The 144,179-nt window shown below is 39.0% G+C and overlaps 1 protein-coding gene across 2 annotated transcripts; it reads left to right on the top strand.

The window, feature by feature from the left end:
* The first annotated feature begins 49,637 nt into the window (after positions 1–49,637).
* LRIG3 (leucine rich repeats and immunoglobulin like domains 3) lies at positions 49,638–102,076 on the top strand. 2 transcript variants are annotated; one of them, XM_060657102.3, is made up of 19 exons: positions 49,640–50,160; positions 55,752–55,823; positions 56,038–56,112; positions 79,730–79,861; positions 80,651–80,794; positions 81,819–81,962; positions 82,264–82,407; positions 82,801–82,944; positions 83,870–83,950; positions 84,851–84,922; positions 87,321–87,392; positions 87,891–88,054; positions 90,337–90,657; positions 92,187–92,468; positions 93,442–93,894; positions 94,657–94,815; positions 96,622–96,765; positions 96,859–97,134; positions 98,358–102,076. In XM_060657102.3, the coding sequence occupies exons 1-19, from the start codon at positions 49,916–49,918 to the stop codon at positions 98,600–98,602; spliced, it is 3,369 nt and encodes a 1,122-aa protein (XP_060513085.3). In that variant the 5' UTR covers positions 49,640–49,915; the 3' UTR covers positions 98,603–102,076. The 2 variants fall into 2 exon arrangements, with proteins under 2 accessions (XP_060513086.1, XP_060513085.3); XM_060657103.3 differs by lacking the exon at positions 96,859–97,134 and having other exon boundaries at positions 49,638–50,160.
* Positions 102,077–144,179: the final 42,103 nt, after the last annotated feature.

Here is a 144,179-nt window from a genome sequence, read left to right as displayed (position 1 = left end):
GCAAAAGGTTTTGCTGTAGCATTGATTTGTATGTGACCCTAGTATATTTTACAAATGGTTTTGTATTAAAAAATGGCATGAGCTTATGTTTCCAAAGGCATCCATCGCATCATCTAAAGACACTGTGTGAAGATTATGCCAAAAATCTATATGTGTTTACTCTACAAAACAAATTACGACTACTGAAGACCAAAATTCACAATACATTTCCCAGACAACTTGATAGTTTTAAGTAAATTAAGATACGAAGAAAACAAGACAGGTTTACAGATTTAGGTAGAAGTTAGCTTTTAATGAAGTAATTCAGTCTATATCAGATAAAAATTCTTACTAAGTTTCCAATTTTCAAAACTCTATTAATTTCAAATGTTATTCTGCTAAGGACTTTACAACTCACTTCATTAATTATAAATGATCATCAAAGAGAATAAACTTTACCCTAAATATGCAGAATATAAATTAGCTTAAAATAAAAATAACTCTCTTACTGAAAGAATTCATGCTAAAATTTTAAAGAAAGGAAATATGAGCAGATAATACAGGCAGAAAAGCACACGAATTCATAAATCATGTATCAGTTATCAATAAAATCAATGTGGAAATGCAACACGTAAACTTAGAGCTTAGAATTTGATTACCATGGTATGTATTGTGCCAAAAGAAAAAAAAAAAGCCAAATCCAACTGTATCAGTATGCATGAGAAACCATTCTCTCACAGTACATCTGTGATTACTTATAGTATAATTCTTTGCGACTCTGAGTATCAAACATCATCAAGAGCTACAAAGCAAAGCAAGAGCTTTTCAAGTATTTAAGTATACTTCCAATGATGAGTCCTAAGTCTGACTTTACATTTAGAGTTGAATTTCAGAATATCTAAATTCTGTTCCATTTTAAGCAACTCATTGCACTCAATGATCACTTTCAGCTTTAAGGATTAGGACATTCCTGGAATGAAGTGGCCTTCAGCTCCCTTCGTATTATTTTTCCACTATGCACATATATAGAGGATTAGGCATGAAGTCATGCAACAGCTGTCTGGTCATGCATGTGCTATAATGTAGAGGAAATGCACTGCCCACCTGCAACGCAGCGGTTAATCTGAAGCTGACAAATGGCATCTAACCAGGTTCAGTAACAACATACTGAAGAGCTTAAAAGGTATGCACACATTTGAAATTGGGGGTGGCAATGGACTATTTTATTTACTAGTTTCTACTATTTACTAGTTTCCACTATTTTATTTACTAGCTTTCTACTTCAATAAACAAGTCACTTTGGTTTTTATTTAAAATAACATTCTCTCAAGATTTTCTGAGATCTATTGCAATTTGTCAGTATCTTTAAAATCCTAAAACTTCATTTAGAAAGTTGATTGCAGAAAGGAAATTTTCTGCAACTGGCAGATGGGTTGTAAACCTGCTTAGACAACTGGGGTCATGAGCCAAAACAGCAAAACAGGAGGCAAAGTCTCCTATGGAAAAATGGTTATGTTTGTTGAGTCAAGGTCTAAACTGATCACAAGTCACAACACGGACAAGTCAGGAGAGGCACACTGCCGGCAGGGAGAACACTCAGGAACTCCTAACACCTGGCCGCTCTGCACCCGGTGAGGAGGACCTTCTCCATGGTCCCTAACTCTCCATAGACTTGGATTTAGCAAGGCCTGAAAACTATCCTGCTTCCTACACTCTCAAATTCAGACTCCCACGCACATATTCATTCAGTGCTGGAATGTATTTCCCAAGTGCCTTCACTTGCTTGGAAGGATTTGAGCTTCTAGAAGTCTGCCACCAAAGAGCTAGGAAAAATTCCACCTTTATCTTGCATGGCCCCATCCCCAAACCCAATTTGTTCTCCACAGGACGATCTATCTCACCAAGAACAAATTTGATCTTGTTCTTTTGCTGTTTGGCAGCTTTCAAAGCTAGAATTTTAAAACTTAAAATTGTTCTCAGCAAAGCCTTCCATCTTTCCCTGGTATACTAACTAAGGTGCCCTTCATACAACACTATAAACATTGGTTAGAATTCATTATTATTAGTATTGTTATTAGCATTATTGTTATTATTTTCCACCTTCCTCTGTTAAACTATCAGCTCTATGAAGACACTGCTTATTCAATGCTACTTCCCTAGTACAGTATCTAGCATATAGTAGACACTCAAAAATAGCTGTCGAATGAATGAAATTGTAGCACTTGGCTACTGTTGCTTGTTTCTGTGTTACAGAAGTTATATTTTGAAAGAGGAGTGTTTGCCCGGAAAATTCAAGAACAATACTTTAGAGACTGTTTTCTTTCATATATATAATATAATAGGTTATATTACATATGAGCACATACATATACCATACTTAGAAAGACTCAGGACTGCTGGAGCTTTTGCCATTTGTACATGTATAGGAAACCAGAGCCTTCCCCTTTTTGCCTTTGTGGTCTCATGAACTTGGCATAGTAACATTACCCTGATGTCCTGTTAATTAGGCAAACGAAGCTGCTAGGATTGCCACAAAGCACCCCTGCTGAGTGAGTGTTCACATCAGTGAGGTCTTTACACCAATAAGAAATAAAGAGCATTAGAAGAACAGCATAAAAATACCCTTGTTTAGATCATTCTTCAAAACACCCAAGTTGGAGACTAATGCAAATTATTATTGGCATTTGTTAGTTTTGCTTTTTCTTTTTTTTTTTTTTTTTTTTTTTTTTGCTTTCCCCTTCCTCACTATAATTTCTACAATTTCGAACTAAATTTATTTACATTCTTTAGCTCTCTCCCTACACCACCCCCTTTTTTGTAGTACAAATCGATTTCCATGTGGTACACGTAGCCAGGACAGGAAGACCTTCGGCTTCCCTCAGCTTTCTGTGTTCTCCTGATTGTTACAAACTACCCCAGTGAACTGGATTCCCTTGACCTTTAACTTCTTTCTTCCTGGTCTCCAAAATAGAATCACTTACAGATGAAGCAAAGCTAAAAAATTGCAAACATTTGGGTGCTAAGATAGCTGAGGCTCCCTCCAGACCAGTTCAGCGCAATGTGTTTTCTTGTCATCCATTTGATTTCCAGCCTCTGATTTGGCCCCAAAATCATAAAAGGAAGTTAAGGAACTTAAGGATTAAAGTTGATTTCTTTTGTTTACAGAAAATAAAAAGATGCTATTAGTCAAAGTGTTTTATTATTGAAAATTAATTCACAAGCACCTTAAATCTCAGGTCCCAAAAAAGTTAATTCTCATGAAAAAACTCAATAATTAAATGAAACAAACATTTAAAGGGTACCTAATTTGTGCAAATCACTACATTGAGTACTGTGGGAAGAATGCCAAATAAATAATACATAATTAATACTATTTTCAAGATTAGACTCCAGTGGCAGAGACAAATGCACACATAAATACACTGAATAGATTCACCTTTTATAAAGCACTGTGTATTTCAAACACAAGCACATACATACATGTATATGCACACTCACACACATGTGTATGCATTAGTGCATGAATAAAATTGTCTGTAATTATCATAAAGTCCTTGCAATATTCCATGTTATTATTAAACAAGAAGCTTAAGAAATTTGCCCAAGATTACCCAATAAGTAAACTCGTATGTGTCAGGAATAGGCTTTGAAGTTCAGTCTCCCTAATGCTAAAATCCATGCTCTTTCCACACAGCACCCAATCATAAGTACTCTACATTATAAAAGCCCAAGCAAAGTCAGATGAAATTGTAGGAGAAAAGAAAGACAAATAAAACAACAAGAAGCTACTGTTAATATAAAGATGTGGAAGTAATTAATGTTTCCGATAAACCAAAACCCATAAAAAAAATCTATTCATTCCCAAGCCTTTAACCTTTACCAAGCCAAACAGAAACCTAACAAAATAAGAAGAGGGCTATTCTCACACATTTCAATTTATGCTAAACATAAACTGGCCCCTCAAAATTGTAATGTCAGTCACTGGTCCATTCTTAATAAATTATTTGAAATTTTACCATAATTTAATATCTCTGGCATAATATATAACCTGAACCTAGGATAAATTATAATGGATGCATATGTGACATTATTTTGTGTGCTAAAATACTAAATATTCCAATGACTATAATGTTATTCATCTCTCTCATAGGTGCACTGAGTACTCCAAAAATTAAACAGCATAATTTTTGACCTTTTAAATAGGCCCACCAATAAATGAGAGGCCATAACATCTCCTACCACAAAGATCAGGTCTCAGCTAACACAGAAAAGTTAGGAATTGAAGCACTTTCCTGGAAAGTTCAAGGTGCTCAACTATGACATGAATTGAGAGTCTGGGGAAAATACATCACAGACACTAGGTTCAAGCCCATCTCAACCACTTGTGTACATAGGTCAGACACTCAAGGCCTGCAAGGTTCACATGGATCCTCAATAGAGAAATCTCCACGTGGCCATTTTCTCAGTCACCATCAATTATTCCAAATGAACAACAATCACACATATCTGTTTCCAAGTAATTACAACCATCTGATCAACTTAAGAACAGAACAAAAAGCCAGCACACTTAAGAAATTTGACAATAATCTTCTAAGACTGAGACCATGGCTATGTAGATCCTCTAAGACTAAAGTTTTAAATGTTGATCCTCCCAAGATCTATAGTGTAAAAATGTTATATGTGTGTGTGTGTGTGTGTGTGTGTGTGTGTATGTATATATACCACAAGAGACTCTTAACCACAAGAGACTCTTAAATACAGAGAACAAACTGAGGGTTGATGGAGGGCGGGGGAGAGGGGAAAGTGGGTGATGGGCATTGAGGAGGGCACTTGTTGGGATGAGCACTGGGTGTTGTATGTAAGCCAATTTGACAATAAGTTATATAAAAATACATATATATATGTGTACATGTATATATATACATGCATATACATATATACATATGTATATACATGTATGTGTGTATATATATGTGTATATATATGTGTATATATACACATATATACACACACACATGTATATACATATGCATATATGTATATGCATGTATATATATACATACATACATGTATATACATATATATACATATATATATATATATGTATATATATATAGCCTTCAATGGCTCAGAACTCTAGGAGCCACAGTGGATGTTCCCAAAGCACCCATGTGGCCACAAAGAATGACAGGGCAAAGGGAGGAAAAGAATACACTCTCCATTTCCAAAACCTACTTTGAAAGCAAGGATTCCCCTCAGAGATGTACCAATAATATAACTGCAAATCCAGGTTGTAACCTTAACCATGCGGCATTGTCTCATGTTTAAGCTTCCCCAAAATACCCTGTTTCATGTCAGCTCTAGTTTTCCTTAAATGAAGTGCTTCCTCAAGGACGTGGAGCAGGGCAGTCACTCAGTCTCCTGGACACATCCCAGAAAGACTTTTGTTACCACTCTCTGGAGCTTCTACAAGTTGACTTCCCACTACACTCATCCACTGATAACAAGGAGGACTCACAGCTTTGCTGAAAGGGACAATTTTGTAACTTTGAACACAGCAGTGAGAGTGAAAGTGCAAAAATAAACTTTCACAGATGCCTCATAACCTAGTGCCAGAGCCAGTGTTTAACGAGAGGATTTGTTTTGATAAAGGCTGAAATCCCCCTTGAACATTTACCTTCCCAATCCAAGGTATATCCCCTTAGGCAGCCAAGTTATCAGTTTGATGTCAATCCTTTCAAAGTTTTTTCTATACATTTGCATACAAATATGAAATCAGTGACTATATATGCATTTTGAACAAATATCATATCATTTGTTCTTAATTAAATAAGGCCTCTTCTCACTCATATATCCTAGATGCATTTACATGTCTACAGTGCACTGGAGTTCCTTTATGTTTAGACACTCCCTCCTGACAAAGCAAAATGAGCTTCTCAGGCTTTCAACTAACTGTTCAGTGGCTATCTTTGCAAATGCTTCCTTGTTCAAATTTCTCTGATGTTTACTGAGAAGTAAACTGGTGGCTCAAAGGTTATGTGCAATTAATTGTTAATAAATGGAGCCACATTGCTCTCTTGGCTGTGTGTGAGTGCCTGTTTCCCCACACCCTTGTCAAAATACACTATTAGCAAATATTTAAAGACTGCCCATCTGGTGGTTACAAAGTAGCACCTAATTTTTGTTTAGTATTTTCTTACTACTGAAGTAAAACATACTTCTATTCATTTATTATTTACCTACATCTATTATTTACCTTTTTTCTACTTTGCTTACATACCTGCCCATTTTTCTATTGACTGGTCTTTTTCTTAATGAAACTTGGGAGTTTTTAACATTTAAAATACAGACACCATAGCCCTTTGTTATATGTGTTACATGTAGTTATCCTGTCTTCACTTGTTTTTAACTTTGTTTATGATTTAGTTTTTAAAATGATTTTCATCCTATCTATGAAACCCTTCACTAGCTTGAGACATTAAAGATACTGTTCTATATTTTTTTCTTGAAGTTTTTAATATACTTTATTTTTATTCTTTAAGTTTGGAAAATAGAAACACAGTTTGTACTTTCAAACTAGAGTTGTCCCATAACACTTGAAATGTCACATTTATCATATATCAAGTCTGATATACACACTGTCCATTTTGGAGATTCTATTGTGTCTCGTTCATTCATTTGTCTAGGCCCACACTGTTTTAATTATTATTAACTCTTTTTATAGGTTTTGGATATTTTCTTTTCCATATCAGATTCAGCTTGTCATTTTCCATGCAAAAAAAGTGTGAAATTATAATATAAATAGTATTTAATTTAGAAATTAATTTCGGATGAATTCACAACTGATTCAAGATGAACACTCTATATCTATGACCATTATATGTCTGTATGTATATTTAGATCTACCTCTCTAGGTCTTTATAAAATTTAATTAATTGACTTTTATTCATTGATTGTCCATTATTAACATCTGATAACACTATTAATACTATTTATCTCCTACTACTGCCTGCCCCCTTACTATTCCTCAAAAATTTTCTAGGGGTTCTTATCTATTTGCTTTACTAAATAATATTTAGCATACTTTAGTTCTAACATAAAAGCCATTCTTTATTTTCCTCATTATGAAAAGGCACACATATTTCAACCAGAAGTGAGAAAAGAAATGTTGAGAGGAGCAATTCCAGAAAAAAGGAAAAGCTTGTACAGGGACAGAAAAATAGTACACAGCACAGTATGTTCGATGATTAACTATAATATTAGAAGCAGAGGTCTGAGGGTGGTAGGTAACAATAGGAGGTCAGACTACAAATGTAAGAGTGGGTCAGCTCATGGACAACTTGCATGTTCCACATGATTTGACCAAAATGTATTTACTTAACTACATGTCAGCACAAATTTAAACCTAGAGTTCTTTTTGTTTTAAGTTTATTTATTAATTTTGAGAGAGAGAGAGAGAGGGAAAGAGAATCCCAGGCAGGCTCTGCACTGTGAGCAAAGAGCCCGATGCTGGGCTTGAACTCACAAAATGTGAGATCATGACCTGAGCGGAAATGAAGAGTCAGACGCTTAACCGACTGAGTCACCCAGGTACCTCTAGACCTAGAGTTCTATCACTAGGATAAAGTCACCATACATTTTAGATGTGATTTCAAATTTAGAGATTCCTAGCATAGATGTGGGATGCATGCTTACTGCAGGTTAGGAGTGTGCGGTGTTAAATGAGCATCATCAGAAAACAGAGGATGAATCAAGTCAGGTGGATAGGCTTTTCTCTTTAGTTGTGGAAATGAGAGAAATAAATGCCCTCAGGATTAGCAAATAAATCTTATGCTGAGCAGCAAAAACAAATGAATTTTGAAGAAAAAGAAGGTTGAAGAATAGGAAGATCAGGGAATCAGGGTAAGAACTCAGGTTTCTGAAAAACACAGGTCAGAAACGTCAAGTGTGCCCAGGTAGCCTCTTGCTTTTCCTACTTCCCACACCCTTCCTTTAAATAATCACTTCCGTTGTATCTAGCCTCTCTTTCCTCCAGCCTCCCATTGCTGTTTGCCCTGCTGCTCAAGCAAAAGCACCTTCTTTACTTCCCCCTTCTAGTAGGAGAAAAACCTCCTGTCCCTTTGTTATGGACTATATTCTCTGCTAGATGGCAATAAGTGGTAATCGGTCCATTAGATGAAGAAATCTTACCAGTGAGTGATTTAGTTCTCTGATGTTGCTTCTCGAGACTATTGTAGTTTATCTCAGATCAAACACCCATTTTCAAGGACTCCAGAAGACAAATTTGGTCAGGGAGGTTTTCATCATTGTTGTAATCAAAAGAAGCCACTCAGCAGAGTTACCCTGGTAGGAATGTTTGTGCAGAAATATTGTCAAGAGGCAAAAAAAAAAAAAAAAAAAAAGCTGAAATCTAAGACACTGTCTTGCCTAATGCAGGACATCTGGCTACTTTACCCTAATGTAGTCAGTACATCAGAAAAATAAAAATAAAAAATGCAACATGCTGATGGTCAAGTTAACTCTGCCATATGAAGCTTAACTCTGGAATTTCCTGTATTTGTATTTCAATTGTAATTCATTTTCTAGGTTTATTGTTCTCATTCTCCCTGAGAAGAGATGAGGGAAGGACTGGGAGGGAGAAGACAGAGAGAGAACAGAAAGGACAGACAGTAGGAAAGAAGGAAAGGAAACAGGAGAAAAAGAGAAAGTGTTTAAAAGATTTGTGAAGCTGACATTTAAAGGCTCATTCCCTCCCACAGATGACAAAAAAAAAAAAGTCCTTAGAAGATGTGTTTTAAGCAGACACTTAAGGAGTTTAAGGAATAGTGGCATTCCAAAAAGATGTGAGGCTTACATGTGTTTTGATTATAGGAAACATCATAAAACACGTAAATGAAAACTCTCATTAAAAAGACACCATTATCAGCTTTGTCTTCAGAGCCTTTCCTGTCAAATGCCAGGACAGTAGTTCTAGCTCTCCTTTAGTCATACACATAGACATGAGGCTCAATTAGGACACAGGAGTAAGAAAGGGGATTTGACCGTGCTGAAGCATTACCTCAAAAGGCACCCAGGCCACCCTGCACAGCCCATGGGAGCAAAGTCCTAGCTCCCAAAGTTTTTCTTCAAAGTTGTAAGAAGCTGAACTTGCTAAGATCCACAGACTGGTGTCCATTCAGAAATTGGACAAGACATTCACTACTTGCTGGTCATGTCTCCTGTTTGGTATGCCAAAGGATCCAAGAGTACTCTCTAATTTCATACAGGAATGTCCCTTACATACATAATTTTGTATTACAAACACATAATTCTTAAGAATCCGATTTTTAAAACAGTGGTAAAAAGTCTTATCAAAAAAGAATTGCATCTTGATCTTAATCTGCTTTTGTAAAGATGGTTATTCTTAGTATTCTGAAGCAGTCAGAGACGTCCCTGACATTGCTGGGCTTGCCGGGCTGAACCTGGGAAACATGTCTTTTCCTCTGTGCTTTCTAATCCGTGGCCCTGACTTTACCCATTGGTCTTCCTCTTTCTCCATCCGTGTAGAGGGTGTACTCAATTCGTGAGAAAGCTTGCTTATACTGGCTTCTAAGGACTGATGTGCCTCATCTCTTCCTGATTCCACATACAGTAACTTTAGTAGCTTGAAACTAACCACTGTGGAAATATTTACACCACAGACACAGGCAAGCACTACAAAAATCAGAGCTTTTGTCCAGAGAGCCAGATGTTAAATATTTGTCACACAACTGATGTATGGGATCCTAGTCAACAAGTTTCAGACACATGTTGACAATGTTTGACTTTGCTATTTTCTATGTAGATTATAACTGTTCTGACTTGAAAGTGATACCAAAGCAGTCCACATGTTTATTTGAATATGGCTTATCACAAACGATTAAGATGACTATAGAAAACCATTACTGAAGAGCCTGATTACTCATTATTTTTCAAGACAATTAACTTTAAAGTCGGGATTGATCTCAGACTAGAATTTAACGTGAAGTGACATATGTACTTGTTCGTGACATATCTGGCCCATCACAAACCTCCATCTGCCTCTCCGTGTAATGGGGGATTTACTGAAGATAAACCTCTAATGATCCTTGAAATGTATCTCACCCCATGCTTTAAGAGTTGGTTAGAGGGGCACCTGGCTGGCTCAGTCAGTTAAGCATCCAACTCTTGGTTTCAGCTCAGGTCATGATCTCATGATTCGTGGGTTCGAGCTCTGCATCGGGTTCCATTCTGACAGTGTGGAGCCTGCTTGGGATTCTCTCACTTTGTCTCTCCCTCTCTCTTTCCTTCTCTCTCAGCCCCTCCCATGTACTCTCTCTGTCTCTCTCAACATAAATAAGTAAACTTAAAAAAAAAAGTTAGAGCTGGCAAAAGTTCCAGAAGGAAGGAGCTAGGAAGTTTGTAGTATAGTTTTGAGTTTGATTGGGTCATTTGCTTCTCCCACTTTGGTCAGTAAGGATAACAGAATGGAACAGACCACAGTGGAATGATCCCACTTTTGGTTCAGAGCTGAAAGATACTCCTACCATCAGGACAAATCTGTCAAGAGGGCCTCCTGGAAGGAATTGTTTATTTGCAAAACCACAAACCATAGACTTCAGTCTGTTTCTATTAGAGAATTCCCTCCCAGACATTATGTCATTTTATTTTTCTTTTAATGTTGTTTATGAACAGGTCTGTAACTATAGTACAGGAAATGTGTTGATTATACTTATCACAATGAAACTGTTTTCCAAACACTTTACCATTTCCCTGCCAATAAAATAGCTTAGAACATCTTGGGCAGATAGACAACTTATTCGTTAAATTGTTTATTCATGTATAAGGTTATTTAGGTTATTTTCTATTTCAGATATTCAAATCTCATAACTAAACTAGTTTCTCCCTTAGGACTAAAGCAGTCATTTTATCTAGTTAAGAAACACAAAAGCAAAAATGTATCAATTTTTTAAACAAATGATTAAACTGTGTGAGATACTTACAAGTTGTTTTTTTCAAGCTGGGAAAGTGTATAGTCAAGTATTTCCTGAAATTTTAAAGGAATTTAAGTATATTTACATACAGTATATTAGCAACACAGAATCAATGGCTTCATCGATATATAGGATGAAGTGTCAAAAAAAATTAAAGAACTATGGAATTTAGAAACTGGATCTTAGAAGTCATGTCTGACTTTCCAATGTAATAGATGAAGCCAAAAGGTAAGATTTGTTGGGTGCATACATCTGGTAGGTGGCTACAATCTTGGCACTAAACCGACATTCTGTCTGCCAAGAGCATTTTCCTCAGCACCATAGTGTTCCCAAGATAGGCGCTAAACACCCCAACATCGTATTTGCAGTGTCACAGCTGTCCTCCATTTCTCCAGAGGGACTTTAGTACATTTCAGATGAACTAGTTTATTTGGTGTCTTCATTCCTTAAATTATACTTTATAATGAAACACCTTTATAATACGTATGTTGAAAGATGACATCAGCTCTTCTAGGTGAACCACGTCACATCCCATTTGCCAGGGGTAGGCATTGTATTTCTGGAGATATGTTTTGTTTCATTTTGTTTTCCATGCGAGAACATTTCTTTCTCACAGTTGTCTTGCAAGAGCAAATAACTCCATTCACTTCTGGTGAACCAAGAGCAGAAACAGTGGTTTTAAAATGAATGAATACATCTGGAGGGTGCCCATCTATGTATCCTGAAGGCGTGACAATAAAGCTCCATATGGTTTGGTCACCACTTAGCCCAGAAGGTATTTCCGCACATTCAAATCTCAACATTTCTGGAAAAATATGAAAAACTTCCTCCTCCCAGCAGTTCTTCAAGCCATTTCATACTTCCCAAGCCTGGGATTATCTCTTCACCGGGCAGTACAAACGAGGTCCCCAAGCTCAAATCAGAAAGGAGACAGGAAAGCCTGTGCTTACAGGTTAAATCCCAAACACCACATCCTGCCCACAGCCTCCACTCTTGGAGATATGTCCTGAGTTCAATATAAGTCAATATATTTCAGTAAGAATTAATATTCACAGTTAGAGAAATTAAGCAAAAAGGGTAACTTAACATATCCGAACTACAGTCATAGTCAGATCATTGCTTTCTTTCAAATTAGACTGCTTTCCACTTAACTACATATCAATTTAATTTTTAGTAACACAGAGGAAAACCACAAAAGCAACTCGGGGGCTTTAATTACACAAAGCAAAGATTCACTTACAGATGCCTTTTCAGGAGCTATCATAAAGCCTTCACATGGGTGAAAACCCCCAATATACTGGAGATACCACATTCTGAATTCAGTCCCCATGTAGGAAAATCCTAATACTCTCTAAGATGGCGAGCTGATTGTTTCCACACTGTGAACTCTACCCAACCCCCTATTCATTTTATATGTGTGATTTTTTATTTGTAATGTTCACTTATTAGTTTTAGGCTTTTAGAGTTGGAACAGGTCTTGAATATCCTGCCTAAATGCAAGGACTATTTCAGCATTGCAAATAGTCATGTAGTATCTTCTTAAATATCTTTATTGAGAGGGTATACATTGTCAAAAATCTTACAAAGGTACTATTGCAGTGAAACAAGAAAGGGTGTGTCACCTCTGTGGTATACTTTTCCCAAATTCATAACATCAGTCTAATTATAAGAAAATATCAGATAAATTCCAAAATGGAGGATATCCTACAAAATACCTGACCACTATTTTTTTTAAAGTGTCAACATCATGAAAGACTGAGAAAGACCGAGAAATGGTTACAAATTGGAGGAAACAGTGGCAAAATGCAGGGTGGTATTGTGGAATGGGTAATGGAACAAAAAAATACATTCGATGAGTGACATCATCATGATGATGACACAGGATGTTCCTGACTTCACTCTCCCTCACAAGAAGAACGAGCAACAACTTGTCAAGCACAAGACACCAGTGAGGGAATCCTAGAACACGGCTAAAGCACCCCCCGTACCACGGAAACCAAGACAGACTGCTTTAAAAGCGTCAGAGAAGTGGGGTGCCTGGGTGGATCAGTCGATTAAGCAACTGACTTCGGCTTGGGTCATGACCTCACAGTTCATGGGTTCGAGCCCCGCATGGGGCTCTGTGTTGACAGCTCAGAACCTGGAGCCTGCTTCCAATTCTGTGTCTCCCTCTCTCTGCACCTCCCCTGCTTGTGCTCTCTCTCTGACTCTCAAAAAATAAATATTAATAAAATTTTTTTAATAAAAAAAATAAAAACATCAGAGAAGTGACTATATGCTGACTGCATTGTCCCTCCCCCACGGCTTCACACAGAGAGGTGTTCCCTGAGCCTCCCACTCAAACCCAGTGGGAAAAGATAACCTAGTGGGGGACAATCAATGTCCTCCCCCCAGCATGGTGGGTTGCTTCATGGAAGTCCCTACTCTAATCTTATATAACAGGGATTGCAGGGAAATCCACAGGACTCAACCAGAGGGAATCTGACTATGATGGAGAAGGGGGTAGGGGCTTGAAAAAAACCAGCACATGCATCTTGATAGACCAAACTCATACCTGCAGTGCTCAAATAGTAATCCCAACCAGTGCCTTTGCTCACACACAGAACTAAGTTAGGGGCACGACCTGACCAGGGAACTCAAGAGGGTGAAGATCTGCCTAATTTAGATTCGCAGATGAGGTGTTCTGCCAGCCCCAGAGCCCGGTTTGCCCACACCAAGGCAAGGAACTGAATCAAAGCCTGTGGAGAGTATCTTCAGGCCCCATCTGATAAGAAGGACTGGTGACAACTCCTGGAAACAATGCAGCCCATTGGCACGTGAGCTGAGAGACAGGTGGGCAAAAGTGAGTACTGCCCCAAGGTAAAGCCAATGCTGGGCATGGAGGCTTCCCTTGCCTAGGCAAGAAAGCTAAGACAGGGCCCCACTCACTAGGGAGAGTGGCTTCCTGCCCCATCTGACCAGGAGGGCTGGTGACAACTCCTGGAAGCTGTGCAGCCCAGTCATACTTGAGCCAAGAGGTAGGCAGGCAGAGCCGATAGTTTGCAGAACAAAGCCAGTGGCCCTGTTTGGTCAGGACACTTGGTGTGCAGGTCAGCTCGATTAACACAGCAAAGAGTTCTACCAGCTTAAGAGCTGCTTCTCCCACTGCACCTGGACAGGGATTCTAATTCATAGCCCCACTCATGACTGAATAAAGCCTTCAGCCTTTCTGATTAGGGAACCTAACTAGAGCACATGGAAAGCTACATAGCCCATTCAAAAAGCCCTACATACATACATACACACATAATACACAATGCCACTTAAGCAAAGTGTACAGCTCATGGGTCTTCCCCATCTTCAGAGGAAAACCAGTGGCCTCACCTGACCAGGGAATTCAGTGCACACTCTGGCCTGATTCACACCCCCAAACAGTAAGCTGTACAGCCCCTAACTCTGAACTACTGGCCTGCCAAGGCATGGAAGCTAATTTATAGCCCCATGTACTACTGGATACAACACCCAGTCTCATACATTGAGCCTGATCAGAGAATCCAGGAAACTGCAGAGCCCATCCTACACACTTAATTGTGTTGGAAACCAAGCCAGCATTCTTATCCAACTATTCTCAGCCAGTGGCACATCCCCCCATTCCTATTCTCAGATCTTGAATGGTTGCCTTAACCAAAAAGGGACCATAATAGGAGAGCCCACCTACTCAAAGACATTACCAGCAGACACAACTGGAAACCCAAACTGAGCAGACTGGTAAAGAACTGTCTCTACCAAAGCAAACCTGTTATACATCTGGCAGAGGAGATCAATTATTCAAATGCATAGATGCCAATGTAAGGATTATGAAAAATCAGGCAAATATGACACTACCAAAGGAAACTAATAAAGTTCCAAAAAGTAACCTTAAAGAAATGGAGATCTATGAACTGTTAGACAAAGAATTCAAAATAATCCTCTAAAAGAAGTTCAATGAACTATAAGAAAATACAAACAAATGAAATTAAGAAAATAATGTGTGAACAAAATGAGAAGTTTGACAAGGAAATAACAACCACCAAAAAACAACAACAACAACAAAACAAAACACAGAAATCTTCAAGCTGAAAAACATAATAACTGAACTAAAGTATTAAATACAGTTTCAAAAGTAGACTCAATCACGCAGACAAAAAAAAAAAAAAAAAAAATCAGCAACCTGGAAGATAGGACATTGGAAATTACCCAATCAGAGGAGCAAAAAAGAATAAAGAGTGAAGAAGGCCTATGGGAATTGTAGAACACAGTGAAAAGAAATAATATTCATATCATGGGAGTTCCATAAGGAGAAAAAAAAGACAGAGAAAGGAACAGAAAGTATACTTAAAGCAATAAAGACTGAAAACTTCCTCAACCTAGGGGAAGAACCAGACATGCAGATCCATGAGACCTATAGGATCTTAAATAGGTTTAAACCAAATAGGCCTACACTGGTATATGTTATAATTAAATTCTCAAAAGTCAAAGACAAAAAAAGAATTTTAAGAGCAGCCAGAGAAAAGAGAGTAGCCCAGTACAAGGGAAGCCTCATAAGATTATTGGCAGATTTCTAACAAAAACTTTTCAGGCCAGGAGAGAATGGGATAATATATTCAAAATACAAAATAAATAAATAAATAAATAAATAACTCTTAACCAAGAATTCTATATCCAGCAAAGCTGTTCTTTGGAAACAAAGAAGGAATAAACACTTTCGTGAATAAACAAAAGCTGAGTGAGTTCATTACCACCAGATCTGCCTTACATAAATGCTACAGGGAGTTCTTTGAGTAGAACAAATGCTAATTAACATCATTAAAACATAAGCAGATGTTTTTCACCATCAATAAAACATAAAACATTACTACCAGTAATGGTAAATATATAGTCATAGTTAGATTCTGCAATATGGTAATAGTGGTGTATAATTCACTTACAAATCTAGTTTAAAAGTTAAAAGAAAAATGCAGTATAAATAACCATAACTTTAATAATATAGTTATGTAATATCAAAAATTGCAAATTGTAACATCAATAACCTAAAATGTGAGGGGGAAGAGAAGTAACAATGTAAAGTTTGAAATTAAGTTGAAGTTGTTATCAGCTTAAAATAAGGTGTTATAATTTTAAGATTTTTTTTGTAAGTCTCATGGGAACCACAAGGAAAAATCCTATAGCAATTACACAAAAGAACATGATAAAGAAGTTCAAAGCATACAAACACCAAAATATATCAATATATCAATATATCAATCTATATCTATATCTATATCTATATCTATATCTATATCTATATCTATATCTATATATAAGGATAAGAAGCCAGGAACAATGGATTTACAAAATAATCAGTAAATAATTAGCAAATTGGCAGTAGTAAGTCTTTACCAATCAAGAATTACTTTAAACAGGGGCGCCTGGGTGGCTCAGTCGGTTAAGCGTCCGACTTCAGCTCAGGTCACGATCTCACGGTCCGTGAGTTCGAGCCCCGCGTCGGGCTCTGGGCTGATGGCTCAGAGCCTGGAGCCTGCTTCCGATTCTGTGTCTCCCTCTCTCTCTGCCCCTCCCCCTTTCATGCTCTGTCTCTCTCTGTCCCAAAAATAAATAAACGTTAAAAAAAAAATTTTAAAAAAAATAAAAAAAATAAAAAAAAATAAAAAAAAAAAAAGAATTACTTTAAACATAAGGGGATTAAATTCTCTAATTAAAAGAGCTGAATAGATTAAAACAACAACATAGGATCCAACAATATGCTGCCTATAGGAGACACAGTTTAGCCTTAAAGACACACAAAGACTGAGAGTGAAGATACAAAAGAAAGACATTTGAAGCAAATGGTAACCAGAAATAGAAAAAAAAAGGGGGCAGGAGAAGCTATACTTGTATCATACAAAATAGATTTTAAACAAAAAATGGTAAAAGCAGACAAAGAAGGTGATTATAAAATGAAAAAGGGGTTAACACATCAAGAAGCTATAACAATTGTAAATATTTATGCACCTATACAGAGCAATAACTGACAGAACTAAAAGGAGATATAAACAGTAATACAATAGTTGAGACCTTTGATACCCTACTTTCAACAATGGATAGATCATCCAGACAGAGGATCAATAAGGAAACAGTGGGTATGAACAACACTGTACACCAAATGGATCTAATAGACATATACAGAACATTCTATCCAACAACAGCAGAATAAAAATCCTTCTCCAGAGCACATGGAACATTTTCTAGGATAGACCATATGATAAACAATAAAATAAGTCTTAGCAAATTCAAGAAGACTGAAATAATACCAACTATCTTCTCTGAATACAATGGCATTAAACTAGTAATCAATAATAAGAGAAAAACTAGAAAATTAACAAACACGTGGAAACTAAACAACACTCTTGAACCAGTGAATCAAAGAAGAAATTAAAGGGGAAATAAAAAAGTTTCTGGAGACAAACAAAAATGGAAATACAACATACCAGAACTTCTGGGATATAGCAAAAGTGGTTCTAAGAGGTAAGTTCATAGCAATAAACACCTACATTAAGAAGTAAGAAAGATCTCAAATAAACACACGAACTCTAAACCTTAAGAAAGTAGAACTAGAACTGGACAATCCAGAAGAAATGAGAAAATTCTTAAAAACATACAACTTACCAAGACTGAATCAGGAAGAAATAGACAATCTGAAAAGACCAGTAAGGAGATTAAATCAGTAATCAAAAATCTCCACCAAAGAAAAGTCGAGGACCAGACAGCTTCACTAGTGAATTTTACCAAACATTTGAAGAAGAATTAACACCAATCCCTCTCAAACTCTTACAAAAAAATCAAAGAGGAGGAAACACTCCCAAACTCATTTTATGATGCCAGCATTATCCTACTACCAAAACCAGATAAGGACACAACTAGGAAAGAAAACTACTGGCCAATATTTCTGATGAATATGCAAACATTCTCAATAAAATACTAGCAAATTAAATTCAGCAGCCCATTAAAAGGACCATGAAATGGATCCCTGAAATTCATGGATGGTTCAAGTATGCAAATCAATCAATGTGATACATCACATCAACAGAATGAAAAAAAAAGAATCATATGATCATCTCAGTAGATACAGAAAAATCACTTGACAAAATTCAACATTCATTTAGGATAAAAATCTTAATAAATTAGGCATGAAAGGAACATATCTCAACATAATAAAGGCCATATATGACAAACCCACAGCCAACAAAAGCCTTCTCATACTTGATGGTGAAAAGTTGAAAATTTTTCCTCTAAGATCAGCAATAAGACAAGGGTTCCCATTCTTACCACTCCTATACAACACAGCAGTAGGAATCTTAGCTAGAACAATCAGGCAAGAAAAAAAGGGGTGTGATAACTGGAAAAAGAAAAGTAAAATTGTCCCTCTTTGCAGATGACATGATTTTATATACAGAAAATCCTAAAGACTCAAAACAAAAAACCGTTTGATCTAATCCACAAATTCAGTAAAGTAATAGGATACAAAATTAACATACAAAAATCAGAAGCATTTCTATATACCCACAATGAATTTTCTGAAAAATAAATAAATCAATTCTGTTTAAAACAGCATCAAAGACAATAAAATACTTAGGAATGAATTTAACTAAGGAGGTGAAAGATCTCTAAAAACTGCAAGACATTGATAAATGAAACTGAAGAAGATGCAAATAAATAGAAAGGTATCCTGTGCTCATGAACTGCAAGTATTAATATTGTTAAATGTTAAACAATATTTACTAATATTGTTAATATTGTTACTACCAAAAGCCATCCATAAATTCAACGAAATCCCTATGAAAACATAAGAGACTCTTAAATATAGGGAACAAACAGAGGGTTGCTGGAGGGATTGTGGGAGGCAGGATGGGCTAATCGGGTAAGGGGTATTAAGGAATCTACTCCTGAAATCACTGTGGCACTATATGCTAACTAACTTGTACACAAATTCAAAAATAAATTTTAAAAAATAATAATAAAATAAATAAAATTTAAAAAAAGATTCCAATGGCATTTTTTACAGAAGAAAAATACTAACATTTATATAGGATCACAAATGACCCTGAATAGGCAAAGAAATCCTAAGAAGAATAAAGCAGAGTCACCACACTTCCTGATTTTAAGCTATATTATAACACTATGGGTATCAAAACAGTATGATGTTGCTATAAAAACAGATAAATAGACCAATGGAATAGAATCACAAACTCAGGAATAAACCCAAGCATATATAGTCAACTAATATTAAACAATGAAGCTAAGAATACTCAATGGAGAAAAGATAGTCTTTTCAATAAATGGTGCTGAGATCATTGGATATTCAAATGTAAAAGAATGAAACTGGACCTATATCTTACACCATTCATGAAAATTAACTCAAAATGTATGAAAGTCTTATATGTAAGACCTGAAACCATAAAACTCCTAGAAGAAAACATAAGAATAAATCTCCCTGACATGGGTCTTGGTCATGATTTTTTGGATATGACACCTAACACACAAGAAACAAAATAAAAAATAAACAAATGGGACTATATCAAACAAAAGATTCTGTACAGCCAAAGAAACCATCAACAAAGTGAAAAGATGACCTACGGAATGGGAAAAAAACATTTGCAAACCATACATCCAATAAGGGGTTAATATCCAAAATATATAAGAAACTTGTACAACTCAAAAGCAAAACAAACATACAAACAACCTAATTAAAAAGTATGCACAGGACCTGAATACACATTTTTCCAAAGAAGATCTGCAAAAGGCCAATAGGTACATGAAAAGATGCTCAACACCCCTAGTCATTAGAGAAATGCAAATTAAAATCACAGTGACATATCACCTCACACCTAAGAACGGCCATCATAAAAAAGACAAGAGATAATAAATGCTGGTGTGAATATGGAGAAAAGATAACCCCTGTGCACCTTTGGGGGGATTGTGAATGGGTACAGCTACTATGCAAACAGTATGGAGGCTCTTCAAAACAACAGAACTCCCATATGATCCAGAAATCTTGCATCTAGGAATATATCCAGAGGAAATGAAAACGCTAACTCAAGAGGTATCTGTACCACCATGTTCATAGCAGCATTATTTACAACAGCCACGATAGGGAAACAACCTAAGTATCCATCAATGGATGAATAAAGGAGTTGTAGTAATTCTTGAATATTATTTAGCTATAAAAAATAACAAGGAAATCCTCATTTTGACAACATCAATGAACCTGGAAAGCAATATGCTAAGTGAAATAAGTCAGACAGAAAAACAGATACTGTATGATCTCACCTATATGCAGAACCTAAACACACACACACGCGCGCGCACACACACACATACACACACATGCACACCAACTCACAGAAAAGGAGATACAGGAAAGTTGTTAAGAACATAAATCCTTTCAGTTCTCATCACAAGGAGAAATTTTATTTTCCTTCTTACTTTTATTCTTTTCTTTTTATTGTATCTATATGAGAAGATGGATGTTAGCTGAACCTCTTGTGGTAATCATTTCACAATATATGTAAATCATACCATCATGCTGTATGTCTTAAACTTATATAATGATGTATTTTAATTATTTCTCAAAAAAATTGGGAAAATACATTAATGGAAAAAATGGGCAAATCCAAATGTTATTATCTTACTTTTGATGAATATGCCATGGTTGTATACAATGTTTATTATATTAGGTATTACATTACATAAGATGTTAACATTAGAGGAACCTGGGTGAGAAGTATATAAGAGGTCTGTACTACCTTTGCAAAGCTTCTCTAAGTATAGAATTATTTTAGAATAAAGTTAAGTAAACATTATCCTCCAAAGATATTATTTCCATCCTAAGGTGAAGAAACTAATTGACTAAGATGTGAGGATGAGAGAGTGAATTTTTAACTTCAGCCTGTCCCTTACCTTTTGTTGTGCTTTAGTTTTCGTTGAGAGGCTGCATAGGAATGAGTGTGCAGAGTCTTGTTTTCACCTCTTTGACCAGTTTCTGCCACTTACAAACTTAGGCAAATTTCCCGGGGTAGAAAATGTCAGGGTGATTGGCACAACATGGGAGCTCAGTGACTGTTAGCCTCCTACTGCATACCCACTGAAGGTACAGAAGCTGACTTAGCTAATATCCAAGCAGCCACTTTAACAGCAGTTCCCAAACCTGGCTAAGCATCAAAATCAGTTGGAGAACTTTGAAAAATATAAATTCCCAGGCCCCATTGCATTTTTATAAATCTCCCCAGGTGATTCAAATGTGCAGCCAAATTTGGGAACCACTGCTCTCTAGTATGTAGAGACTCACCAAAGGGAGTTCTTTATGCTGTGTTCCTTGAAAGTCAAAAATTTAAATCTAAAGCTTCTGAATAAAGAAGCAATAGATCCTTTATAATAGGTAACATTATACGTAGTTCTACCTTCCCTGAGGGAGCATTGGAAAGGGGGCATTTGTATGTTATTTAAGGAAAGGTAAAACTGCAGGAACTTAATCTCCTAGCTAATCCTAAATGCTATTACATATGGATGTATTCTCATTGTCATCACTTGCATTTCATCCTCGTGCTTTCACTCTTCAGTTTACCAGGGCCAGGAACATGTCCCTTCATTTAGCTTGAATTTGCTCAATCAATTACATAGCTGTCATTTTTCAAAAAATAGTCATGACAAATTTGGGCCCATGTGGAAAAACCTGACTGGGACACAGGACCATAAGAAAACACTGAATGAGTGAACAAAAGGAATAAAGAGAGGATATTGAATAACGATTCACATTTTCACCTGGGGGTCGGGCCCACTGGTGAGTGAAGACAGTATATATTTAAAATATCCCCAAGTATGTGTGTGTGTGTGTGTGTGCGCGCGCGCACGCATGTGTATGGTATATATGTAGATATACATGCATATACACATGTGTACGTATATATGTAAATGCATATATGTCTATAAAAACCTATATAGAGCCAAATAAATGGTGTTCTAACTTTTAGAGTCCACAGAAGGACAGCAAGATAGAAAATATAAGAGAACCTATCAGAGGGCAAGAAGAGAGCAGCATCATGGTTAAAAAAAATCGGAGCCGGGGGATCGGACTGATAAAGCCAGAATGAACAACAGAAAGAAGCCCTAAACAAGAACATATCAAAGAGCAGGCGAGTTACCAAAGGAAGCAGATCACATTTTCAGCTACCAAGTCACACCACTGCAACTTTAGGCCTACACACTTTACTGGAACTGGCTTCTGCTGTGAAAATACAGATGTTTGCAGAGAGCTCATCATGCCTTTATTTCATAACATACCTTGAAATTCCCATATGGATGCTAGACACTACTTCAGAATGGAGTTCTACTTTGTTATTTTATTTTTGTGGTACAAAGAGGTCTTTGTGAATTGTGATTAAAACCAACATTGCACATTGTGACTTTTAAGCATTTATACAGGCTTTGCAATCTCTGGCCTAATTTCTTTTCTTTCTGTGTGCTCCTAAAAAGCTGCTTTGAGAAGACAGCTTATTCAAAATCAATGGGCAATCCATGTGTGGATTAGCTCCAGGGGTTGCATACAAAGATAAGGCAGTGGCTTATTAATGAGCAAAGGTCAGGCTGGAGTTAGAGAATGGTTTCCCCATTGCTTGGACCCCTGCCTTCTCTCATCACATCATGAAAGCTTCTAAAATGTAAGCAATCCCATTAATTAACGTTTAAAGAAGACGGAGTTTATTTGTAGATATGGTTATTTTTTTTCAAATTTGACTTCTAATCATTGAAATTTTATAAAGTAAAACATTAAAATGTCTCCATAGCAAGCAATAATTCTACTTCTAGAAATCTATCCTAAGAAAATAATAAGAAGTGGGGCGCCTGAGTGGCTCAATCAGTTAAGCGACCGACTTCGGCTCAGGTCATGATCTCACAGCTCGTGAGTTCGAGCCCTGCGTCGGACTCTGTGCTGACAGCTCAGAGCCTGGAGCCTGCTTCGGATTCTGTGTCTCTCTATCCCTCTGCCCCTAACCCACTTGCATTCTGTCTCTGTCTCTCTCAAAAATAAATAAACATTAAAAAAATTTTTTTAAGAAAATAATAAGAAATGCTAGGATTTACATAAAAGTAACTTCATCATAGCATTAGTTAGAATATGAAAAATTTGTAAATAACCTAAATGCCTCACTTAGGGGGAACAACTACATATAACAGGATATAGTCATATAATGATGCATTAAGTGACTAAATTATGTTTATGAAGAGATTATTACCACGGGAAATCCTTGTGATAATACATTTGTGGAAAAAGGGCACACATTACATTGTTTCTAACATATGATTTAAATCAAATATAAATGAACATGTATACGAGGCAGCAAAGGGTAATGGTAAAGTATTCAGACTCTAGGGTAAGACTGCTTAAATTTGAATTCAAATACCCCACCACTTTACTCTGTGTGTTCTTGGGCAAGTTACTGAACCTCTCTGTATTGTAGTCCCTTGTAATATAGGAACAGTAATATCACCTACCCCATATTATGCTTGTGAGAATCAAATAAGGAAATGTATATAAAGCACATAGAATGTATAAAGCACTACTCTGTATGCTTATTTTAATTTCTTCATCTGATAGAGTCAATATGAATTTATTGGTTCATAATTTTCAATAAATGTTAGCTGCTATTATAACTATTGGCATTGTTATTATACTATTATGATGAGTAACTTTTTTTTAAATATAGGAGAAAAGAAGGCCCAATATTTATAGGGATTACCTCTACACGGGTTTAGTATGGTATTAGTTTCCATTTATATTATTCTGTTTTTTATAAATTTAGGACAAGATGCAAGTATGTCTTTTAAAATCAAAGAAAAATAAAATCACCTGACATAAACATTAAAAAAAAATATTGGGGCGCCTGGGTGGCGCAGTCGGTTAAGCGTCCGACTTCAGCCAGGTCACGATCTCACGGTCCGTGAGTTCAAGCCCCGCGTCAGGCTCTGGGCTGATGGCCCAGAGCCTGGAGCCTGCTTCCGATTCTGTGTCTCCCTCTCTCTCTGCCCCTCCCCCGTTCATGCTCTGTCTCTCTCTGTCCCAAAAATAAATTAAAAAAAAAAAAAAAAGTTGAAAAAAAAAAAAAAATATTGCTTTGACAATTTTCAGACCTTAAAGTGCCAAAGTACATGCACTACAGTGCCACCCATTGCAAATAAGGATTACACATCAGAACTTCCAACACACCAGTGTTATTTCTAAGTTACTGACTTCAGCTTCTTAGAGTGAAGAGGGTTTCCCCAACCGCTGAGCTATAATTTGAGCCTGTTCCTGCCCACAAAATTGTTAAAGTTAGACCAACCCGTTCCTAACTGATACACTTCATTTATGTCTTGTCTTTGAAGGGATACCCTTAAATACAACATAGTCAGCAGTGGATATTGGCTTGTTTTGCTTGTTAGGCCCCATCTCTGTCATCAAAAAGCATCATTAAAATGAAAGGCAAAGGTCCGTGGAATAGAAAAGAACATCTAAGACTGAAACAAAATGACATCAACCCAAACTAAGTAAGGTTATTACCCTGGGAAGACATTGAAAAACCCTCATGGGATTTAGACACCAATAGTGACACATCCTCATTTGTTTTACATGCTGCCACCCTCAAGAGTATAAATAAGATTTGATAAGACCTGTATGCTTTCCAAGTCTGATGTATTTGTCCCTTCAGTCCAATCACCGAGCGCTCTCTGAGAGGCTCCGATTTCCACTCTGGGAAGCCCATGTCAAGTTTAATTCAGTTGACACAGGCACCGCCTCCTCCTCTAAGAAAACCTTAAAGGCTCGTTTTTCAAAAGACTCTTGTCACAGGTTTTATATTTAAATCTATAAAACTAGGGGCGCCTGGGTGGCTCAGTCGGTTAAGCGTCTGACTTCGGCTCAGGTCATGATCTCACAGTCTGTGAGTTCGAGCCCCGCGTCAGGCTCTGTGCTGACAGCTCAGAGCCTGGAGCCTGCTTCCGATTCTGTGTCTCCCTCTCTCTCTGACCCTCCCCCGTTCATGCTCTGTCTCTCTCTGTCTCAAAAATAAATAAACTTAAAAAAAAAAATTAAAAATAAATAAATAAATAAATAAATAAATAAATAAATAAATCTATAAAACTAGAACCAACCAAATTCTGGGACAAATAGCATACCAGTTCTAAGATAGGTTGGTTTATTTTTTTAAGATTTTATTTCGTAAGTAACCTTGACAGTCAATGTGGAGCTCCAGCTTCAAACCCCGAGATCGAGAGTCATATGCTCTACCTAATGAGCCAGACAGACAACCCTCATTCCTATTTTCTATTGCTTGTGTATTACTCAGGATAGAGCACATGGTGCCGTGCAAAGTTAAAGCTGAAGAAGTCCCCCAAACCAATTCTCCTGACCAAGGGGATAATTACTAAATAAACCAGCCACGGCTGGTTTATAAGATCACCAGTGAGGCAGGCATAAATAGTATTTCAAGTTACTGGGCAGCCAGTTCCTGTCACATACATAGGTAGCTAAACTTTCCAACAGACCTAAATTAGATCATCTCGAGCAATAAGTGGATGTGCCTACTGTTTGAGGCCACATACAATAAAGTATAGGTATATGTTTAGAGGAAAAGAGTGAAAGAACAAAGAAGCATCCACACGATTGATGTAAAGTGTTGACTGTGTACCATAGGCTGAAGCACCGGAATTCAAGTCAGAAAGCCTCATTTGTATCTCCTGTTGTGTTACCAACTAGCTGTGGGACCCCAAACAAGTTACCTCATCTTTCCAGGTCTTAGGTGTTTGTTTGTTTGTTTGTTTGTTTCATTCTTAAAATGAAGACTTGGGGCAATATAAGGAAAAAATGTAATATATGCTTAAAATACATGTAAGTGAAATTGATTTTTCTCTTGCTGCCTCAGAGACTTTCGCTAAGTTTGGAGGACACTTGGGGGTGATCTTACTTAAGATATAAGCTCCATGCAGTATTCCCTTGGGGGGCCTAATGGCATCTCTCAAGTAAGACAGTCTCCACTGCCAAAGGATGGAGAGGAAATATACTGTGATTTCAAAGTCAAAAGGACAGTCAACCCAAATATTAGGAGCTGATTATTAATAGAGTTACTTCTCACTTAAGTAATTCGAATAGCTAGCTCAAGGGTGAAGAGTGCTAGGAACTTATTAGTTTGAAGATTGCTAATTATTTTTCTGGAACAATGCCAGTCTAGTTGTAACACAGATTTAAGTTGGTATAAAGAGAGAGAGGGAGAGAACTACTGTTTGCAAAGCACTCCAGGGTGGTCCCCTCAGAGCAGTAGGTATCACTATTCTTTCCGTGGCAACTCCATTCCCACTCCACCCTCTAACACCATCTCTAGAATCTACTTTATCCATTATCTCCATATTACTCTCAATCATTCTTTCTTCTCTGACTCATTATCAACATCCTAAAAACATGCCGTGCGTCTCTTCCTCAGTCTGAGAGACTCAACACCTTCTATCTAGCAACATTCTTTTTTTTCATGTTTATTTATTTATTTTTGAGAGAGAGAGAGGGAGAGAGAGAGAGAGAGAGAGAACACACCCACAAGCAGGGGAGGGGCAGGGAGAGAGAGGGAGACACAGAATCCGAAGCAGGCTCCAGGCTCTGAGCTGTCAGCACAGAGCCCAACACAGGGCTCGAGCCACCAACTGTGAGATCATGACCTAAGCCGCAGTCAGACACTTAACCCACCGAGCCACCCAGGCACCTCTACCAACATTCTTAAGAAAGGAGTCTGTCTTTGCTGTTGCTACTTCTTCATCCCCACTCACTACTCAGCCGAACACAATTGGCCTTTTGATCTTGTACACTGACCTCAAGTACCCATGACTCTTCCCACACCCCAATCAATGGCTACCTCTCAGTCCTTGTCCTGGCCCTCTCTGCAGCATTTGATGCTGTTTGACCTACCCTTTCTGGGATGTTGTACCCACTGCCATGGGTTTCACCACCATCTCCACAGTGGTCTTTATCACTGGCCCTGACCTCACCATGCCAGATCTATCTGCTGACTGTCTATTTCTCTCTGGTTGTGCCATGGAAATTTGAAACTCAAAATCTAGATCCACAAATTTTTGCTACATCTGCTAAGCTTCTTTATCCCACTAATCAGTTGGCGACACCACCATTCACTCAGTCACTCAAAACAATAGGTACCTTGAAGTTATCCTCATTTCCTTTCTTCCTCACCTAACACAGTTTTACACCAAAATGGTTTTACTTTCAGTGTCTATGTCCATTCTCCATGTTCTCAGTAACTCACAGAAGAAACAAGGTACCAGCCTCTGAAATGGACTCCATGCCCCAATCTCCTCTTTCAAATCCATTCCTCACACCTGAGTCTCTCAAAGTTCTGTCCTTGGCTCTCTTTTCTCCCTGGAATCTCTTCATGGATGATTTCACACACTCTCAGAGTTGCAGGCATTATGCATCAGCAGGTAGCTGATGATAATCACTACCCCTAACTTCTGTTCCTAACATCAGTATAAAATTACCAGTTGTCTGGTGGATATTTGGCATATAACAAACCTAATGACAAAAACTTAACAGATTTCTCCAAAAATCTTCTCCTCCTTCTCCTGAATTCAGTATTTGGGTTAAGTGTAACACTCAGCAATGTCTAAACTGAACTCAGGCATCTTCCTTCCAAATCTGCTCCTCCTCTCATCTTGGAGAATGCATCTGATGGTTCAGAAAAACCAGGAATCATCTTTGGCTCCTCCTTTTTGATCATCAACCACATCCACAGGTCAAGACACTCTGTGGATTACAAACCTTAAATGTCTCCTTCAAATACATTCTTGCTTTTCTGTTTTGTTTTTCTATTTATTCATTCTTTCCTATTTTAAAAGTAATTTAAGTACATTAGTTAAGATTTATAATTAGAGAAAAAAAATCCCAATGACTTGACACAACCATTTGTTAGCATTTGATGTATTTTTGCATTTTCTAGGAGTGCCTGTTAAAATACAGCCATGATCATATCATATATGCACCTTGTATTCTGAATATGCTAATTATTATTTTCATCATTTTCCTTTATGATGCTACACAGACTTTATACTATCATCTAAAATGGCTGCGATAATTGACTTAGTGCATATTCCCACATTTATTTCACTGCTTCCCTAAAATGAACTCTTTGGGGACACTTTATTCTGATACCCTTGCTGGACATCCATCTGCAGTTGGAAATCTGATAGCTATTCATAAAAAGAACCTTTAGCTAACAGATGGAACATTTAAAGAATGTTTTCTTCAGCTTATCTAAATGATAACAGGCAAGATTTCTTATCAGAGCTTTCATATTTACCATTGATCACCCAGAGGACACAAATATTTTACTAGATCCTGAAATCAAACTGACCAAGAATGTTAGTATCAAATGAATGCTTAACTCCTGGTCTCACAGTAGGATGATCTCCTACACTGAGAGGAATGTAATCTTCTCTTATCCCAGAACCACAGTAAGAGGTTTAAAATATAGACTGGAATCAGAGACCTGAGTTCAAAACCTAGCTCATTCATTTACTGAACTTGCGATTTCAATCCAATTTATTTAGCTTCCCTTGACCTCAGTTCCTTCCTCATAATATGGTGATAATAATTCAGTGTTGTCAAGAGGATCAAGAGATGGTATGAAAGATAGAAAGTTCTCAGTCAATGGGGTGCCTGGATGGCTCAGTCAAACATCTGACTTCGGCTCAGGTCATGATCTCGCAGTTCATGAGTTCAAACCTTGCATCAGGCTCTGTGCTGACAGCTGAGAGCCTGGAGTTTGCTTCGGATTCTGTGTCTCCCTCTCTCTCTGCCCCTCCCTCATTAGCCCTCTCTCTCTCTCTCTCTCTCTCTCTCTCAAAAATAAATAAAAACATATAAAAAATTTAAAGTTCTTAGTCAAGTTTCAGTGTATCATAAGCATTAAAATGTACTGGCCATTATAATCATTTCTCAATCTGGTGAAGTTTGGATTCTGTCATTTATGTTCATATTGCTGTGGAGTAAATAAGCTTGAGCCTATCTCTTATTTTTCACTTAATTTACTAACACACTCTTCGGTTTTCTGGCCTGTCATACTTCCTCCAGCCTTCATCACTGAGAGACAGTAAACAGTTTGAGTGAACAGGGATTCCAATTCAGTCCATGGCTTACCATTTCTTGTGTCACCCATCTGAGAGAGATATGGGCATTGTAACCATTTGGTCCACTTTCATGAGGATGTGTATCCTACCAAACTGACACTGAGATTGGCTCCTCTGTATACAACTTTCAAAACCTAAAACATGCATTTAGATCCTTTGTTTTAAGAAGTCATAAAAAGTTACTTTAACTGGATCTTATACTGATTTTTTTAATTGTTACGACTGAATGTATCCATGCTTTTAATCTATGTAAACATGGCTTTGTTCGTCATCTATTTTCTCCTAGTTGTGAAAGATGTTGTGAGATATTGTTGTGAAATTTTTCTAAAGAATGCATTCCTTGGCAAGAATGTCTCTGATATCCCATGTGTATTTATTTGACCTTTTCTCATTATTTACTTAGATTGACATATGAAAGCCTACGTAAGAAGAGCAAGTGAATGAAAACAACTTATAATTAGAAGTGACAAGCCTACCACTACCCTCCATACACCCCCCCAAAATTGCAAAGACTATCTACATCTTAAAGAATATCTAATTTTCCCTCTTATGTAAAACATAGGAAAGCCACCTGCAAATTAGATACTATATACATTTTAGCTTGATGATTAGTAACTTACTATTAAAATATTACAAATATGACAATTAGCAGATCACCTACTTAATTAGTTTGAGAAAATTACTCAATAGACAGATTTTTCAGGTTTTTCATAAAGAAGCAGTTTCCATTTTCTTTGTCTTTATTTTCTTTTAAAATATTTCTGAAGATAATTTCTTATAGTAGCTGTGTATAGCCCCAAGCATTAAATAATCGAATTCAAAAGTCAAGTGAGATTGAAATAGTATCTCCATAAAATATAATTAATAATTTAAAGGCAATATTTCAAGTTTCACCTTGAAGGTTGTATGTTTTTCTCCCAAGGCAATGCATATCTTTAAATCCTAAAGTAATCCCCATTCATGTAGCTAAGACATGACTTTATTGTTCATACTATTAAATGGGGGAAAAAAGTTTTGAGCCATTAAGGATTGAATGTACCCAATAAAAAATAAAGCAGGAAATTCAACTATTATCAGCACAATTTGAGTTGTATAGGCAATTGATTTAAATTATTCACTCCAAACAGTGAGTCTTCCTTCCTTTAAGGGTTTACTTTCCTTTCTTTCACACACTCTTTTTATTATAACTGAGCTTCCCACAGGAAAGAGAAGCTTACAACTCAGAATTTAAACGCACATAAACTCAGCTTTTACCCATCTACCTCTTACAGACGGTAGGAGTGAGGTATGTAAGTTCAATGTTTTTCTCTAAGGGTACACCCCAAATCACAGAAGTGTGAGCTATGTTCTATGGAATCATAACTAGTCTTACTCAGTGAATTTGCCCTTTCCAAGGTCATTGAGAGAAAAATAAATGTATCAAAGTATAAGTTAAAATAAATCCAGTTGTATTACTCAGTTTCTTTAAAGTCATGGAGGAAAAGAGCCATAACAGCAAAGCAGCAAAGCCACGTGGCTAATAGTTCCATTTGCAAAAATATTATTATAAAAGTATTAGGAAAAAAACTTACCAGTTATTTCTTGTAAAAGACCTAATCATGTTTACAAAAAATACCATTATAATTGTTGTTGCCTGTCACTTACCAGGTATTTATTGTGTGTTACATAATACAGTAAGCACATAAAAGCATTACAGTAAGCCCCACAAACACTATCTGAAATAGATATCATTATACCCATTTTACAGATTGGAAACTCAGCCTTAGAAACATTAAAAACATTGCCAAAGACCGCCCAGTATTGGAACCCACGCTTTTAACCACCATAGTAAGATAATCACATTTCTTCCCATGTTTCTGAATTCTAAGCAGCTACCATTTGTCTAATGCCAGGGGTTTCTCCATTGTACGTTAAATAATATTAATATGACCTTTTATTATTTTATGGCAAAACAAATTCTGTTCAACTTTCCTTGGGAATTTTAAACACAAATTTTTGTTTGTTCCTTCTATTTTGTGCTTTTTCCAGTAAACATTTTCTTTTAGGCTCTTCTGGGGGGAAATTACTTGGCTAGATTACTCAAACATTCTTCAATAGTTTTTTTCCTCATTTTCTTAAATATTTATATTAAGTACTCAGAAAGTATAAAGGAGACCCAAATCGTTAACAACATCATCAACAACAAAAAGTCACTGGATTCATCCATTCTTCCCATCCTATCCACCCAAGATCTTTACATCTGTCCCCTATACATGCAATACTCTAGTTTGCCTGATAGTTCCTCCTCTCTGGTTTGTCCTGAATACTTCAGCCAGAGTCATCTTCCTGAAACATTACTTAACTTGATCACACACCGTAGTTAAAATGATATTTTCTTACAAAATACCACATAGACAAAGGTACATAACATATATATTTAGCATTTAAAGAATAAAATGAAACCTAACTGAAAGATCTGCTAACTGAGTTAAGAAACAGCACGGCCTTAGTACTTTAGAAACCTTTGTGTGGCCTTCCCAGATCATATCCCATCCCTCCTGAAAGAGGTGAACACTGTCCTGCATATTGTATAATCATTCTATTGCTTCTCCATTTAGTTTTGTCACCTCGTACATGATTCTAAAAAATATATGTTTTTAGTGTGGCCTCTCTTGAACTTTATTCAGATGGGATCATACTGTATTCTTTGGTGACCTACTTTTTTTTTTCAACACTGATTTCAAGATGCATCCATATAGCTGTGGTTCATCTGTGTTCTCTGCTATAGAGTATTTTGCTGCATGACTACTTCAAAATAAATGCATCCATGTTATTGGTGATATACACTTGAGATGATTCTCATATTTTGCTACTGTAAACATCCTGGTATGAACATTCTTGCATGGGCCTCCAGTGTAGGTATGCTGGGGTTACTCTACATTACATATGTAGGCGTAGATTGTGCATAGACTCTTCTGTTTATAATTTCAAAAGATTTATATCAACGTATACTCTCATGTGATTTCTCTTTCATTTACATCAAGGGTCAGGAAACTACAGCCCATGAGCCAAATCAAGCCTACCACCTGTTTTTATATATAAAGATTGATTGAAATACAGCCACCAACTGGTTATGCATGATCTGCGGTGGCATTTGTGAATCAACAGCAGAATTGAGTTGTTACTCAGAGAAGATACCTTATAAATTGCAAAGACTAAGATATTTACTATCTGGCTCTTTACAGAAAAAGTTTGCCACCCCTATTCTATATCCTTGTAAACACTTGGTATTTTCTGACTTTTAAAATCTTTGCTAATTGGGTGCATATGAAATATTTCATTGTGGTTTGACATATAAATATACTAAATTGAATTTGATTTAATTACTAATGATGTTTATCATCTTTTCATATGCTTATGAGCTTTTGCTGTTTCTTCCTGTGTGAAATGTTTATTCATGTCTTTTGCCAATTTTTCTATTAGGTTTTGTTGGGTTTTCTTCCCAACTTTCTGAGCTGAAGGAATTCTTTACACACACTAGTTCGCAATCATTTCTCAGTGACATATATTGGAAATATTTCACCCTAGTCCCTGGCTTATTTTTTACTCTTTTTATTTATGGTGTCTCTGCTAAACTAAAATATTTAATTCAAATGCATATTAAATATCCTAAGAGATGCTTCCATACCCCAATATCAGAATATAAAGATATTCTGTTAGGGCACCTGGGTGGCTCAGTAGGTTAAGCATCTGACCTCGGCTCAGGTCCTGATCTCACAGTCCATGAATTCGAGCCCTACTTCAGGCTCTGTGCCAACAGCTCAGAGCCTGGAGACTGCTTCAGATTCTGTGTCTCCCTGTCTCTGCCTCTCCCCCGCTCCCACTCTGTCTCTCTCAAAAATAAAATTAAAAAGTAAAAAAAAATTAAATTAAAAAAATAAAGACATTCTACTCTATTGTCTTCTCAAAGCATTTGTTTCAAAGATTGCATTTCACATTTCAGTCTTCAGCCCCCCAGAATTAATTTTTGTGTATGGGAGGAGACAAGGCCTCAATTTTATTTTTTCCACAGGAATTATAATGTTTCCCAGCATCATTTATAACATTGCTCTTTCTTTTCCCACTTATTTCCAAAGGTCACACTTTAAATCAGGAAGGATCTGTGTCTAGATCCTTTATTTGGTCCCGCTGGTCCGCTGGTTTTTCTCTGTGACAATATACACTATCGCAACACCTTGTGCAAGTAAGACCACATTGTTCACCTCTGCTCTCCCACATACGTTTTAAAATTAGTTTATTCAAGTCCATGAAAAATCAAGTTGGAATTACTTTGAATTTTAGCTAAAATTCAAGAGAATTCTCTTCTTCGTCATATAGGACCTGAGAACATGGTATATATGTTCCTACTTAGGTCTTATTTAATATCTTACAATAAAATATTACGATGTTCTCCATAAAAGGCATCATATTTTGGTAGGTTTTTTTTTGCGGGTAATGGTGGCTACTTGTTGTTATTGATTTAGGAGACATTAGAAAGAATGTGTTTTTCCATTTTATTTTAACTACCTTTCCTGGTTTTTATAGGTGCATGGATATAGAATTGAGTTTTGTCTTTTAATTTTTGTACCAAATAAACTTGCAAAACTCTTAATGGTTTAACATTGGTTAGAAGCAATGAGAGTAGGCATCTTTGGCTTGTTCTGAATTATAAAAATAATGCTTCTTATAGTTCACATGGAATATGACATTTTCTGTACACTTCTGTATATGACATTTTTCAGGTTAAGGAAACTCCAAACTCCTAGTTTGCTAAGACCTATGATCATGAATGAATGTTGAATTTTGTCAAATTTTTTTTTACTGTCTTTATTCATATAATTAAACACTTTTTCTCTTTTAATCTACTAATGTAGTAAATTACATTGATTTATTTTCTACTATTAAACCATCTTGTATTACTAGATCGTTAATTTTGAGCCTACCTCTAATGTAAGTACTTACGGCTATAAAACCTATACCAAAAGTTACTTTAGTTTCTACCCCAAATTTTTATTATGTAATATTTTTGTTACCAATTAGTTCTAAATATTTATAATTTTGATTATGAATTTTAAAAATCTATTGGTTCTTTGAAAAAGTATTAAGTGTTTCAGTATGTTTTTTTTTTTCTCCCTAGATTCATAATTGCTACCAATTTCCAACTTCATTGGATTTAGGAAATATGAGTTGTATGATATCAATGTTTTCCAACTGTAAAGTGTAATGTTCCCTGAATGTTAAACAGATCAAACTTGTTAACTGTACGCTTCAATCTTACATAGCTTTGCTGATGGTTTTTGTCTGCTTTGATCTACTACTGAGATACATATTATAAAAACTTCTAGTGCAAATGGAGACTATATTATTAGGTGCATATAAAAATAAAACTGTTAGGGGCACCTGGCTAACTTAGCTGGTAGAGCATGCAACTCTTGATCTTGAGGTCGTGAGTTTGAGCCCCACACTGGGCATGAAGACTACTTTAAAAGGAATAGAACTCTTGGGGCACCTGGGTGGCTCAGTCAGTTAAGGGTCAAGCTCTTGACTTTGGCTCAGGTCATGATCTCACATTTCATGGGTTCGAGCCCCATATTGGGCTCTGTGCTGGCAGTGCAAAGCCTGGTTGGGATTCTTTCTCTCTCCCTCTCTCTCTTCCTCTCTCCTGCTCATGTGTTCTGTCTCTCTCTCAAAATAAATAAACTTCAAAAAATATAGAACTCATATCTGAGAGGTGATTTGAAGTATTCATCTCTAGGAATGCTTCTTGACTTTAAGTTTCCTTTTTCTGACAATAAAATAACTACACCAATTTGTTTAGTTTACCACTGAGAGGTAAATGAACTTTTTCTGTCCCTTGACTTTAAACCTTTATCTGAGTGTTTTAAGTGTATCTCCCATGAACTGAATATGGCTGATTTTTGTATTTGTTTTAAAATTCAATTTGAGATTGTTTTTAACTGAAGAATTTAACTTGTTTACATTGATTATGATATGATTACTACCATGTTTGGATTTTTTCTGTGCTCTTATGTGCTTTCTACTTTTTCTACTTTTTTTTACTTTTCCTGTTTCTTTTTTAACCAAGGCAGTAGGCCTTATGGAAATTTTTAAAAATAAAAATAAATTAAAAACATTTTTACATAGGCAAGATGTGCCCCTTGCAGAAAATAGGACAACACAGATAAGAAACAAGAATTTTAAAATGCAATCAAATCTTCCATATCCATTACCTTTGTGTATATCTATCCATAATTGTATTATTTTTCATATGTCCAATTAGATATATGTATGATAATATCTGTACATATATACAGCATTAAAGTTTTTAAGGAGGAAAATTACACTATGAAATAATATTTAAGATTTCCTTAACAGTATAGGGTAAATCGGAGGAAAGAGATTAACATCATAAAATGCAAAATAAAAAGACTGCTGTCGTTTTCTAAGATAAAAGCTTGGTTAAAAGCACATTTGAACACTCAGCACAGACTTATCTTTGATAAATATGTCACTAAAGTAAAAGCCAAAAAGTCACACTAAGTTTAAAAGCAAATCTTCATATCCCCACCATTATTAATGTAACACAGTGTTTTATGTCATTATTCAAGCACAGTTTAAAGTCATTGAACCTTGGCTCTTTAATGATACCATAAATCTCAGTTGTGTGAAACAGAAATCAGCTTCCTTTTGCAACATCTTGACAAGTGATTGGAAGGTGAATTAGTTAATCTAAGGTCTGTTCATCTACAAGTCGTCAAATCAAATTGTGACGATAGTTCACTAAATTAACCAGTTGTTTAAATGTTGCATAAATATAGGCTTAGTTTTAAAATTAAGACCTGGCAGCACTTCTTTTGAAGGTTGCCAAGTCTGGAGCTATTAAAAGCTGTCCCATCCCAAGAACTTTCCACTTGTAGCTGTCAGAGATCTTTTTTTTCTTAATTAAGCCAAAATGGCTTGATGTCTGAGTTACTTCCTGATTGCAAATTAAGTGTCTTTGGAAACCACTCTACATATCCCAGTCCTAGAGGCCAATCCATGGTGTTCTTAAGATTTATGTGCACTCTAGTGGGGAAAGTAGGAGGGGATACCACAAGGAAAAAATGCACTGGGCAGCGAGGCAGGTGTTACTGAGCAGGACTTACCACAGGAGCAAAAGTGCCTATTGCGTCCATTGTCCCTGTCATGGACGGTTTCGGTCAACTGTCAGGCCAGCCCTGTTTCCAAACTGGGAGGAGCATTTAATATCCTTACCTTGCAGAGTGCACCGTCCTAGTCTTGAAAACTCACATCGATCTGTCCTCTGTTCACCAGCCTATTCTTCCAGTTCAGGGATCCATGTAGTTCTCTGAAAATGGCCACATACCACTTTTTAGAACTGATACTCAGCATCGTTTTCATTTTCCCACTTTATCTCTTCCTTTTTCCTTTTATCCATCTCAACCCACACACATACACACAACCCTTTTCAGCCTATAAAACATGCTAGGTGCTAGGCACTTGTCTAAATTCAGGGGATATCATGATAAATACTTTAGAAATAATTTACGCATTCTCAGAGCTCATGAATATATAAGCTCAGAACACAGCAAAGGCATTTTCCACATTCACTATTGAGCCTTCAACCTTCCTGGATAACCATCCTTCCCTCTATAATAAACCCAATCCAGGAGGCTTTATTTTTGCAATGACCTGAATAAATGGTCTTTCTGCAAAATGTGGCCAACTAGGACCTGGACAGACAGATGTCTCAGGCAAAGTCTGCAATCTGCTCAGTCACATCACATCACATCACATCACATCACAGTACATCAGGTGAAAGACTGAACACATGGAATGACTTCACTTTCTTTATGCTAAATACAGCTACTTAATATATATTCAGTTGCTGGGTGTTGTTTTCCTTTTCCCATTTTGGGAAATCTCTCTCTTCAATGGAAATTCAATGGTGAATCCTTGAGACCCCACAAGGAGAAAACTGTGCCCCATGGAGGACACCTGTGGAGAGGCCACCATGGCCGTTTCCCTCAGAACGGGTCTGCTGGGCACACAGCCATCCCCCCAAGGCCAGCTCTGACCCGGGTTATAGTAATGCTAACGATTTGCTTTAATCCAACCAAAATAAGAGTAGGCAATCTTAAAGCTTTTAAAGAAAAAAAAAAATCTGGCTCTACCTTTGACCCGGGCTATTTTTCTTCAAATATTTGAAGTTCAAAGGCACCATGTGCTTATACTTTTATTTCAAACCAGAAAATCACCCCTATTGTATTTGATCACCCTCTTATTTGAATTTGCAGACTTGCTTAATAATAAAGCACGTACTGGACACCAGCCTAATGTATTATATATATAATAATATCAGAAAAATTTTTTTAACTAGGAAATACATAAAATACTGACCTTGTGGGTAAATGTCTTTAGCATCCATTTTTAATCATTATATTTTACTAAAGAGTGGCAAGAGTGAGGTTTTAACATGGCTCCTGGGAGAATTATACCAGTCTTTATGGAACACATTGCTCACAGCTGTGGTGAAATGGCTATCACTAAAAATCACAGCACTCTTTATTCCATGTCAATGACATCATTGGTCTAGTTGAACTGTAATTCACATGTGGGAAGCAGTTGTCTACCAGTGTGAAATTATCCTCTAACTGAATTCTAAGGGGGAGGGGGACTGTAACATGGAGCCGTTTTATTATTTCACTTGCATTCATCATTACCGTTATTTCCCACTCTGGATAATGTTGTCAGAAGCCATACTTCTGCTCCTATAATAGCAGATGATATTTTTAAGGTATTTTTTTAAGGTATGACTAGGTAGACACCTTTCTATAAGACCACTGTACTGGCTGGGATTCTTCAGCTTTTCATTTATGCAGGTTTTAAGATGTCCCATAAAGACACATTTCCATAAAGAAATGTGACAGTGAGGCAATTAGTGCCTAAAACCTAAATTGGTATCCCCTGAGAATCTGAGGAGGAATCTGAAATTGTAACGGGAAGGATACCAATAACAGGTGGGTTATTATACAGGGTATTTAGGTTCTCAGTGACATAGAGAGAGAGAAACAAGTGAAAAAGGCCTATTACTAAGTCTCTATTGTCTTATTTCTGATACTGTCTTGCTTCATGATAATTTGGATGCCACCCTATATCCTTCTGTTGGGCAAAATTAATTTTATGATTATTTTATAGGCTTCAAACAAGCCCAAATTGGTTTTTATTTAATAAGAACTTGCTTCTACTTGACTTTCATTCATCCAAACATGAGAAAACAAATCTGTTCTGATGGAAAATATGATCAAGGAAGCAGAGTTAGGACCAGGTAAGAGCACTTACCTGCAAGGGGCACATTCTGTTTAAGGTGAATATTTGTAACTGGAAACACAAAGCTTCTAATAGTCATTCTGTGAGATATTTAGCCCCATATATAAACCTCTGATTATGTAATTGCTCTGGGGATACAGACATTTAATGATGTTTCACTGATTACTATGTCATGCCAGACATATTCTAGACATGGAGTTTCAGTGGTAAACAGGACCAAGTTCCCACTTGGCCAAGGGGCTTACCTTCTGGTGAAAAACAAGAAAGAAAGAAAGAAAGAAAGAAAGAAAGAAAGAAAGAAAGAAAGAAAGAAAGAAAGAAAGAAAGAGAAAGAAAGAAAGAAAAGGAGGGAAGAAAGGAAAGGAGGGAAGAAAAAAGAAAGAGAGGGAAGGAGGAAGGAGAAAGGAAGAAAGAAAGAAAAGAAAAAAACATATATAATGTAATTTCATGTAGTGATAATACAAGGAAATAAAATAACAGGCCAAGAACTAGAGCTTGTCTAGGGCCAGGGAGGGAGGAGAGGGAGGTTATTTTGAAGCTGTGGAAGGAAGTTTCTCTGGGAGGTGAAATTTGAGCAGAGACCTTAATGAGGAGAGAATGAACTAGGGGGTGATCAAGGAAGCACAGTCTAGGCCTGGCTGAATTAACAGCAATTGAAACTGTCCTCAGGTGAGAATAACCTTGGTATGTTCCAGAAATAAGAGTGAGACCAAGTATGGTGTTGCCAGAGGAAGAGTGGTACAAATCAGAGCAGAGGAGTGGGAGATAAGGTTGGGGAAGAAAGCAGCTCCTATGGAGCCTTGCAGACCACACCAAGGTGAAAACTTTGGATTTAATTTCAAGTTTGAGAGAATCTATGAATTGGGCAGAGTAGAGGGGTCTGTAGAGGAGTCTGGTTTATGTTTAAGAAGGTCTGAACTGTTTTGTGGAGAACTGATTATAGGAATTCAAGAGTGGCATCAGAGATTGGGTAAGAGGTTTTCCTACTAATCCAGGAGGAAGACAATGATAGCTGGAACTGTGTCATGGGAATAGAGGTGTGGAAACTGGTGAGAATCGTCATATATTTTGAAAATAGAATTGACAGGACTCGCTGATGTGGGAGGGGAGTTGTAAACTGTGAGAGAAAGAGAAGAGCGGAGAAGAACCAGGTGCCATTAGCTGAAATGGCAGATCAAATCACAAATCAAATCAGTAAGACAGTTCCTGGCTTCCAAGATGCAAGGAGCTCACATCATAAGGAAGAAACACATACACACACACACACACACACACACACACACACACACACACACACACACACACACACCTGACAAGTGTTGTTACAGAAATATACTCAGGAACTTCCTGATCTCTAGATTTTCCATAACTTTTATTTAAGTCCTTCTTCTTTAGCCTTTAGCATAAATAGATCACTGAATAGTGTGGCCTGTTGAGATACATGATATTTCAGTGTTAGCTGATTGTACAAATTGGTCTGTACAGCAGCATATTATGTATCATTACATAGCATACAAAGATCTATTGCTTGGCACCATAGAATGTATCCTTGTCCATGTAAAACGTATGGGAAAGTATGCCTCTTTTTTGCCAAATTTCCATAGTGGTCCTAGGCAACCATGATTATTCAAGATAGAATCATGGTATCCTTTTCCATACTCTGTAAGTTTCAATTATGTATTTGACAGAACAGGGTAGAAAGAGAGAGGAGTTTCATGAATTCATGGTAAGGGTTTCATCACCCATGTAATGAAACTATAAAAAGGCTACATGGTAATAGGAGAATTGGTCCCCCACAATTCCAGAGTAGCAACTTGCAGATTCCCAAACTTTGGAGGGGGTGTTAAAATGTAGATCCTCAGAACCCATCGATAGAATTTCTGATTCAGTTAAGTTGAGAAAAGGGCCAAATAGTCTTTTTGTTTATTGAGCCTTCCTTCCCTGGGTCTGATGCTAAAGTTATAATGATCATCCTTGGAGAAACACTACCATCTATCAGTACTTTTGTTTTATCCTGTGCCTTCTAATAGTACACAGAGGAATCATATTCAGTATAAAGTTTTAGAACAAAGGATGACGAAAATACAAGATATTTTAAAGATTCTCTGACCTAAACCCTTTATTTTTTTTTACATATCAGTTTTAAGAAACAGATTGCTCTTAATTTCAGATCTAGTCACACATAAAACACATCTTAAAGAAGTAACTGTAGTTACCAAATATGGATTGCCTTAGGATAATTTAGTTATTTTTAATGGAAGCAAGCATGCTACATTTGAGTGATTTTATAAAAGCTGATTTAAAATTTTTTTTGCCTATGGCAAAAATTTTAGAAAGAGCTTTTGTGACTGCAATCAGTATGTTCAAATTATGCATAATTTTGTTTCTAACATTCTCGTATTGGATCACAAGAAGTCAAGTATAATTACTAACAAGATGGAGAATTCTACCCTCACCTTGAGACATTTAGCATGTACTCTCATTAAAACTATAGGAAAAGATCCAAAGTTACAAGGAAAAAAATATAGTACATTTTATTGTTCCCTTTACAAGCATATCAATTTCAATGAATAATCACAAACTTCAGGAAAATGCTCATCAACTTCTAATGCTATGAATCCTTTTGGGACAGATCCATCGGCATTTACTGTAATTAATTATTCATGCTTTCATTAACTTCCTATGGTATACTCTCATTAGCTGAAATAAAGATTATATCCAAATTCCTGTTTTTAAGATAGGTCTTGGCTTTTCCAAATTTTACCACTGCATTAAATGATTTAATGTTCTCGGAAAAACTGTTGAAATAAGTTTTATTTTCCTAACATATTTAAGAAATACCTGGAAAAAATCAATATACTTTTATATGAATTAGTTTTGTGTACAAACTCATAAAATAGTAGATGAGAGCTCTTAATATTAGATGATAATAAAAATTAAAAAATGAATTCACAATTTTTAACCCAGGGGAACTTGTGTCGCTAGCACTTTTGCTTACAATATTAGAAAAATATAGATTTTTAATCAAAACTCCAGTAAGTTCATTTTCACGTTGTCTACTCTATTACTCATAATAGAAACTATTCATCATGGTGATAGATGGCTTAATAAGTGTAAATGAAGATAGTAAGAATTACTATCTCATAACTTGAGTTGTATCTCTGAATGTGAGAAAGACTGTGAGAACTTAAGCACAGTCCCCTATAGCCTCTGAGATGTTCCTGGGACAACGGACTTAAAGGGCAGCCTTTAAAACAAAACTGCTTGGGAAACTAGAATTCAAAATCAGCCAATTTGGGGGACACATTAAGAACAATTCTCCTGTATAAGAGGTAGAAAAGCATAAAAATGAGCATTAGCTAATAAACCAAAAGCTAAAAGAAAATTCTGCTACCACATGAAAACCATCTCAACAGCTGAAATATAATCTCTAGTATTAATATTTCCTTTCTCTGGGCTTCTTGGACAAATGTATCCCATTCATGGTTCCTCTAATTAGGTGCAGTCCTAGACAAAATTGTAGAGAAAGCCAAACCTGTCTCCCCTTCCACATTTTTTCTTTCTTCTGATTACCAACCACCTAGGTTCTCCTGCAAGTCATAAGTACTTTCCTACAACACTGACTCTAAAATGCCAATGACACCTGATGCAACACTCCTGGAGGTGAGGGGGTAGTGACATTGCAGAGGAGAACTTTAGGGGGACAGTCCTGCCTGAGCACATATGGTTAATCTGTAATGGTTACATTTGAAGGAGTACTCTGAAACTAGGGTAGGGATATTAACCTTTATGATCAGAATATGAGGTGACTTATTCGTACATCTGCATAAGACAATTTTCCCCCTAAACTTGGATCAATGAAGAAAGCAAGGAAGAAGGAGGGAAGGAAAGGAGAAACAATGACTGCAGTCAAGCATCCTCAAGAATTACCAGGCAAATGCCAGGCATGCTTCCCATCTTGATCCCAATCTACCAATTGGAAACCCCTTCTCTGGAGCATTTCGGAAACTTGCTTCTTCTGACTCTAGTGGAAAGCAGTGTAGCATAGTGGTTAGGAGAGTACACTGTGGAGTTAAGATTAACTGGGTTGGAATCCCAATTCCGACATAGGCAAATTCCTTAGCATCTTCATACCTCGGTTTCCTTATCTGCCACATGGGGATGACATCATACACGGTGGTGGTAAGTAATAAATGAGTTAATACACAGTAAATGTTTAGAAAATTGTAAGAATGGCAAAAGCTTGACAAAGGTTGAATAGCCTCACTTGTGGAGTCCCAGGAGTCTCCTACTTCTATTTTGCCATACTCACCTACGCAAGGCAACCAAAAAACAGACATTTTTGATCCTCATGAGGGTGTTAGATAGAGGAAAGGTACTGCTTGTGAGAAAGAGTTAGAAAGAATTGTAATTATTTAATGTGCAAAGAGGAAAACTAAGGAATATTTCTGGGAATAGCTTCTATTTTGCCCAGAAGAAACAGAAAAGCTCAAATGACAGCAAGAGACCAGGAGGAATTTATTTGTGTGGGCTTTAAAGATGAAGGCTCTGACTGAAAAAGGTGTTCAAGTCTGAAATAATTGCCATGGGAGTGGAGGAGGCTGCCTGCCGCAGACATGGTTGTGCCCGGGGCAAGCCAATAAGCAAGGTGCCCTTGAAAGCGTCTTCAAGCTCCATGTCAATGTTTCTGAGGGAATCTTTCTTTATGTATGTATAAACAACAGAAATGTGTAAAGCTTTGGGCTAAAAACTTAAGATTTTAGCAGGAAAGTACTTGTTCTGTCTTTACTATGACAGGAGCATGATGCCGTGTTGAAACCGACCCCATACAACCAAAATTCTTCATTCTCTATTTGAAATACTTATGAGTGATGATACAGTAAACACTGTAGCTTGATAGGGATCCTTAAAGAATAGAAACAGAGTTTTTTTTTTTTGTTGTTTGTTTGTTTTTTAACGTTTTTATTTTTGAGACAGAGAAGACAAAGCATGAACGGAGGAGGGTCAGAGAGAGGGAGACACAGAATCTGAAACAGGCTCCAGGCTCTGAGCTGTCAGCACAGAGCCCAACGCGGGGCTCGAACTCACGGACTGCGAGATCATGACCTGAGCCTTAACCAACTGAGCCACCCAGGCGCCCCGAAACAGAGTTTTTAATAATGTAGGGGACTTGATTTTTGAGAATGTTCATGGCACACTCACCTTAATAATTTGATAGACTTGAGTAAACAACGAATGTGTAAGAGGATGAAACCATAAATAAAAGCAATAAGTAACTCATTTATGAGTGCTCTCATGTTTTGGAAATGCATATTAATTCTTAGAATAGTGTATACGCCAACTGTTCACACAAGAAGTAGAAGAAAAATATTCTATAGAAAAGTTTCCAGGAGGTATATATGAATCTTTTTAGTAAATATGCCTAATGATTCTCTTTGACCTCACAAGATAAATCATAACAAATTGAGTCATGCAGTAACTTTTTGATATGCCATAATAAAAGACCTATTAAAAATCTCAGGATATGTATAGTATGCTGTCATACACATAGATTAAGGATCTTCTATTAAGGTTATAAAATGTTTTTGTCGTTGTTCTCCATCTTAAAGTTAAATATTACTTTTCTCAGGACAAATAGTTGAGGGTTTCCTTAATTCCAACAGTCCATTGTCAAAAACCCCAGCAGGAGAATGTTTCTATAGTGAATTCACTTTATTTCCCTGAAATATCATTAGAAAATAGCAACCTGGGGGGCGCCTGGTGGCTCAGTCGGTTAAGCGTCCGACTTCAGCACAGGTCACGATCTTGCGGTCCATGAGTTCGAGCCCAGCATTGGGCTCTGGGCTGATGGCTCAGAGCCTGGAGCCTGCTTCCGATTCTGTGTCTCCCTCTCTCTCTGCCCCTCTCCCGTTCATGCTCTGTCTCTCTCTGTCTCAAAAATGAATAAACGTTAAAAAAAAAATTAAAAAAAAGAAAATAGCAACCTGGGAGTTAAGTCACAGGAACTAGAATCTATAAAGGACTTTGTAGTAACAGAATACTACCGTACAGCAAATGTATCATTCTTCACCTGTTTTACAGGCCAATGTGATGAGGTATGGTACGCCGAAGCTTCCGCGTGTATGACCTCCCTATCAGACTTCTACCTTGCATCCTCTATAACAATTTCTCAAGCGTTTGGAATTCTGCATTTCTGACAGGGTGGGTTATTTTTTATGCATCGAGATTCCCCATGGAGTTAGTATTACTGCTGGCTACAGAAAAAGAAGAGAACAGACATTGAAAGAAGAGAACCTATCTGGAAGTCCCTTAAAAATGGAGAAACTGGAGACCACTGAAAGGATCTGTTGCTGGGAAAGGACACACCACTGAGGAGAATCTAGGGGAGATCACAGCCCTGAGCCTTCACGCATTTCCCACCCCTACCTCAAGGTTCCCAGCTCCCGATGGCTCCAGGCTACACCTAGGTGAGTTCCAGCGTATCCAGTTCTGTCCACGATATGAATTTTCCTCAGAGCACATATTATTCCTAGTGGGTGACCAGAGAAATGGGTAAAATAAAAGACAGCATATGTGTAATCTGGGGTTGGATGAATAGAATGTTCAGATAACATTGTTTGTTTTCAATTACAGTAATATCACATGGTTGGCCAGCTTGAGAGAAACAGATGGGTGGCTATCTTCATTTTTCTAAATATTTCCTGAAGAGTTAAGACATGTTCATAGCAGAGCTTTTATAAAGTTAAGACTCTAGTCTCCTGTTCTCTAAGTAAAACATTGCACTTTTTTTGTGAGAAAGGGGGGTTATCTATTTCTTCTAAAATGCCTTAATGAATGGGAAAAGATATGGTTAGGTTACAGAGTACAGCAACATTTGCTTTTGGCATCATTATCTGGGGATTTTTGTGCTTTTCTTCCTCCTTTGCCTTATCTCTTTTTCCTTTTCACAGTTCACACTTACACAAACTGTGCCATTCATTGTCATGATAAAGCAAGTACTGAGTGTTTAGCTTTCATTCTTGCCCTGGGATGTTAAAACTGACAGCTTAGCACCTCTATTACTTTTTATCGGTGAGTCATTGCCCTTGCCAACACTCAAGATAAGAAAGTCTCACACTTGCCAGAAGGAGAAAAGAAAGAAAGAAAAAAAAAAAAAAAAACACAGGAAAACCGAAAAGAGAACTGGGGCCGGGTTATACTAACCACAAAATGGGCAGCTGGAGGCTGTTTTAAAAACGGATGGGAATTGCCATTCACCAGGACAAAGTTATAAATGAGAAACTGTCTGGTGTGATTTAGGTCATTTCCAATAGAGTCAATTTTCAACTACCCAGTTAACCAGTGTAAACCTCTGAAGGAGTACAGAAATCCAACACTTGATCTCATCTTAATTCAAATGTTAAAAGACCTCCATTCAAAATGAATCTGGCTACTTCATACTAAATCTGTTTTTATGAGAGATTAGCCACAAGAATGGAGAATCAACATGTGATGCTACTGTATTTGTATGTGTGTGTGTACAGATAAACTACGTCATGAGACGATCAGAGAATTCAATGACACATTAAGATCGTTTCTGAATCACTGCTATTCCCTGATAAATTTGGGAAGATTAAACAAAGTTTTACATTCCTTTTCCTCCTCTATTACAGACCATGTTTCCTGGCACTCTGCCTCCATTCCTACTGTCTGCATACTTACAAAAGAAGCTGCACAGGGCTGTGAGGAACATTCTCATTCAGCAGAAACCCCATGGAAGTTCCGTCCTGTGGTTCATAAAGGGTTTGAGAAGTCTCTGAAAATATGACCGTGATTTAAAGTTCCCGTGTAGAACTAGTTCCTCTTTCTATCGACTGAATAGTGGAGGTCATATTGACACGGAGAATAGCCATATTTAATGTATGCTAAAACCTTTCCATGTCTTCACAGTTTGCTCAAAGACCATGTGAAGTTCTGAGCAAGCATAAGCCACATCCATAAAACATCCTCTGCTGATTGATTCCCAATTACAATTACTTTGAAGTGAAATAAGAACTTAAAGATGCTTACAAAGCAATCTGTGTGAAGAAATCTTCTAATCTATAATTTCTCCCCAGTTATTCAATTGTCTTGCCCATATCTAATCTGATGGCATTGTGTTTTAGCGATTACCTTTTAAGAATCTTCTCCAGTTTCAAATTCTTCATTAGATATCCAAATCAGTATTCATTATAAGGAATAAAGCTACTTTTTGATTGCACTCAAATTTATTTGGTTAACATAATATTTAATTCGCTTGTGTAATTATAGATATAAACAAGTCTGGAACTACCATGGATCCTACTGGTAGGAGCAAACATGCAAAGGGTGTACTAGGGAGGGGCTAGTAGCCTCTAGATTTCAGCTAGTCATGGCTATTAGTCCTTAAATAATATAGAGGGAATAGAGGGTGACAGCTAATACAGTGAACTTATACTGGAAGTCAAATTTAAAAATATATATATATATTGTATTCCCAACTCACAGATGGAGAAACTGAAATACTGAAATTTTAAGTAATTTAATTAATATATATCTGGTAAAACCCTTGAAGAATGTACAGGAAAAATGATTATATGGAAAATTCTAAGCACTACCTAGGAAATAGCAGAGTAAAAATGGCCAGTTACATTCCAGTGAAGAGTGGATATGCTTGAAGGATATGCTGGAAGTGGAGGGATAGGACTCAAGGAAGCCTTCTCCAAAAGAAGGGTGCATAAGTTGAAGTGCAAACCAACCAGACAGAAGAGCGACAGAGGCCCCAGGGTACGAAGGAGGGACAAGGGAAAGAGCACAGCATGGGAAGAGAATTGCCAGTAGTTCCTGGAGTAAAATGAACACGATTAAATGAAATGAGTTAAAGAGGTGAGCAGAGGCCAAATACAAAAAGAGACTATATTATGCTAGAGAATTTAAACTTTACTCTGCGGACAGTAGGAATTAGGCATTGGAATCACAGGCTCAGATATGATCTTTCGGCTTATCACTTGAGTGCACTGTGGAGAAAGGACTGGAATGCCAGATAGGAAGGAGGCTATAGCGGTAATCCAAGCAAGAGCTGATGGTGGTCTGAGTTTGCGTAACACCTCTTGAGATGGAGCGGAGATATACATTTAGTTGCTAGCTTCATCAGGACTTGCTAATTGATCAAATGCAGAGGTGGTGGTGAGAATGAGGACTATTAAGGGTGAATGAGGTTTCTGGAGTTGTACTCATCTGGAAAGAGGGAGGTTTAATCATTCCTTGAGATGTCCACCTCATGAAGAAAAGGAGTAAGGTTCAGGGGTGATGAAATTTAATCTTAAACATGTTACATTTGAACGTCCAGTTTGAGAATACCTAAGAATGGTTGAATATGTAAGTCTCGAGTTTAAGAGAAAGATGTGGGCTGGAAATATGGATATGGTAAATGTCAGCACATAGGTGTAAGTGAAATGAACAGAAAATGAAATAAGGAGAGTAGAAAACGGAGAAAGAAAATGAGCCGAACTTCCCCCAAATGGTAGCCAATTTCTGACTGCTTCCATCACATGGGTGATAGGTCAATCAGCAAGCCACCACACTTATACATAAAGGCACATGTATAATGGCATACTTCTTTCTAAAAACTCCAAAGCACTAAGCTTGATTTTCCTTACATGAAATAGATGGGGGAGACTGAGCTGAACACAGCACGACTGGGGTGTTTCGTGACCACTCCAAGCAGGCAGAGTGATCATTCAAAACCGAGATGACATCGTTATAAATATTTCTTAATTGTACATCATCCAAAAAAGTGGTGGAGTTGACACTAACAGTAGTGAACGGAAGAGGATGGGATATTATATCTAAAGTGTTCTTCAACTTCAAAGTGAGTCTTTACTCTCCCCCAAGAATGGGAGTGCTTATTAACAGGTGGTTTGCTGCAGTAGAAATCAAAGAGCACTGGAATTGGAGTTAAAGTCCCCACTGGACAAACTACGTCCACTCCTCAGTAATGAACAGTTTAAGCGGTCCCTAAGGAATGCTTTGGCAGATGACCTGCAAGAAACAACGACTGCAGAAGGTGAAGTTTCAAATAAGCTTCCTTTTTTCACCACAAACAGATTAGTTACCTTCTCTGGGTATATATCCTCAGCTAGAGGAGGAGGATGTTCACAGATTATCTCCGGGGTTTCCAACATCCTGTGGCCCCAACCACCTGCAGGAGTAAGTCAGGACACAGACTTCACTGGGGAAGTCCTACATGCCTGAATCCACCCCACTCCCCAACCCCCGTCCCCACACCCCCTAGCTAAGCAGGTACACCAGTACTTTTAGCCTGATAGCATTCTCAATCAGAATTTGTCATCACTCAAAGCCCAGGTAGACTATGGGGCCTATATTAACCTCTTCCTCCAAGGTCCTAGTTTTCATTTTGCCTTGAAATGACTGTTGACTATTTTTATTATTCCTAGCTATTGCATATGCTCTACGATTGCCATCACAGTTTACTGGAAGGTCATTTCCCAGAATTTCCCCCCAGCTCGACCCAATGCACTAAGGCTGGCTATTTCCACGCCATATACCATTTCCAATGCCATGACTTTTACATTTTATTATTTTTATCTTTAGAGCTGACATATGTGTGAAAAAATCAACCATTATTAATGTTAAAGGAACCGTATTTTTACTGAAACCATCGTTTCATCTGTGGATAATTTCTAATTTTTTTTTTTTTAATTTGGAATTGAAAACTTTCCTGATAACAGGACTAACTTTACTCCTCTCAAGTTTGCCAAAATACCTCCAACTCCGAGAGCTGGCCTAATGATGTGTTCAGTTGTTTGCACACTCCCTTTTTCTCTTCAACTCCATTTGATATATGTTTCCCAGGACGTAGTGGAGACTGCTGGCCGGAGAGGCTGGAAACTCTAACTCCAAATTTCCTACAATCTCAGCTCCACTTTCTCCCGCGCTCCCGCCCGGGGCTGGAGCCCTGTTGTTGTCACGTGGACTCGGGGCGACTGGGCCTGGCCGGCCAATGGGCGCTCGACGGCTCCGCACGCCCCGCCTCCCGACTCCACCGCGCCGGGACTTCACGCACCGCGGCGGGGAGGAGGCAAAAAGTTTCTTTGCGGGCGAGAGGGTCTTCGGCGCGCCGACGCTGCTGGGGCTGCAACGCCGTCGCAGCTGGCCGTCCTCTCCGGTTTTCCTCTCGCTGCTCCGGGGCATGAAAGGGATTCGCTGCGGGGCGTAAAATAAAGGAGTTTGCCGTGGAGCGCCGGACAGGGCGCGCATACGCGGCCCCGAGCGCGGGCAGCCACTCTCAGCTGCAAGTTTGTGCCGGGCCCCGAGCGCGCGCCGGCTGCGGAGCGCCGGGCCGAGCTAGAGGCCGCAAGAGTGCGATGGGCGCGCCGAGGCTCTGTGCGCCGGCGCTGGCGCTGGGACTGCTGCTGTGCGCGGTGCTGGGGCGGCTGGGCCCGGCCGAGGGCAGCGGTCGCGGCGGCTCGGGGACACTCGGGCAGCCTTCTGGGGTCGCCGCCGAGCGCCTGTGTCCCGCTCCCTGCCGCTGCCTCGGGGACCTCCTGGACTGCAGTCGCCAGCGGCTGGCGCGCCTTCCCGAGTCGCTCCCGCCGTGGGTCGCTCGGCTGTAAGTATTTTCGAGGGCACTGGGGGGAGCCGCTCTAGATTCGCAAGGGGCCTGGGGCTCGGCGCTCAGTTGGCCCTTCTGGGGCAGTTGCTCTTGGCCCAGGCCTCGAGCGGCGCTCCGTGGGGATGGAAAAGGAGCCGTCGAGGCCTCAGTCTCTCTACCCCGGTGCCTGGCTGCAGGTGGGCGGGGGAAGGGAGCTGCTGACAACTCCAAAGGGTAGAGCCTGGGTCCTGAGCCTTGAGCCTGCCAAGGGGATTCCACTGCGCTCCCCTGCGAGGGCGGGACGGGAGAGGTGGCAACCTACGTGTTACCGGCGTTCTCAGTTCTCCCTGAGTGTGTGATCCTGTGGCTCAACTACAGTTCTAACTGGTTCTGGCCCCCTATACTGTTCCTAACCAGTAACTGAGTGAGCCTTTATTTGAGAAGTCCCCCTCGCCAGAGTTCCATGCAAGCTGTAGTAGACATCCTTTTGTTGTTCTTCCCCTGTGCTTAATTTCGCTTATAAGAAATTCCGTAAAGCCTCCACCAAATTGTAACGCATCCTGGTTCCGGTAAGAAGTCGGCGAGACTGATGAGTAGATACGGAAAGGAAGGAACTCGTTTTCAGAACGAAGGGCGTGATTTCTGTAGCTTCTCAGCAAACAGTTTAGGACAGAGGACTGGACGCTGTTATGCAAGTTTTTGGAAGCTAGCTGTGAAGTCTGAAAACTTGAAATCACTGCCAACTGCGTGGAAGAACAAGGAAGAAGATGTAGTTTAGTTGGAAAGGCTGATTCTTTCCAAATGTCCTCTCCTTAGGCTCTCCAGGCCCCAGTCTTTTGTTAAAATTGGCGGACTTGTGTAAAATGTAAATAATCAAAACTTGTGTTTCTCAAAAAAAATTAAAAAGTTATCTTGTCTAAAAAAGTTGAAATACAGTCCATTCTTAATCCTTAGGTTTGGGCCTAGCAGAATTGCAACGCAAATTCTGCTTTCATCCTGGTAATAGTAGTAGAAAGTTTAGTCTGGTAGTTTAAGAAATTGTGTTTTTAAATCATTGCGCTAATCAAAATCTTTATTTGTGAATTGTGGGACTGTTGGCCCCAAAAGCACATTATTTGTGTTAATAAACCTTACTTTAACAGAAAAGTAGAATTAAAGGTTTAGATGATTTAATCTCTTATGATGTTTTAATAGTGTCTTTTTTTTTTTTTTTTTTTTTTACAATTGAAAGGAGATAAGGGCTTTAACCCGAAGCAGGAAGACTTTCAATTAGTTGTGGCTAATTCTGTTCAATTGCTTCTTGTGGAGGTCATGCTGCCTTATTCATGAAATGTGAATGGCTCTATTGACAACATATGGAACTGAACATTTGAATGACTGGAGGTGAACATGTATGAATAATAGAGAGATGAGAAAAAGAAAATGAATAGTCCTTCCAGGGGTGTGTTTAGAAATGCTTGAATCATTCGCCAAACTTATATTAGTAGTTTCTCATTGCCAGGTAGTCTATTGGGTCATGCCAGTGTGCAGTATATATTTTTGGTGTGAATTTGGATGTCTTAAAAAAAAAAATAACTGTACTGGTCTTGATTAGAAGTTGAGTTAAACCAAAAGGGGTTTGATATCTATTGAAACGTTGTCTTAAAAGTAGCTGACCTAATTAGGATTTTGTTTTGCAGATAATTTGGTGGCACACTAAAAACAAATTACAGTTTATTTGGTTAGCACAATCTTTAATTACATTTCCGCCAGCAGTAAATTGTCTCAGTGCAAGTACACATTCCTTAAATATATGTGAAAATAAGTTCCACTTGTATAAATAAGCACTAGGTCTGTTGTCAGAAGCCCCACTGTGATCACTCATTGGACAGTTCTGTCATCCTTGTACTTGTGTGACTTTTAACCAACTTTGTAGTTGTCACCAAGCCATGCGGTCTAAATTCTTTATTATAAATGTTTCTTTTGTTCCTAAAGCTCTAGAGGTCTCCTAGCTCCACCTTTGAAAGGAGCAGAAAAACACGTGGAATTGGGCTTTACTTCCCTGTTACTTGGTGTTTGGAACAGGAGGCATAAGATCACCGTTTCTTAAATTTTACACAATTATAAAAGCGTTTAAGTAGACTGTTTCAGAGTTGAGAACTAAACAGAAGAGTACGTATCATTCTTTCCCGTATCTTAACTTTTTCTCGGGTAATTAAGAGAGTAAACATTTGCCTTAGGACTAATTGATGAGAGCACCATTCAGGAAAACTTTGTGTTTTGTGTCTTTTGTTGAATTTGCGAGTTAAAATCCAATGTACGTGCGTATGTACTTTGTTCACTTTATTCGGTTGTAATGTATTGCCTTAAGAATCTCGTGTGTGAAAAATTGAATAGTTTGAGCTGTAAAATAATAATACTGTAGTTCTCTTTTCCAAAAGTAACTTGTACTTTACTGAAAGTGGCTTTTAAAACAGTAACTACTGGAAGTCTTTGCTTACAAACTGCCTTTAAAGGCAGACTTGAGTTTACATCTTTTGAGTTTGCACTTACAGAGTTCTGAACCCAAAGAGGAGTGCTTGTTGGAATATGTTACTTTAGCCAAAAGAGAGAGAAGTTGCTCAATTGCCAGTGAGAGCTAAACGTATTAAAATCTCAATGGAGTTTCAGAATTATCTTATCACACAGAGATGTTTGAGTTAGCTGGGCTGAGGCGAAAGTCCGAAAGGTACTTTCTGCTGGTGTGGCTTTAGTGTTCTCCTGTTAGAAATCGTCTGCTCGGTACCAGAATTGGGGCTGGAGTGGGGGTAATGGGCCTTATGGTTTTCACAGCTGTTTTTCTGTATTTCCAGACTAAAACTTGAACATAGCAGGCTGATTTATGAGTCACTTTGGATCAGTGTCTTAAAACAGCTACAGCCTGGCTTTTTGTTTTTCAGCTTTCCAGATTTCTGCTGAATTTGCAGCTCTGCAGGCCCCAGTGGGATTGATTAAGAAGCTGAGCTGGATTTGCATTTTAAAATTTGACTTGGAAGTCAGATTTCCAAATGCTAAAAGGAACAAAATGATGGCCGGAACCAAATGTTGTAAATGAATTTTTTTCATGTATATTTATTTGCTTGCTAACGTGCAGGAAGACTTTTCTCTACCATGTAGCGTTTAATTTTCAAGCATTTGGCCGGCTGAGTTCTAGGTAAATAGTTCACACCTCTTTGCCTCGCCACTTTTCACATTTATTAACCTCACTCTACAGAGTTTTTTAGTAAGGTTTCCTGGGGAAGGTGTTCATTAATGGAACCCTAAAAATGAAGAATCTGCTTTTCTCCCTGAATGTTCTTGCGGGTTTAAGAAAATACCGACATTGTATGACTTGTGTTTGTTTTTAATGTGGTTTAGCCATAAAAACAATATAGGGAAGACTGAGGAAAATGTGACATCCTTTAACTGGAAAGTAATCATTTCTGAAACATAAACTGTATTAAATCTAAATTTAGATGCATTCAAAGATTCATGGCTTTAAGTATTTAGTAGTAAAAGTCACTTAAGAGGTGATTTTTTTTTCCTCCCACATATAATGTGGTTTTAATAGTACACAAAACTCAGGAATGGAAGTGTGTTGCAATAACTGAAATATTTAAGGTTGCCAGTTCCCGCTTCTGGATCAGAAATGAGTGGTCCCCAGCATGTGCATAGTTCTTGGAAGGCAGTTTCTCATTTTAAAGGTCTTTTGTTGGAGATTTCATCCCATTACTGGTTGAAAAAAAGCTCAACACTCGCTCTCTTTTCTCACAGGATTGCCCTATGAAATAATGTTTAAAACGAAGGGAAGAGTGTGGTTTTAGTTTTTTCTAATTAAAAAGAAAACCACCTGTATTAAATGGCAATGCCAGATTGGCTCCCCTTTTCCTTTTAAAAATTGAAACAATCAGGGACGCAGTTTTATGCTGGTTCAATGTTCTTTAGTTAAGTGGATCCAAATGAGACTCTCTGTTGATTCAGGCTACCTCCCAGGTGAAGGACTCTTTTCGCTGGTTGTTTTTGAAACCCTGTGGGAAATCCGTGACTGTCTGTGGTGCTAAAAGCACACAGGTTTTGTTTGAATCCTAACGTGAGTTGTTGGGCCCACGGGTTCCTTGATGAACTCCAGACGGACGTGAGCTGGGCCGTGAGGGAAAGTGTCTGGCTCCAGCGTGGTGAGCATGCACAGCAGTGGTTGTAATTGCAGGATTTTTATAGTTTAAAGACTGTGCCAGATTTTTTTTCATGTTATAACTCTACCAGAACAAATCTACTCATGTCTGTTACTGTCTGGTAGGTCTTTAAGCAAACATGTTTCAAATAAAACCTTTGCAGATTTTTTTTTTTTTCTATTTAGGTGAAATAGAGAAATCCAGGTTTATTCTCAAAATAAAAATTCAAAGACTTGAAAGGATTGCTGGTTTCTAATTGTTAGCTTAATAGATGTGCACCAAGTTACACTGTGTTTTTCTGGATGTGATTCTTCGGCCCTTTATTTTTGGTTCATGCTTTTCTCCAGTCAAGTTTGGTTACCTAAAACTTGGGTTAGTTACAAGTCTTCATTTTTAAACACTGAAATAATTAATTTGGTAAGGGTTGGTAAGCTTCCTTCAGTGGGAGAGCTTTAAGCCATACTGCTTGTAAGCCTGATTTTCGATGGCTGTTCCAACCATTTCGTTTTCATTATACCACGTGGAAGGCGCACATTCAGTTTATTAACACATAAAGGGAATGCCATCAAATATTTACTGGGTTTCTTTAAAATTCTTGAATCTTAAATGCTCAGATGATGTCCTGGCCTAGAATATTGTATAAGTAGAAGTTTTGTTTTGCTTTCTTAAAAATAATGCTGTCTTATGGAAATTGTTACTCAGGTTAAGTCTTTGAGTAAGAAGCAGATGTATTTAATGATTGAAAAAAATCTGATCATAGGTTTCTATACAGCCTACTTTGTAGGTGGTTTATGTGGTTTAAATTACACATTACATTATCAGATACTGAGATTTGGGAAATTCAGGAAAGTAGAATTCAGGTGGCTTCCTACTCTCTCACACACAGACACAGACACACACACACACACAAAATGGTACTTGAAATAATTTGGTGCCTAAACCCAGAGAAACAAATATGTATAAAAAGCAATTTCTATTTTGTTTGTAATAAAGACACTGATGCTTAATTTTATGATAATAATAAAAAGGTTTCTTTAGAGATTTGAGTTTCAGCAGCCTGCCTAATTAGCCACTTTTCATAGGCCATGACTTCATCATATCAGGTTGGAAGCGAGGAGATGGTAGGGGATGGGGAGCGTGAAGCAAAACAACCAGTTCACAAAAGATCTGTTCACCTTGTGCCAAAAAACATCTCCTAAAAATTTGTAGGCTCAAAGCACTTGAATCTGCCAGCCTCCTAAACTAATTTTGTCCTCAGAATTTGTATTTTTGATTTTGGCAGTTTGGTTACCATCTAGTTTGGGGAAAGGATGAACCAGTTATTTCTTATGTTGTCACTAGTGTTGATAGAGATATTTCATAACTGTCTTGCACTTTGTTAAAGACCGTTAGTGATTTGTTTTTGAAACTACCTATAACTTTATTTTTGTTTTCTCATAGGGACTTGAGTCACAACAGATTGTCTTTAATCAAGGCAAATTCCATGAGCCACCTTCAGAGCCTTCGAGAAGTGTGAGTCTTATTTTACTTTCTATTTGAGGTTGAATAAAATATACCACTTAACTGTAAAGAACATTTAGATAACAGTAAATTATTAAAAACTTTTAATTTGGGAGGTATCTTTAATTTTATAAAGTTTTTACCTCTGTGAATTACAGATTATCTAATCAGCATTCTTTTTGTCTTTTTTTCTCCCCCCCCCCCCCTTTTTTTTTGGCACCTAAAGGAAACTGAACAACAATGAATTGGAGACCATTCCAAATCTAGGACCAGTCTCAGCAAATATTACACTTCTCTCCTTGTAAGTGAACATTAGGATTTTGTGTGTATGTTTGCAAGGACCATGGGTAGTAGCAGTTCCGCATGGGCTAGAGTAAAGGTCTTACAAGCAAAATACGAATGTTTCTATAGATAACGTAGAAGCATTTTTTAAATTGGTTGACTTGTTTTCCAGCCGTTCTCTCCCAAATTTGAAATACCATTGTAACAACACACTTTATGTGTTGCTGTCATTGCTGAACTGGTCTCCAAGATTCAGAGGAGCTGCTTTCACCTCATAGAGACAGGTGTTGGATGATGTCCTGTAGACTAGGACTAATTCTGGTTATTGCTCAGTGGTCAGCATGGGATCTGTGGGTTAGGTATTACATAGTTCCTAGTGGAGGGTGATTGGAGTTGTTTTGTGAGAAGTGGGAGTTGGTAATAAGACACTGAAGTATTCTCTTTTAAGTGTGGTACCTGTAGTAGAAACCGAGGTTCAGAGACAATAAATCAAAATATCAGCTTTATACAGTTAAAATTAAGTACGTGATTGAAGTTATAAACACCACTGCATGTTACTTTGCGAAGATGAGTTTTCAAATAAAATTAAAATTGTGCTAAATTTCCTGTATTTTTAGGACAAATAACATGTTTATACTCATGCTTTGGAGAGGTTCTGGCATAATTTTGACTTTCAGCACTTAAGGGTAGCATGTAGGATGTGCAACATTAAATTTCTAAAATTTAAGTAGCTTGCCACCATGATCTTGAATAATTTAAAAATATATTTAAGCCATTGAGCTTAAAATGTTCTCCTTCCTAATACAACTTAAGAAAAAACCACCGTTGTTGCTTACTTCTAGGAAAGGTGTTGTGAGGGTTGAAATTATACAGTAAATTTCAGGAAAGCTGTTCAATTAATTAAAGTGATCACTACCCAATTGCTTACATCTGGTGATTTATAGAGGTTGGGTTTTACTGAGGGCCCAGGTCACCTAAGTCACGAGTGCAGCCGCTGTGTCTGCTTTCCTCTGTTTGAATAAGAACTAAGTGACATTTGATACTGATGTGGTTTTTCCAAAGATCAGAAACAGAAAGGAATGAAAGAAAAAGGAGTTGGTATTTGACAAATAAACACTGAATTTAAGAAACATTTTTATGCTAGCATTAATACCTGTTTTCTTTGTCTTTCGTAATTGCTTAAGAATTTGGTGTCAAAATGGAGTACTGGTTTTGGTATCTTAAACAGCTTTAGCTATTCGCATTGGACCAGTGGGGCCTTTCTAAATCCCAGGGAATGCCTCTTCCCCCTGCTGTTCTTGTCCTGTGTATTGGCAGGTTCTGTCAGCATGTTCAAGAGAGTCTTGAGTTGAGGGTCATTGGGTGCTTCATGGTTGAGAGGGTCCACCGTGGAGTTTTAGAATCTGGGTGGGGTGGGGGAAACAGTCTTCTCTTTGACTTGGTATAGAGTTGAAATCGTAAGAACTTGTAAGGAAATTAGAAACTTCTATTGGAAATAAACAACCTAGGTGATTTTAATTACACTTCAAGCTTTCCTTTATAATTTGAAAACTGAAAAAGAACTCTGGAAAGACAGAAGCCTTCGAAATTTGAACCGTCCTCCCTGTTTTCATTTGTGTTTTACTTTAGTGAGCGCTGAATAATCTTTTACTGAACTTGAAGACTCTCACTTTCTTTCCCGTTAATGTGTTGCAGCATGTCTTACCGGGGATTATTTTGTTCATTTTTATGTAATGAGAGATCCTATTTATTACCTAGATTACATAGCATCCGCAAAGGATTATTTATGTGATGGGGCTGCTAATTCAATATAGGTAGTGAAAAATTGTTTTCATGCCTATAAAATATGTTGAAAAATGTATTTCTCTGGCTGTTTTCTTTTACAAATGTGTTGTTTTCTCCTGTAGTCCTCTTTCGATATTGCAGTACACGGTCATTGTTTCTGAAGCACTGTTAATTTCTGTCCTGTGTTGTATAGGACAGAGCATTTTCTTTTATATAGAAGTACTTGAATATTAGGTCAGTACTTAAATTTCTGAAATTTCAAAAGAGATTGTTCAACCACATCCCATGGCTTAGATTAGAAGCTTGCCATGGCACCACAGTTAAGCACCATGTCTATCAAAGTAGGTCTCAGGACTGTTTGACTTCTTTTTGATCAAGGTGTTTGGTTTTTGTTTTTTCATAACATTTGTGGAGGAAAATAGGTTTTTGGGGGTCATTTGTGCAAGTTAAATCATTTGGAAACATATTAAAGGAAAGGAAAAATCAGTTGGGAGTCTTGAACAAAAAGATTTAAGGTTGGTTCTCCATATCTTTGCTGCTCTGTGCAGTGGGGACCCTTCCTAGCTGGAGGCAGAGAAGAGCACCTGGTGAGACCTTCACCTTCTCTCATCTTCAGGAGCCAGGAGCCAACGGCATCCCAGGTCCAGAGATGAATTCGTTTAGGGACCACTTCTGATAATGTCAGGGAAGCCTGGTAAAATACCAGGGTCTTTGGGATGGTGGTTGGATGAGCATTGAACTTTTCCTTAACAAAGTTCATCTCTAACCTTTTTAGGGGTCTGTCAGAATGTAAAAGACCTGAATAGACTTGCTTTTCTTTGAATCCCACCCAGAGCACAGAAGTCATTTGACATGCTAGAGGCAGCACATGGTTTGTGTGATTTTTTTTTCTTTTTTTCTATTTTGTAGCCATGGCAGGATGCTATACGTTAAGGGAAGAAATGCAATAATGTTTGGAATGAACATACATTAAAACTGTTGCCCTCATAAGGCAACTTGGTGGCTCAGTTAAGTGCCCGACTCTTGGTTTCAGCTCAGGTCATGATCTCATAGTTCATGAGATGGAGTCCCACGTCAGCTTTGTGCTGATAGCGCGAAGCCTGCTTGGGATTCTCTCCCTCTTTCTCTCTCTGCCCCTCCTCTGCTTATGCTCTCTCTCTCTCTCTCCCTCTCTCTCTCCCTCTCCCTCTCCCTCTCCCTCTCCCTCTCCCTCTCCCTCTCCCTCTCCCTCTCCCTCTCCCTCCTTCTCTTCTCTCCTCTCCTCTCCCTCTCCCTTTCAAAATAAACAAACTTAAAAAAATAAAACTGTTGACCTGGCATAAATAAGTTAATTTCACCAGACATGGTAGTTCTGACCTCCTGTGAGGCAGCATGAGCCACTCAAACATTGGACATCTGTAAAAATTATGGCTTGAGTTCGGGCAGTTTTGACTTAGAGCATTTTTGTTGAATTATATAACATTATTGATACATAACATTATTATTGAACAAAAGAGTTCTCACTGGTCATTAAATAAAGTTGGTTAGATCTTGGCCTTGACACTGGTGGTTTTATATAGCATTGCTCAACATGTAAGTACTTGCCTATGTGTTAGAGTTGAAAAGACTTAGGTCCCTGAATGTCAAAGGAATACCCAGAGTACTTGTTAAAAAATGTCGATTTCCTGACCCTCTCCCTAGAGATTCTGAATTAATGGGATTGGGTGGGGCCCAGGAATATCCATTTTAACACATCTACCTAGTTGGTTCTGATTAGATATTCAGTAAGTATTTCTGGAACCGCTGATGGAATCCAGTTATAATCAAATAAGCCTTTTCTCGTTATTTCTTATCTCAAGGGTAGAGCATTTCTCCCAAGCCCATCATGTTCTTTATAGCCTGTAATTTTTCTAGAAATGATAATGTCATCCTTCGAGGGTGGTTATTATAAACATTGCTGGTGGGACCTCAAAATGTGTACTCTACCAATGGACATCCAGTGGAGAGATTTAAGGCAGAATGAGGTGATGAGTTTCGCTACCTGAAGGTGTCATTTTGTCTTTAGTGTGGAGGATGTCCTGAAGGTGGCTGGAGGGTGGTGTAGAGGGGACAGATGATGGGGGAACTAGCCCAAGAGTGATGCCAGTACTGTGTCACAGCAGCAGAACAGTGATTAAAGCAAAGCTTAAGTTGGAATTATTTGCTGGTTCTTCCATCTACTAGGTTTCAGATCTTGGGCAAGTCTCTGTCTATGTTTCCTCATCTACAAAATGAGAATCATAACAGTGCCCACCTCCTAGGGTTGTGAGGATCTGAAAAGAGAATACAGACAGAACCATCTGGCATATGCTGAGTGCTCAGTGAATATGATGAGCTGTGATGATGATGATGATGATCATTCACTCAAGTGAAATTCGTGGAATAAATACACAGTGCCAGACTCTGTTTTAAGTGCTGGGGACACAGCAGTGAACAAAACAGACAAGTCACTGCTGTGAAGTTTCCATTTCTAGTGAGGAGTAAGAGGACACTAAGTAACAATTTTTTTTGTTTAAAGATTACTTCAGTTTCTTGATAAATGCTGTTCTGGCATTTATCTCATGGGAAAGCAAGAACAGAGAAGAGCCCTGGCGGATGCCCTTTAATATGTTCAAGGAAGGCTACTGAGTATTTGCCAAATCCTGCTATGTGCTGGGTACCGTCTCAGGTTGAGATTACTGTTTTGACCAAACAGACAAAATTCCTGCCCTCACAGAGCTGACCTTCTCACAGAAGAGGACAAAAAAGTAAAATAAAAAATGTGCTCAGAAGGTAGTGAGGGCTAGGAAGAAAAAAGAGCTGAGGTAATAGGGGTTTGTGGCAAGAGGGGGTTTACAGTTTTATTTTATTTTATTTTTTTACTTTAATGTTTATTATTTTTGAGAGAGTGCAAGTGGGGGAGGGGCAGAGAGAGAGAATCTGAAGCAGGCTCCAGGCTCCGAGCTGTCAGCATAGAGCCTGACATGGGGCTTGAACTCAGGGAACGTGAGAACTCAGGGAACCTGAGCCAAAATCGAATGTTCAACCAACTGAGCCACCCAGGAGCCCAAAGCCACCCCAAACACTTTAAATGGGGATGAAGGGAGAGGCCTGCTGAGAAGATGACACTTGAATCATGGCCTGAAGGTGAGGGAAGGGTCATGTGCAGCATCCTGGGGGTCAGGGTCATCTCCTTAAGCCTCCCCTAATCTATCCAGGCCCTCCCGCCTTGTATGTCCAACTCCTACATGGTAATGAAATGATTTTTTTCATACTTTTCTCCCGTAGTATACTTTGGGGCCTGTGGGCCTGCTCTTAGTTTCCCCAGCACTTGGCAGATGAATAGCATGTAGTCGGTGCTTAATTAGGTATAAAAATTAAGGAGTATATATGGAAAGCCACATGCACTTAGCATTATTCAGGCGGATTTCCTGTTACTTAGTCTATGCCAGTGCCTAAAAACTTACAGTGAAGACCAAGCATATGTATGTTTTACTTAATGTGTCTTCAACTCTGCGTGTTTGGTAAATAATAATAAATTATAACAACAGCAATAGTAATAAGTAAAAGAAAGAACAAGAGAAGTAATTTAAGTAGTGAAAGGATTCAGCTCCCCGCCCTAGCCAGTGAGTGCACGCCCTGCAGTGTGTTTGAGATGGAACTGTGTGGGAAATAAAAGCCCCCCTTCATTATTTGCCTTTCTCAGTTTGAATATCTCAGCCCACCCGGGATGACTTTGGTCTTCAGGTTTTGGGCCCAGCATACATGTGAACTACTTCATCAGGTCCTGAACTGAAAATTCAAAATAAGAAACAATAACAAAATACGTAATCGATCTGTTCCAACACTTAAGGCAAAACTGGTCATATAGGACTCAGGGAGGGAGAATATGCCTGCATAAGAACACTTCGCTGTTGTCTTAAAGGGATCTTCAAGGGTGTGTTATTGATAGATGTTTTCCCCTCGTGTGCTGACATTAGAGCCTGACGTGGTGTGACGTGGGGCCCATCGCATCACGTGCCCTCCTGTACCGGGGATGCTCTGGGATGTGGGGAAGTACAGGGGTTACGCCCTTTCCTGAGGTCTAATGTGATTTACCCGCTGCAAGGAACAGTCCTGGGCATCTGAGGATGCTGGCAACTTGTGTGGCCTGCATGATATTATGGAATTCTGAGAAGAATGGTGGCTTTTTCCCTTCAGTTTTGAAACTCCCTCAGATTCTCCAATGGCATTTGTCACATGTCTCATTCCAGGGTAGGATTCATGTCCTACTGAGCTGTTAGTCCCTCAGCAGCCCAGCCCAGAATCTGGCACGCAGGAGGTGCTCGTTAAATATCTGAGTCCGGAGAGAGACCGTGGGGCCGTTGTACAACAGTGGAGAGACCTGAACTGGGAATGGGGCGCACACGTTGTTGTCTTGTCTCACACCAGTGACTTGCCCGACCTCAGGCCGACTTCGTCACCTCTTCTTTATCTGTAAACACGGTGTGAGATGTCTGCCCCTCCATTTCCTGTGGTTCCGGTGCAGGATCAAATGGCAGAGTGAACAGAAGGAGACGGCTTTGAAAGGTGCGAGCAGCAGCACTTGCAGCAGGGCCAGAGTGGATTCTGGAGCCAGAGGGTCACAGGGGGAAGGCAGGATTGAGGAACATCCTGGCCACATAGTTGAGGGAGGGAGGGAGGTAGAACTTTGCGTTTGCATTTGGAGTGGTTTATGTGGAAAACTTTTGCTCTCTTCCAGTAGTTCAAAGAATTGGTGAAAACTCAGTTGTAATGACTGAACAGCATTTCTACCCTGAGGGCTTGTGTGTCTGTAGGTGGATTTTGAGCTGTTCGGGGTGCCCAGCAACACCACCTATGTGCTCAGTGCTAGGGAACAAAGAAAAATGGGACTTGGCCTCTGCCCTCAAGGGACTTTAAATAAGGAATAACGGGGGAAGACAGACAATAAGGGCATGCTGCGAGTAGGGTGATGCCCTGAATGATGGAGAGATGCCTAGGGCTGTCCCAGTGCGGAAGAGAGCTGTAGTTTCAGTGTGTGTGGAACGTGAGGGTGAGTGAGGTCCACAGAAGGAAAGGAGACATGGGTAAGTTGGTAGTGATGCACCTGAGTGTTTTACAGGTCTGGAGGAGGAAATGACGTTTTTGTTAATCAGGAGAATGAGGTGACTACATTTCATTGAAGCGCAGAATCTTCTTTCCTTTTTTTCAAGTCACTAAACCATGTTCATTTTCAAAATCAAATGCCATGAAGATAAATAATGTGCTGTTGATCATTAACAGTTACGATTTGCCAAATACCTGCTATCCATCCATCCTTAGAACTATCCTGTGCTCTGGCCCTTGCTGTCTGTTAGGGCCACATCTCTCTTTCCCACAAAAGGAAATTGACCACAGGGTGGGCATCATATAAACATTGACTTCTGTATGATGAAAAGGGTGGAGTTGAACTAGTGATTAGAAATCAGGTCTGCAGGGGCGCCTGGGTGGCTCAGTCAGTTAAGCATTGACTTCAGCTCAGGTCATGATCTCATGGTCCGTGAGTTCGAGTCCCACATCGGCCTCTGTGCTGACAGCTCAGAGTCTGGAGTCTACTTTGGATTGTGTCACCTTCTCTTTCTGCCCTTCCCCTGTGTATGCTCTCTCTCTCTTTCTCAAAAAAAAAAAAAAAATTAAAAATCAGATTTGCAGTATTCTGATATGTATATATGTATATACATATCAAAATATATATATACATATCAGAATATATATACATATATCATATATATACATATCAGAATATATGTACCAATATACATACATACATATCAGAATATATATATCACAATATGTATATACATATATCAGAATACATATATATCAGAATATATATATATATATATACATACAGATCTAGAAGCCAACACCATACTGAGTGGGAATTTCATCCATAAGCATGCATTTTTTGTTACATTTCAAAAATCAGACTAATAAAATCATCTTGGGAGATGGTGACTCAAGAGACCATTGCTTGGTTATATGGCACAGAGTTGATTTAAATAATTCCTCAAACTCAATTTGTGATTTTAAAGCGCATTGATATTTGAATAGTTTATAACTCAGATAAAGCTGCATAAAAGGAAGGCAAGCATTACATACGTTTTCACATACGATGATTGATGTAATTTCAAGTGATGATGTAACTAAGCAACTGTGTAACTGTGGTAAAGCTCAAATAGTTTGTTTTTAAACCAAACCTATGTAAGTCAGCATCTGAAAGAAGGTTACCAATGTGTCATGTTAATTAGGGAAATGGGGAGAAGCTTTAGCCAAAATTAGAATCTTAAGTTTCTGGGGAATCTGGGAGCTTTGTTCTGATTAAGTGGACATAAACCATATCATCTTTACCCGTTTGTGGGTGTACATGAGCCCATAGAATTTGACCACCTTAACTGAAGAACTCATCCCTAAATGTCTGCTCTAGTGATGTGGATGAATGGACTAGTGTCTTTGTATTTAAAGGACATTGCATCTGAAGGCTATAGCCTTTACCAGTGTAAATAACCCAGACGTTATTGTGTTTAATGGAAATAAGCTCATAAAGCTGAAGTCTTACAAAATAAACACATAAACATCTTAATATGATAAGTTGTATTCTTTTATTGGATTTTTAAATGTTTATATGTGATTTGCACATAAAAGAGTTTATTGTACACAAAGATGTGTTTGTTACACTCTACGTTTATCTTTACAATTAATCATAAACCAGTCCCCACAATACAGGTTTGCTAGGTGTTTGAATTCTCAATTTAGATATGAAACATTTGTGATCATGCCGTGGCTCTTTAAACCCTTCAGGAATTCCCCACTCCTCTTAGGTCAAGAGCAGAATCTTTCACAAGACCTACAAGGCGCTTGCCCGATCTGAATCTTCTCCTGCTGAGCCCTCTCCAGACTCAGCTCTTGCTTTTAGGAGTGTGCCAGCTTGTTCTGCGTCACTTCCCTTTGGATACTTTCCTCTCTGCCCACAGTACTCACCCTTTTCCTAACTCTTGCTAAGTCAGACTTAGGTTTCACGTGACACATTTTCCTATCACCTTTATTTACAGTGTCTATGATGCTGTCATACCTGCAGTCACATTTGTCAGTTGTGTATTTGTGATTTTTTTTTTTACATTTATTTATTTTTGAGAGACAGAGACAGAGCATGAGCAGGGGAGGGGCAGAGAGAGAGGGAGACACAGAATCCAAAGCAGGCTCCGGGCTCTGAGCCGTCAGCACAGAGCTCGACGCGGGGCTTGAACTCACAGACCATGAGATCATGACCTGAGCCGAAGTCAGACACTCAACCCACTGAGTCACTCAGGCACCCTGTATGTGTGATTTTTTTAATGTCCATTTTCCCCACCAGAATGGAACTTCATAAAAGCTGAGAGCGTGTGTGTTTTCATCCCAGTTATAACTCTAGCGTGAGTGCCTGGCCCCTGGTAGACAGTGCATGGTTGTTGAATGAATGACCAAATGGATAGCCCTAATTAATATCGTATACAGTTAATGGTAGAAGACACTGTTCAGTTAACCTTTCTGTTCACGCCTCTCCATATACACTTAGAACTGTTTTCACTATTAACACTTGCTTTTTCCAAGGTAACAACAGTCTCAGATTTGATATAGTGACCCAGTGGACATCTTTCTTCAGCGGTGGTACTCGGAGCCCATAGAAATGACTCGCCGCTCCCTTGAACTTGTCCTTCCAGCATAGCTTGCCCCCAAAACTCCTGTGTTACCGATGTTTACCTGAACCTGCAGCATTTTCTCATCTCCCCTCAACTTCATGCTAGCCATTTCGATTGCTGCTTTGAAGTATCAAGTGCGACTTCTGCCAGAGACGTTTCTGTGCTGAATGAGGCTTGTGCTGCCAAGACAGACAAGACAATAAAGTCACAGCCAGTTGCTTTTCATGATGGGGTGGCAAGAGTGAACATGTCTCTCTCCTGGCCTAGTTGCTTTTCCTCCTTCTCATCCTCATTTTAGTATCGCTGCCATCTTCCACAGATGAGAGGCTCAAGGCTCTAGTTGGATAGAGAGACCAAAACAGTGAAACAGGGCTCTAACCTGTACCACTGCTTCTTCCCTTGGCTGAAAGTTGCATAAGTACTAAATTCGAAACATGAAAGGAGAGGCAATTATAAATGTAAAATCACCTGCCTGAGAGTCTCCCTTCCTCCCTGTGAAGCTTTAGCCAGTAGATAGACCAGTCTCTAGAATGAGATTGAAGGCAAAATGAAATATTAAGGTAACGTTCATGCTGCAGGTACCCTACAACACAGGATAAACATGGTGTGTATTCTTGGACGGTCAGTTTTACTGTGCATGAGCGATTTTAAATGTTTTTATTCCAAAACAAACATTGGAATAGAATCAAAACGAACATTTTTTTTTTAGAAAAAAAAAAAAAAACAAGACGCTTTTTGAAGTTAGTCACTAATTGCCATGTAATCCTGAACAAGGTACTGGCCTAGGAATAGAGGCAGTACTCTTTAAAGATGAATAGATGTTTGCAGAATCAGGAAAGTAGTCAATTGTATAAATCCTTCTTTTTTTCTCCTCCTCCTGTCTTTTTTGCTTTCAGTTCCTCACCATCATCCCCATTTAAGTGTCCACTAAAGGATGAGGGGAATTAAAAACAGTTCAGTAGATTGTATAACTGGTCACAACCCATTTTTTCTTGGTTTTGACTATCTGCGTGCAATCCTAGTAACTTAGAATGGGAAGACACATTTCTCTCTATGGAGAGATCTCTGGAAAAAGAGGTTATCCAGCCTCCCTTTGAGCACTTCCAGGGACAAAGCCTCACTTCTTGGTGACAAGCCATTCCCTGTGAATAGTCGTAGTTACTAGGATGTTTTATTTGTTAAGCTGAGCTCTTCCCCTACCTTTACCTATAGCCTTAGTTCTCTGTAGTGGGAAAAACAACTTTGTTCTATTTTCTGCATAATAATACCTACAGGTCATAAAACATAAGGTTTTCTTAAAGCCTTCTCTTTTACTGGCTCAAATTCCAATTATCCTTTCCTATATGACATGGAGTCTAGACCAATGGTATTCAGTGGCCCTTTCTGCATTGATGGAAATGCTCTGAATCTGTGCTGTCCCCTGTGGTAGCTACTAGACACATGCATATTGAACACTTGAAATGTGGCTAGTATACTGAAAAGTTCCATTTTTAATTTTATTTAATTTAAAATTAAATAGCTACACATGGCCGGTGGCTGTTGTCCAGGACAGTACAGGTCTAGATTCTTAAAGTTGCCCTATTCATACGTCATTAACCGTGACGGTGTAAAATGTGCCCAGACAAGATATTTGAGGTAAGTCCAACACAAAATATGGTGGGATCATGCCCATTGACCAGATTACTGGACATTAATGAAGCTTAAAATTGTGTTGACTTTTTAAGGACTGTGTTGTATTTTTGGCTCATATTGAGTTGTGGTCATCCAAGCTCCCCAGGTCTATTGTCATTTTCATGAGAATTTTTTTCACATAGGCCTTTTAAAAATGATTAATTAAAAATTCAAAACACTTATCCCAACTTAATTTCTCTAATTGCTTCTAGACCATCATTTTAGTACATTGAGAGTTGTGGGATCATGATTCATCTAATAGATGAGGTATACGTTTAATTCTAGGACATTCACATTTGATCATTCCTACCTCTGTCCATGCTCATACGAATGTTGAGAGCACAAGGGCCACAGACCCAATTGCAGCCACTGGCAGCTTCCCTTTTTCGTTGTTAATTTTGATTCCATTGTAGTTAAGTACAGTGTTATATTAGCTTCAGGTGTATAATACAGTGATTCAGCAGTTCCATGTATTCCGCAGTTCTCATCAAGTTAACTGTACTCATAATTCCCATGACCTATTTCACCCAACCCCCCACCCATCTCCCCTCTGGTGACCATCAATTTGTACTCTAAAGAGTGTTTTTGGGTTTGTCTCTCTTTTTTCCCCTATTTGTTTTACTTCTTAAATACTACATATGAGTGAAATCATGAGGTATTTTTCTTTCTCTGATTGGCTTATATTGCTTAGCATTACACTCTCTAGCTCCATCCATGTCATTCATTGCGAATGGCAGTATTTCATTCTTATGTATAGTGGGGTAATATTCCATTGTGTGTATATGTGTGTCAGCTCTTTTTATCCATTCCTCTATCAGTGGACCCTGAACTGCTTCCTTAATTTGGCTATTGTAAATACTACTGCAATAAACATAGGGGTGTTTTCATATTCTTTGGGTAAACGTTCAGTAGCACAATTAATTATTGGATCGTAGGGTAGTTCTATTTTTAACTTTTTAAGAACTTCCATACAGTTTTCCAGAGTAACTGCACCGGTTTGCATTCCCACCAACAGTATAAGAGGGTTTCTTTTTCTCCACATCCTCGCCAACACTTTTCTTTTCGTTTCTCATGTTTTTGCTTTTAGCCAGGTGTGAGGTGATATCTCCCTGGTGGTTTTGATTTGCATTTCCCTGATAATGAGTGATGTTGGGCATCTTTTCATGTGTGCTGGCCATCTGGATGTCTCCTTCAAGAAATGTCTGTTCATGCCTTCTGCCCATTTTTAATTGGATTATTTAGGTTTTAGGCGTTGAACTGTAGAAGTTGTTAATGTATTTTAGATACTAACCCTTTACAAGATATGTCATTCGCAAATATCTTCTCCCATTTGGTAGGTTGTCTTTTAGTTTTGTTGATTGTTTCCTTCCCTGTGTAGAAGGTTTTTACTTTGATGTAGATCCAATAAGTTTATTTTTGCTATTGCTTCCCATGCCTCAGAAGGCATATCTAGAAGGTGTTGTTACAGGCAGTGTCAGAGAAATAACTTCCTGTGCTCTCTTCTAGAATTTTTATGGTTTCAGACGTCACATTTAGGTCTTTATTACATTTTGAACTTATTTTTTGTATGGTGTAAGAATGTGGTCCAGTTTCCTTGTTTTGCATGTAGCTGTCCAGTTTTCCCAACACCATTTGTTGAAGAGACTGTCTTTTCCCCATTGCATATACTTGTTAAAGATCAGTTGACCATATAATTGGGGTTTTATTTCTGGGCTTTCTTTTCTTTGATCTTTGTGTGTTTTTTTGCGGCCAGTACTATATTGTTTTTATTACTACAGCTTTGTAGTATATTTTGAATCCTGGGCTTGTGATCCCCCAGTTTTGTTTTTCTTTTTTAAGATTGCTTTGGCAGTTTGGGGTTCCATACAAATTTTAGGATTGTTTGTTCTAGTTCTATGAAACATGCTGTTGGTGTTTTGATAGGGTTTGTATTAAACCTATGGATTGCTTTCAGTAGTATAGATATTTTAACAATATTTGTTTTTCCAGTCCATGAGCATGGAATGTGTTTACATTTCTTTGAGTTGTCTCCAGTTGCTTTCATCAGTGTTCTATTGTTTTCAGAGTATAGCTCTTTCACCTCTTTGGTTAAGTTTATTCCTAACTATTTTATTATTTTTGGTGCATTTGTAAATGGGATTGTTCTCTGAATTTTTCTTTCTGCTCCTTCATTATTAGTGTATAGAAATCCACCAGATTTAGGTGCATTGATTTTGTATCTAGCAGCTTCCTTTAAAGGTTCATGTCAGTCTGTGAACAAAAGTTAAGGGATGTGAGCTCAATTGCCTGTATGATCATCATCACCACATTTTCTGTGTCTTATTCACAAGGACAGTTTGTTTATTTTTAAATTATTTAAGTAAACTCTAGACTGAACATGGGGCTCAAACTCATGACCCCAAGATCAAGAGTCACATGCTCTGCCGAAGGAGCCAATCAGGTGCCGTGCCCCACAAGGACAGTTTAAATACTTGGTTAAATCAAGATATTTGGTGCCTGAGATGTTCTTAGTCCATTCGTCTGTGAACCATATCAGTAAATAAAATAACATTAATTTAGCCTGATGTTTTTGTACAGAATTAATTTTCTGTATGAGAACTGTTTGTTAATTTGAGGTTCAAAATAATGTGTTTTCTGCTTTGTAGCATCATCTTAAATGAAAATCCTTTATATAGGCTAACTCTTCATTAAAATATACAAATCTAAGTTGGATGATTTTTTTCCAGCAAAAAATTACAGTAGCTCTTTTGACGGAAGGTTTTGTGATTTATTTTGGGGTTTTCAGAGAAAATCCATTTTTCTTCATTAAGAGTTCTGTTGAAGACTCCTATCAAGCATGGTGGACTAAATGAATTCATTTCACCCTGCACCTTAAAACTCCCTTAAAAGGGAAGTAAAGGTCTAAAAAGAAAATGCACACAGATAGGAACAAAGATAAAACAGGAAAGGAGACCGTCCACATGAGAGATGTCATAAAAATTTTGCACGCAAATGGACAAATTGTAACTGACTTTGAGAAAATGGAGTGGAGTCCAAAAGCAGCAGACTTCTTTTCTGCAGAACCATTCTGAGTTCAGAAATTCAAAGACTATAAGGGTTTGGGTGCAGAGGAGGACTGAAAATGGGGGAAAGGCTAAAACTCTTATAAGAAGGAGTGAGACCTCCAGCTTCCTCCTCCAAACTCAAAGCCCGGTGATTGACATGGACAGAACCGGAAGTTACCCTGTGGAGAGTTGAAACAGTGAGTCTCTAGAATTTAAGAGGCAGGACCTACTGGGCAGAGAAGAAGTGGGGATTCAGGGCAGCATCAGGGCAATTAAATCTAATCTGAACACTGAGGAGGACACTGCCTCACCTCAGCTTATGTACCTGTTAGCCCTTCCAGAGGCTAGCAATCATGCTTAGACTTACCAGACTGGAGGTTGGAGGATCGGAGCAGTAAGACATGTAAGAGATCCCATCATGAAATAGGTCGCCACTCTGCCTGCCACCTGTGGCTGGGACTCACCAGGCAACGAGTCTGTTCCACACACAGCCCGCAGTAAGTTGTTTTTGTTGTTTTGTTTTGGTTTGGTTTTTTGTTTGTTTGTTTTGAGGGAGAGCAAGCAGAGAGAGAGAGGGAAGGAGAAAGAAGATCAGAAGCAGGCTGTGCACACTGTCAGCACATAGCCCAGTGTGGGGCTCAATCTCACAAATCATGAGATCATGACCTGAACTGAAATCAAGAGTCCTTCGCTTAACCGATTGAGCCACTCGGGTGCCCCACCCTCAGTAAGCTTTTGAGTGTTTTTTTGTTAAATATAAATGGATAGCCCGGTGGTTGCCAGACTTTTGTAGAAGTTTCTAATAATAAAATCAGTGTTTGACTGGAATAAATGGAAAAAGAGAGCCAGAGACAGTGGAAGGAAAAGGGAATCTCAAAACAACCTAATATGTGTGAAAAGAAAAGAGGTGTTACATCCACAAAATAAGTAAAGAATGGTAAATAATTAGTACATGACAATAAAGAATATTGGGACAATAAGGAGGAAGTCTTAGAAATTAAAAATATAACAGACACTTTAAAAAGGCAATAGAAGTATTGGAAGAAAGCTGAAAACTCTCTCAAAAGGAAGAACCAAAAGACAAAGGATGGAAAATGGGAGAGGAAAAAATGAGAAAATAGGAATATCAGACCGAAATCTAAAACCTGTCTAATCGGAATTCCACAGAGACATCTGTGGACATAGAAGGGATGAAATTATCAGAGATACAAAAACATTTCCCAGAACTGAGAAACACACATTTCTAGGTTGAAAGGCCCTACTGAGCGCCAGCAATTGAAAAAAGACCTATGCTAGAGACATTACTGTGCAGTTTCAGTATGCCAGGAGTAAAGAAGCTCTGAGAGGAGGGGAGAAAACACAGAACAGGTCACCTGTAAGGGTTGACAGTGGCTCTTCTAGTGTGCTGCCAGCAGCATCAGCATCAACTTGGTAGAAATGCAGATTCTCAGGTCCCACCTAGACCTGCTGGAAGAGAAGCCATGCCCCCACCCCCACCCCCCAGTTCTGATGCCTGCCAAAGTTTGAGAAACCCTGGGATAGAGAATCAGAATGGCCTCCAGCTCCTCTGAGTACTTGCATGAGTGCTGTGGATATAGAGTAAAACAATGTCTTCAAAATCCCAAGGGAGAATGACTTCTAAATTCTGTGTACACCTAAACTATCAATCCTGTTAAGTCATCTCCAAACATGGGAGCTGAGGGAAGCACCTCTGTGCATGGTTTCTTGTAAAGCTGGTGGAGGATATGCCCCAGGAAAATGAACAAGTAAACCAAGGATGAAGCCTGGGCAGCCAGGCAGTGAGACTCCCCCGCAGAGGAAGGAGGTGAAATCCCTCCAGAGCGAGGCCCGATTCTGTAAGGCTTCATTTTCTAATAATGGTTCTGTGAAGCCTTCGTGGCAAATCTGATCTTCTGCAGAGTTCATCATCCAAATCCAGAATCACAGCCTCTTAGACATGGATGAAATCGTTCCATTCAATGTCCTCTTGATTAACAGGTGAGAAAATCAAGGTCCACAAAGTGTAGTAAATCAAAAGAGAGCCAGGAAGAGAATCAAAATCTTGCTAGGGAACTGTGATTTCAATTACTGTGTCAAGGAGATCCTACTTTTAACAGGTTGGTTAGCATATGGAATGGCAGTTTTACTTTTTTTGGCTGGTAGCTGTAATGGTCATAGTATTTTCTGATGTACTTATGTGTCTTGAACCATAGTTGAGATAAATCCTTACCAGCCAATCTGAAGCTTGATCTAGAATTTCTAGGTGAAGCACTGGTCACTCTAGGTCTCAAACCCATTCATTTAATCCTAAATTCTGGGGAACCAAAGATGAGTTAGCCTCTCTACTCACAAGTAAGTCCCAAGGTAAGGGGAAACTCAAACTCAAAGCTGAACTCTAACAGTGGTCTGGCATATGAAACTCTCTTATGGAAAGCCTCTGCCTCACAAGAGAGGTAGAGAAAATTGTTAAATTTTAGAAATTAAATTTTTTTATACGTAATTAAATTGTTTGAGATTCAGATAATTGTTCAGTAAGTATCTTTGACATTTAACATTAGCGGGTTCACCCTGAAATCTCTGTTTACATAAAGGACTAAATGGAATTCACACATCGGTCACCCAGGTCACTCAATTGGTTAAGCGTCTGTCTCTTGGTTTCAGGTCAGGTCATGGTCTCACGGTTTTTGAGTTCCAGCCCTGCATCGGGCTCTGTTCTTGCAGTGTGGAGCCTGCTTGGGATTCTCTCTCCCCCCCTCTCTCTCTGCCCCTCCCCCACTCACACTGTCTCTGTCTCTCTCAAAATAAAAAAGATTAAGTTGAATTCACACTTGGGGATCAAAACAGGTGGTTTCATATGTAGTGAAAATGGGTTTTTGACCCCTATTTCTTTTTTTCATGTTTAACATGTATTATAAATACATGTATTTATATTGGCAAATAACATGTATTATATTGGCACATGAAGAAGGCCCTGATTATTGTAGAACCTCTATATTAAAATATGGCCATCTTCATTCATGTTTTGATCCAAAAGACAATTATATTTTATGTTGACCTGGCTTTTAGCTGAAAGAACACTTTGCTCCTTACAGTAGTTCATTTGCTGCTTAGTATCATTAGTTCTTAATCAAGAATCTTTCTCCTTGCAAAAGTTTCTTCAATTGGCTTTATTCTTTGATGCCACAGTACCAGCAGACCAGTCTGAACATGTGTTCTTTTAATGAAACTTCTTAATTATCTTTTTAGAAAAAAAGATGAGCAGAGACAGTTTATTTTTATCTGCTTGGGAGAGGCTCTCTGTTTGCCAAGTCTCTCTGTTAAAAGAAGCCTAATATTATGGAGTGTTAGTTATTTCAGCCAAGGTAGTTTTCAAGGAAGCATTTTCTTGGGGAGAGAAGGTCATCATTGGAAGTGTAAGTGACCTTTAATGTATTTGCAAAATGTAACGTTTTCTTTAACAACTTGTAATTCTTTCATAAATGGGTGCTAAACTGGTTGTTTGCAAATTATATATAGAAATCAGTATTTCCTTGGGCCAGGCCAACCCCCACTGTATTGGTCCCCATCAATACAGTTAATACGCTTGTCCTGTGGTTGTATAGAAAGACCACAGATTCAGCAATTTGTTAGCTGCTGTCACTGAATTGGACATAAGTGATGTGGTTAGAGTAATGCATTCTAAGAAAAGGGGGCATTGCAACATATATGGTTCAGAGTAAACTTTACTGCTCACACCTTTTCTAAAAGGTAAATGCCACATGCATATAACGTTCTCTGAATAGCCAAGATTGCACGTCTTTACACATCACAGTTGAGAAACTTTAAGCTGCCTGTTACCTTTTGCAGTATGTAGGAGACAGTTGAAACTATTGACAGATATTTCTTATTCATCAAGACGCTACAGTTTAATTAGTTCAGGAATTCCAGTGTGAAAAAAAACTGATACTCTGGTTCCTCACAAGGAATATTCCACTCTCAGACTCTGGAAATAAACAGATACCATTTATATCCACTTAAGAGTCCATGAAATTCTCCTGAGACTCTTACACTTTGTGGAGATAGTAGTGAGTCAGAAGGTAAATCATCATACCAAGTGATCATGTCACTAGCCTCGAAAGTTACATTTTACTGTTAATAATTTAGTCTGGGTTTACATTCAGTGCAGGTGTTGAGAGTATCGGAACAAATTGGGACATTCTTATAGATGGGAATAACACATTTGTCCATTTTCCAAGCGGTTACAGACATTAAAATGCCAGTACAGGGCTGTTCTGCTCAGTAGCATCTCAGACCTGAGCGAGACGAAATCCTAGTCTGTGTCCCATGCTTTACAAGGCCTTCCATGTCAGCGGCACAACACATGAGTGGTAGTGGCGAGTGGTGCTGAATTGGGTTCCAGTGTCCAGAGGCTGCAGAACTGGAAACCTGAGTCAGGGGAGGAGAAAAGCACAGCCTGTGTCCTGGGGAACCAGATTAAGAATGGTGCTTCACCCCCAAAGTTGATCGCTAGGCAGAAGTCATTGTTATCCCGACACACCGCCATTGGTCCTCTGCACCCCCTGGTGCTCCTGCACCTGGTCTTACCTGCCCTCACCAGTGTTTCTACCCACCACTGCCAGAGCAGCCTTTCTAGAATGCACACCTGATATTGCCACCCCACATTCAAAGTCCTCTGCCCTCCTCCCCCAGCTGATTGAGACAAAGTTCCAGTGCCTACAGTGCTTTACAGGGTCCCACTTGACCTGCACTCCTCTTCTCCCAGCTACCTCACTCTTGGATTCATCTCTCCCCAGTCTTGACCCAGGAACTCCCTACTCCAGCCATCAAGGCTTTCTTTCTTTCATTTCTTCCAAGGGAAGCCCTGCCTTACTCATACTCGGTTCTGCTTGGAGCGCTAGCCCCGTCTCCTTGCTCTGGGAAGTTCTGCTGACCATTGCCCCCCCTTTTACTCCTAAAAAGTAAAAAGCTGGTCGTTCTTCTCCCACTGCAGTCTTATCACAGCAGTTATCACTCTGGTGACTGGTTTCATCTGCCTGCGTCTTTGCCCCACCAGAACGTAAGCTCCGTGAGGTCAGGGACCATATCCATCTTGTTCCTTGTTAGATCTTCAGCACTCACAGAGCAAATATCCCATAAGCAAATGGTAAGCTTTATTTGCCTCGGCATTCTAAAGGTATTGGGCAAAGTGGGCCGGAAGTGGGAAACTAGCAACAAAGTGAAACCAGCATGGTTGGTCCTGAGAAGCCAAGGCTATACCTGGGACTCCTGTTTTTCCTGTGGCTTCTTGGAAGCCTCAGGGAACCATCTGCATTCCGACAGCCCAAGCCCCCAGATCTGTGTGTGTCCACAAGGGACTAATTATACTTGACCTCAGCAGTGATTTGACCATGGAACACCTTGTACTGTCAACAGACACAGATGACCAAAATGTTCACAGTCCTTTTTAGGTGGATTTGCACAAGGTTAAAATGCCTTCTAGTACTTACACGACATACGTGTTGTCAGTTTTGAACAATGCAGTGATGGCATTTCCACATCAAGTCGTGGAAAAAGGCATTCACACTGTTTTGTTTTCGTTAAACCATTGCACATATCCTGCCAAAAATATTAACTGCAGTGCTTTCAGTGTGTTCATCAATTTTGGCATTTATCCATATTTGGAGAAAAATTAAAGCTGGAGTTGAATTGAATCTTTGTCTTTTAGAAGCGGCTATTTGTGACCAACTCTATTAGAATTATGTTTATTTTGAGGGTTTTAGGTGATTAGAAAGGTTTTTCAATCTAGTTTTTAATGGAGCTGTCTCTTTTTTTAAAAACTCTTGCATGATATAAAGCAAGTTTGTTTTGTTTAAACTGGTACATATCAGGTGGTTATTTGTCAGTTAGTCTGAGAGCTAATACGAAACTGGTATTTGGATTTAATTCAGTTCCATTAGAACAGAGTTAAAATTCTGTGATACAGGGACTATTATCCTGGCAGTTGTAAGGGATTTTTGTGCGAGGAAGCAGGGCTGACAAAGAGGGCACTGTGCGCACTCCGTCTGTAACTGAGCACTTTCACACTGCAATTTAGGAAGTGTGCAGTTCAGGAAATTGCTGGCTTTGGCTGGAGCATACTTTAACTGCAAGGAAAATTTTATTCGTCACTCAAGTAATTGGCAGTTTTAATACCTTGTTCATAATTACTTAATAAACAAACGAACATATAAACCAAAGATTGTATGGCCTGTTATCTAACCTGTAGCCTTATTTGACCAACGTGATAGACACCTGTAGGCCTCCCTCTCCTTCCCACAAAAAAACCAGGTTGTTCCGTTTATTGCAAAAATCTATAGCTGAGCGTTTTCTTTGTGTTGTTAAACGTTAAGTGTAGCTGTACCAGCGTCAGACAGCCTGGGGGCCAAAACCAGATGCAGAGTTTGATGGGAGGTAGCGACTAGGGACAGGGAGGGGGGTGGAGACAGAGGGGCATTTCAGGGTTACTCTACTGTTTGTGGGAGGACATCCTGGTAATGCAAACATTTGGGTTATGTGTTTAAGAGAACATTTTTGTCCCCTAAAGTGTGGTTTTGTTTAACCCACACACCCTGACCCTAAGGCCCTGTGGCTTTTCTCTTGGACTAAATCCATCTCCGGGACCTAGAAATTGACTAATTGTCTCTGTTGCATTACCCTATACCTCACAACTAGATCAAGGAGTTTAAACACTGGCAAATCCAGATGTGGGAAATGGTCAAAATCAGAGGTCATGGCTGACTTGACTCTAAACAAAGTCTGTAAGACTTTATGGGAGTCTAAGGGGCTTGATATTTGTTACTTGTAAATAGGACTGTTAATCCTTTATTTTTTTTAACCTTACTATTATCTCAGACAAATTCAGTTCTTAAGATACACATCACCTATGCCTGTTACCTTGTATAGGATTATTTCAAAACATAGATTCCCAGATGACTTAGATCAAGACATGAATCCCTGCAGCCCTTAAAAGTAACATATGGAGGGTTTTAACAGTATTTTGACAAGTTTTGTTAGTTTATTTTTATTTTTATTTATTTTTAAATTTTCTTACTGTTTATTCTTGAGAGAGAGAGAAAGAGAGAGACAGAACGTGAGTGGGGGAGGGGCAGAGAGAGAGGGAGACACAGAATCCCAAGCTGGCTCCAGGCTCCGAGCTGTCAGCACAGAGCCCAGTGCAGGCTCGAACTCACTAACCGTGAGATCATGACCTGAGCCGAAGTTGGACTCCCAGCCGACTGAGCCACCCAGGTGCCCCTAGTTTGTCGTTTAAATAGAAAGCATCCAACCTGTTTTCTCCCCTTATTATCCTTTCTGGCAGGGAAATCACCCGACATTGGCGCCTATTCAGGAAGTCGGTCTTCTAGAAGCTCTGGTGTATGGCAAATACATGCAAACCCCTGGGTTATCTTCCTGGGGTACAAGCAAGACTGGGGAGACCCTGTTTCCAGGGCATCCTTACTGTTGGCATGGTGATGGCTCTGTGAGCCGGTGTTGATTCCCACATTAGTTTGAAACCAGAAGTTAAACATGTCTGCAAGAGTGGGAAGTAGTGGCCCTTTCTGGACGTGCATCTCCATGTAAGAATTGAATTGCCAGAATAAATCTGACACTGTGTTTTATGAAATAAGCCTTGCTTTGGGACCAGTATGGCTTTGTTAGGTTAAAAGCTCTAGTTTCTTAATTTTGCAATTATCTATAATATCTACACTAGAGAAATGCTATTAGGATTAAATGGCACGACATGAAAAATGCTTAGCCTTGGCTTGACATGTGAGATGTTCTCAACATTATTAGATTTCATATACAATCCAAGACTGGGGTAGACACCTATCCCTACTTTCGCTACAGTTTGGCAGAGAAGATCAGCAGTGTAAAAGTGCAATGTCAGAACACAGTGTAGGATCTTGTGAAAATACATACGAGGTGCTCCTAACTCAGGGACCTTCTGAGATGGTGAGAGGCCTGTGAGTTATAATAATGCAAAAGAGCTTAATAAACTGAAAGCACTATAGAAATAAGTTATTGGAGAAAGATACACATATGAGCTGTATTTCCTAAGTTTTCTCATTAAATGAGGCTTAACCGTAGACTATGTATAAAAACGTCAGCATGTGACATTCACAGAGTTCTGCCCAGAGCCTTCAGATTGTTTCCCTGTTCCTTGGATTGTAAAGAGACTTTTTTTTTTACAGGTGGACTCTGTTTTCATCCTGTTTCTGAGTTCTGCCCAGAGCCTTCAGGTTGTTTCACTGTTCCTTGGATTGTAAAGAGACTTTTTTTGCAGGTGGACTCTGTTTTCATCCTGGCCTTCCTACGCTTCCTGCCTTGACATGTTGTTTTCCCCCGCCAAATGATGGTTTAAGAAGTCCACACTTCCTGATCTAATATGACAAATAAGATGGCTCGCACATCAGTTTGATTCCTGTTCTCTAGCAAGATTGTCATTTAATGCTGACTTTCCCCTTGAAAGCTGTTGTATTAATGACCTTTTAAGAGATTGACTTGGCCTCTTTTTTTGTTTTGTTTTTCATTTGTGATCTAGTGTAGGGCTCACCAGTGGAACTTTCAGTGATGAAATATTCTGTATGTGCACTGACCCATTTGACAGCCACCAAGCACATGTGGCTGTCGAGGACCTGAAATGTGGCTACTGTGACTAAGGAACTGAGTTTTAACATTTAAATTTAATTTAAAGTGCTACATATGGCTACCTACCATATTGGTCATCATGGTCAGGTGTTTAAGGCTGTTAAGGTCAAACTTTATTAATCTGGTTCTCTAGGAATTCTTTAGACTGGTGTGCTTTTTATGTAATACTTCTATAATATTCAAAGCCCTGGAGCACATCCACTGCTTTTGAAGACTTGTAGAGCAATACATTGAAACTTGCTGTCTCTTAAAGAAAAAGAGGGCTCTCTAGCATGGCTTTAAAAAATAACCCCAATCTGATGATTATTTTAAGGTTATTGGTACCTATAGTGTGGGTACTCTCCAGGAGAAGAATTAGAAATAGATTAGGAATCAAGAAAAAGAATAGGGAACTAACACACCGGTACCTAGAATGCCAACTCGGTGCTAGTCATTTTACATAACATATAATAAAATGGTAAGGAAGAAGGACTGGTAATAAAATAACATAAAGAAAAATCAGTTTAAGTGCATAGCACCTAGGTAACCACAACTGGTAAACACATTCAGATTTACATAGGAATGTTTTTCATACATTCTAATATTATGATTTACTGTTTAAGGCAAAATTAAAGTGACTTAAGAGTTGCTGTTTAACTTTTAAAAGTACAGTTTAGAGCAATCAATTTTCCATAATTCTGAAGAACAAATTAGGGATGGCCTTTCAGATTGTTGTACTATTAACCTTGTCATCTGTGTTATCCTTAAATTCCAGAGCTGGAAACAGGATTGTTGAAGTATTACCTGAACATCTGAAACAGTTTCAATCCCTCGAAACTTTGGACCTGAGCAGCAATAATATTTCAGAGCTTAAAATTCCCCTTCCACCCCTACAACTCAAATACCTGTAAGTCAGTTCTTCTTTAACAAAAATATTCACCTATGATGAAAATATCATTGTAATAATAACAAAAAATCAACTTTAGGATATAATAAAATCTGCCTTTTTTTTAAATTGCTGGTGTATCAGCCATTTAACTTTTATTGATGTGTAATTTGCTGTAAGCCCAAATAACCACAATCTTTATTTTGTTGTTGTACTTTTGGATTACAAAAAATTAGACATCCGGGCACCTGGGTGGCTCAGTCGGTTGGGTGTCTGACTTCAGCTCAGGTCATGCTCTCACAGCTCGTAAGTTCAAGCCCCACGGCAGGGTCTGTGCTGACAGCTCGAAGCCTGGAGTCTACTTTGGATTCTGTCTCCCGCTCTCTCTGCCCCTCCCCCACTCGTGTGCCCCATGCTCGCTCGCTCTCATAGAAATAAACATTTAAAAAAAAATGTAAACAAAAAAAAATTAGACATCCTTTGAGTGTTAGAAAAAGTAGGTGGAGTTAAAAGTGCTCCTTTGAAAAAATTAAACCACTGCTTGTTTCATTAATAAGTGAATTTTATAAAAATTGGATAAGCATCTCTAACAAACTTGTATAACCTTCAGATATTCCAGTCACTCTTTCCTGAGCAGTACGTGTGAACCCTAGTTTAGCGTTGGTCCACAAGGACCTGAATACTTAATTTTTAAAGTGTCCATTGTTACAGATGATAGTTAGGTTCTCTGGACATTATAACACAGAGAATGTTTGTGCTTTAACTTTCCAAAGAACCGGAAAGAGCAGCTCATCTTCAGACTTTTAACAGGTATATCAACAGCAACCGGGTCACTTCGATGGAACCTGGGTATTTTGACAGCTTGTCCAACACGCTCCTGGTGTTGAAGCTGAACAGGAACCGAATCCCAGCTATCCCACCCAAGATGTTTAAACTGTCCCAACTACAACACCTGTAAGTAAAATGTTCTCTTAGATATTGTTTCCTCAGCTCCTCCTAACCCTTGGCATCTGTTGCCCAAAATCCACAACATGGCCAAAGGAGTTTAGAAGCAAGGATGTGGCTGTCTTTCCATCGAGAGCTGGAGTGGTAGAATTTCTGAATTGGAAAGAGCCTTCACAGTCACCTAGTGCAGACTCCTGCCTGACAGGGCAGGTTAGATTGTTACTGAAGGAATGCACAGTGTAATCATTGAACAATCTCCACACAAAGGCGTCATTGTGGCACAGAAGACATCGTGGGTGACTCTCAACAGCTGTGGTTTATGAGAATAATACCGACAACTCCAGGAGGCTCTGATAGCTTAAGTGGCTGCAGAGAACTGTCTCGTTAATAGCAGTGGAATGATCTGTGAACAGGCTCCTGCAACACAGTGGTTTTCAACCTTGGCTGCACATTATAGACACTGGGGAGCTTTTAAAAATCCCAATGTCCAGGCCACACCCTAGACCAATTATATTAGAACCTCTGGGGGTAAGATCCAGGCTTCGGTAATTTTTAAAACTCCCCGGGTGATTCCAGTGTGCAACCAAGGTTGAAAAGGACTGCCTTAAAGAGAAAGCATTAAACATAAAAAGAATCGTCAAAGAGAGTAACCAACCAACTTTTGTAAGCAGGCTAAGCTTGACGGCCCTGCCCCCGAAATAGACCTCATGTTTTAACATTATATTCGGTATTCTCACTCTGGATAATTTACTGGATAATTTACAGACAAATATACTGAGTAGATGACCATTTAGAAATTAAAGTGTAGTCTAGTTTCAGTATTTCATTCTAAAAATACATCACACGTTTCAGAAGGAAATGCCCTCACTGCTAATAAATCAAACTTCTTCTCACTAAAAATGTTTAGTAATTTAAAACATTCCATGTAATTTAACACCGGCTGGTTTAACTATATTATAGTAATGTTGCATTTTATTACTAACTCCAGAATTTGTCATATAAGCTAACTGTTTAACTGTTATATCCAATGCAGTGAACTGAACCGAAACAAGATTAGAAACGTAGATGGGCTCACATTCCAAGGGCTTGGTGCTCTGAAGTCTCTGAAAATGCAAAGAAATGGAGTAACAAAACTTATGGATGGAGCTTTTTGGGGGCTGAGCAACATGGAAATCTTGTAAGTATGGCTTATCCTACAGTTCCTGCTTAGGTAGTACGACCATGGACCACGCAGTGAACATGCAGTAGCTTTATTTGAAATCCTATGTTACAGTCTCCTCATTTAATACCCAGTTTTGTTTCAGGTAATGTGACTGAAATTTAGAAGCACATGGTACTTTGGGCTGATGCCTTTATATCACAAAAGCTAAACATCTTGTAACAATAGGAATATGTAATAGGTTGTAATCATATGTCTCCTTTGAAAAGACTAGATAATGAACTTTTGATCCTGCTTTTGATTCTTATTGTAAATGTAGGCAGCTGGACCATAACAACCTAACAGAGATTACCAAAGGCTGGCTTTACGGCTTGCTGATGCTGCAGGAACTTCATCTCAGCCAAAATGCCATCAACAGGATCAGCCCTGATGCCTGGGAGTTCTGCCAGAAACTCAGTGAGCTGTGAGTTGCCTTTTATTCTCCCCAGGTTTGAGAGCAAGGATCATGCCAGAGCATGAGCTTCTTACCACTGATCTGTGAAATTTTCATAACAAAGTTTCCAAGGTGACAGCTTTTTTCACATGCAACCTAGTCATATTTTTGTTGTGATAAGTTGAAGCCAACTCTGCTATTTGACTTCTGGGGCACATGGGCTAAATCAGTGATGGTTATTTTCAAATAAAGAGAATTTTTTTAATTACTAGGATTAGAAATAATGTTTACCTGAGTATTATTAAGAAGGCAGAGTGTCAAAATAAGAATTATTGTGGTTACATATATCACCTGTTGTTTAGAAAAGAAATCGTTGTGTTGAATTGGAAAATAAAAGCTGTTGTTTGTTTTTTGTTTTTACAGGGACCTAACTTTCAATCACTTATCGAGGTTGGATGATTCAAGCTTCCTGGGCCTAAGCTTACTAAATACACTGCACATTGGGAATAACAAAGTCAGCTACATTGCTGATTGTGCCTTCCGGGGGCTTTCCAGTTTAAAGACTTTGTAAGTTACACATTTTGCTCTCCGTACATGAACCTAATTGGTTCCTAAATGTGCCCACTTTTCTCCAAGCAGATTTCCTTTGTTGTGAAGGAAATATCTACAGCCTCAGAAGTTGTGTCTTAATCTTTCCCAGATCAGTTTGATTAAAATAGGTCCATTTCATCCATATGTGTTTCTTAGAGGGATTAAAAAGGACAATGATCAGATTGGTTTGGTGATTACACTTAGCCTTCTCAGGATCTCCAGGAAGTCGGTAACTGCTCAAAGGGGAAACGATTGTAAATCCACTGATTTTTCTTTATAAAAATGCAGATTAGAAATTACCCAGAGTGAAAAGATCTACAAAGGGCAGCAAAGGAAGATGCCTGTTTATCATACAAGTTATATCCAGATTTAATCCATCTCCTAAGAGAAGAGAAAATTTTGGATTAATTGACCTTTGAAATATCTCTGAAATGTTCATTTTAATGTTGTGCAGTGGGTTTTTGGTTTTTGCACTGTCAGAAATTTTTGCTCCATTCACTATTTGAAGCATGACATAATTGAAAGACATGCTGTGTGCTTTGGCCAACTCCTGCTAATGTGGTTGGAGCCATGGTTTTAAAGTTTAATGTATTTTTCAGACTGTTCAGGTCTTTCAGAATTGAGTCATCTTGATAGAGGAATTAATAGGACAGGTTCAACTGTCTTGATTTTTGGGCAGCAATACTTAAAATGTTGTTGAGGGAGGAGGGCAGGGAGAGAGAAAATTTTGTATTGTTTTGAAAGGGGTAGAGATGATGTGAGGGATCATGAAGAATTCGTTACAAATCATATGCCACCTGGGCGGTGATCTTAGCTTTTTGAGCGTATCTCTAAGGGGAGTGTTTGTATCTTGTGTTAAATATCTGGTACCGGTTTCAGTAACGTTTCTTTTAATAATTAGGGATCTGAAGAACAATGAAATTTCCTGGACTATTGAAGACATGAACGGTGCTTTCTCTGGGCTTGACAAACTGAGGCGGCTGTGAGTGGGATTTGCTTCATGTTTGTCTCACTCTCTGACCTACACGTTCACTGGAGGTCCAGTCTACAGGTTCACATTCGGAAGAGTTTAGAACTAGAGGCTTTATATCTGGTTGTTTCCCTTGGACATTTTCCCAAATGAGTATTGTTACACAAGATGGGTATTAATTAGCTTTTCTTCCTTGGGATGGTGGTTTTGTTCAACACTTTGGTGAGTTGTAACTTATTTTAATATCTAGATAAGAGTGTTAAATTGTTTTGAGTGCTTAGGCTCTTGGGATTATCATCATATAAAAATTAACATGCTTACTGAGTCCGCCATTTTGAACCTTTCAGAGTTGTATTCCGCTCACAGTTTTTAAGTGGAGTGACCCAGTGTCCACTGACAGTACTGCAGGATGTTCCAAGCAGTAGAGGAGGAAATCCTGCTTCTATTTAGCCTTAAAGTGGCCTTGTAAGGTGGCCAGATTCTGGGTTTTAAGTTTTCGGGTTGAGTTTCATATAGCCCTAAGCTTCTGTGGATGATGAAAGTGTCCATGGGGAGGAAGGGTAAAGAGAAGATCTCCACTATATCTTCTTTACTGATTATAGTTTTTGAGACCATTTACTTGGAAGAAAGTTTCTGCCTCTTCCTAAAAAGACTTTCAAAATCACTGCTTTAATTTAGCTGCCAGAGTAACTTACTGAATACCTACTTTTGCTGAGTTCTCTGCTGAATGCTTTGAGACCCTGCTGAACTGTATTACTGATATAGATGGCATGGATAACATTTTTACAGGATACATTATTTAATTGAAGAGAATAGAATTATTCACAAATGATTTTAAAAGCAATTCTTTTCATGAGAATTCCATCCCCAATTGGCTTTAACTGTTCCAATGTAATTTTTTTTTTTTCCCAGAATACTCCAGGGGAACCGGATTCGATCTATTACCAAAAAAGCCTTTACTGGTTTGGACGCATTAGAACATCTGTGAGTGACTGGAATTTAGTTACCCTAAAGGAATCTGAGATGGTTATCTACTTATGTGTCATGAAAGATAAAGTAGAATGTAATTTTGTTGGCATCCTTTCTGTACCATAAAGTATATTTACACATCTGCTTATCCTGTACCTATTTGTCTACCTATCTATATCTTCATGGCAGTATATAGGTATGTATTTTCCTTTGCATTTGAGGACATTGCTGCACGTTATTGGGTTTTCTTTTAGTTATTTTTCTCAAGCGGTGACATATTTAGTTTTCAAAAACCTACCATTTATTGTATATACATGTCAGGCATTGTGCCAGGTATTTATATACAGTCTCATTTAATCCTCATGAGAAAACTATTCAGGGGCACCTGGGTGGCCCAGTTGGTTAAGTGTCTGACTCTTGATTTTGGCTCAGGTGATCCCTGGGTCATGGGATCGAGCCCCACATGGGGCTCAGCGCTGAGCGTGGAGCCTGCTTTAACATTCTGTCTCTGCCTGTGCCCCTCTCCCTTGCTTGCACTCCATCTCTAAAAAAGGAAAAACTATTCAATAGCTATTACTACCTTTATTTTGAAGTGAAGAAATGGAAGTCCAGAGTGTCCATTGATTCCATCGAACAGTTAAGATGGTGACTTGAATTTTAAAGATACAAAGACCACTCCCCGCAGTCGTCAGGCATAACATTAGGAGACTAGTAGCACTACTGGGAGGCTTTTAGTAGTTTGTTGTTGTGGTTAATTGTAAAGCAGACAGTCCATTTTCCACCTTTGTTCTTTCTCTTTTTCCATTTTGCTACCAGTCCATCGGCTAGCAATTGACAGAAGTAGGACTCAAACCAGGGCTGCCTCTGCCGTAGGCGTCCCTGTGCCGAGCAGCTCTCACCTCCACGAGCTCTGCACCACCCCCTCTTAGCAACTCCTGGCACACAGTTTTGAAATGACATTCAGGGACTCGGATATTTCCAGCCACTAGGAGGGCAAGCTAGCCAACCTTGGTAGGAGTCAAAACCTGCATGAGCTTGAACCGACCAGCTTCTTACAACTGGATCTGTGTTTTATACTTGTCCAGCAAAAGTACAAAGTGATACTAAATGTCTCCACTCTGTTAGGGAATGTTTGTAGCCAAAAGTTTTAATAACTATTAACTTCGACAAAAGATGGTCTGATTTACAATACACATTTGGTTGTACCTGTGTTTGCACTGCGTATCAAGAGGGAAGATTTCACCATTATCCACGACCACCTTGTTGTCTTCTGACTCACTTGTTAGTTTGAGGGAGGTTTGGATGGCTAGCCACACCAACAGAAACAGTTCGGGCTGGAGGAGGGTGATTCTGCATTGCAGAATTTGGAAGGGCGGGCCAGTGTTGCTGGACTTCTTGAAACAAATTACTTTCAGAGGGAAACTAGCCAAAAGGGTTTGTCATCTGACCCATTCCATTTCTGGGAAAGTGGAATTAGTGGATCAGTGGAGTATTGACCTCGGCTTTAGCTTTCTAAACCTTCTTGACTCTCCCAGCCTCTTTCTCTGCCCATGTTTGGTACCTTCACTCTGTCCTCTCTTGCCCCTCATCTCATTCAAAATCCTTTTTGTACACTCTGACCTGTAAAGAAAACCAGAGTAGTAATCATTGTGGAGAATGCTTTAATTCAGACTGCTTGTAGGTACTAGTTACAAATAAAGTCAGCCTCGAATATTCTCTGGTTTTACTAATGCGTTTCCCAGAGTGTGTTACGGCAAGTACATCTCGTCTGAACACCGTACTGTCTTTAGCAGTGACATACATGTGTGTTGCAGAATGGGCTACTAAGAGCATAGGTTTTGAAATTGAAACTAATGGTGTTTGCATCTTAGCTGTGCCTGTCATGCTGAACAAGGTAGTAAAACCATCTTCTTTTGGGTTGCTGTGAGGAGTAAATGTTAAATCATTTAACCCAGTGCATGTCATAGAAAGGATTTGATGCATGATGGGTTTTTTAAAAAGGATAACTATGAAGAATTTTAGTTCTGTATTTAAAAGTTACTCTCAGTAACTTCTGAAGTTCTAACTTCTCAAGTTACTAACTTGAATAATGAGAAACAATAAAGTATCGCAGCAGAACAAGCCATATAACTATTTAAAAAAATACAGCAGAACAGCTTAGGCCCTTAGGAGTCAAATAACCTGTACATAATGATATAAAGCAAATCTCTTTTACTATAACAGAACCTACCTCTGATACAAATAGATATTCTTGTTCTTTGATCTAAGTTTCTTGTGTTCTTCTGGAGTTGCATGGTTTATATATTTTAGCGCATGGAGTAGTTCGGTGAATGGGGTGAGGAGTGTGGGCCCAGCCTTTCCCTGAGGCATGCAGTGACCATAATTCGCTCTAATGTATTTGATTTGTTTTCAGAGATTTGAGTGACAACGCAATCATGTCGTTACAAGGCAATGCATTTTCACAGATGAAGAAACTTCAGCAATTGTAAGCTTTTCTTTTTTCTTCCAAGGGTTTCAAATAAAACATGGTGGGGGGAGCTCTCATGAGGTATGTCATCCTAGATCACGTGTCTATGAAAAGTGTCTAGCACGTTCTCAGCATTACTTAATTTTTATACCAGAAAGCAAAGGGAATTGGTTATTTGTTCCTTTGGTCAAAAAGAGGAGTATCTTTTTGTTTCTGTTAGGAATTTACAATTTACATTTTTGGGACCTAATGCAGGGCAATGAATATCCCAGTAACAGGTCTTCAGTAGTGAGAGATTTTTGATATATCATCAGCCCCTCTCCCTCAGCAGGTCGGTAAGAACAAACAATATGGTGCTAATACACTTCTTACATTTTAAGGTGGACTAGAGAATATTTATTTCATAGGGTGTATTTGGTTTCCACATTCATTGCTTTGTTACTATTTACTTGAGTTAGTTTACTTGTAGAATCTGCATTTCATATAAAACAAATTGAACATAATTACTCTCCTCAGGCATTTAAATACATCAAGCCTTTTGTGCGATTGCCAGCTAAAATGGCTCCCACAGTGGGTGGCAGAAAACAACTTTCAGAGCTTTGTAAATGCCAGTTGTGCCCATCCTCAGCTGCTCAAAGGAAGAAGTATTTTCGCTGTTAGCCCAGATGGCTTTGTGTGTGGTGAGTGTACCTGTTGCCTCTGCATTCCTTCTTTTTCCCTCCAGCTAATGGTTTTGAATAAGCTTATGTTCCCTGTCTCTTTTTTTTAATGTTTATTTATTTTGAGAAAGAGTGCAAGTGGGGGAGGGGCAGAGAGAAAGAGGGAGACACTGAATCTGAAGCAGACTCTAGGCTCTGAGCTGTCAGCACAGAGCCCGACGCAGGGCTCAAACTCATGAACTGTGAGATCATGACCTGAGCTGAAGTCAGATGCTTAACAGACTGGGCCATCCCTAATGGCGCCCCCTAAGCTTCTGTTCTCTTAATGAAGCTTCCGTGTCTGCTGAGGTAGATGTAAATGGATCTATAGTGATGATTTTAATGTTACAGATGAGAGTTTTCCAAAATGTCATTGTTTTGACATCAGGGTGGTTTGATGGAAAGAGTAGGACATTGGATCTTGGGAGAATTGAAGGACAGGGGCAGTCCTCCTGCTTCCCTAAATCTCAATCTCTGTGTCCGTGAAATGGGAACTCTGTGGACTTCCCTTCCCAACCGTGGGGTTGTTGAGAGGCTGAACTAACCCCTGTGTAAATGCTGTGTATTAAGAGTAGAAAGAGAAAAATTATCTGCTTATGATTGATGGGCCGTTAACAATTTTGCTCCCGGTGGGTAAAGCGCTATAAGGAGTAGAAAGTTTGAATTGATTATAAATAAATGTAAGGTCCATTGTCATAGCATCTAAGAATCTCAGTGTCAGAAATCTCACACTTCACGTTGCTAGTCAGCAGATCGGATCAAAAGCCAGGTTCTCATCTCCCTGGTGCAGGCTTCTGTCTACCACACCACACTGCTGTTTACTATTCACCACCATGGAGACCTTTGTAAAAATAAATGTGCACATAGAACACGAAATCGACTTGTGCTTAAATTTTAGCGTGTGTGTTAAGATATTACAGAACCTAATTTTACATTGGCCTTTAAAAATTTATTTGAAACTGCTTTGCCTACGATTGTTTAGTCAAGTACAAGAAAAATATATTTTTTTAGGTTGCAGCATTAAACAGTGCCAACGGTTTCTGGAAATAAAATGTCTGATGTAGCTTTTGGATCTAAATAAGCTTTTGGCACTCATCTAGAAGGGCCTGAGCCATGCCTTTCCCATGGTGCTTATTTCACAGTTCTCTAGTCTCAAGATAGGAACGCGATTACTTTGAGACGTACATATGGTGTCCTTAGATTTTTCTGTCACTCCTTCCATTGTGGATCTAAACATTGATATACCAGATGAGAATTTTAGAATAATTCCACGGAAGAAGAAACCATCCTGATTACAGCATGGTATTGGAAGTGTGCAGCATTGGAGTTATCAGAACATTCCCACGCCCCATTCACACACGTGCAGACACAGAGGCACACATAATCATTCTCTCTCTCTCTCTCTCTCTCTCTCTCTCTCTCTCTCTCTCACACACACACACACACACACACACACACACACTCACACGAGTTGTTTTTCTAGAGCACCCAGATAATACATTTCAGTATTTCTAAGCTGTTTTCCTTCTGGGTTTAGACCATCTCCAAGAAACTGCAGTTCAAGAAGGTAACTTTTCCAAAAAGTAACAGAGAACTAAAAATAGCTGTTTGGAATGAAAGAGTTGCTCAGCTCTAATTATAATGTAGCTCCAACAGTGTAGCACAGCGGCCTGATTGATTGTCCACCCGAAACCCCAGGCTGAAGCCAGGGTCTCACAGGAAGTTTGAAAGATGCTTTTTCTTTCACTGCAGGATTATCTTTTTCTGCTGTATCTAAAAATTACTGCTTTTTAATATGGGTTCTGTCTTTGGTAAATGGGGTGTTAATTGCTCTTTAGTGATAGTGATTTCTTAATTTCCCTGCTGCTTACTCATGGGTAACATGGAAAAAAATCACACTTCCCCAAAACAAGTAGCATTTAAGTATGATCTCTGAGCCTGGAAGTTCCATAACTGATTTCTTCTTGTATCTGTATGAAAAAAGCATAAGGGGCCTAGGATAACCTATCTTCCAAAATAGCAGTCTCCTCTCAGTTAGTGACTGATAAATAAGTTTGTCTCTCTTTGAAGTGAACAAATTAGTTGATAAACACTCTCCCAGGCCATCATTTCAACACTAGGACTGTTAGTCCATTTGTGAAACATACTCAAAGGGTAAAACCTAAGCCCTCATTTGTTTTGGGTTTCTTGGTATTAAAAAGTGAGTAGCTTTTGGACTCTCAAGCCTTAAAATTGTTTTGTTTTCTCCTCTCCATTTTGAACAGATGATTTTCCTAAACCCCAGATCACGGTTCAGCCAGAAACACAGTCGGCAATAAAAGGTTCCAATTTGAGTTTTATCTGCTCGGCTGCCAGCAGCAGTGATTCCCCGATGACTTTTGCTTGGAAAAAAGACAATGAACTACTGCATGATGCTGAAATGGAAAATTACGCACACCTGCGGGCCCAAGGCGGCGAGGTGATGGAGTACACCACCATTCTCCGGCTGCGCAGCGTGGAATTCACCAGTGAGGGGAGATATCAGTGTGTCATCTCCAATCACTTTGGCTCATCCTACTCTGTCAAAGCCAAGCTCACAGTAAATAGTATGTGATCTGACTTTTCCTTTTGCATTTAAAGACGCCTTTTAGATTTGGTTTTCTCTTACTCCTGACCCTGTCTTCTGCTCAGTTTCCCACCCTTCCCTTCTCTGCCTCTCTACAAAATTAAGAGTCTTGGCATCTACACAAGCAGTTATTGTGTCGAGGACCCCATCGTGGTGGGTAACACAGGAGTGAATCAGACACTCTTTGCTCTCCTGGGAGTTCACAATGTATTAGTCTTTTTTTTTAAATTTTTTGCAATGTTTATTTATTTTTGAAAGAGAGAGAGACACAGAGTGCGAGCGGGGTGGGGGTGGGGGGGCAGGGAGAGAGGGAGACACAGAATCCGAAGCAGGCTCCAGGCTCTGAGCTGTTAGCACAGAGCCCAATACAGGGCCTGAACTCACAAACCATGAGATCATGGCCTGAGCCAAAGTTCAATGCTTAACTGAGCCACCCAGGCACCCCATTTTTTTTCATTTTTAATTTTTGGAGAGTGTGCGTGCAAGCAGAGGAGGGGCAGAGGGAGAGAGAGAATCCCAAGCAGGCTCCATGCTGACCCTGATGTGGATCTCAATCCTACGACCCTGGAATCATGGCCTGAGCCAAAATCAAGAGTCAGACACTCAACCACCTGAGCCACTCAGACACCCCAACAATGTATTAGTCTGATGCGGGGAGGCCATGATGTATGCTGTTAGAGCACACCGCCTTTAATTCTGAGGTCTGGGTTGGAATCCTGCAACTCGTGCTTATAGCTGTGTAACCCTTAGCAAGTTACTTAACCTTTCTGTGCCTCCATTTCCACATCTTTTTCCCCCCCACATCTTTCAATTAGGAATAATGGTACCTACCTTACAGAGAGGTGTGATCTTCACTAAATAAAATAATTGGTACAGAGAACTTAGCAGAATACCTAGAATACAGTGAATGCTCACTGAAGGCAGTAAGTATTAGCTAGTGTTAGTAAAAATATGTAATTACTTTGTGTGGCTGGTATACATTTTTATGACTGGAGTCTTACCACTTTATCTTTAATCATTTGTACTTTCCGTGGTAGGAGATTTTCTTGCATGATACATTAATGTATCCATTCTACAAATGGTTGCTGAGGCCTGACACATACAATTTTGAGTTTAAAATTGTAGGACAAAACACATATCTAAAGTCATAGAATGTTGGAGCCAGGAGAGAGTGGTCAGCGTACAAAGAGATTAATTGATTTGCCCAGGATCTCACAGATGATTACTGAGAGAACTGAGAAGTATCTTGAAAATAGCAGAAAGACCTTCACTCTGAACATCAGGTGACCTGTGTTGTTTCAGCCTGACTTCATCATTTCTGTGTCTGTGTAACCTTGAGGGCATCTCTTCGTCTCAGCTTTACATTCCTTATCTTGCAATCAGAAATAACACCAGCCTTAACTATGTCAGGGGCATTGGTAGGTATGTACTTAAAAAAAAAAAACCAGGATGGAAATGAACCGCTAAAACTCCATAGCACTGATGCCCATATTCTTTATCTGATTTCAGTGCTTCCTTCCTTCACCAAGACCCCCATGGACCTTACCATCCGGGCTGGGGCAATGGCGCGTCTGGAGTGTGCCGCCCTGGGGCATCCAGCCCCACAGATAGCCTGGCAGAAGGACGGGGGCACAGACTTCCCTGCTGCGAGGGAGAGACGCATGCATGTTATGCCTGAGGACGATGTGTTCTTTATTGTGGATGTGAAGATAGAGGACATCGGGGTTTATAGCTGCACAGCTCAGAACAGTGCAGGAAGCATTTCTGCAAATGCGACTCTGACTGTCCTAGGTAGGTGGCTGTTGTCAGGTTCCGTGATGTAAGTTAATCTTAAAGATAACTAGCTCCCCCAGAGGCCCTAAGTGTCCCAAGTTGTGAGGGTGAGAGGTAATCCATAAGACACTGCCTTCCCTTGGAGAGGGCAGATGGCTTCTTGGGAGCTCGACGTGGGGAGTGCGTTACATCTTCTAGCCTGAGGCCAGTGAGATGAATCTGCTTCTTCTGTTCCGAGGGCAGGGGAAAAGTAAATGCTTTGAAGCTTCCCCTTTTTGGAGTCACCTTTTCCTCTGCCCTCCTCTTCCCATTGCCCAGTCTCTACCAATAATCCTAACACTATAAAAACTATGTAAGGAAAAAAAAAACATGTGAGCAGATTGGGAAGGACCTGTTCTCTTTACGTGGCCTGCCCTGCCATTCTGGAAATCAGGAGTTTGTCTTTTACCTTTTGCCTCAACGGGAGCTTTTTAAGCATTTGAATATGTTAATCATCTGTGTATCTTTGAAAGAGTTGAGCAAAGTAACCTATGAATACCAGAAAATAAAAATACTTTCATAATTTAAATATAGGTTTGGACATCTAGCACTAGAAAGTTTCCCTTTAAAACATTTAAACATTCTGAAATCTTTCTTCCATCAACACATCCTCCTGCTTAAAATTATTTTTATATATCTTCTGTTTCTAAGAAATGTCTAAAATGTTTCACATTGCCCCTCTTCCACAATTCCCAATCTTGCCAAGAGTGAGAGAGGCTGAGATTTGAAAAATAGTAAATATTATCCTTAACAGGTGTCACAATAAATGACAGCCAAATAATGAAATGAAATCCCAAATGTTGTATACACATTTAGGCTCTTAAAGAAGTGTACACATTAAGACGTGGAAGAATACATTGTTAGGTGCCAGTTTTAGTAAATTGAACTAGTGGGTCTTATGATATGCAGAACCTAATTTCATTTAGATTAAAAGCATAACTTGTCATTTCAGAGACACCATCCTTTCTGCGGCCCCTGTTGGACCGAACTGTAACCAAGGGAGAAACGGCCGTCCTGCAGTGCATTGCTGGAGGTAGCCCTCCTCCCAGACTGAACTGGACCAAGGATGACAGCCCCTTGGTGGTCACCGAAAGGCACTTTTTTGCAGCAGGCAATCAGCTGCTGATCATTGTGGACTCTGATGTCAGCGATGCTGGGAAGTACACGTGTGAAATGTCTAATACCCTTGGCACTGAGAGAGGCAACGTGCGCCTCAGTGTGATCCCCACTCCCACCTGCGACTCCCCTCAGATGACCGCTTCGTCATTAGACGACGACGGATGGGCCACCGTGGGCGTCGTGATCATAGCAGTGGTTTGCTGTGTGGTGGGCACGTCGCTCGTGTGGGTGGTCATCATATACCACACAAGGCGGAGGAACGAAGATTGCAGCATTACCAACACAGGTGTGTAAACAGAAGCTTGGCACAGGGGGCCGTCGTCATGTGTGTTTGTGGTCCCGTGGTAATTTTCGTCTAGAATGTATGTCTCACATCCTGAGGCCATGGCAGAGGGGTGACTCACTTGTTGCAAGCTGCAGAAATACGGTTAGCTAAAAATAACACCTCAGCCCCAAAGAAAGCTGACATTTAAAGATTAATCCTTTTTGTTAAAACCTCATCAGAATATCCTGTTGGCTGTGAGATACAGCCCAAATCACAGAGTAAAACAGACTCACTCTTTCACACGGTGGTGATGGAGAACAGGAGCAGCCTTTCAGCTGTGAGCTTTACACGCTGACGTAGTTCTTTGTCTTGTCATGTGCGTGCAGCCATCTGGGGAGGATCCTGTTATTAGTGGGAGGGGGCTGTCACTTGACTAATACGTGCAGACTCCTCTGCTGGTAAATATTAAGTTGGAAAAATGGCAGAAATCAAGCTTAATTCAAGAGCTTAGATACATCCCATGAAAATTCCTAAGCCTTTATTTTTTGAAATTTGGGAGGGGTATTCTGTAGAAGATCAGTAGAAAATGGGCTTGTGCTTGCCGAGCAGCAGACAGAAAGCCCTAATCTTCCTTACCTAAATACTATACAATCAAGATGGGTTTTCAGGAGGAGGTTTACTTGATTTGTACAGAAACCCAAACAGTATTTACTGTTCATCAAGGAAGGCTGTGGGGTACGTACGGTCATCCTGGGTTAACAGAGTGCTGTTGTTGGATTGTAGATGAGACCAACTTGCCAGCAGATATCCCTAGTTATTTGTCATCTCAGGGAACCTTAGCCGACAGGCAGGATGGGTACATCTCCTCAGAAAGTGGAAGCCACCACCAGTTCGTCACTTCTTCAGGAGGAGGATTTTTCTTACCGCAACACGACAGTAACGGTAAGTGTTTAAAATGAACACGGGCTGTAGTTGTTTTGAAATAATTTGATGGAAGGCTGAAGTACAGTTCAAGAAATCGATACACTCATATATTCAGGAACTGGCCTAGCATCACTAGCAAAGCTTGAAACTAAATACTTTTATGCTGTTCTCTTAAATACTGGAAAAATCTTTGTTTCTGATAATAATAGAAGACCAGTGGAAGAACTAAAGTTTAATTTCCCCATGCAACACAGTATTTTCTTTACACCGTAAATGCTCTTTGGCCCCGAACGTTCTCCTTTTTTAAATGACGTTAACTGGTTTCATGTATGGTCTTAAAAGTCAAATGAGAGGAATCAAATTCTGACTCTTTAAGAACTGTATGGTTTTGGGGCACCTGGGTGGCTCAGTCGGCTTCCAACTTCGGCTTCCAACTTCAGCTCAGGTCATGATCTCACAGTTCCTGGGTTCGAGCCCTGCATTGGGTTCTGTGGTGACAGCTCAGAGCTTGGAACCTGCTTTGGATTCTGTGTCTCCTCTTTCTCTGCCCCTTCCCCACTCACATTCTGTCTTTCTGTCAAAAATAAGCATTAAAAAAAGAACTGTGTGGTTTTAAGAATAACCATGGAGGCAGCATAAGGCAAGCACACAGGCTTGGTTCAAGACCCACTTCTGACACTTACTCCCTGTGTATCCTTGGGCATTTCTATAGTACTTATTAGGTTGTTGTGAAATTAAAATGATACTGGAAAACTGCATAGTGCTTGGCACATACTAAAGGGCTCAAAAAGTGAAAGCTATTGACATTCTTTTCAAACATTTTACCATCTTGTCCCACAAGCATTTATTGAATATCTGCTCTGTGGTGGGCTCTGTAGTCAAGAGGGAAGATACTTGTTTTCAGTCTCATAGTGTAGTCAGTGATGAGACAAAAATTTGAACAAATAATCACAAAGTGCTTGGCAAGGCAGCGGTCTAGAGATAGAAGATTTGCACACCCAAGTGGGTGTTCTGGTTGGGCTCATTTGGTTGCAAAGGGCAGAAGCCCAAGCTTGTTCAAATGTAGCAGGGTTTACCCGAGACATTTATGAAAGTTTAAAGCAACAGAACTGGAACGCAATAATGCTGTGTCACGTGGGCGCCGGGGCTGGAGATTGGTGCTGTCAGCAGCTCCAGAGGCCACCAGCATCACTGATCGCATTCTGCACAGTCTCTTCTCTCGAAGACTGCCCGGTTCCTACTTCTCAGGCACATGGCCTATCATGGCATCTCTCACCTGCACCACATCTCTTGTCCTCCTTCTACTGTGGCCACTGCTAACTGGCATATCATTTCTGGGTTTTTTGGCTCAGATACTCACAGTAGGGATTTATTTTTTTTTTTTGGCCAAGCTCATCTTTGAGCTGGGCATTCAGAGATCATTTGCTGAAGGCCCCTTCCTCATCCTGCTCACCTGTGACATTATGGAGGAAGAGGGCAGTGCTGATGCCATCATGTGTTTCAGACCATGGCTGCTTTAGGTGCTGTACGCAGACACACGGATCAGTTTCTCTCGTAAGCCGGGCGGGGAGGCTCACCCAGGTGAACACGTCCGTATGATGGTTAATCAAGTGACTCTTTCTGTAAGATGGCACAGATTTAGTTAGTTACTAATCCATAGGCCTCAGTAAATTTCCTGCTATAAATTTCTGCAATTTATTTCTTTTATATGTCATTCTATCCAAAATTTTTGTCTCTAAATAATGGAAAAATACCAAAAGTGGAGACAGTGTTGAAGGATACTTGAATCAAATTCATTTGGTGACCGAGATGTCTGTTTTAAAGGAACGTGCAATATCGACAATAGCAGTGAAGCCGATGTGGAAGTTTCCACGGATCCATTCCTTTGTCCCTTTTTGGGATCCTCAGGCCCTGTGTATTTGAAGGGGAATGTATGTGGCTCCGATCCTTTTGAAGCCTATCATACAGGTATGTGGTTTTCTTATCTGAGTCCTGTTTCCTGGAGAGATTTTCAGAAGCACTAACTCTGGCTCTTTCTGATTATGTCCCCAAATTCGAAAGGCTGTGGCCCTGACCTGAGAACAGCTTTAATGGACCACTGTGAGCCCAGTCACATAAAGAAAAAGGAGTGCTACCCATGTCCTTATCCTTCAGAAGAATCCTGTGAACAGAATGGCAGTGATGTAGGATGGCCTTCACATGTGAGGAAATTAATCAACTCCACTTACTCTCAGAATGAAGGACCCGGAATGAAAAGTTTGTGTCTAAACAAGTCCTCTTTAGATTTCAGTCTAAGTCCAGAGCCAGCATCAGTTGCTTCAAGTAATTCTTTCATGGGTGAGTTTATTAACTTAGTAGACCCCTTAACTCAGGACTCACATTCCATGTTGTATGTGGGAGAGCAGCGAGCGCCTCAGATGCCAAACTTGTGAAGAGTGTTTTGTCGTTGTTGTTGTTGAAATGGTGTTGTCATGACATCCTGTGAGTTAGTACACGTGTTTCTAAAGGCGGAGTCAGCCACGGGGGATTTTCCTTGATTATATATGTAATCCGTAAGTAAGCCCTAGGAGCTTTCTGGTTAACACTGTGTGTGGCATCATCTAGAAGACAAGAATTTGGGGAGTGACTTAGGAGCTCCATTTGTCAGCCATGTGGAAAAAGTGGTTTTGGGCTACGGCAGCTTTTGGGGTGGAGTTGTGCGTGCTGCATGATTGTGGTTTGGGCTGTCTGGTGGTGCTCACACTTGGACCACGGTCGGAGGGTGGACAGCGTCCTGCTTGGCAACATCTGCCCGTCTGCCAAGCCGGACTGCTTTGGTGGAGGAGCCCGTCAGAGCCTTAAAGCCCAAGTTGGTGGTGGTAGACACTGGCTAGTGCCAAGACTCATTTGTGAGTTTTTTGGTCTAGTGCTTCAGACAAGCAACGGATAGAACTGAGGCCATCTTTTCACTGAGTGAGGATATGGGAAAATGAACCACAAATTATCTTGTTTTTAAAAAATGGAATTTTAAAACCGTTTACCAGCTTTTAAGAAATTTTGTTTTGTCACAGTGTAACTACTTATATTCCTTCTTTTAACAATGAAAATATCTTTTATATGACTGCAACAAGAATTTGAGTCAAATAATATTTTGTTAGTGAAGAAGAAAGGGCAAGGCATTGGGATGATTTTGAGAGAAAGTTTCTGTATCTAGGCACAATTTAGTTGTAACCAACAATCCATATCTCCTTCATGGAAAATTGTGGACCCTTCAGTAACAAAGCTAGGATTTGGAAGAACTTACATTGGGGAACTTCATTGCACAGTGATTAATATTACTGTAGGTTATGAAATGCAATGATTGGACATATGTGTTCATTCCTCAGCTCCGTTCCGTAAGTTCTCTCTCCATAACACAGATGCACATATACCTGAAACCATAAGTGACTTGTACAAAACACTTATTTGTGCTCACGGGGTAAGATGCTCCTTCATTTAAAATGTTTTAATATCCATACTAGCCAAAGGACCCATATGTTAAGGGGTCTTTTTTGTTTTGTTTGTTTTTTGTTTTCTTTCAGGAACATTTGGAAAGCCTCTGAAGAGAGCTCACCTGGATGCTTTTTCAAGCTTTGGACAGCCATCAGATTGTCAGCCAAGAGCATTTCACCTAAAAGCTCGTTCTTCCCCAGACTTGGACTCTGAGTCAGAGGAATATGGGAAAGAAAGGACAGATTTTCAGCAAGAAAATCACACGTGTACCTATCAACAGACCTTAGAAAACCATAGGACTCCAAATTTTCAGTCTTATGACTTGGACACCTAGACTGAGTAGGAGCAAAGAAGAGCTCTAACATACTACCTCAAGCAGACTTTTATTTAAAAGAGAGAGAATCCTATGTTTTTAAATGGAGTTATGAATTTTAAAAGGATAAAATGTCTTATTTATACAGATGGACCAAAATTACAAAAAGTTATAAAAAATTTTATACTGGGAGTAACTTTCATATAAGGATACCTTTTTAAACTATTTTAACTTTGTTTTATGTGAAAAAAAAATCTTAATGTAAATTAATGGTATGAATCCATGACTTTTATGTATTTTTATAATGCCAGATTTCTTTTTATTGAAAATGAGTACTAAAACATTTTAATTAATACCTGTCTTGTACCTTTTTTGAATAGAGGTCACTTCATTTTATTTTGCACATTGCATTTAATAAAATGTGTCATTTTGATCCTAAGCCCCATCTATACAATTACAGTTTTTGTTGTTCTCAACACATTTTAGGCTTAATAATTTCATATTATCACGTCCAAATTGAAGGAAATTCTACTTAGCACATTAAAATATGAGCAAAAACTGACCATTCTGCCTATCACACAGAGTTGAGGTAATGCAAACTCAAATCAGATTAGTGTATATAAAAGCACATTGTAAACGAAAAAGAGCTACAAAGATTCGAGGTGTATTAATTTATTTCTAACTTTACAAACATTTGTTGGTATAGTCTGGTATAATGTAGTGCAACCACCATTGCTTAAATCACTGCTCAAGCCATGTTTCTTTAATTATAATAATGCCTTACGTGGCCTGATGCCTTGTGCTTTTCCAAATAGTTTCACATTTACCATCCCTTTAATTATAACAAGAGCATGGTTTACTGCACATTTCTGTAGTTAAAGTGGCTATAACAGAGGTGATTTTCATTTACTGTTCCAGGTTATAGTGGGATGCTGATAGAAATCTTGGCTATTTTTTTACTGATTTTGTGTTGGATGAGCAGTTCTTATAAAAAAGGTACTTTTAAGCTATTCTAAAGAATTAAAATATTTTCCTAATTTGGTTATCCTGCTTTTGGTAAAAACTGAGTATCAAATCTGTTACTTAAACTATTTAAAATATTTGTTTTAAATAGTATTTAAGTGAAAATGTCATTACATGGTGCGTATATACACACAAAACATGAATATAGTCATCTTTAAAATTGACATTATTTCAATTACTTGAAGTAAACTTAAGTCTACTAATTCAGGTGATGAAATTGGATTTTTTAAAGGCAATTCTTGTTTACGTCTATAGTTTAAAGACCAATCCTCTTGCCCAATAATAGTTAAATATATATGGGAAGAGTTAATGCATAGCACATTAAGCTTTAAAATCCAACCTGATGAAGGTGTGAATTTATGCCATTGTCAGTCCTTTGAACTAAAGTGTGTTTGAACTAAAGTGTTAGAAAAGCAGATTCTTCTCGGAGGATATGTTGGGGGGGGGGTGACGTTTTCCTGCTTAGGGAGTGTCCAGTTTTGCTGTCTGTGAGCCAGAAACGACCCCAGACTGTAGTAAGATTTTCTTCTTTTAATGTAGACATCAGAGTCTAGGACAGGAAGTTGATCCTTCCTTGGAACACCAGTGACTATGTGCAGAGAAGTGATTTTGTATGCTTTGGCTTTATCATATTGCCAGACTTTCAAAATCTTACTAACTTGTCTTCATTATTGCCAGATGTGTTGCAAGCATTGATGGGGGCCTATTCAATGATTAAGAACTTCTTTTAACGGATTTCATTTTTCCGGACTTAGCCACAAAGGTTTAAATCATTAACACTTGAAATTCAAAAATTATATTCACTCTACTTTAATATGATTTTTCCCTTTTACTCTGTGTGTATATATGGATTACAGATAATTTTAGCTGTGTGGAAAAACAGGAGCTCAATTTCTCTTTGACATTTGCAGGAAAAGAACGTATATAATCACAAAATGAATCTAGTAAGTATTAATATATCCTAGAATAATACAGACTTCAGAAAAAGATAAATACCAAATCATTTAGTTTATGAAAAATAATGCCTAAAATTTTTCAATTTAATCTTTCTGTGCTTTCTGATAAAGACTAATTCACATACAACATGTCTTAATAGATGTTCACGCCACTTTCATAGTGTTTTCTTCATTACCAGTGCTAATGATAACATCGTTACTGTGTGTAATCTCAACCTGTTTTTTAAGATATTCGGACATAAAGGTTATATAACTGTGGCAGGCAACATTAAAAAAATTTTTTTAATGTTTATTTTTGTGAGAGACCGAGTATGAGCAGGGGAGGAGCAGAGAGAGAGGGAGACACAGAATCCGAAGCAGGCTCCAGGCCCTGAGCTGTCACCACAGAGCCCGACTCAGGGCTCGAACCCAGGAACCGTGAGATCATGACCTGAGCCAAAGTCGGACACTTACCCAACAGCCACCCAGGTGCCCCAGCAATATTTCGTAATGTCTAGTCTGTGGAACGTTTACAACTCACTTTCACAGTCCTCTTAACAGAAGCCAGAAATTACTTCTCAGAATAAAGCCAATGGTACTATTTTTAAAAACTTGATGTCAAAAAGGAAAGTGAATTGCTATTTGTACACACCTGAAGGGTGTTAGTCCTTTTGATTTAATGTGATAGGAAGTAAGTTATAACCAACATTACAATAGATGTGCTACAGGGGTATTTTTCAAGAAGGAGAACCAAATGTCACCACAGAGAGCCTGCTATGTGCCTCCCACTCTCGGAATCTGCAGTGGTTGGACTTGTGTAATAGGATAATTTAGAACTCACTATTTTTTAAGACGGCATTCCATGAACACATTGAATAGCTCAGCGTCCTGCCAAAAAAACTATTAGAGTCTTCAAAGAGGGGTACGGTTTCTTCATGAATTGGAATTATTTCAATATTTGAGAAATATCCAGTTACCAGAACTTACCTTTTCCATGAGGCACTTTTTAAACTAATGTATAAAAAGAAAGTCTTTTAACAGAGAAATATTGATCCCAATATTTGGGACCATTTGGTTTGTTTTTGTTTTTGTTTTTTTTGAGAAATCTGATAATTGGTGTCTTTTAATAAAGATGTTTGATTTAACTTGAGATGTATTACTGAGATTAAAAAACATGAAAATCTATATTATAGATTGAAATGTATACAGTTTCCCCAAATCTCTCTATTGTAAAAATTTCAAGATAATTATCATTTCTACCGGTTTTAGTGTCTAGGGTCCGAATTCTGTATCCTCCCATATGTTGATTGATATCCATGAGCATAAGAAATTATAATCAGTATTCGCATGTAGCCTTTTATTAGAATTACATGTTTTAAAGAATTTTTAAGAATACATCTTAATAAGGCAAAGCAATCCACAATTGTTACAATTTCACTCTCGGATTTCTATAATTTTCATGTATCTCTGTTGGGTTTTATGGTTGATTTTAGCTTTTAACAAGTAAACTTTTTTTTTTAATCCTGTTTAAACATAACACCTAATGCCTTCATGAGATTGTCATTGTTTTGGTAGTTACTGTGATATTTCTGCATATGGTTTTGTTTTGATCTATCTACAGCTCAGAGTGGAAATTTGATAACACACTCTCAGCTGTCAGACATTTCTTATATACTTAGTTGTATGTATATTTTGAATCAGTGATAGAGAAATGAGTAAAATGATCCTTGTCCTAATTAATCAGAGGGACAGGAAGCAGGTTCATAAATACTTATAATACCTTGCATTAAATAGCTTTGGCCCCTGTAGCTATTTTTTAACTAACTTTGTAATTTTAATGGAACTATCTACAAGTGTTAAATGCACTTCACTCAGCGTGTCCTAGAACAAGTTGATTATCCAGGTTTCCCACCTGCATCCCAGAACAATTTCATTTCTGGTACTCCTTTCCATGTTTAATCATCAGTAATCACCACTCCTATTGATTTTGCACCTGAATGTCCTCAAGATGGTTTATGCCTTCCCTCTTAGCCCATTGCCACTGCCAAGTTCAGACCCTCATCTGTCTTTTGTCCTTTGTCTCTCTCCTACCCGATTCATTGTTTCACAAAATTAGTTTTCTAAACTAGATCTGAATTGGTCACTTTCCTGTTTAAAAACCATTGATGGCTAAGCTTTAAATCCCATTTATGGTGTATAAGATCTTTCACTCATAGATCCAGCCCACCCTTCAAACCGTACCCGCTTTGCAACCCCCTACTCCCAGCTTTTCAGAGAACAGTACAGTACCCCTGACCAGCCCCTATGCACCTCTGTGGTTTATATTGACACATGTACAGCCTAAAGTTGAAATTTGGCAACAACACTCTTGTCCTTGTGTGTATTTTCTCATTTTTTTTGCATACTTTTTTTTGAGTACTCTTAGGTGCTATCTTAGATGCTTGGGCTATTAAATATTAAATATTTTAAATACTCATATTTTTCCCCAAAGAAACTCCTAGACATACGAAAAAATTATTGTCCTGAAATGTTTATTTTTCTTCTGTTCGAATCCAGAGGCTCCTTGAAAAGCAAGCTTTTTCTTTTTGCCCCACACGTAGCAATGTTTTCCCATAGAACTTCATATGAACTGTCATGAGAGTAACACAGGAAGCTGTTAGTTACAAAGCTAGCTGTGATGTCATTGTATGAAAAATACTAAAAACAGTTAACCTGTGTGTCAGTAGGACGCCTTCTAGAAAGAACTAAAGGAAGTCAAAAGATCTTTGTTTCTTTTTCAAACAATCACCAGATGATTTGGTCCAGCAGTCAGCAGGAAAATAATTTCCTGTTCAGTTTACTAAAAGTAAACAGGTGGCCAGGTGTGTCAACAGATTTTTATTTGGGTAGGAACTGCACATATGGCTGCCCAGCTACTATATATTTCTCAGTCACCTTGCATTTAGGTGTGTCTATCGCTGTGTGACTTTTCCCCCCAGTGGAATGTGAACAGAAGTAGAAAGCCTGGACACACAACCTTTACTTACAAGCACCCATCCATGTCCTTTTCCTGCAGCTGTCTGATTGGAAAGCCATAGCCGAGAGCTGCTCTTCCTTGACTTCACCTGTAGGAGAGACTGGGTCTCTGAATGGCTGAATGGAATACGGTCTCCCCACCAACCTGGGATATTTGCTTTGAAGACTAGCAACATAAGTGAGGAAAAAAGTGCTTATTGCACTTGAACATGGCATTTGGGGTGTATTTATAACAGCTTGTCCTGCCCCTGCTTAAAATCATATTTTAAAATGAAGAACAGCCCAAGATGCTCATTGACTTTGTTCTTCATTAATTTATCAAGCTCCCTTTTAAAAATGAACAGCTTGGCCTCAATGACCAGCCCTAACATAGATGCCAGGACTTGGGTTCTGTTGTGGCAGGTCACTAAGTCCTCGACCCTGCTAGCATTTACTGAGCATCCTCTTGCAGTGGTACATCCCACCGCTGTTACAATGTCCTCTCTTTCCACCTCAACCATGGATATACTTTTAAAGGAGGCTTATTGAGTGTATTTGGTCATACAGATTTTTGCAACTGTGTTTCAAGTTCTCTTAACAACACGTGAGTACCAGCAATGTGACAGACTCTTGGGATATCAAAAGTCAATGAGACATGGCCTGGATCACTGAAGGATTCTTCTTTTCAGGAGGTCACACCCTGATAAAACAGTGATGATTTTCTTATGGTAAAATTCTCAATAAAAGTAGATATTAATATAATCAGTAGTGGATGTGATTTGCCTTTCTCGGAACACAAGTAGTTATAAGCTTATCACAACCAGGAGAAGAAGAAAAAACCTGTTGCCTACACAGTGTAGCTCCTTTTGAATGGCTTTATAATTCACATATCATATTACATGGATGCTAATACCCAAGAAGCTCTATGCGAATAATAACAGCTATATAGGGAAGGAGAAGCCATTAAATCTATGCAAAATATCATGGTGATAAAAAGTTAGAATTTAATCAGTAATGACTAAATTTTATGGCTATGCATGTATAACTTTAAAAACTTCACTGTTGATATTTATTTTTTTAATCTGAAATCTCCCAGCTCCTAGCTTCCCATTCTTTTCCTCATTGAAACATGATTGTTCAGTCATTTTCAGACATTAGACATTGGGAATCACAAGGCAATGATCCCCAAGGAAATAAAAATTAATAAGGTGAGCCCTCTAATACCAGGCTATGGCATTGGAAGAGGGGACCAACTGGGGTCCAACCATCTATCTGAGTGAAAGAGAGTTGGGAGTGTAGGGTACTACATAGGAGAAAACCACACAGACAATTTCAGAGATCTGCACAGGTTCCCCTTGAGTCTTTAGTTGGATATCCATTAGCACATGTGTGTGAGGCAACAACCCAAGGCCAGGAAAAGAATTAGAAGGAACATTTCCGAAGTTCCCACAGGGGCAGTAGTTGGTCCTAACTGGAGTGTAAAACTTCATAATTCAGTGGGCATCAGGTAGACTCCCCAGGACATTGCCTTAGTAATGGGGCAAAATTAGCCCTAAAGACTGCTCTGGTCCCACCTAAAAACTATGAAGATTCAAAAGAGTCAAGCTATTTCAAAGTTACTTATATGTCTTTGAAAACAAAGCTCAAGAATATTTATAGAAATACCAAAACACACAGCACTCAAGTTTAAATTCATAATATTTGATACAATAATAAAAAAATTACCAGGTCTGTAAAGAAGCAGGAAAATATGACTTATACTAAGGAGGAGAAATCCATGGCTAGACTCATACCTAGAAATGGCATATATAATTCCATGTATAAATAACATTTATCTTGTTACAGAAGAACAGACTTATTTACAAACCCAATGAATACAATGGATCGAGGGTTTGGTTCTCCTGGGAGAGTCAGAGAGGATTTAACAAAGGAGGGCATATTTGAGCTAAATCTAAAGGGATGAGTAAGAAGTGGCAAAAAAGGGAAAGGAAATTTTAGTCCCTGGAAACAGTACCGATATCAAAGTACAGGTGAAGGTATAGGGCTGTTCAGGGACCAGTGAGTGGCCCTGTGTTAAAGGAAATGTATGTGAGATGTAGCTGGAGAGAAATGTTGCCACCCCTCTGGCTTAATCTCTTTGCTCTCAATATATAAAAATGGTTATATGTGTCCTGTAAAGCAATATTTATATTCCCTTAGCCTCACCTGTACGTTATCTTCTCACCCATTTTTTCTCAAACTTCTCAAAAGCACAATTCCTCTTCAATCTGAGAGACAGGAATTTGCTCAAATTCAACTGAAATTGCTTTGGCCAAGATCACCAATAGAGATAATCAGTACTCTGAACTTCTACATTTGCTCATGTGTTTAGGTCCTTATTTGACTGAACTAATATATTGTTGCATAATCTTTACTCTCTGAATCTCTACATTCTTATTCTGCTCATGATTCTCCCATTCATTTTTTTTCTTGGTCTCCTCCATTGATTCTTCTTCTACGCCCCACTCCTTAAAAAGCAGTGTTGCTCTGAGCATAAGCTGATTGGAGTGGCTAATGTTTATTCTACACCAATTAATTTTCTATTTGCTTTATGTCTCTTTTCCAATCCTGTTATTTTCCATCTTTTTGTGTGATTTATAAAGTATAATTCCAGGGAGCCTGGGGTGGCTCAGTCGGTTCAGTGTCCGACTTCAGCTCAGGTCATGATCTCACATTTCGTGAGTTCGAGCCCTGCATAGGGCTCTGTGCTGACAGCTCAGAGCCTGGAGCCTGCTTTAGATTCATATTCTCTCTCTCTCTCTCTCTCTCTCTCTCTCTCTCTCTCTCTCAAAGATAAACATTAAAACAATTTCTTAAATAAAAATAAAAAGTATAATTTCACTTATCTGAAGTATCTAAAGTAATCAAATTCATAGAAACAGAAAGTGGAATGATGGTTACCAGGGCTAGGGGAAAGGGGGACTCTATTATGGAGAGTTTCAGATTTACAAGATGAAAAAGCTCTGGAGATCTGTTCCATAACAATGTGAATGCACTTAACCCTATTGAGCGGTGCCCTTAAAAATGGTTAAGATGCTAAATTGTGTTGTCTTTTTTACCACAATTTAAAAAAAAATGTCCTTTATAATCAGAATGTACCTGAAAATTTCCCCCAATGTGGTTTTTAGTTTTTAATAGAGGAGTTCAAGCTATTACCATTTGACTTTGCTAATATATTTGGATTTTACCATTTTGTTTTCTTCTGTTTCCCATCCTTTTTCTATGCTTTCTTCATTTTCCCCTTTCCTTTTTTAATTTTTTATTTATTTTTAATTCGTTTAATGTCTATTTTTGAGGGAGAGAGAGACACACACACACAGAGCAAGAGTGGGGAGGGGCAGGAAGAGAAAGAGGATCTGAAGCTGGCTACAGGCTCCAAGCTGTCAGCACAGAGCAAGGCTTGAACCCACAAACTGTGAGATCATGACCTGAGCCCAAGTCTCACTCTCAACAAACTGACCACCCAGGTACCCATTTTTTTTCCCTTTCCTGACTTCTGTTAGATTGCTGAAAATTTTCTTGTTCACTCTTCTTTTACCTTGCTAGTTTGGAACCTGTTGTTTGCATTTTTATTCTTTAGGAATTTACTACCAAAATGTTAACATGCATTTTTCTGTTTTTTTTTTTTTTTTTCTAGCAAGAGGGAAATCTTCTCTGTCCTTCTCTTAATGAATGACTTTAACACATTCTTCCTGAGTTCCTACCACTTCCTACCACCTCCACTCTCTCCAATGATGTTTCTAGAATTTTCTTGCAGATGGCTTTATAGATTGCCAACATATTTTACCATTACTTCGATCATTTTTGTTTTCCTATTTAATTTCATTTGGTTCATTTTTCTTATTGATGAACTCTATCCCTTAAGAGTTATTTTAACTTGTGGAAAAGTACATTTTCATGGCCTTTGTGAGTCTTCATCGGTTCCTCACTCTTGAATCATGGTTTAGCTTGATATAAAGTGTTCAAACGATGGTAGTTTTCTCTTGGCATTTCAGAGATACTACTCTGTTGTCTTCCAGAATCATTAGTTGAAATCAGTTTTAAGTATAATCGTCATTCTTTTGTTGCTAATCCATCTTTTCTCTCATAACTTTTGAGACTTTTACTCTATCTTTTATGCCTTTCAATTTCACTGCGATGGGTGTGAATGTGGGTTTATTTTTATTGACCATACCTGCAACTAAGGATGCACTTTTGATATGAAAACTCATAACCTGAAGTCTGGAAAATTATTTTCTAGAGAAGGGTTGATTTGTTTTTGAAGTCTCACATCCCTTTTAAGATGTAATTTGGAACCTCAAATTATCTTTTACATTTTTAATTTACTCTCCTTCTGTGTTTGTTGTAGGCAAATGCCCAGTAGTGTCTGAATTCTTTAATTCTTTGACTACATTGTAGAAGGTCCTCCTTTTTTTAAAGTCAAGGACGCTGTCTATATACACACAATTGCTAGCTGTATCTGTTTTTAACCATTTCTGAATTATATCTTCTAGTTGGTATTTCACAACTTTTCCCTGGGTCATAGCTTTTGTGTGTCTCTGAGAATCTTAAATAAAAAGGTTTCAAAATCATGTATAGATTGTTCCATTATTTGTATTTTTTTCGAGACTGACACCATCTCCCACTTGTCAATATTATTGACTGTCTCTTTTAGTTGTGTGCTTTGGAATTTTGGCTTGCAGGTTGATCATTTTTCTTTTCTCCCTCTAGGACCACTTTTGTTTTTCTCTATAGTGTTTTTTATGATAGCCTTGGGGGCATAGCTAGACCGCTCGCCAAGAAGTAGGTTTCATAGGAGAAACTACGGATGATATGCAGCACTTGTCCCATTCAGTCAGAGGAGTAGCAGACAGCGTGGTTCAAGTCCAGCCTGTCTTAAGTGCTGCAAGTGGACAGATTGAAAACCTTCACCCTGGTCAGTAGCCACTGCTTTTTGCACTGCATTCCACAGGTAGAGAGCCTCTTGCAGTGCCCAATCTCATGCGGTAAGCCTGGCTTCATTCCCTTTGATGCCTGAGGAACTTTTGGCTGTTGGTCAAACTTCTAGTTCCATCAGGTTTTTGAATTAGAACTTAATAGGACTGTGACTTTAGCTTCTCATATTGCTGTGTGCTGTGTGCGTGTGTGTGTCTTATGTACATACATCCATAGATGCATACATGGATGTTATATTTACTAGATAAAGATTGAAATAAGAAATCAAAATTTGTCATCCTGACCAAAAAGAGGTCTTCGAATAGAAATTGGAGGTAACTATCATGGAGGGGCACCTGGGAGGCTCAGTAGGATGGGCATCCGACTTCGGCTCAGGTCATGGTCCGGTTTTCAGGTTCGAGCCCCACGTTGGGGTCTGTGCTGACAGCTCAGAGCCTGGAGCCTGTTTCGGATTCTGTGTCTTTCTCTCTCTCTGCCCCTCTCCCACTCACACACGCTCTCTCTCTCTCAAAAATAAATAAACATTTAAAAAATGTTTTTTAAAAAAAAAAAAAAAGAAGTAACTATCATGGAGAAACTGAAGAAGATACCAAAATTCTAATTTTTGTGATTAGACTCTAGCACCATTAACTGAGATATAGAACATAACAAATTTGGAGAAAGAAAGCAATGAATTTTATTTCATACAATTTGAGGACCGTATTAGAAAACCAAGAGGAAATTTCAGTGGGCTGTCAGAGAGTAGAAAGGTCAGGAGAGTGAAAAATGCTCTTGATGAAGAGATGTGAGTGATTAGCATGTAAGTTAGTCTAAGTCCTGAGAGGTATGAGATGAGGAGTTTGTACAGTGAATAGATAAAAGAGTCAAAAGCGTACAGGACAATGAAACCTCAAAAGAGTTTTCAGAAAGGTTAAAGAAAAAACAGAGAGCAAAAGGGACATTTAAAATGTAGTAACTGCCTAATATTCAATCATTTGGCAAACATGTCTTGAGCACCGTTTGCATGTCAAGCATTGTTCCACTTGTAGGGAATACAAAGACTAAATAAAAGTTGCTGCCCTCATTGAACTCACTGTGCAAGACAGACAATACGCAAAATGAATGAGTTAAAATACAGGGTATGTTACAGAGTGGCAAATGCTAAGAAAAACAAAGCAAAGAAATGTGCTTTGCAGTAAGGCAAAATTCAGGATCATTTGAGCGAAGCGCTGAAAAAAAGTGAGGGATTCAGCGTTGTTGACGTCTGGGGACAGAGCTCTCCACATGGAGTCAAGAAACTCCAAGTGCAAAGGCACTGAAGCAGGGGCATGCAGCCAGAAGGGGGCGGCCTGGAGAGAAAAGAGTGAGGGGATAACACCAGAGAGGTAACACACAGGGTCAGACTGTGGGTCCTTCGGAGTCACTGCAGGGACTTCGGCCTTTCCCAGCGGAGTGGACACAGACTTCGAAGAGTTTTCACCAGAGAAAAGACTTACATGTTAACAGGTTCATCTAGTGCCTATGTTGATAACAGAGTAAAGAGGACAAGTTTGGAAGCGAAGAGATTAATTATGTGATGATTTTAATAACCCAGGAAAGATGTCATTTGGACTAGAGCTATAGCAATGAAGGTGGTGAGGATTATATTGTTTATATATTTTGACTATAGAGTCTGCAGGGTTTGATGATGGGTTGGGTGTGGGGTAGGAGAGAAAAAGTAGAGTCAGGGTGACCATCAGTTTTGGTCTGAGCAACCTGAGCCCTGGAATTGTGTAATCTCCATTGGGGAAGAAGGCAGGAAGGTCAGGTTAGAAGAGAATGTCAGCTCAGTTTGGGACACAGGCATCAATTCAAAGTGGTAATGTCGAGCAGGTAGATGAACATATGGGGCTGGGAAGAATTGATAAATTCAGGATTCATTAGCATAGAGATAGTTTTTAAAGTATTCACTTCAACATTCTGCGACACAAAGTCTGTTACTATGTATACCATAGGTATACTGATTTTGAGTACCTGCCTATCTTACTGGCTCTGTGACGCCTCTGTTACTTGGCTTCTGGAATCCCACTTGTCTCTCCACCTCCAGTGAGAACACTTCACGCCAGGGGGTTATTTACAGTTACTGTTACTTTGTAAACAGAAGTCACATTATAACCTCATCAATGCTGTGACCCACATGAGCCATGACTCAGGCACCCAGATACCCAGTGGTAAGTGACCATCATTGTGTAGTGGCCTGGGCACGCTAGGCACTTTGTGAGCCAAGAACATAGAGACAGAAGCCCACAATGACCAAGGGCTACTGTGACCCATCTACATAGACAAAGGCACAAGACAGCAAGCATACTTGTGGCCAAGATATACTATGACCAAAGCACACTAGTGCCACAACAAAGGTATACCATGTTAGAGGGTCTCTATGGCCAATATTTTGGGACCAAGGCATTTGGGAACCAAGGAACACTATGGCACAAGCCTGGTGTGACCAAGGTGCATTCTGACCAAGGTGTGTCAAGTCTAGGGAGTGTAACTGAAGCAAGTTGTGATCAAGGCACATGGTGCCCGACCAGCACGTGACACGAGCATGCTACAAACAAAGTATACTATAATCTAGGCACGGGGAGATGAAGGCATACTGTAACCCAGGTCTGCTGTGGCCTAGGAGCTCTGTCAGCCAGGCACACCGTGTCCAGCACCTGCCACCAGGACCTCTGCTGACCAGCCAGTAGTTCTCTGCGGGCAGTAGAAAGAGGCAGGCCTTTCCTAAAGTTACTCTCAGCTGTGGTTGCCCCATAGCCCAAAGCCTAGACAAACCTAAGGAACTCCTTTCTTCCGTGAGAAAGTTTTGCATTCCCCACACTCACACCCTGCCCATTTCCCATCATCCTTCATCCCTGCCCTGTATCTCCTGCAGAAGCTTCATGATGACAGTGTGTGAATCATTGCAGATTCACGTACATCAGAGACCAGGCCCGTGATCTAAATGTGTGCTGTGAACCAGACATGATACGTTAGGGAGTGGCAGGGACTGTGACGTCCATCAAGGATGCTAACATCTAAAATCATGTTGGCCAAGACACTCCGGGAGCACCATTGTTTGAAAGCTCTTGTGCAAACCATTTGTCTCCAAGAACCCATGTTGTAGTGAACGAGCATCTTGGGCCTTTTCACCATGGTCCCTTTTGCTGATTTCTCCAGGGTCCCTCAGCTTGGACCCAACCTCAGTCCAGGTGTTTCTGAATGAACAATATAGGTAGATGTAGGTTTCTAATCCAGGAGGTGGGGAATCTAAGTGTAAAAAAGAGCTATGAGAGCTAACTACTATTTTTGTAAATGAAGGCTGACAGAGGAAAACATTTTGAAGTTGTTTCTGGGTTTCTTTACCCACAACCCCCAACCCCTGCCCTCCGGGGAAACATGCAGCTCACCTTTTAGGGCCGCGTGTTCTTTATAGTTAAGTGACAGCCTGGCAGGGAGACGCTAGGCTCCCCGAAACTTTCCCAAGGTAGTAAAAGTTTATACTGGCTGTGTTAACATCTGTAATGTTAAACATCTTGCCTAAAAACAAAACAAAAGGAAAACACAGTATCTCTGTTCAATTCTGTTTGCAAATCTCTCGTGTCCATAGGAGACCCAGCAATGGGGTAGTCTGAAGTCGGCCCGGGCTCACCCCCATCCTCACTCCACCTCGTTCCTACAGATGCTAATATAAATCAATTAGGGGCTGACACAGCAATTGGCTGCCTGACAAATGTTCCATAATAATACAGCTCAGGAGAATGTGGAATTTCTGAGGTGCTGGTTATAACGCTTTCAATATAGTTGTAAATCCCGTGCCATGTCAGCACAGGTGGAAAGCTGAGTCGTAAATAAAATGTTTCCCCAATTCCTAAAGAGCTCCCTAGATGATTGACCAAAGCAAGTTGTGATTTAATTTAACCACTTAAACTTTCAGGGAGTAGAAACCAGACTTTCATCAAATTCAGACCAAAAACGGGGGAGGGAGGGGAGACTCTGTGTGTGTGTGTGTGTGTGTGTATGTGTGTGTGTGTGTGTGTGTGTAGAGAATAGAGGGAAGAAAGAAAGAGAAAGAACACTGGCAGCCAACCATTAAAATGAGCAAGGGCTGCTCGAACTGAAGCAATTAGAGTACTCATTATTTGGAAAATAGTAAAAGAAAAGACCATGGCTAGACATGTGCTCAGTTCTGTGGGAGTAATTAAAGGAGGCACACCACTTCTCCCCCTCTGTGGACCACAGCATGCCGTGCATGTGGTGACTTAAATTTTCCACTGTATTTTAATGGCTGATGATGGAAGCATTCATGATTCATGTGGTTCTACCAGACCCTTCTTTCGCTTGGAGAAGCCTCATGGACTTGAGCCAATTACCTTATTTGAGTGAGGGATGAAAGGAGAACTGTGGTTCTCGTGAGTTTTCTCTGGGAGTCTTCCCAAGGGCAGGTACTTCTTTGAGTATTCTCCATAGCTTTTAACATAACTCTGAGAACACTGTAGACACGTCCACACGACAGTGAAGAATGAATAAAATCAAAGGGGTGTCCTCAGTGATGCCTGATCTCAGAACACACAAGGTAAGTAGGACACTATTAGTATGTTTAATTGAAGACTTAAATTTTGAATAAACCCCAAGTGAGACTTTTAAAAAAATGGAGTCTCATTACTGTGTCGTATTTGGTCTTAATTCTCTATAGTTTAAGATGTCATCATGTCCAAGTGTCTTTTGATTATTTGTGGGAAGGGTAAAACCTCCTAGAGATGTAAGTATTGGAACATATTACTCTCTGAATTGATGCTAATGCATCCTCTTATTTTCAGAGAAATTCCAAGCAGAGTGAAAGAACTCTTATTGCCAAGATGGTAATTGGTTTTATTTTTACATTCTTCCATTTCACATTTTATCTAGCTTCTCTGCCAAAGTTATGAATATCTATGTATGTGCATAGATGTGTGTTTGTGTAATTCTGAGTGTGATCTTAGGACACTTTTACTAAGGATACTAAGTATCATAAGTATATCATTAAATTCCTCTCTGATGTAATAGCTACAAAGATATTACAGAGGAGTTGAAGATAATGTAGTCTATTATTTGCAAAATGATTAATACTTTTCGTATTTGAGAATTGCAGCTATGCTTACTTTTCTGCTCGTGGGACTAACTGTGACTTTCATTAGGGACACCAGGAATTCCCAGTGTATCTGAATTTCACAAGTATGTATAAATTTCTTAACACTTGACTTGCACTTCAATAATCTTAATTCACCAAGTTCTTTTTAAAAATTTTTTGATGTCTATTTGTGTGTGTGAGAGTGTGTGTGTGTGTGTGTGTGTGTGTGTATGTGTATGAGAGAGAGAGATTGAGAGCAGGGGAGGGACAGAGAGAGAGGGAGACACAGAATTTGAAGCAGGCTCCAGGCTCCGAGCTGTCAGCACAGAGCCCAATGCAGATCTCGAACTCAGGAACCGCAAGATCATGACCTGAGCTGAAGTCAGACGCTTAACCGACTGAGCCACCCAGGCACCCCAATTCATCAAGTATTTTATTATCGCTGTTAAGAAGACCAAACCCCTATGAAATAAAAGACCTGAAAAGCAAATCTTCCACCCATCTGTTTTTTTACAAATTCAAGTCCTACACTTTGCTCGTTGTGCACTGCGATCGGCAATATTTACATGTGTTATGCTTTTTCTAGTCCCTAGGTCTTATCACATACTATATTCCCTTTTCCAGAAGGTAAGTCCCCTGTCCATTTGACTAACTCCAGCTCATTCTTAAGGTCTCAGCTCCCAGATCCCTTTCTCCAGGAAGCTTTTGCAGACTTGCTAGACAAGATGAGTGCTTTCAGACTCCCCGGTCTTTTTACTCCTTCCACTCTCCTGAATAATCATTTTAGCCTCCCCTCTCCAAGAGCCTCTCCGACTTCATCAATCCCCTGTCCTCACTCAGCTGATTTTATTGAGAAAATAGAAGCAAACGGAAGAGAATTTTCACAAACTGCCCCACCCACCTATATGCATCTATGCTCAAATAACTTCCTGTCTTTCTTGTTACTTTGGACGAGCTGTCAGTTCTCCAGTCCTAAGTCCGAGCCTTCTGTTCTATTGCCAGTGTCTGCATCACCTCAGATCAGTGCACTGACCAGCGCTTCTCTGCCACGAGCAACCTAACAGTCTCTTGCCTCCTACGCTGGGTTTTCAGAAGGGAGGTGTGAACTGTTGAACAAATTCTGCACTGTTTGGGAACTTCGCTAATTTCTCTGGTATGGCGTCTCAGAAGATGTCCTGCAGGACTGGGCAATCAGTTTGCCACCAAGCTGTGGTCAGATCGGTAATATTCTCCTAGGTTTGCTTACTTTCCTTCCCCACCACTCTCCCTTTACCTTCATTTCTGCCTCCTTGTGATTTTACCTTCCCAATCAAAATGTTAACGTATGAAGCATTGTTGTTCTAGAGAACCACACTGAGACACTAGGGCTTTTCTCTTGCCTCCTCAAGGGAGGCAGTAATTTCTCCTCTCCTGCAGGCATCATCGATTTTTCTCTCTATTCTGGATTCCTGAAATTAGGATCCAGACCAATGTTATTTCTCTCTCTTAATAAAAATAAAAATCTGGATGCCATCTGGACACCGTTTCTTACTCCATATGCTTCATTTTGCCTCCCTTTTTTCCCTTTTGCTATTTTTTTTTATTTTTTATTTTTAACGTTTATTTATTTTTGAGACAGAAGGAGACAGAGCATGAACGGGGGAGGGTCAGAGAGAGGGAGACACAGAATCCGAAACAGGCTCCAGGCTCTGAGCGGTCAGCACAGAGCAGGACGCGGGGCTTGAACTCACTGACCGTGAGATCATGACCTGAGCCAAAGTCGGCCGCTCAACCGACTGAGCCACCCAGGCGCCCCCCTTTTGCTATTTTTTTAAACCACAGAACTCTTGGAACAGTTGCATCTAACTCCTCACCTTCTATCCTTTCGTGGGCCCACCCCCTTGATGTTTCTGTACCCAGCTCTTCTCTAAAATTGTATTTGTTACAGTTTATGGTCACCTATGACTTCCATGTTTCCAAATCCGGTGGCCACTTCTTAGTCCTACCAATACTTGACCTCCCAGCAGCATTTGACAGTTGATCTATCCCATCTCTTTAAGCATTTTCTTCTCCTGGCCTCTGGGATGTTTTCCTTCTATCCCAAGGGCTGCTCCTTCCTACCCTCCTTTGGTGACTCCACCTCATATTCCCAGTCTCTTAACATCAGAGTCTGAACCGCTTCTCATCTCTGTCTACACCCAGTCTTCTGAACACTGTCCTATCTCATTCACTTTGAACACCATCTAAATGCTGATAATGCTCACGTGTGTACCCCAGCCCTAATCTCTTCCCTGAACTCCTATTCCTCTGCCTCCCTGACATCTCTATTTAGATGGCTTGCAGGCATCTCAGCCTTCAATGCTAAGCACTGAACTCCTTATCTGCCACCCTCAAAAGTTGCTCCTCCTATCATCTTCTTCATTTTATTTAATGGCAACTCCATTCTTTCCTTGCTCATGTTTTAAAAAAATAATAATCACTTTTAACTTCCTTCTTCCTGTGATACCCTATTTCCAATCCGTCAGCAAATTCTGGTGACTCAGCTTTCAAAATATATCCAGAATCCAGCAACTTCTCACCTTATCCCTTGCCTCCAGTCTGCTCCAAGCTACTTCCATCCTCACTTAAATTATTGCAAAATACTCATAATTGGTATCCTTGCTGTCGTAAGAAAACAACAGAGTGATCCTCTGTTGATGTCATTTTTTTTAACGACATACAGGGCATGACCTACGGGGGGTGGGGCCCTTCCTATGCTCAAAACACTGCAGTGACTTGACAGGAAAAGGTAAGGACCTCTGCATTTGTCTCCAAGGCCATGTAGGGTCTAGATTACCACCCTTACCTATCTGACACCATCTACTATATTCTCTCCTCTCTCAGTACCTCCAACCACACGCACAACTTAAGAGTTCTCAGAAAGCACCACCTTGCTCTCTTTTCAGAGCCTTTGCCCTTGCTGGGGACCCTCAGCTTCTACTTGACTCTCCTTCCTCTTCCTTTCCCTCTTCCAAAATGATCCTACCCTAAATATTCATATGGCTCATTCCTTCCACTCCATTGGGTCTTCAGTCAAATATTATTTTCTCTGGCAGGTTCCCTTTATTCTTTATCTAGTGACAATTGCTCCCCCATATTTTTTCCTGCTCTATGTTTTCTTTACAACTTCCCACCATCTTACCTACACTGTTATTTTTTTTCTTTTAATTTTCTCTCTTTTTCACTAGAACGTAAGCCCTACAAAGGCAGGGATCAGTAGTCTCATGGCTGTATCCTCAGTGTATGTGGCAGCACCTTGCACATAGTAGACACTTTGTAAATACCTAGTGAGTAGCAACGTGTGGCCCTTCCCTCATCATAACAGCTGCCACACTCTATGACCAATGGTTGCTAAGTGTCTCTCTCCTTCACCTGAGGGAACGGTTTACTAGAGCAGGTCAGAGCATTTATTCTTTTCTGCAGTCTCCCCAAGGCCTAGCAAAGCACTGGCATTGAATTAGATGTTCAATAACTGTTTGTCAGAAAACTGAATGCAATTTTTCTTTTAAAAAAAAATTTTTTTAATGCTTATTTCTTTTTGAGAGAGAAACAGAGAAAGAGAGACAGAGCACAAGCGGGGGAGGGGCAGAGAGGAAGGGAGACACAATCTGAAGCAGGCTCCAGGCTCTGAGCTGTCAGCACAGAGCCCGATGCAAGACTCGAACTCACAAGCCGTGAGATCATGACCAGACCCAAAGTCAGACTCTCAACCAACTGAGCCACCCAGGCCCCCCTCGAATGCAATTTTTCTATTAACCACAAGAGTTACTAATACATATGCATGTAGGTGGGTAATTTGCCAAAGTTTAAATGATGTTAATGGGAAAGTCAAGAGGTTGGTTTTTGTCTTAGCTCAGGACATTCACACCCTCTGCCTTGGTTTTAAGAAGCATTCAATCTAGTTAGTTACAAACACATGAGCAAGAGCTGGGTTGGCCCTCATCGTTTGGATGAGGTACAGCCTTAGGGGTAATGCTCCCATTTATCATGTTAGCGTTTGGACCACATGGGTATCTGAAACCAACTTCCTCTGCACGCTTATTGCATTCCCCACTTCTTCTTTGTCTTTTTAAGGAAAACAACAGCAATGCACTTATTATGAAAGTAATCACTGTAAAGTTTTAAAGACAATGGTTAAGAAAGAAAATTCAAATAATTTGTCATCCCCCTGTTCAGTGATAAACCTGTGTGTCCATCATATTCATGTATTATCTACATGGAATCTGATCATACTTTTGTGCCTTATTTTCCACATAGAACACCATATATACAAATTATATATATAGCATTAAATATAATGTTTGTGTATATATTCATACATATATTATGTGTATATATTCATATATATATTTCATGTATATATTTAACACAGGCATACTTTTAAAGAATATAAATAAATTTACTATAATGAGCATTTTACAATATATACAAATATCAAGTCATAATATTATATACCTGAAACTAATATGATGTTATGTGTCAATTATACCTCAATAAAAGAGAACATATGTGTATCATAATTTATTAAATCATTTTCATATTGTTGAACATTTAAGTTACTTAATTTTTTCCTAATAAAAAAACACATTAACAAACATTACTCATTTTCTCAGAATAAATATCTAGAAGAAGAAATATTAGAGCAAAGGAGTTATACATTTTAAAGCTTGATATTTTTGTTCTTTTGAAAGAGTTCATCAATTTATACCCATTAGCAGTGCATATGAGGGACTAGTTTCCCAGTCCTTATCAAAAGTATTATGATGTCTACACATTTTTTGACAATCCAAAAGTGAAAAATGGATTCTTGTTGATAGTTTAATTTACACAAAAATTCCCGGTGTTTGTTGTAAAAAAAAAAAAAAAAAAAAAACAACAAAACAAAACACTTTTTAGAGCACTTAGAATGAATTACATTATCTGATCCTCGTATTAATCCTATCAAGTAGATACTATGAGGTATGTCCAATTAATATCATCACAATACAGGCAAGGAAAATGAGGCACACAAAAGTTAATTTCTTCTTCATAGGTTAAAAGGTTAAACTAAATAATTTATCCTGAGTAAAAAAAGAAAAAAAAAAAATGTTTAGCTTTGCAAGCCTGGATTTGAACACACACAGTCCAACTCTGAGCTTAGTCAATCCCTGTGACAGTGAGATTGAATTTTTTAATGTATTTATTGGTTCTTTCTCTCAGTTTTATGGATTTACTATTCAAAACATTTTCTCATTGTTCTTTTAGGGTGTTCACCTTTTATTGATACATAAGAAATATTTATATACCAACCATAAAATATTTTGTGGTATAGTTTGCAAATGTTTCTCTGGTGAGTCGTTTGTATTAATTCTGGATATGGTAATTTGGCTTAAAGAAGTTTTATATTTTATGTAATCAAATATATCTCTTTGTGTGTTTGTGTGTGTGTGTGCGTGTGTGTATCTCTTTACTATCATCACTTGCTTCTTTCATGGCTTTTCTTTGCTTTAATATTTAGTAAGTGATCTTCATACTAGAGCTACAAAAAAGCCACCTATCTTTTCTTCCAGTTCTTTCATTGAAAGAACTTTTTTATATTGAAATTGTCAGTCCATCTGGAATTTATGTGGATGCTGATGTGAGGAAGGGACCTTTTTTCCCAGATGATTTAACAGGATTCAAAGACTATTCATAAACTATGCATTCCTTTTTTGCTGATGCAAAATGCTTCCTTTTTTTAAAGTGTTTTTAAATTTATTTTGAGGGAGAGAGAGAGCACGTGGGGGGAGGAGCAGAGAGAGAGAGGGAGAGAGAGAATCCCAAGCAGGCCCTGTGCTGTCAGCACAGAGCCCGATACATAGCTCAGTCTCAAGAACCGTGCAATCATGACCTGAGATGACATCAGGAGTCAGACGCTTACCCAACTGAGCCATCCAGGTGTCCCAATCTGCTTCCTTTATCATATACTAAATCCTTACATCTACTCAGATCGGTTTCTTGATTTTTAACCTCCCTTAATTTTGTAAAGGCATATTTCAAAGTATCACTTTATGGGTTCCTTAGTGTTATGGTTTGGAAAGAATGTGGGTTTTGGACCAACTCGATATGTAATTCTAGCCAAGCAATTTCTTCATTCTCTTTCTTTTGTTTTGGTTATTATTATTGTGTTTACCATACAAGATTATTATAATATTACTAACTATATTCCCTATACTGCACTTTTCATCCTCTTTCTTTTGTAAAACAAGAAGGAAGCATAATATTTGCCCAACATATAGCTAAGATCATTTGTGCAACAGAAACAAATTTTTATGAAAAAATTTTTAATTAACCAAAAACCGGTATGCAGATGTTTTTCAGTTGCCATAGTATCTGACAGGCATTGAATCATCACTTTAAAACAGTAATTGTGGGAAAAGATTCCTCTACGTATGTTAACTGAATAAAAGAGAAATTATTTTGTACATTCACATTCAATTTATGGCGCTCCTTCTGAAACATCAATATTTTCATTCTGTGAAGGAGCAAAGACTCTTTTGACACATGGGCAGATCTTCCCTGTGTCCATTCAAAACCCAGTTCTCCCCATTCCCTCTCTACAATAATAAACGTATTCTTTGAAAAGTCAGTGGAGTACTTTTCTTCTGAATATGAAAGCTGACGTAACCATTTTCCCTAACAGGTAGGTACAGATACCAGAAGGTCACTAGCAGCCCTGAGAGGCACATGGGCAGACCCTCCTTTCTTGTGATCTGAGGACCCTATGGGCTTACCCACGTGCATGACTCAGAAGCAGACAGGTCTGCTCAAGTGTGTAATCCACCGTTTACAGGAAGCAGAGGTAAGGATTCCTAGTGCTCCAATGAGTCCCGTCAGACAGATTGGCTGTCACCTGATGAGAAAGATATCAGGTATCTCAGAGATAGACCTCACCTTAAATATCTCCTCCATTTGGGGGTCATAGAGCCTGAAATTGCACCACTTCTTGCGTCTGGACAGCTCTTCTTTGGTTTTGTGAGGAACCTTTGGAAGAGTTCTCACATTCAAGTGGTGGTGCCATCTTGGGCACGAAGACAAAACAAGCATAGGATATACATGTGCTGATACCTTCGGCCAGATACAAATGCTTCCTTCGCCGAATCCCATCTTGCCCGAAACCTCTCTTACACAGATAAGGCTCTGCCTCCCTAGATTAGAGTCATTTGTGTTCCAGGTCTCTATCTTCCCAGAGTAAGCTCTCAAATGTAGGTTTGTTACCAGGACCCGTGCCTTTCAGAGCAGTTACCCAGGATAGGTGAGTTGGTTGGTATACAAGTCAGTATTTGGAAAAGCTATTAAAGACAATAGGAAAACCAACTTTCCAGGCACAAAAAGGAAAATAAAAAAATATATATGTTGTTACCCTTTTGTTTTTGTCTTGCAGAATCCATTAAAGAAGCTAAATATTTATTATTACTCAGGGTTTTCCACAGTCATGGCCCAAACCATCTTCTGGTGGTTGTCTCCTATTATTCCAGAACAACTTCTACACCCTTTCCAGCACAGTAGAAGTAGAAGCCTATCACTGACTCTCAATACAGCCTCCCTCTCTCTCCTCCATGCATCAAATGTTGCCCATTTTTAAAGAGCCACCTCAAAATAGATTTCTTCTAAGCCATAAGTTCTTCCTTATACAGCTGTCCACATCTACAGCCTTCCGTGCTCTTTGTTACTCATGTAACCTAATTTACTGAATGGCACTGTCAGTTACTTTTTACATGTTCATGTTCTGTCTGTATAGCTGGACGTTCATTCTTTGAGGGAGCATACTATGTCTGGGTCTTTTAAAATCATCTTTTTAAACCATCCCCATGCTTCAGTTAATAGTAAATACATATTTGCTAAACTAAATTGCCTTTCTAGCACACCCAGTAGGTCTAAGAGTCTTGATGGTCAGCTTAAACACTCTCTCTGGAACCTGCCCTTCACTTTCTCATTCATTTCTCCTTCCTCTTCTCCCTGTTATAGCCCATTGTACCCAGGGGCTGCTCAACAAATGTTAATGACCATGATCTTTTCAATCAGCAATTTGTAAAGTGGGTGATTATTGTCTATAAGTGACAAGGGAAACACTATTTTCTATTCACGCTAATAAAAGACTTGACTTATGAAGACAATATCTACAAACAGTGAATGACAAAGCTAAACTCCTCAGCTCTTCCAAAGCAAATAGGGCTCAGATTCAGGAGGAAGAGTGACACCTATTGTTCAAGAGATGTTCGTTGGTGTTTCCTGTTGCTCCCACCTGCACGGATTCATTCCTATGCCAACAATATGAGCTATAAATAATAGCGTGTCTAATGCAAAGTGGTACTTGCTAGCTCTTTGTAACATTGGACATCTGATACCAGCAGCATTTGGTTTGTGAAGTTTATTGGCAGTTCACACATTCAGCAACAGTTGTATTTTAATCCAAGCCCGTTTAAATAGCAAGTCATTAAAGATGGGAGAAGGCCTATAGAAAAACACAATTAAGGCATGTTTTTAAAGTAGTAAGGAAAATCATGAATTATAATTAAATACTTCCATGAAGGCTGCCTGGTGAAATATGACTGCTTGGGATGAAATTATAGTTCTGTAATCCTAAAGAAAAAAATGAAAGCTTTAAGTTTTATGTTACATATGACCTATATAAAAAATAACTCCTCCTAAAAGGTCGTTGTCAACAGCCAAGAGGACACTGACTTTTATGGTCAATTTGTATTTTTTTGAAGATGGAGAAAGGCCCAGTGGGGATAGTCTGTCATCTAGTCTCAATTTCAACACCTCCAGTGGCAGGAGTTTCACTATGACTTGAGGAAGATATAACATTATAACCTGGCAATACGTACCTTAGCTTTGCTGTAGCGCAGATGACCATATCTAATGGTAAAGTGTATATGAAAACATTTTGAAATGTGTGTAATACTCCTACAAGGCATAATGAATATGACAAAAGCCAAGTCTATCCAGAATTCTAGAGGAATTAGTTAATCCGTATAACAGAATCAGACTATCCCTTTAAATATTACACGATATGTATTGCAAACTCTGCTGGAGATTGGTATTTCTAAAGCATGTAATCCATCTTTAGAGTTATTTTTAAAAAATGCCCCAAAGTTAATTTAAATTTCTATAAATGGCTCACCATCAGCATTTTATTTTATTTTATTTTATTTATTATAAAATAATAGCCCAGGGGAGAGAGGCAGAGGGAGAGAGAGAGAGAGAGAGAGAGAGAAAATCTTGAGCAGGCTCCACACTCAGCGTGAAGCCTGATGCTGAGCTTGATCCCACCAACCTGGGATCATGACCTAAGAGGCTCAACCTCTGAAACACCCAGGCGCCCCTCACCATCCGCATTTTAAATGAGACTCTCATTTATATATGTTTTATACATTACAAAACTATATTATTCACATTTAACACAAAGCATTTGCTACATTCTAGATTAGTATAACTAGTGACACAAATGCCATACCCTCAAAACAGTCTCAAAATCATTTGGTTTTAAAGCAATGTGGAATAAGCAAATTGGAGAACACAAAATGAAACATTTAAGCCTAATGTTGCATAAGATATAATGGAAAGATCCGGGAGGAATTGTTAACATTGAATGTTCAGGTGTCAGTCACGTGAAAATGCAAGGTGCAGGATGAAGGGACAAGGAAAGGAATTCTGAGCAAGGAACGAGCACGTGCGGAGGCACAGAGAATAACCTATTTCACCAGGATTGGCTGAAGAGGGAAGGAGAGAAACACAGCTGAAACTATGGTCAGTGGATGTGTTCTTATTTGCTTTATCATGGTTCAAGGCTAAGAGGGAGTATCTGGGGAAGATCCAATGGTGTAGAAAACGCACAGACAGTATACTAGAGGAAATGGAGAGAATCAAGGTAGTAGAAGGAATGAAATCAAGTCAAGATAAAGAGTTTGGTCTTAAATATGAGAAGGGACACCTTATGGTCTGAGGGAAGGAGGGAAGAACAGATAAAGGTATGTTTGTGGAAAAACAAAATTCAAGGAAGTTCATATCTGATCAACTCTTAGAATATTTGCCATTTCTTTTTTCACCACTTCTTTTTTCATTTGGTCAGCTTTGTGAAGCATAATTTACACAGAGTAAACTTCACTAACTTATCGATGTAAGTGTATAATTTGATGAAGTTTTACTAATGTACACAGTAGCATAATCATTACCACAATCATGACATAGAACATATTCATCACCCCCCCAAAATCCTACCTATGCAAAGACTTGCAGCCAATCCTTTACCTCTACAAACTAGTCCCCCAGAAACCACTAATCTGATTTCTGTTGCTATATTTTTGCTTTTTCTAAAATTTCTTATACATGGAATCATACAGTCTTTCATATCTGGCTTTTTCACTTGAGATTCAACTGTGTTGTGTATTTCAGCAGCTCAGTACCGTGGAGTAGTATCCCTTGCATAAACACACCACAATTTCTCAATTCACTTCTTGATGGACATTTAGGTTCTTTCAGATTTTAGGCTCTTACAAATAAAGTTTTGAGAAATAATCAAATACAAGTATTTTGCTGACATAGACTTTTCTGTTTCTTGTATAAATACCTAGGAGTAGACTTGCTGGATCATATCAGGTTTCATTTATTTTTTTTTATTTTTGGAGGAACCCACATAGTGTTTTCCAGAGTGGCTGTACCAATTTACATCGCAACCAATAGTGCACAAGGGTTCTCTTTTTACCATATCCTCACCAATGCTCGTTATCTTTTGTCTTTTAGATGATAGCCATCCGAATAGGCATGAAGTGATACTTCATTATGGTTTGATTTGCATCTCCCTGATGATTAGTGATGCTGAGCGCTTTTTCAAGTACTTGCCGATCATCTGTATGTCTTTTTTTGGAAAAAAATGTCTACTCAGGTCCTTTGCCCATTTTATAATCAGATTATTTATTTATTTATTTATTTGCCATTGCGTTGCATGAGTTCCTATAAATTTTGGAAAAGTGAGGTTAGACGGGGTGAAAGACCTCTGCTTACTTTGATAGTCTGAGAAAATAGTGCTGTTATTTCATCACTGTTTATTTTTTATCAGACAAACAAGAGGATTGAGTGGAAACTCTATTAACTGGTACTAAATTCTCTCTTCCAACCCTAACTGATCCAGATATCTTATAGACATGTTTGTAACAAAATTATTGTTTATTATAATAATTCTTATTAACTTAAATTCATATCAATGATTTATTTCTTTTTGTTGATCTTGAATGTCTCTGAATATTTATCATAGGGTAGCTCTCTGGTCGGATAGAACAGACTTGGTAATTTGACTATCACTTGTAAGCTGTGTGGCCTTGACCACCTTACTTACTCTAAAAACTTTTGTTTGGGGTGGCTCGGTCAGTTACGCATCTGACTTCAGCTTAGCTCATGATCTCATGGTTCATGAGTTTGGGCCCCATATCAGGCCTCAGCTTCTTCCATCTTCCTCTCTCCCTGCCTCTCTCTCTCTCTCTCTCTCTCTCTTTCTCTCTCTCTCTCTTTCTTTCTCTACCAAAATAAATAAATATTAAAAAAACATCTTTGGTTTATTTTTCTGTAAGATAATGGTACTAATGTAATATGATATAACAATGGTAGGGCTATTGTCAAGCTTAAACGAATTTGTGTATTTAATCCCAAATAGAGATTAAGAATGTACTATTGCAACTGCTGTTCTTTTACTGCCCAAATCAGTCTGAGGAATAGATAAAGTCAGTACATAGTGGAATAATAGGGGAAAAAAGGGAAATATTTTCATGTAAGCATATAACATAGTTCTTTAACTGTCATTTACCACGTACTTCAGAATCCCTCTTAAAAGTGTGTGTCTATTTATCCTCTTGAAACAAAAAGAGGCTTTATAAAAGATTAAACAGATAAAATAGAGCAATAGAAATAATGACATCCAAATTTTTCTGTGTGTATCAGGAATTTCACCATTATTTCATGATTTTTGCACCTAGTAGCATGAACGGTTTGCACCTAACAAAATTAAGAGTGCCTTCAGAACTATGACAATTACATACTAGAAGAGAATTTACCAGCAAGAATTTTATTATGAAATGGACTTATACTGCAAAAGAACTTGTTTCAACTACAAATGGGAAAATAGCTTCAATTAGTTCTCTGAGGAACCTTGATTTATGTAGATTAGGTGGTGAATCAAAGGAGTTTAAGTTACTGGATTTACTAAATTCAATTTAAGATGCTACTTTGGGACAGGGCATAAAATGCTTCACTCAGTATTTATTAGTAAGACAAAATGAAATAATCACTTTATGCTTCTAGAAACTATCATGATTTTATACCATTACCTGGAGAAAAAAATAAAATATTTAAACCCTATATATGCATAATATGAATTGAAATCCATAACTGTGTTAAACATTTATAGAAACTAAAAAACCTGATACATTTGATGTTTGCATTTAAATGCTATCTGTCTTTTAATCCTCAAGAAAGCAATTTAGAGACATCTTAAAGAGTCCAGACATATTTCCATACTTCTAAAGCAAGAATTTCTTTCTGCAGCACTAATGTTCTAGAAGCTTCCAACAAACAAAAGGACCCAAGTAGTTGCTGGCACAGGCATGATGCTGCAGTTCTGAAAAGGACTTGACTCACCATAAATGGCCTCCCTTCCTTATTTTTTTTTTATTTTTGACGTTTATTTATTTTTGAGACAGAGAGAGACACAGCATGAACGGGGGAGGAGCAGAGAGAGAAGGAGACACAGAATTGGAAGCAGGCTCCAGGCTCCGAACCATCAGCCCAGAGCCCCACGCGGGGCTCAAACTAACAGACTGCGAGATCGTGACCTGAGTCGAAGTCGGAGGCTTAACCAACTGAGCCACCCAGGTGCCCCTGGCCTCCCTTCCTTAAAAGGTGGATATGTGGGGTGCCTGGGTGGCTCGGTCGGTTAAGTGTCCAACTTCCGCTCAGATCATGATCTCACGTCTGTGAGTTCGAGCCCGGCGTCGGGCTCTGTGCTGACAGCTCAGAGCCTGGAGCCTGTTTCGGATTCTGTGTCTCCCTCTCTCTCTGTCCCTCCCCTGTTCACGCTCTGTCTCTCTCTGTCTCAAAAATAAATAAAGGTTAAAAAAAATTTTTTTAAAAAAGGTGGATATGTAACTAGAGTATCACAGTCCTCAAGAGAGTATGGAAAAGAAAATAAAAACAGAAGCGATTAACAATAAAACATCATTTATAGTAACATCATTTATTTACAATTAATATTTAATGTAATATATATTATTTGTATATAATCAAATATATATTTATAATTTATATAATATTTAGTTGGAATATAAATTAATATGAACATTAATATCGATTTAGTTTGGTTGTTTTTCTCTTCAAACTCTGATGAGAGGTATGTGATGTCATGGCCATAAATGTAGGAAAAAGTCATGAGAAATAGGGAGTGGGTTTCTACTTCAAGATTGTAAACTGAGCGTAAGTGTGTGTCTCCTCCCTTCCTCTCCCACTCTTGATACTATACTAAAATGAAAATAATGGAATGTTATAAATGTTATAAATTCTCAACAGTGAAGAGAATGGAGAGAATCTCTAGCAGATAAACACATAAACAAATTTCTGGAAAGTGCATTAAAAAGTATGCACTGATGAAGCAGCATAGAAGAAACTAGAATTATCTCAACATATGAAAAAAAGGGGGCTGGAGGTAAGGAAGGTGCCTGTGTTTCCAGTATAACCTTGGAGAGGCTTTGCAGTTAGCATAGTGGGACAGTGGGTATAATGAAGACCAGAAGCAATAAGGGGGGTTGAGAACAAGGGAACAGAATAAATATGTATGCCGAAACTTGACTCTTCTTGAGTCCCTTTAATCATCTCTGTGTTCATAATGACTAAGCACTTATCTGAGGCAAAATATTAGAGGATTCATCTCTGAAAGAAACCTTCTTCTAGTCTGTTCACCATAAGGTAGAGCTCTGTCATCAATATCCTTCCCTTGTACACAAAGTTCTATCACTCCATTCATTCATTCACTTACTCATTCAATTAATTTAAGAATTACGGACAGTTTAATAAGCAGTGGAAAAACAACAAAGTCTCTGTTCTCATGTAACTTATAATATTAAAAGGATTACCAGATATGTGAGAAAAACTGTGACATGAAAGAGAAAGACCAAAAATTTTAATAATTTAAAATAAAATGGACCTTGACTAGGTTCTCTACTCAGGGTATCACATGACTTGGGATCAATGTGTTGAGCACGTTGAGCTCTCATCTGGAAAGTTCTTGGGAAGAGTTTGCTTCCAAGCTCATTCTTGTTGGCAGAATTCAGTTTCTTGTAGGGTCTCCATTTCCTTGCTGTCAGCTGGGGCCACTCCCACATCTACAGGCCACCTTCATTCTTTGCCAAGTGACCCCCTCCACCTTCAAGCCAGCAATGGTGCCTTGAATCATTTTTGTGTTTCCAATTCCTGGCTTCCTTTTCTGTGACCACCAAAAAAGCTCTTTGTTTCTAAAGGACTCATGTAATTAATTCAAGTCCCCAGTAGTCTCCCTATCTTAAGGTCAACTGTGCCAGTTAATGGGAATAAAACTCATCACATTCACAGACCCTGGGATTATCTAGGGCATGTAGATCAGAGAGGTGGAAAATCTTGGGAAATATCTTATAATTCTGCCTTCACTAGACCTTTCATACAAAATTTCAAAACACCAAAGCAATTAAAAGATTCCAGAACAGAAAAAGTATGTCACGTACCACGGAATGAGAAAAAAACCAGTACTGGGGGTGCCTGGTGGCTCAGTCGGTTAAGCATCCGACTTTCGGCTCAGGTCATGATCTCACAGTTTGTGAGTTCAAGCCCCGCATTGGGCTCTGTGCTGACAGCTCAGAGCCTGGAGCCTGCTTCAGATTCTGTGTCCCCCCCCCCCCCTTTCTGCCCCTCCCCCACTCATGCCCTGTCTCCCTCTCTCAAAAATAAATAAATGTTAAAAAAGAAAATTTTAAAGAAAAAGACCAGTATCGACTTATCATCAGCAACAATGGCTTTTAGAAGGTATTAAAACAGTGCTTTTGAATTTCTAAGGGAATTCTTTTTCTCAATTCAAAATTGTATTTCTAGCCAAAGGATCACTCAAGCATATAAGCGGAATAGAGATATTTTTGGATATGCAAGGAGTCATAATACTTTTACTTCCCATGTGGCCTTTCTTAAAAAAGTAAAAGGAGATAGAAAATCAAGAAAGAGGATGATGTCAGATCCAGCATGCAGTAGATCCCACACAGGAGGGCAGTGAAGGGAGCTCCCAAGATGAAAGCTGGCTGGCACGTTCAGATAATCGCAGTCTAGACTGGAGTAAGGGAAAAAACAAAAAAAAAGCTTCAATTGAAGCCTTAATTTCTGCCACCCCAAAATGACCACAATAATAGTACCTATTTCATGAAGTGATTACAAAGACTAAATAAGTTAACATTGGTAAAATGCTTTGAACAGTGTCTTACATTTATAAATACTTCAGAAGTCTTTGTGGAATAGATTTGGAAGAAAATTTAAGGAAAGTTCAAACAGAAGTGTGGTTCATGGGAGGTGGACCAGAGGTTTTGCTTTTTATTTTTTCTATTCCACATACTTTTATTTAAAAAAAATGTTTAAATATTTATTTTTGCGAGACAGACAGCGAGTGCTAGCGGGGGAGGAGCAGAGAGAGAAAGGGACAGAAGATCCAAAGCAGGCTCCGAGCTGTCAGCACAGAGCCCGACGCAGGGCTCGGGCTCACCAACCGTGAGATCATGACCTGAGCCGAAGTCGGATGCTCAACCGACTGAGCCACCCGGGTGCTTCTTGTAATTTTAAAAAGTGGTCCTGGTAAATCATATCCAACACTTCAGATACATAAAATAAGAGAAGGTCTAAGATGTATCCACTGTATGAAGTAGTAAAGAGGTTGTTGGCACTTCTGGCTATGGCAGCTTCAGAAAAATGATATGAGTCAAATCGAGAAAATTGATCTAGCTCAGGGTAATAGAAGGTGGTAAGTAATATGAGTGCTTCTTCCAAAATTTGACTGTGAACAGAAGGCACAAAATTGGATGGTGGCAAGAGAAGGAAGTGAAGTTGAAGGACATGTTTCTCGAAAAACTGAAGAGCGAGAAGAGACTTAGTAGCTTGACCCCAGTCATTTCCCTCAGTTCTCTCAAGTGAGCCCCAAATAAAAATAAGGAGGACATCCTAGTTTGAAACAGACAATGCATATATTTTTAAATGTTTATTTATTTATTTTGAGATGGGGAGGAGGGGCAGAGAGTGAGGGAGAGAGGAGTGAGGGAGAGAGAGGATCTCAAGCTGACCATGAGGTCAGCACAGAGCCCTGCACGGGGGCTTGATCCTATGAACCACAAGATTATGACCTGGCTGAAAACAAGAGTCAGATGCTGAACGGACTGAGCCACCCAGGCGCCCCGATGCATACATTATTTTAAACATTGCATAAAGATGTAAAGCTGCCTTCAGAAAAATTGCTATTTATATTGATCTCTCACATACAAACCAAGTAAAGGCAAAGTGCTTGCCAGAAAGCACAGCTGTCAGACAGGGTCCGCCCTGTGGTCCGCAAGTTCTGGGCATTCGCTGGTGAGAGTGCAGGGACGCAAGACCCATGGAGGTGAGTGCAAAGCCGACTTCGTTCCCTGCCCCTTTTGGGCTCCATTTCACCCGGGCACAAGAGAAACGGTAGCCACCCATAGACGTGCAGATCAGTTGTCACGAAAACAAGCGTGGGCTCTGATCCTACCTTTGCACCAAGTAGTGCCCAAGTGTTGAAATCTCCTGGAAAGATTCCTTGGAGGAAGGTCCAGGTGAAGACAGAATGACCGACTGTGAGCAGTCTCGGTTCATGGTTCTGTTCATGAGGAAACTAGTAGCTGGTAGGAGTTTTCCATATAATGCTTACGGCTTGGGGACCATTACGTAGATACTCATTGAACCAGTACTTCAGCACAATGCTATTCAAAGTGTGGATTAGGGCCAATGTGGGCCGAGGGACTATTTGTTACCAGTCTGTAATGGTAATTGAAGGTAGCAATTTGACAGAGTAACTTTACACCTTTCGAACCTAATCCTAAAATATTTGAGTCTGTATGCTACATCTTCTCGGTGTTTTTTAAAAAAATCTCACCTTCCTAGTAACTTTTTTTTAACTAATGCATCATCACAAAAGTAACAAATTGGAATTTTAGAAACACCTTTCACCACGGGTAATTTGAGGAGCACTACCTAAGAGCACCTTCTACGGGAGTCCTGACTCTGAGAGGACTTAGTCCTAATTCCCCTTTTGATGGCCAGAGACCTTGGATAAGCCATTTGGCTTCTCTTAAGACTTCATGACCTTATCTTTCACATGAGGGCAATAATTCCTGCCTCAGAGAGCTGCTGTGGGGGTGAAATAAAATAAACAATTGGACGTTGGTTAGTGCTGGTAAAGAGGGAACAATTCCGGGGGGACCAGAGCACCATGGCTGTCTGGTACGCGGTTCGAGAAAGGGTTTCTACAATTTCTATGGGAAGTGGTAGTTGTAAACACGTTCTGTGTCTTCACTCATTTGAGGGTCCTTTGGCAAAGAATTTCAGTGTGATGTGGTTTGTATTGAGCTGTGCAGTGATGGGTTTCTTTTTAGAGTGATTAGCAAGTGAGTAGCTCTGCTCAGGCTTTTCTCTCCTTCACATTGTCTTGCTGCTTGTTGGCAGCATTAATTTAGGCCATCATTAATTTACCGGGTAATGAATGAAATATGGTTGGCAAACCCTATAATGTTGAATTATAACGTCATTAATCTTTCATATCCCTTCCGTAGGTTCCGCTGATCTTAAGCAAACCGAGCAGACCTGGCTTACCCCCAGAGACTCATCAAACTACCTGCAGGAACGCAATTCTTTTAAGCTCTCTTTTCCGTTTCATTTTTATATAATCATGCATTTTAGTAACTGACTGAGTTGGGATCCATGCATGAGAGAGGTTTGCAGAATTTGTATCCACTTAGCAAGGACTACTTTATAGTCTGTAGTTATAGATGCATTTTTTTAAAAAAAAGAAACTGTCAACTATAATTTTTTTGAACATTTATTCATTGGTGATAGAGACAGAGTGCGAGCAGGGAAGGGGCAGAGAGAGGGAGACACAGAATCTGAAGCAGCCTCCGAGCTCTGAGCTGTCAGCAACGGGGGCTTGAACCTACCAACATGAGATCATGACCTGAGCTGAAGTGGGTTGCTTAACCAACTGAGCCATCCAGGCTCCCCAAAAAACTGTCAACTATAAGTTTGCATGACTTCATTCATTCTTAACTCTTTTTAGACTTTGTGTTCGGGATAGAAATTGCCCTTTTTAAGAAGTTTTACCTAGCTGGGTGTAAATCTGTACTATCTTGGCAGTAAAATAGCCCCAGAGGAATAATTTTGTACAACCATTTCAATCTTTATACCAATTAAATTGGTATGATCTATCTCACGATCGTCACACAACACAGGTTTCTAGGCCATCTCACCACCTCTTGCTCAGAAAAAGCCATCAGGTTTATTTGGTCTTACTCAGATTTAAGATCATATATCTTTGTTTTTTTCAGAGCTTTATGGCTTCTACTAACAACAAAAAGGTCTGAAACAAACCTATTTTCGTGGCTGCCTTTCAATCAGTATGGAGCACACTTTCCGTTTTGTCTTTACTAGAAATAAATTGTACTTTAAATCTCTGCTCTCCTTGAATATGTCAAATATGTGGGATATGATATCATCTCTAAAGTGGAGGCTTCTTGAGATGGCATTGTTAGGAAGGCTTAGAAAAAGTACTTTGCAAGCCCATAACATCATTCTGGAACAGGTTTTATTGCTTTAGAAGATACTGGCATCCTCTTGAGATTAAGAAACTACAATAATTGCAGTGTGAAAGAGCAGGTAGAGAGAGATGGTTTTTGCTGATAAACTTTAAGGTGCTTTAGCAACGAGAGACAGAGTAGCTTTAAGTAAATAACCTCTTTTCTTCACTCCTAATTGCCCAAAGCCTATTCCTCTACACCGTTGCACCTCGTTCCCCCTACTAATGGCTTCACTTCGGGTCAGCTCTTTGTGACATAACTTTAATAATATTCATGCAGCTGAGTCACTGGGAGAGACACCTCCTACATTCACAAGGAAATGAGCATCCTAAACAGGCTGAATTTATTGATTTGGAACGCCGCTGGGGTTTGTAATGTCAATGTCTAGGGACGAAGGAAACATGAGGTGTGGCTATAATTTATGCCATGCTTTATATTCCCTACTCCACACTTAATGCTTAATTGCTTTTATCAGTTATACTCATCGGCAGCATTTTACCTTTTTTAATAACTGCCCCTTTCCCCTACCCTTCCCCTAGTTTTCTTTAGCACTCTCTAAAGGGGACTATTCTTATGTGATACATGGACATACCCTTTTAAGAAGGTGATCTAGTCATTACCATCCATGTACACAGACTTTTCTTGCTAAGAAAACACCTCAGGTAAGGACATAAGAGCAGTCTGGCTTTTGAGAGAAACCAAATCTCAGAAGTAGAAATGGAAAAATGATTTTCATTAGAATTATTTGTGAGGGACAAGGATATAGAAGCAGAAGGCAGGTCATGGAACAAAGATTTTCCACTATGACCTTTCAGAGTCTGGAAGTTGTAGCTGGTGGTGGCAGAATGGGGGAGAGGAGTCAGGGATGTGGCAATGGGTTCTGGAAGTACTGGATTGCCACAAACAGAGCTCTCATTTCTCTCTCCACTGGACTAATGGCTACTTCTAATTGAAAACTGACCAATGTCAACTTGCCTTATGGACCAGGCACGTCCTATGTTCGTTCCTTCCTCTTGTTCCAGGTTACACCTTATCCCTTCTCTCTTTGAAAGGAGGCAGATGGTACATCCTCAGTGTCACGAAAGACACCATTAAACATGTTCACACAAACAGTAATGATCGCTTTGGTGTATATCCACTTCTATATTTCTGGCAATCCATTCTGAGTCATTAGGTATGCATTCATCCCTTTATTGTAGAAATATTTATTGAGTGGCTACTATGTGCCACAGACTGAATTAGGTGCTGGAGAAAGCTCCATGCCTGATCTCAGAAAATTTACAATCTAGGGGTGCCTGGGTGGCTCAGTTGGTTGAGCGTCCGACTTCTGCTCAGGTCACGATCACATGGTTCATGAGTTCAAGCTCCATATCGGGCTCTCTGCTGTGAACACGAGCCCATTTCAGATCCTCTGTTCCTCCCTCTCTCTCTGCACCTCCCCCACTCATGCTCTCTCTCTCAAAAATAAATAAACATTAAAAAAAAAGAAAGTTTACAATCCAGTGTGAGAAACTTAGGCATTAAATGAGAAGGTAATTAAAACTTAAAATGTGAACCAGAATCACAGAAATAAATTAATGCACCTTATAGTAAGCCTCTGCTCTGGGACAGTGTGTTTTCCTTCGAAGCACTTTTCTTTCATAATGTTGTTGTTGTTGTTTTTCTGTCAACACAAAAGTGAAGTTTTCAATCTTGCAGGTAATGATACTAAAGTACAAATGACTTGGGTGATATCCCAAAGTCTCACTTGTACATACTCCTTGTTCTCTGTCCTTAAGGCGCATATGTTTTTTTATTATCACTTTACATAGTAATTTGTTGATGTTAAATTAAATAATGAATTCCTACTTTCTACTTTGTAATTCATAGTGGAATTCTGTTTCTTACCATTCAGATCTACCACTATGCGGATATGATGTTTTAAAAAAATTTTAATGTAACTTTTTCACAGACTATTTCAAAAATATAAAAATTATGAGGATTTCTGAGTAGCACAGTATAGAATATGAAATATAGAAATCCAGAAAACAGGTTAATTAGGGTGATCGGTAATTAAGCAATTAAGGTGGAAGAAAAGAGGAGGTAAGATTTTCTAGTTAGAGTAGTGGAATTTGGAAAACAGCTCAGAGATGATTTGGTCTGCAATCACATAAGTGATCCTTTAAAATGCCTCCAAACCATAGCAAATTTCCAATTGTATAACAACTGCCTTACAAATTTCCTAAAAGTTTAACAACAGGTTATAAGCTTATAAGCCCTGGCTCTGGCATGCCTCTGCATGGCAGGGATATATATTCTGTTAGTGAAACCTTTTAATACCTTTTATCATTTTGTATTTCATAAGGGGAAAAAAATCAATGAAGGTTGTTTAATGACAAATATTAGCGTTATTTCATTGTTAGTGAAGATTCATTATCACTTGTGATGATTACTGATCTTGATACATTTTTTGTCAGTTTTCCTTAACCAAATATTAGGTCATGTCTCTCTCCCTCTCTCTTTCTCTCTCTGTCTCCCTCATTTGTATCTGAAGATTAAGAAATCTCGGACGATCATTGCAATATATACCATATTTGTAGGATATTTGAATTTATAAACTTAGAGTTCGTTCTCAGGGCCAGGTGTAGTGGTGTATAGACAGATGTGGACTGAGATGTCAGCTCTACCAATTAACAGATGATTAAATTTGAGGTACTTTATTAACTTCTCTGAGGCTCAGTTTCCTCATCTGCAAAACAGAATCCATGATGTTTACTTCATAGGATTGTGAAGGTGTTTTAGGAGATTTAAGGATTCTTTTGGTGGTGGAACACAAGCCAATGACTCGCAGATAGGTGAGAGACAGAGCTCCAAGTTCCTTACAACCCCTCAAGGGAGCACAGTGGGTTGTTCCTGGGGAGGAAGGGAATAGAGGGCATATTTGTATGGGAACCCAGATGGGGTGGGCTTCACAGGCTGTCTGTGGATTGGCTAATTTGAATAATTTTTCATGGACTTCAGGTCATGGGGATTGTCCCTTGTTGTGTGCTATCTGGCACCAGGGAATGAGGACGAAAACATAGCGAGCTGCAGTGTGTGAGCTTAATGGAAGTGGTTGGGGTGTGGACTAAATCGTCTGCTCAGGACTGACTGAACCTCTTGCCATGGGCTCACAACTGAGTCATGACAGCATTGAATACATACATACGGAGAGAAAGAAAGAGAATGACTGATAACGCATGTGAAGTGCTCTCAGGGTACCTGGCCCGAAGCTTACTTCTCTTCCTCCTTTAAAAGTCTCTCACAGGGGCGCCTGGGTGGCTCAGTCAGTTAAGCGGCCGACTTCAGCTCAGGTCATGATCTCGCGGTCCGTGAGTTCGAGCCCCGCGTCGGGCTCTGTGCTGACAGCTCAGAGCCTGGAGCCTGTTTCAGATTCTGTGTCTCCCTCTCTCTCTGACCCTCCCCCGTTCATGCTCTATCTCTCTCTGTCTCAAAAATAAAAAATAAACGTTAAAAAAAAATTAAAAAAAAAAAAGTCACAGAACATTTCATCTATAAATTGAATGTTGGGGTAACAGTGGTTCTTCACATTCTGGAGTCAAAGGCTCATGGAGAATCCTCTGAAAGCTATTGACAGTCTCCTCTGAAGTGTTGTAAGACTTATTCACAGAAAATTTTGCCACGAGTTTTATTTTGTTGCGTCAGAACCTGCACTTTACAGAAGGATTTATTTTGATATTTGGCAGCTCAGAGCACTCTCCCTCCAGTTTTCTTTGCTGTTGGAGCATCTTGGTCAAAGATTACAGGCCTTCTGTCGAAGCACGTTAGTTAACTGCAGGGCATTGAAACCGAAAGTTAACCAGGTTAACATAGTGAAAATTATCCACCAAACGATCCAGGTCAGTAATGAGCCCCTCCTAGTCAAAGTGCTTCACATAGGCTTTCTTTAATCCTCAATAAAAGTGTAACTTCTTCCTCAGAATCAATGAAAACCTGTGAGATTTGTCTTCTGGAAAATCATAGACTTTTGCACATAATGAAAAAAGAAATTCATTATTAGTTCTAATTCTTAGAAACCATTTGAAGAAACATAATAGCAAGTGACAACATCATAGCAGTAGACAAGGCTTATTTTGAGATAATTGAAAAAAAATCTTTGATGTCAATACATCCTGATATATTGGTAATAATTTGGCAAATATTTATGAAGTACCAGCTACAGCTACACATCAGGATGTCTATTAGATTGTGAGACATGGCAGGGAATAGTTAGATAATTATTGCAATGACCATGATTATGTGTAGAGCTTGTATCTTTGGCCAAAAAAAAAAAAAAAAAAAAAAAAACAAACCCGGATGTGCCACCAAAAATTTCAAACACTACTTAACCATAAAGTCCCAGCATTTTTCTTTCCGTCCAAGACACTGTGTTTTTCATTTTAACAATTCAGAGACATCAATTTCCTTGAAGTTTCCAGATCAGACATAAAATACAAATGCATTTTTGGTGGCATCATAATTTACATATTCAACAAATATATGGAGTACCTACCCTATGCTGCTCATTGTGGGTGCAACAGTGAACAGTATAGACCTGATCCCATGCCTTCTCGTAAGCTGTGAAGGAAGAAAGCTAGGAACTATCTGCACTTGGACGCGTCAGTCATTCCATCCAGTTTATGCTGAAGGAAAATGGCACATCTGCCAATTCCTCTAAGACCTCCTTCAAAATATGGAGTGAAATATCTGTATTTCTGGAGTGGATAATGTCGACAGAGGCACAAACCACAAACCAAGGCACAAACTGCTTCTCGTGTTTCTAAAGCATGATTCCTTGAAGCCTTTCCAGGTTATGTCACATCTTTACTTGGCAGTACAAGAAAACAAATTCGCAGAGAACTTTAGTTTTTGGGTTGGGATATAGAGTGAGCATTTATAGGTTGGTCTGTCTACCACACCTTTCTAAAAATTCTTTGTTCCTGTAAACATATAAATTGTACAGGGCCTACCATTGATTCTGTAAAATGATCCTATTCAATGGCCACAACCATTGAACTGAGGGGTGGAGCCCTGATCCAGACTGGACAAGGAAATCTTTTCCGTAATCAAGAACTCAAGAAAAGCATACATTTAAGAAAGGGATATCAGAACTACCTATGAGAGTCTATTATCTTTGGTCTAAAAATATCACCCAGAACCTATTTCTCCAGTGATTAAAATCACACAACGATTGCCATTGCTCTTAAAATGTAAGCCAATTCTGCATCCGTGTCTTTATGGCTCTCGAGGATAGCGTCTGCCTACCTTCTTGGCTTTATTTATTTATTTATTTATGAGAGGGTGCACGCCCATGCATGTGGGGGGAGGAGCAGAGAGAGAGAGAGAGAGAGAGAGAGAGAGAGAGAGAATCCTAAGCAGGATCCATGCTCCACATGGAGCCAGACACGGCGCCCAATCTCATAACTTTGAGATCATGACCTGAGCCAAAATCAAGAGGCAACTGAGCCACCAGGTGCCTCATGTTTTTTTAGCAGTCTACTCCTCATCCAGCCCCACTAATTCTTCTGTCTCTGAAATATGGCATGTATTATTTGACTTGCATATTCTTTTCCTTTTCTTTAGTATCCCTATTACTACCTAATATTATATTGTTTTGGTGGTTTTTGTTTGTGTGTTTTTTACTTCTCACCTCCTTTCCCCTTAGTTGGAATACACTTTTCCAGAGGATTTGTCTGGCCAGTTCAGATAAATAGCCCCAGGGCCTACGAGAGTACCTGCCGCACTGTGACAATCAATAATCAGTATCAGTAAATATTTGCTGAACAAATGAAGGATTGGACTATCCTGTAACATGTGACACATAGGGACTGCTGTCATCTGTATTTCCTGGCAGTTGGACCCAAGAAGCAGAGGAAGGTGCAGAGATGGAAGGGAAATGAAGGAGATGTGCTAAGATCAGCTTTAGTGGGAGACTGAATCCTGAGAGCACTTAAATTTCTGGTCCCAGCTCATTTCTTACACTCACATGCATTCCACTTGTCTTCCCCAAACCCTCACAGATCCCTGTAATCAATTCCTTTATTTTTTGCTGTACCTAATTTGAGTGAGATTTATGTTACCTCTACTGGAAAAACTAGTTTTTTGTCTTAAACTGAAGTGTGATTTACATATAGTAAGATGCACAGACCTTAAGTGTTCAGTTTGATAAATTTTCACGTGTGTAAGCATCAATGTAACAACTACCCAAAACAAAATTTTTGGTTTGCAACCTTAGGGTTCCCTGGGTAAACTGGTGCCCATACAAAGAAGTCAAAGAGAGACCAAAGAAAGAGGCAGGTCATACCAGACTGGTAGGTGGCAGGTTTAATAAGCAAGGGAACTTACACAGGAGACTTGCCTTGGGCAGCTACAAGATGAGTAGAGTCCACACCTACCCTCCAGAATTTTTAAAGTTTACATAAAGGCTTTAACTGGATTCAATCATGTTATACCATACAGGTCATCTCAACAACACATCACTCTCTGAAGGCTATGTCCTTGGAATAATTCACAATGTGGGAACAGTGGGCAGAACATACATTCCAAGGCCACAGGAAGGCATGAGGAGCCTCCAATTGCCCTGGTCCAGCTCTTGGGTCAGGGGGCAGTCACATCCTCTTGATGGCCTCCTCCAACAAAGACATTTTGCTGGATATTTGCTTTTGTCCCTTTTCAGGAAGTTCTCTACTTCCCACTCAGAGACAATCACCTCTGGTTCCTATTACCATAGATTAGTTTTGCCTGATCTTGTAATTAATATAAATGAAGTCAGACTACATGCCTTGCCACGTCTTGCACCTGTCATTCAGGATAATGTTTTGACATCCATACTTTTGCATCACTGAGTCAAGGCTTCATTAAGGTGCTTCCTTTTTATTGCCAAATAGTATTCCATGGCATGGATGTGCACAACTTGTTTTTCCAAGGAAGGAGTGTAAGGGCAGACATTGCACACTGACTGAATGAAGGTAGGGTGGGATGGCGAGAATCCCTTCCCTGGGACCAGGAGAAGAATTGACATAGCATAGCAGTTGGTTATCTTCTTTTGTATCTTGTATCCAGGATGTTTAGGGGAGTTGGCGACAAGTGTCAGAATATTTTAATATGTTGGCTACTTCATTCAGACTTTATTAGGGTTTTTTCACAAAAGAATAATATTCAGTTTGAGGTGGCTCAAATGAAAGCAGCTCAAAGACAATAGGACATATTTATTACTTTAATATTTTATTTATTTATTTATTTTGAGAGAGAGTGTGTGCATACACACACGAGTGTGGGAGAGGCAGAGACAGAGAGGGAGAGAGAGAGAATCCCAAGCAGGCTGTGTGCTGTCAGCACAATAGTACATATTTATAACTTTTGCCTTTGACCAGCTAGGGATCAATTGTTTACCTTACTGAACTGCAAAAACCAAATCCTCTGTTGCACTCTATTCTGAAATTAAAACAAATAAATTCCATTCTAGAAATTGGAATAGGAATATCTGGGCGGTCCCAGAGAACTTAAGGTGCTCCTCCAAAGCACCCATAGTACAGGGGTGGACACATTGATGACCCTCTCTTTGTAAAGTATATTTAACTAGAGTTGGAATACAGCTGGGAGCTGAGGGCTCAGTACAGAATAAAGGCACAAACTTCCTTGTCCCAACCTATTATTTTTCATTCATGCAAAAGATTTTTCAACTGAGAAAGAAAGGGAAGAGAAGAGTCCTAAAGACTGATGCTCTAAAGTGAATCCAAGAAGACAAGACCATTTCAGGCTAGAGGTTCAATTCAACACATCTCTTTCACTGGTTATTTAAAAATAGAATTCTCGCCGATGAAATTGACAGATAATGGAACAACATTTTATAGAAGTTGCATTCACAGGAAACCCAGTAAAGCAAGGCCCACATACAGGTACTGGTAAAAAGAGAATTACAGAGGTGATGTAGGAGAGATCCTCCCCAATTCCAATGTCAAATGCAATTCTTGAGGAACACCCATCATAGGACAACTCCTGAAGAACACCCATTAGAGGAAACCCTCCCAATCAGTGGATAGAATAATCAAAGCATCCACTTGACTTCTAGAGAAGAGAGTTAACAAGCGTATGTCCAAGATATTTTCTCATTTTATTATTCACCTTATATCCTTTTACATCAGGATATGTTAAGGATCAGTGGCCAATATACACTGCAACTTTTTCATTCTTTTAACCAAATAAAATTTTTGTTATAATTATATTGCTTTTCTTCCCCACCATTGTATTGGGTATATTACATGTTATAAAGAACTATATAAATAAGTAATTGAAACTGAATACAGTAGGGCTGAGCTGCACTCATAAAGCCTGGCCACAGAGAATCATTGTCCCGGTCATTATATCAGAATGCAGGGTAAGTATAATTTTAGGCCAAAACCAAAGTTCACCTGGGAAAGGCGGAAAACTTTCAGCAGGACACTTTTGACACCTACACTGGGGGATCAAGGGTGTACAGTATATTTCTATGCATTAAAGCCAAGTAATACCAATTCTTTTCTAAGAGGTTACATTACACCTTTCATCCACTGGTGACAGGAAGAACAGCTATGTTCCTATAATGTTAACCCTGGCCAGAGTTGATCAGCCTGTGTTTATACACCTGCCCCATGCTAGGTGAAATAGATCCCTGCCTGGGAATTTTTGGACTGGTATTGTACCAAAAAAGAGCAGATCTTTTCTAGGTTGCTTAACGTATTAATATTATGGAAAATATAGGTATGTTGGAGCCCATATATTCCTATCATGTAGACCATACCCCAGAAAAATGGTGGAAGCCGAACTGCAATGAAGTAGAATAAAGTAAATGGACAGAAATGAACACAATAAGGAAAAAACAGGAGTTCAAATAGAGTTAATGTCTCCTGTTCTAGTTGCTTTCTGGGGGCCAGGTAACTCTTGATTTAAGTTCACTGAGATAACCTAATATTATTTTTGTGTGTGGGTGCTTGGATTAATTTGAGTTAAGTTTTGGATGGTTGTAAACGAAAAAAAGTGTACAAGTTCCAGATTTTTAAAATTAAGCTTTCTCCTCCTGAAACCCACATTGTTTAGTATGCATCGAAAACATGCTTGGTTGACTTTATGCTTCTTTTGGCAAGAGCACAACTACTCAAGAAGACTGTTTCTGTCCCCTAATTTTTGCAATGAAAATAAAACCAAAGGATCTGTAAGTTTCATTGTACCATTTTTTTCTCTGACGTTTTCTAACTTGAGCTGTGCCTTATATTATAAGTTTGTAATGAGATATTTATAGTCATACTGGTAGGATACATTTTTTCCTAGGGTTCATAAAAAAAATCATTCTGGACATCATAACTTGGCAACCATGAGAAGCATATGCCATTTCACTGTCCATAGTAACTCCTCAATCCACTGTAGAGTTGCCTCAATAAATACTTTAATAATTGGACCTTAATAACTTGACAACAGTTTGTCCAAAGGACCAATTTCAATGCAGTAAAAACAAACTGAAAGAAAATTCATTTAGAATAACCTGAATCCTATCCTTAGACCTCCTGTGAGGCCCATGTTCCAGGATCGTAGAGGATGTATTTTTCTTTCATTACCCAAGCATTCATTTTAGATACCTACTCCTTCCCAGCCCAGAAATTGGCTTGGTTCTCCAAGGCAGACAGAGTGGTCTCCCACTGATCTGGAATATTTGTAAGAACCGAGGTCTGTGGGATGAACGAAAGTGTTCGCCTTGTGAGTCACATTATCCCTCTCTGAGTCCCAGATCCACAGGAACCATAGGATACAGCTGGTATCAGGATTTCTACCACCCCTAAAGCTGTGGGTTTGGTTCTTTCTCTAGCCCTACATATTAGTTTCACTACGTTCCAAAGTTTCATTTTTAAATGCATGGCTGCTTATTCCCACCTAAGGTATGGGGAAAAAGCAACTCCAGATTTTCATGTGTGATTCTCCATACCCCCAAGTGCATTAATGATGGCACCCTTAATTTCTGCCTTCCTTTTTCTCAGTTCATTTGTGTTTAATCTAAAACATAACAAATTGTCATGGAGTATTAAAGGTAGCATAGTCCTCACTGCTTGTCAAACACCTTCCATCATTTTTTAGACCACGTGACTAAATTTCAGAGAGGTGAATGACTTTTCCAAAGGTACACAGTTAGCTACCAATGGAAGTGGGGTCTTGTGCCCAGGACACCTGACTCTAAAATTGCTGCTTTTTAATGAAACCAGGTTTACTGCAGATAGTGCAGGGGGAAAGATTTCCAAGTTTCTTTACAGTGTCAGAAGTCAGCTATGTAATATTTTTCTAGACAGCAAGCTTTTATCCATTGCTTCTTTTCTGAAATGTTGAAGTAATTCTCATGAATTATTCTAAACACATGGATATCAGGCATCAAAGGAGAAAAGCAGGAATAATAGAACACAAAGCTGTAAGCAGGTGCCTCTTCTTTATATAGGGAATATTTATTTAATTTCCAATTACTGGTCTGCAAGAAGATATCCAAAATGTCTCAACTAGTTACCATCCAATATGAAATCCTCCCTGCTGCTTCTGCTGTTCAACATTTTATTTCTTCTTATAACCACCTCTGCATTTGTTTAAAAAAAATCCAGGGAGATAATCCTTGTCTTGATACTCACTTCTCGGTATTGTTACATTGAGCAAAAATGTGTATCCTGTCCCTGGAACATTATTTCCTTGCTTGTACTCTTTTTCATTTTTTTGGCTTGAGTTGAGGCATTGGGAATTTCAATCACTGTAAAATGGGAGGTAAACGCTGTTCTCATGCTAAAAAAAGATAGAAACATGAAGTAGATCCCTGAGGCTAGATTAGAAAGCCCCAAATGAACAGAATATTATACACTTATCTGATGTTTTTAGAACGATACCATTTTTCCATCTTCTAAAAATTAGACTTGGATACTTCTTATTTGCTCCAAAGGGCTCGTATTAATAAACAACATTGTCCTGATAAATTCCTGGTACTAATCTGCTACATATTTCAGTGTTGACAGAAGATGCAAAATGACACTTGAAGTTAAATGCTTGTGGAAGTAAAGCTGTTGAGTTCATCAAGTGTAATCAGCTTTATCCATCAACCTTGAGGTTTGGAGTCAGGGAGGGTAACTCTAGGACCTCCCTACAAGTGTCCCTTGCTAGCATCATCAGAAAGTGAGGACTAGGCTGAAGGGATCTTAAGGCCTGTCAACATGGCTTTCTCACATATACGTTGTCATTTTCCATTTTAATAAAGTTTTGTTACTTCACTGGGGAACAGTAGTGAATGCACTTCTTGCTAATAGGAATTTGTGTGCCCTACCAAATTATTTTTGGATTTGCATGATCCATCTCAGCTCACCCCAAAACTAAGGCAATACAAACCTTCTTTGTATCAATTAATCTGTATCTTAATCCCTGAAAATAATCCATAGAAAGAAGAAGCAACCAGCAACTATGATATGGTGATGGGGCAGATAAAAAGAGATGTGACTAAAGCAGCAAAAAAACTCTCAAAAATAGACTTATTTCTAACTTAAATGTTGCCAGAGAAGCAGATTCCTCGATGTGTCTTGGGGCCTACAGCTGCCAGAAATGTTTTCTGGGTGGTCACAGAGCTCATTAATCACTTCTCTGTATTCACTCGTCTGGTGGCACAT

Source organism: Panthera onca, chromosome B4 (genome assembly GCF_046562875.1).
Source record: "Panthera onca isolate mPanOnc1 chromosome B4, mPanOnc1 haplotype 2, whole genome shotgun sequence".
NCBI lineage: Eukaryota > Metazoa > Chordata > Mammalia > Carnivora > Felidae > Panthera > Panthera onca.
This window is presented reverse-complemented; position numbering and strand designations above follow the sequence as displayed.

Coding starts and splice junctions, on each gene's coding strand:
- LRIG3 (XM_060657102.3), top strand. CDS start 49,916: ATGGGCGCGCCGAGGCTCTGTGCGCCGGCGCTGGCGCTGGGACTGCTG. Junction 96,766..96,858: donor TTTTGAAGCCTATCATACAG/GTATGTGGTTTT, acceptor CAAATTCGAAAG/GCTGTGGCCCTGACCTGAGA. Junction 97,135..98,357: donor TTCAAGTAATTCTTTCATGG/GTGAGTTTATTA, acceptor GTTTTCTTTCAG/GAACATTTGGAAAGCCTCTG.